Raw genomic sequence first — 104303 nt, 5'->3', positions numbered from 1 at the left:
GGGAGCAGGGGGGGTTCGGAAAGGTGGGGGAAACAAGCCGCCGCTGATTAAAGAACAATGCGCGTCAATTTGCACAAAACAACGTAACGCCATTTTCAGATCGTTTTTTTCCACAATAAAATCAGTCACGCCGGGGGAAAGTTGAAACCAAAAAACAGAACCTGAGATATCGTCAGTATTTCGGGTGTAAAAATGATTCGACACTCTTTTACATGCGAAGTTAAATCGAGTTTTTACTCGTTTTCCCGCGCTTTTTAAGTGTTTCAAGCCCAACGCTGCTCAAAGGGCGTTTACTTTGAAAAGCTTTAACCGGAAACACCTCTCTGCGTTACGGCTAGCAAAAACTAAGTGAAAAAAAAAGGAGGGGGAGGTAAGTTATTATTTGAGGGGAAAGAAAGAGACAAAGTTGTTGGACTATGCGGTGCTCACGGGGATGGATTTTATTTATCCGGACCGACTCGGTTTCGCTCGGCACCGGTCTGCTGGGAGACGAGGAGTAACGGCGCGCCGGTTCTAATCATTCCCGTTTCTTTGCCCAAACTTCCCTGCTACTATCACCGAGTCCCGAACTGGATTCCCCCTTTTCCTTCTCCTCCTCCTCTCCCTTTGAATCGGGAATGATAAAAGCAGCCGAACCGGAGCCGAGCCGAGCGGATGGACGTGCGGACGGAGCCCAGTGTCCCGTGTGTGTCTCTTCCGTCCCCCTCTCTTTAAAGCCAGCGACGTGTGGCTGTGAGCGCGTGAGATGAGCGGCGGACGTCGGCCGAGTCGACCATCTGAGCACAAACGGGTTTATTTTCTCGTCTACACTGGAGCCACATGAAGAGGCGACGGTCCGCATCCTGCTGAACCTCCGCTTTGTTGTTTCCCAAGAGAAGAGAAAGGAGCCGGACGCCGAGGAGACTTTGGTCCGGGCGGGTTTCAGGGAGCTGGCTGAAGTCCTGCAGATGTGGAGGGTCGACAAAGGAAGCCCTCCGTTGGTCACCAACCAAGTGTCCATGTTTGTCTCGCTTCCTGGCTGGACTGGCTTGAATTCTTTGTGCTTTATGTCCACGGAGCCTACCTGTGTCCGTGGGTTTTCCACACGTGGACTTAAATCATGTTAAACTCTTGAGATGCCTTAAGAATATTTTTCTTTTATTTATCAGCTTTGTATTTATTGCGTGTATAGAAGTTGTCATTGTGATTTCAAGAGTATTTCTTTTTCTTCTGTTTTTAAACGCATCTTTTTAGAGTTTGATTCAATAGAGCATCTTTTGTTCTGCTGTACGTCTCCCTCACACTGTATCTGAGTTGTAGCATAAAGGAAAGACACTGTAAACTCTCCCATCATGGACCGGCCCATAAGCAAGCTGCTGGGGAAGCTGAAGCTCACCGACGCGGGCAGCGTGAAGTTCAACAGCTCCAAGAAGAAGCACGACTCCGCCAACAACTCCAACAACAGCAACGCCAACGTCTCCGGAGCGTCCGGAGCTCCCAGCTCCGCGGCCGCCTCGCCCTCCAGGCCCGCCCAGTTCCCCGCCGCCAGCGACGCGGGAGCCCCGGTGACGCCGTCTTCCGCCGCGCTGGGCGCCGACGGGGAGCAGCCGCTGCATCCCTCCACCTTGGCGCAACTGAGGCGGCCCTCCTCCCAGCAGCGGGCCTCCTGCTACCTGACGGACGGAGTGGAGGCCCACCGGGGCCTGACCCCCGACTCTGACCCCGTGGGGGCGCTAGGCTCCAAGGCCTCTCTAAACCAGCGGCGCTACTCGCTGGAGCTCCAGCAGCTGGTCAGGCGGCAGCAGCTCCTGTCCCAGCCGCCGCCCCACTCCGTCCCGCCGCCGTACGCTGCTGCTGCTCCGGGATATGGGTCCGCTCCCAGAGGGGGCCAGGCCGAGCAGGGCTACAACTCTGAACCCGAGAGGCACAAGCGCTTCTCCCTGCAAGAGGCCCTGCTGTACAAGCGCCTCAGCACCGGGGGTGAAGTGTGGGACACCCCCAGACCCGCTTCCCTGTCCCACCCGCCCCATCGCCCCTCTGATATACCTGGTGGAGGGAGCGTGGGTCTGTTTTACCCGCCCGGTCCCACCCTGAGCCCGCGCTCGTCGTTCAGCCTGCAGGAGTCGGTGCTGGTCAGCCCCAGGTCCAGCTTCGCCTCCAGCACGGCCAGCGGCGGGGGTGGGGGCAGCCCCATAGGGAGCCGCTGCAGCAGCAACAGAACCAGCGGGATCAGCTTGGGCTACGACTCCCGCTACTCTGTTTCCGTCCAGCAGCAGCCCATGCAGGCTGGAGGCTCTGCAGCGGGGTACGGGGCTCCTGGCAGAGCCGGGGTCACCGCCGCAGAGGCCTGGACTCAGTACCTGGAGGGAGGGGGCCGCCCGGGGCCATACGACAGCCGCCACTCCTACCCGCCTGCGGTGGGAAGCCCGGCGGCGGCCTGCTACCAGGGGGGGCCCGATTGGTGGGAGGACAAGCAGGCGGCAAGAGGGAAAGAGGCGGCCCGGTACTCGGACCTGCCCGGAACCCGCTACCAGGAGGAGCTGACCCGGCTTCTCCTGAGGGATGCTGTCCGAGAAGGCGGGGGCCTGCTGGAGGGCCTCAGACTGAAGGATCCGCCTCTACCCTCACCGGGGACGGCATCAGCCACCGGACCGGTCCGACCTCAGGAAGACTCCGGTGCAGCTGGAAGAGAGACAGCGGAGAACCGGCAGGAGTTCTTTGGTGAGAATATTTTTCAGCTAAAGTTTTGAGGTACTTAGTAAGAAGAGACATGGTGATATTTCAGTAGCGTTAGCTGGAGATGCACGATATATCGACACCAACATTGTCGATATATCGGCTGATATTTTTTATTTTTTAACATATCGGTATCAGGCCGATAAATAAAATTAACCGATATTAATCTTATTGCTGTTTATCTCCAGGCAGAGGAGAAGAGAGAGTTAGTCATGTGTGATTTGTTTGGTCATGTGATAGTGATGCAGCAAAGGATTCTGGGTAGATTATCTGAAGCAGTGGTAAAATTAGTGGTGTTTTCCTCCCAAGGCATTGAAAAGGTAGAAAAATATAACATATGTCTGTTACCGTTCATGACAGTCATATTAATATCAACCCAAATTTTTATATTGGTGTGTTGGATCTAGAGATCGGAAGATGATCATTTTTGATTACTAATACTAAAGTCATTGTTTCTCACTTTGTTAATGGATCAGAACCACAAACTACTGCATTGGTTTGTCTTTTAAGTGCATCAAACATCATCGCACTCCTAGAAAATTTTGTTTTTCCAAGCAATTTCTTTTTTCGTTTTTTTTGTTTTTTTTATTTGTGGTGCTTTCAAAAACTTCTATCATCTGAAAAAAAGTGAAAGTTGGGAACTCAGGCCTGAAAGAAAAAAAAAACAAAAAAACTGGCGGTCTGTGTTGGCCAGGAAAACTGGGATCGGTGCAAATCTAGTCAAACCACAGCCCCAGTTTTAGCCACTGTTCCCAGAATCGTGTGTTTGGTCATCCAGCGTCTGCCTTCGGCGTGTTATTACTGCCGTCTGGTGTCGGATCACAGGTTTCCTTCTAAATGAGGGGTTTGCATGGAGAGATGGACAGATTAATAGCTGAAGGAGCACATCGGCTCGCTGGATGGTGCCGCAGGAACCTGCAGAGACATGCAGGGTCAGAGCGCATCGAGCGCGAGGGAAGAAAAAGAAGCGATCGGGCTTCAGAAAACGACTCCAGACAAATGGAGATGAAGTCAGAGATGTGGAAAAAGGGGGGCTGGCGGTGGGAGGAGGAACAATGACAAAATAAAACAAAGTTAAAAGTAGCACATAAATGATTTTTCAAGCTTTTGTGTGACTTTAAAGATGAGGCAGGTGTAGCAAATTCAGCAGGGCGTCTGAGTTTCTAATGCGCCGAATCCTCGCAGCTTTTGTGACAAAACATTCCTCTGCAGCACAAATTACATGCTTCCATATAAAGACAGCTCTGGCCATTACTCAGTCACACAAGATTAAGACTCAGCCTTCCTCTGTGTGTGTGTGTGTGTGTGTGTGTGTGTGTGTGTGTGTGTGTGTGTGTGTGTGTGTGTGTGTGTGTGTTTTCTGTGGCAGGGCGTGTTTCGCCCACCTCGAGTGACTTTAGGCCACAGCAATGCAGCATTAGTGTGTGTGTGTGTGTGTGTGTGTGTGTGTGTGTGTGTGTGTGTGTGTGTGTGTGTGTGTGTGTGTGTGTTTAACGCAGCCGTGGCGTGTGCAGGGGCGGGGTGCTGCAGCCTGTTTTTCCGCTCAGGTATGTGTGCCCGGAGGGGACATACAACACCGCGCTGCGCCGGGCCACTGAAGGCAGGCAGACGCTCTCACACACACACCTGCGGGAAAACTCCCCTCTTCAGCTGAAACGGAAAGTGGAAACAGAAAAACGGCAGAACTAATTTAAGCTTCCAGTTTGATCCCGCCCTCTCCCCCCCCCCCCCCCCTCCACGAACACGTTTTCATCTTTGATTGTGATTGATCATCATCGCAAAGTAGCGTCGCGCAAAAAGATTTATTTTATTTATTTATTTATTTTTGTCAATAACATCTGAAAAGTGTGGTGTGCATTTTCACTCCGCCCCACTATAGAACTCAAACTCTACAGAACAACATTTTGTTGTGATTGCAGCTAAAAGTATCTACCAGCTAGAATTATTATTATTATTTATTTTTTTACTGTTCTTCTTCAGACTTTGACTAGGCCGCTTGAAAAGTCCACTGTGGCTTTCTGGCTATACGTTTAGGGTCTCGAGTCTTTTGCAAACTCTGGCTGGTTTTCATCCGATTATCCCCAAAGCATGATGCTGCCGCTACCGTGTTCAGAGTGCCACACTTCCTCCTCATGAAATTTTACATTTGCGCCAAAAATGTGAATTTATTCATTTATTTTATGGAAATCTGACCAGAGCGTCTGCTTTCAAATGTTTGCCGTGTTGGATTAAAATAAAAAGCACTTAAAAACTAAATTCACCTCCCCATTTTCCATCCATGTACAGTTATTCTCTGCTTTTTAAAACCACAGTAAAATACATTAAACGTGACAAAATGGAGTATAAATAAATACCTTCCCCAGCCGCTCCACCTCATGCGTTCGTTTTCCGGCTCATGTAGCGATTCGAGGCGTATTTAAAGTTTCAGCTACCACCTTTTGGGGGGTTTTTCTTTTTGTGGCTTTGGCACAGACTTGAGTTTTCTCTGAGACATCAAAGAGGCGGCCTGAAGCCCAAAGCAGCAGCAGCAGTGAGGAGGAATTCTTGATTTGTGTGGCACTCCCTCAACCACATGAGAAGCAGCAGGAAAAAGCGCTCAGTGCCACCCGTAAATAGATCACAGGAAGGAGTCGGACCACCGGCGGCCTCTGCTTCACGTTTTACACTCTGCCCGACAGGAGGGAGACGACTTTTTGGTCATTTTGACCGAGAAAGGTCGCTGGAATTTTTTTTACTTCATAAGTTTTTGTTGCGTGCATAATTGCTGGAGGCTTCGGCTCAGTCGTTACAGAAGCGGTTCTGGCGGGTCGGGGAACCGAACCAACACTTTTAAACCTTGGTTTAAAAGTGTTGGTCAAAGAATTCACAGATGGTTTTCATTCCTCCTCACCAGCAGCAGTGAAACAAGCCCTCAGCATCATAGTGCCACTGCCGTGTCGTCGCTGTACGCTGTGAAAGCACAAAATCTGAAGCATGTTTGGTTTAGTTCCTGGTTCATATATTTTAGTGCACTTGAAATAAGACAAACTCACTTGAAAGTAACATTTCAGAAAGATGTAGAAGCTCATTCTAAGTCTAAATCATAATATATGTTTTTTTTATGTTCTAATTCCACCTGCAGATTATTCTACTTGAAGCTGGTACCTTTTCATCAATATTAAGAATTTATTGACTTAAGCTCCTACATCTTGCTGAAAAGTTACTTTTAAGTTAGTTTGGTTTCATTTCAAGTGTGCTAACATATTTGAACAAGAAACCAAACCAAAAATACTCTCAGATTTTGAGTTTTTGCAGTGCAGAATGAGAGAAAGTGTAAAACTTTTCTCATTTGAGTCCAGTTTAAGGGTCAAACTTTGTTTTTTTGCTTGTTAACATCACTGTACAGGTTAATGTAGCGCCGGCTTCCCTGCAGACAGCAAATCTGGTTCTCGAAACGATTTGCTGAAGGTCCGATTTCAGAGACGAGCAAACCTCCGCTAGAAAATTAGATCTGGACGCTCGAAAAATGAGCAAGTTTTAGTCACTTTCTGGCTCCCGGAGCGAATGGAAGAAGCCCTGTCATTATAAACATCCCAAATTGCTCTAAATGTGGGGGTTTGCATGAAACTCAAAGGGCCCGTCTTAAGCTCCAAACTCCTGGAAGAAAGAGCGCTCTATTCTGAGAGCGGGATCCGGCGGAGTTTCCCCTTTAATAACAGACACATGAGTGGATGAGCAAACAGCCTGGCATGGGGAGCCGGGCTTCAGCCGCGTGAAAATCCCCTAGGTGGTGCGAACGAGAGGATTTACAAGTGTTGACAGTGTGTGTGTGTGTGTGTGTGTGTGTGTGTGTGTGTGTGTGTGTGTGTGTGTGTGTTGTGTGTGTGTGTGGTGTGTGTGTGTGTGTGTGGAGCTGGATTTCAGGACACATCCTCCTGGAATGCTGCTGTAAACAGGAGCCGCCATTAAACGCCCGTTTGTGACCACTTTGTGTGTGTGTGTGTGTGTTTGTGTGTGTGTGTGTGTGTGTGTGTGTGTGTTTGTGTATGTGTGTGTGTGTTTTCTCCCCTGAACCCTCCGCAGGTACCTGTGTGAAGTGTGGGAAAGGTGTGTACGGGGCGGACAACGCCTGCCAGGCTCTGGATCACCTCTATCACACTCACTGCTTCACCTGCGTCTCCTGCGGTGAGTCCCGCCCCCCCCCCCGCCCCCTGCGGAGTTGGCGCCACGCCCTTCCTCTGCGCCTCCATCCCTCTATTTCTTTTTTTTTTTTTTCAAAAATGAAAAAATGTGACCCCTTTGCAGGTCGCACCCTGAGAAACAAGGACTTCTACAATGTCAACGGCTCTGTGTACTGTAAAGAGGATTACATGGTGAGAGCTGAGGTCGAGATGTGTTTTGACACCTTTCGGCGTCGGGATGAACTCTAATCTCCTTTTTTTTTTTATTACAGTTTTCGGGATTCCAGGCAGCTGCTGAGAAGTGTAGCGTGTGTGGTCACCTCATTCTGGAGCAGGTGAGACGCTTCCACGCTCACACCAGGGGCGATTATGTCAGATTTAAAGAAAATCCCATGCAAGCTCCACACCAGTCTTGCGTTGGGTAACGTTTTTTTTTTTTTTTTTTTTCCTTTTCTCTGCGACGACTTTACACATCCCCACGTTTCCCACAATTCCCTTTGAAGCCATTTCTCCTGGGGACGGAGAAATGCGCTGACGTCTCTCTGTTGCCACTTCTTTGGTTTCCCACGATAAGATTTGGCCTGGAATGTTTGCCTTGGCTTTTTGGTAAATAAAGACTTAAGGCTGTGCAGTGATTATCTGCAGACTTTTTTTTTTTTTTGCCTTATATGAACCACGTCGTGCTTATTAATAGACGGCCTGTGAGCCACGGGAACCGAACTTCACATGGCGAGCTTGAGGGCCAAAGAGTGAGGAGAGCTGGAGATGTTTATCTAGAGAGCAACTTTCCTCAGTCTGGACATTTTAGCTTAGTCTGGAAAAAAAAAAAAAGTCTTTCTTTACGTCTTTGTCTCTTATGTGCTGACTTTATCTATACTTCCTTCTTTTATTCCTTCCATAGTTCCTTTTTTGGCCATCCTACTTTTTTTTGTATCCAACTAGACATCTTGTTAGCTGGCTAGATGTTAAAAATCTTCAGGAAGTCCAGAGTTTGAAACGCAACTCTTTCTGTTTTAAAGCTGATCCTCCTTGGACGCATCAGCCACATGTGACCTTTTCCAGAGTTGCAGCTCATTAACCCTGCAAGAATTTGTACATTGTCGTCTTGCGCAGTAGGAAGCACGTTCTGTTCTCGTGCATCTCGGCTTGTATTCTAATAAAAGGTTGATAAGAGAATTATCAGTGAGACGGATCTAAACACAAGACGAAGAGGTCGAAAAGAAACAAAAGTGTTTCTACAGTTTTCCCACCGAGGGATAATAACAGATGGCTCTGTTCTACAGACTATATCCATCCATCCATCCATTTTAAACACCGTTGACCCGACTGGGTGCTGGTGCCGACCTCCAGCTCACGTTTCAGGCGAGAGGCACATTTATAGCTACAAATGTAAAATCTAAAAGTTTTTCCGATGTTTGTGTCCAGATCCTGCAGGCCGTTGGGAACTCATACCATCCCGGCTGTTTCCGCTGCGTGGTGTGCTCCAAGGCTCTGGACGGGGTTCCCTTCACTGTGGACCAGCACAGCAACATCTACTGCGTCGCCGACTACAACAAGTGAGGATCCACGGCTTACTGAGCCGCTCTCTCTTTTTGGACTTGGAAAAATTGAGAGAGCCGAAACCTTCAAGTTGTGCTATATGTTGACCGTTGAGTTTATTGCATTTCCGTACTGTGTATGCTTACAGTTTTGTTTCACATGACAGACGCAAAGTGAGTTTCATGGTTGGCAGTCGTTTCCACAGCAAATAAAACTTTCTCTGGTCACATCTGCAGGACTTTTGCTCCAAAGTGCGCTGCCTGTTTGCAACCCATCTTACCGACTGAAGTGAGTCGCCTCTTATCTGTTTTAATGAGTAATCCTTTATCTGGTTTGACCTGGTGGTAAAGGGCATTGTTTTTGCAGCTTTTGTTTTCTCCATTGTGTTTAGGATTGTAGCCCACAGTAGTTACGGACATTTTCATGTGTCGAGTTGGGACATAAAAACTCGACAGAGCAGATGGGCTTGTGCTTTCTCAGGGCATTTCTCCTGGGCATTTAAGAAAGCAGCTGGAGTAAACTCTCCACCTGGAATATGAATCATGAGGGGAATACCTGGCATGAAACTGTGAGTTACAAGGCAGCGGCTTAGTCACCCAACAAACCGGCACAGTGCCCAGGGCATTTAAAAGCCCTCTGTGACGAGCCTACAAGGCGCCCCAGTGGTGAATTACCAGTTGTTGCATCAAATCTTAATATTCCACTCATGCAGTGGATGGAAGAAAAAAAAATACTGACAAAACTATTGATCTGTTACTTATGTTGATTCAGGGAAGTGAGCAGCTATTAATTTATGTAATAAAAGTGAATTGAGAACATCATTTTACTTGGAAAAACGTTATGCTAACAAACGACACCCATCTATTCCTTTTTTCTTTTGCAGGACAATACAGTCCCATTTAATTTCTTTCTCTATTTAGGATTCAGAGCTAATTTTCAACAGAATCAATTGAAGCTTCAGAACTAAATTTCTTAAGTTCATGCAGGTTATCTGTATTCAGGCGACATGAAATGCATGACGGATTTCCCTGAAGTGAATGCAGACGTTATTGGAGCTCTTTTGTTTCGTTCCCCAGGGCAGCGAGGAGATCCTCAGGGTCGTGTCTATGAACAAGGACTACCACTTCGAGTGCTACCACTGCGAGGTGAGTTATATCTCCCAACAAAGGTTTCCTCCCGACAGTCTCCCTTCCAAGAATTTCGTTATGTAATCATCGAGCGGCTGAGCTGCCTTCCCCTCTGTGTGCATTCCTGTCCTTATCCGAGTATTTTTCCTTTTTTTCCCCCTGTCCTCCCAGGAGTGTGGCAAGCAGCTCTCCGATAAGCCCGGCTCGCAGTGCTTCCCTCTGGACTCTCATCTCCTCTGCCACTCCTGTCACATGAGCAGAGTGTGTGGCACACACGGCGTTCCCCCACACAAGACACACTGATCACGTCGCGCAGCTGTGGATTTCCTCAAAGAATCGATCGACGCGTTCTCCCATCTTTCTTGTGCGTCTTTTTTAAAACGAAACTGCTGCCGTCGAGACGTTTCATGTAGTCACATTTCATGTCCTCTGATTGGTCCGTCACATGTTCTGCCTGCTGTACTTCTTGTACCTTTACTGTACTATAGTTTTAAGAAAAAAACACAAAAAAAAGGGAACAGACTACTGCTCTTTAACCCCAGTGTTGCTACTGTTTGCTGTAGAAGAACAAAAGGGATTTTACTGAATTATGTTGTGTATATACATCATGACTAGCAAACTTTTGCACTTAAATATTGACTTTACTGTATGTTACATGAATCTGTGCAAGCTGAAGAGAAACCATGTTGTCATTTCTGGGTGTTAAGTATTTTTCCATTTGTGGTCAGATTGTGTACTTACAGATATTGGTCACAATTTCAATAAAAGCAAATGTTAACAGATTTACAGGGAACGTCCCTCCGACCTGCAGCGACCCTACGCATGTAAATGTGGCGCCTTTCAGAGACGCTAAATTAGGTTCCTAGGAATTTGACATTTCTCAGCTGCTAGATTTGAGAGCCTGTATTTATTGTGCCAGGAGGATGAAGAAAGACGGGGGGAAAGAATCCTCTTAATCCAACCATTAAAAGTTGCCTTGGAGGCTTGCCGGGGAAAAACCTTCTTCTGATCTTCCACCACAAACAAATTAGTGGAGTTTAGTAAACCGCTTTGATCAGATGACACCAAGATTTCATCTCTCAACAAAAAACTAGCTGGGTTTGTGCAAAAATCCCAAGTTGGATGACAATGGGAAAATGAAAGATAATTGGTAAGTTTGGGGGAGGCTCTGTGATGCTGTGGGCCTGTTCTGAAAAGTGCTTGAGAGCATTGATGGGTTGATGAGAAAGTCTGGGAACTTCTCACATGCATGACTGAAGAGAGGATGGATGAAGTGACTTAAATCTTTAAATACAACAGACTATGCTGTTGGAAGGGATAAATAATCCAGCATTTAAAATGGCCGTCACGTCCACAATGATGCAACAAAACGATCATCAGACGGTGTGGTAAACCAATTTATTCATTTCTTAAATTCTTGGTACATTCAGCACTTGGAGAAGGAAACAAAAAACAAACTAAAAAAAAAAAGTAAAATATTAAAACTGCAAATGTTACTCTATCAGAAGATAAACTTTTGTATTCTTGCGTTCCTAAGTATGAGGGGTGAGGCGGGTCGGCTTTACAGATCCGTTTCCTTCGCGTCGGCTCGGTGTGACACGTTTTCCTGTCTCGCTTGTTTCGGTGTGGAGACCAGGTCTTCTCTGACTCACCTGCTCCGACTTGACAACCATCTGGGAAAATAATTACCGTTCAAAAATAAAACAACTTTCACTTTGACTAGGGGCCATTTGTAAATTTTGTGGTATTTACATGTATAGTTATATTTGACTTTTAGTGCTGATCAGTAAAACGACTGCTAGAAATCATGTCGGGTCACGGTCAGGGATCTATTCTGGACTGGGTTTATTACAGGGCTCTGAGGAGGAAGGAACTGCACGACCACAGAGCTAAAATAGTCAGGCGGTCCCCAAAACCTCAGTGGGACAAAACGAAGCGGGAAGCATGAAAACAACCGCCCTCCGCTATACATCTCTTCAGTGACGGAGGATCGACAAAAACGGAAACAAAAGAACTGGTGGAAGGAAGACCGCTTCGAGGGACGAAGAGAAACGGACACTTTCCTATAAATCAGAAATGGTTTTCTGCAATCGAACGACAAAGAGGAGGGGGCAACGACAGGAGCGTGGAAGACACCGGTGTCATGTTGAGCCTTCTGAAGTGTGGCGAGGCGGAGGCTGAGGACCACAAGACTTCCGTCTCTGCTGCGTCCTCTGCCTCCCCCTCCCTTCTCTTCATCATTCCCCGCAGCGTCCAGCGCCTCAGCGGCGCCTGTCCCGGGGGTTGCTGCGGCTGCGGGAGCGCCGGGCGCTGGCGGGCCCCGGGGAGGGTCGTCTGGATCGGTGGTTGCTGTCTCTCCTCTTGTCCCCCTCTCTGTCTCGGCCTCGCTCTCTGTCGGCATCGCCTCCTCTCCCAGGCACCCCGCTGCTCGCTGCGGCACCTCCGCCGGCGCCTCCACCGCCGGCACCTCCACCGCCGGCACCTCCACCGCCGCCGCCTTCCTTCTCCCGGCCCTTGAGCCTCTCTCTTTTCTCCTCGTCACGCTTTTTGTCCTCCTCCTCCAGCTCCTTGCGCTTTCGCTCGCGCTCCTTCTGCCGTTCCACGCGGTCCAAAAGCCTCTGGTTCGCCTGAGTTCACACATCAGTTTGAGTCCGTCAGCCATACAGCACGAAGCAACAGAAGACATAAAGCGTCTTAAAGTAAAGGGAGACCGACCTGCTCCTCAGTGAGGGGGAGCCAGTATATGCAGGGAGCTGCTTTGGTCTTGAGGAACAAGTCATCCAGCAGTTTAGCAGGAGGCTCATCTCCTTTCTCTGTCAGAGAGGAAACAGACATGGATCACCGTCCAGCAGGCTGGCGACACATTTCCATTAAGGATGTCAATAAAAGAGACAGACAGCTGAATCCCTGCTAGCTAGGAAGGATATATTAGCAGGTGGTTAATGGTAGCCTCAACTATATAAAATATGAGATTGAAAACTGCTGCCGCAACAAGATTTAATACCTGTGAGTAACATGTTTAAGGCCAACTCTTTTTCCCTAATCAACGGAAGACATTTTAAGGCCTGGATTTTACATGCATGAATTTAAGACGTCTTAAGGCTGCTTAGACACCCTGCGTTTCCTCTTGGCTAACAATAAATGGGGGGGAATACTTTTGCAAAGTTTTGCATCTTTGTAAAACATCAGCACGCGAGACGTCACACCCGTCTGTTTTTTCCACGTTAGATGTCCATTTGATTACCCTTCTTGTCGCTCTTCTTTTCTTTGCTCTTGGCTCGCTCCCTCCTCCGGCGCTCCCGCTCTCTGGACCGCGATCGCCGTCCCTCCTCTCCGGGTCTCGCAAATTCCCGCACCTTGTCCCGGTCCCACTCCCGCTCTCCTCGCGCCCGCTCCCGCCGCTCCATCTCCCTCTGTCGCTCTGCCAGCAGGTCGCGCACACCTCTGTCCCTGTCCCGCTCCCTGTCCCGCTCGCGGTCCCGGTCCTGGTCTTTGTCCCTGTCTCGCACAGGCATCAGAGGGGGCAGTCGGGGCTGAGGAGGGGCAGCCGGGGCGGCGTGATCCTGCTGGTCTTTCTCTGGCTTCCGGATGCCTTTGTGGTAATCCAACTGTGGAGGCCAGATGAAATGGACATGAACATCTGGACAACAGAGACCAGGGGGTGAACTGGTACCTCAGCCTTCATCACCTCATCTTGCTCACAGAAGTCCACACCCAGCACCTTGGGGTTGCTAGGCGGCCATTTGACTCCATGAAGAGCCGTCCTGGTGGCGACCGCTTCCTCCGCCGTCGCGTACTGCCAGAACAGAACGGGACAAAAGAGATGAGTGCAATGCAGCAAACTGATCGTCATTAATCAGTTCTCTAAATAATCGGCACTACTTTAGTAATCGATTTAAAAAAAAAAAACCTTAGGAGACTCAATGAAAAATTTGTAGCAGGTGCCAATTTTTTAATCTGATTAATCTGTCAGGATAACCGATGAAAGTAATTTTCATCTCAAAAAACATAAATCACCATCAAAAGATGAAAAGAGACGTCCTTGTGAGAAAGCTGGTTATATTAGAGGAAAGTAAAGTAAAAGCTTCCATCGAGACGACATTATTAGCAGTGACGTGTCGGTCGACGTGACGGCCCACCGACTCAATCAGCAGTTAAACCTCTAAGACCGAGAATCCTTTAAAGTGGGGCCGCCGCCATAAAGCTCTTCACCGCTTCATAGAGCAAAGAGGAACCGGGCTGCCCCTCCCCCACCTGTTGATGTCCTGACGCGACATATTTTGAAGGAAGCCCAATCCGTCATCGTTAACAGCGTTCAAAAACAAAACCATCACAGTCCAGATAACCGCGGCGCAAAGCTGAGCTGCTCACCTTTTCAGGCTGAAAGGAGCTTCATGGGAATCTAGCTATTTATTAGACGGTAAATAAAAATAATATGTCCCATTATTTCAGTATTTAGTTTACTTTTATTTTGTGGCATCTTTTGTATTTTTACTCAAAGTTCTTATAGAGTGAAAATCTTACATCAGCCCATACCTGTGAATTAATTTTCTTTTAAAAAAACAACAACAACAAAAAAAAGGATAAGAGACACAGCAAGGATCGGTCAAAAATCTACATCTGCTGCTTCAACGTATGTCAACTTTTTAAGCTAAACCAATAAAACCATAACATCATCATAACTCGGGAGCGATTCACAACAGTCTAGTTTAGGCAAACGGGTTTGATTAACGAAAATGTCCGTGTTCAGTGGAGTGAATCTCCTCCCAGAGCCCGGCGCTGAGCCGCTTGTCCTTACCGTGACGTAGCAGTGAGACTTGATCTTGTCGATCCAGAAGCCGTCCTCCACCACGCTCCCTGTTCGGTTCAGCAGCTCTTTGAGTTGGAGCAGAGTGAACGGTCGGACCTACGATGGAAAGCCGGGTCAGAAGAAATCTGTTGCTTATTTATAATGAGCTGACAGGTGTCGGCCCATTCAAAGACAAAATGGCCGACGTCAAAATCTCAAGGCGGGTAAATGATCCCTGCTCCGACAACAGAGTCAAAGATCAGAAATCATGTAATTTGTGATCCGTACGACCTACTGCAGACGCTTCATTTCATTTCTGGAGGCTTTACATTATCATCTTTTGCCTTTGCAAAGAACCATACAAACTGAAATCTACAGATCTTTGCAAAAATGAACATACAGAACTGTATGCTTCATTTCTCCCATTATTCTCTCATGTGTTCCTGTTACTCAGCAGGATTTGTGTTCGGTTTTAGTGCCACCCTCTGGTGAAAAGTCACCATTAGTGCTAAGAACAAAATGAAGACATACTCTTTAATTCCCACATAAAATCTTGAGGGGAAATAATAACAAACGTAGCAACGACTCCGTCTGCACTGAAATTAGCCAGCCTGATCAACAGAGGTTTACCGCTGTGTGGCCTCTATGACACAAGGCTGAAAAAATGTAATGACTAATGTGTAATGTCTCGTCTTGTCATCGTCTGGTTAGACATGCCCCGCGCCGCTCCGCTGGAGATTCCACCTGACTGCAGCTGGAACACCTGGCTAATTGTTCCTGACTGTAATTACGGCTCTGGCCGATGATGTGGTGCCAGCGCTGGCGGCAGCCTCATTCATGAAAAACGTGGGGGATGGTTCCTCTGATGCAAGCTGAGCACATTTTAAAGTATTTGGGGGAGGAGAAAATTTCTACTGTATCTTTTTTTTTCTTCTACGTTATAAAAGAAATCTCCTTGGGAGTTTATCTCCAGAGTAAGTGACTCACCAGATTTATAACATGGATGATGTTAGAAACTTTCCCGCGAGGCGGCGACGGCTGCCTGGCTGCGCGCACGGGGTCGTCGATGGTGACGGAAACGCCAGACTTCTGCTGACTGATGGAGCGCCGCACCAGGCTGTCGCTGGGAGTCACTGGAGGAGAGACGGAGAAGCGAAACCGTCAGGCGGGCGGGCAGGAGGAGGCGATCGGAGCTGCACAGGATCGGTCTGTTCGCTGAATCTTTTCTCAAGATGGAGGCGTTTCATTCTTCGACGTGGTCAGAGCATCTCTCATGGCGATTGTGGGAAGCTGCAGCGGAGACCCTTCATTCCTTCCCGTGTGAAAATCCCAGAGTTTCCCAGAATCAAATTTCCACAGCTCCCAGTCATTTTGTTCAACCCTTTTTTGTAAATACAAATTTTTCAAAAAGGAATTTGTGGCAGATTATTGTGCACTGATGATGCTTCACATCTAAAACCCACAAAAACCAGAATGCATAGATGGAAAGACGAACAAACAAATGTTAAAATGATGGAAGTACAGATGAATAATTAAATCTGAAAGAACCATATTGCTACTGAAACAAAAACTAAACTAGAGGAAGAATAAAAGTACATTTTAATGAAATCAGTTTAAAAAAAACAATGAAACATAAAAATATTTAATTGTTTCAACGGGTAAAAAACAAAAAGTGGTCCAACTCCACCTTTCTTTGGCTCTCCTTCTAGTTTGACAGACATCTGTGGTTCGGACGCTTCATCAGAGACACTGCTCTTCTTTGCGTCTCTAGACGTCTTGTGTTGTTTTTCATCCTCTGATTTCTCCATTTCTTCTTCGACGTTAGTCTGGCCATTTTCCTGGCTTTCACTGGGAACAACCTGAGAGGGAGTAAAAGGAGTTATCACACTGGAACTGAGAAAGAAAAACCTTTTGAGAAAAAAAATAATAAATTAAAAGGGCAGCATCAAGATGCCCTGCCCCGCCTGACCTGCGTGACAGTGCGTCGGATCTTGAGACCTTTGTCTGGGTCGCTCCGACCGGCGTCGGAGTTCTCCTCGTCTCCGGACATCTGCAGCTCCTCGGGGTGAAGGTCCACCACTGCGTCCTGGTTCACCTTGATGTCTGGAATCAAAGACTGGAGGACAGAACCGGACGACAGGAGAGGGTGGAGGGACAGGAGAAGAGATATTGAAAAAAAGTTCAATATTTTCTGCAATCATTTGAAATTTTCTATACAATCAAATCACTAAAGTAAAAAGCGATAAGCTACCAAGTTTGCATACAGATATTCTACGTATGGATTTTTTTTTTCATGAATACAAAATTAAAGCTGGTTAAATATGAAGCCAGAGAAATCTTAAGAGAAAAACCAGCATGTGTGACAGCTTACTGTGTTTCAAATGCTCCACTCACTAAAGAGTTTCACATGTTTTATTTTCCATTCTGCTGTGAGCTTGTCCCCCTGTGACCTGTCCGTACCTTCAGGGAGTCTGTGGTAATGCTGATCGATGGCTTCTTAACCGTGACTGCTGTGCTGGAGCCCCACCGCCTCTTCCTCCCTGCTGCACTTCCTGTTTCGGGCTCTCCCGTTCCTCCGTCTGTGCCGGCCGGAGACACCTTGCTGGCTGCAGGTGTTAGAAAGAAACACTTTATTGCCGTGAAACTTCGGTGGCTCACTCTGCAGGGGACGGAAACCAACAGACAGGTTACTGCAGCCTGAAAGGACAAAGGGATTCCTTTTGACCCATATGCTTGTTCTTCTTGTGAAGAACGAGCATGAATAATTAAGAAAAGTCATTTTATCAACTATATAAATTTATTCACTGTATACCAGTTACTTAAACCTCTATATTTATAGTAGACATACTATACTGTACTTCCAATATGGACCCATATAGAAAAATGTGTGGTGCCACATAAATGCAAAGTATTCAAATAGAATGTATCAAAAGTCTGAGTTCTGTTGCATAATCCCTTATAATCCTGTTGAAATGTATCAGCTAGTATTGAAATTAATCTCAGCATTGAACTATCCAACGTGTTTGTGAATGCCTGTTTAAAATCCACAGTTGGATGAAGAAGTTCAATAGAAGCTGGAAAAACAACTTATTAAAAAAAACATAATATGTCTTTTGGGCACTTTCAGACATTGCTTCATTCAGAAATGTGCTGGAAGTAACAAATAGTTGCCATTTGTTAAAGGCCTGGTTGAAAAACTAAGGAACGCACATCGCCAAACTCCCTTCAGAGTCAGTTTTCTCCATCCTCCCCTTTGCCTCTCCTGTTTCTCGGGCGAGCAAGCAGCATAGTTCCCACCGTTAAATTCTCCTACGCTACAATTTATTAATAATATCCTGTAAACAGGCATTCAGCATGTTAACTTGGGTGTAAAGCAGCAACTTTTTATACTTTCTCTGGTTGATTTGGATCAAATTTGGCCATAAAATACAGACATTCTTTAAAGAAAAAAGATTTAAAAAAAAAAACTTGTAAAGCAGACACCAGGTTGTTTCAGAAAACTCATGGGCCATTTACCTTTTCCTTTTAGCTTTCCAAAGAACACAGCTTTGCTACAATGTTTTTTAAGTGGCATACTTCAAAGATCGTCATTCTTCTTTTCAAAACGAGTTCTTCATGTCCTTTTTGTCAGTTGCTTTAAATACAATTTGGGTCATTCCCACAGGGGTATTTTCTCCTGTGGAAGAAACAAACCGTACCTTTCTACTAACTAAAGATCTCATTGGAGTGTGCGGGACTTGTGTTTTGTTTTGACTGAAAGTCTCATTGGTTCAAACTGAATGAATTAACACATAAAAAAAATATTTGAATGCCAAAGTTTGCAATTTTACGTCAATCAGACCGTGGTAACTTTGGTAAACGAGTCAAAGGGAGATTGAGGAATCTTTCCTAATTATGAAAATTACTTGTTTTATATACGGTTTATCAGAACTACTGTATTTCCGAGCTACACGTCTCTCCAGTCAAAAAATTGTGTCCTAAAGAGGAAAAAAACGAAACAGAAAAGCCTTTATGAACTACACATCGCAGGAGGTCAGACTTAGACCTAAAGTGCCACTTATAGTCCGGGAAATACGGTAACTAAGACAGAAAGGCTGGTACCGACTCAAAAACTAAACCCTGACTTTTGAAACGTGACACGACAATGTTTTAATTGGCTGCTGTTCCCCAGAGCGCGCCTCTAGGTCCTGACCAAAGCAGTTGTTTCCTCCGTTTCAGCAGAAAGAATGATGTCTTTTCAGGAACAGAGCTGTGGCTTCGACAATAGAAACATGAAGAGCTCATTTTGAACATCATCCAGATCGATTCATTAAACTACATTTGAAGTTTCCACAAATGTTACAACCCAAGCTACAGAATCAGCCTTCCTACAAAGAACACCGCCGCAAAAAAAAAGAGAAAATAATAATAAAAATAGTGACACCAGATATCTCACTTGGCGTTTCTTTTCACTGTAACCGGTGCTGTGGGAGATGATAACATGATAACAGCAATACTTACTGGACAGGGAGATCTTGCGAGCAGCAAAAGCCTTAGGAGTGGTGCTCTGGAAAGACAGGGAGACAGAAAGAGCATACAGAGACCCCAGGGGTGTGGGGCGAGATGAGAACCCAGAGTCCAGACCCAAACGGGTAACAACACAGAGGAGGTGAAAAGGAAAAGTGGAGGAGGGGTGGGGAAAGGTGAGTTAGAGTAACTGAGACCTGCAGACTTTAACTGTGCCACTTTAAGGGCTCGCTGATCCACACTGATAGATCAGTCATCCACCTATTGCTGCAATGTGTATGTGGAGGACTGATGCTAATAAAGAAATAGCAAAACTTAGCATTTCAAAATGTGCTATAAATAAAGTATCTGGTGAAGTTTTTCTAAATAAATGTACAAGAACTGCAGTAAAAATTGCTGTAAATCCGTTTCTATCTTCAGAATTTAAGTGATGGTGTAAATCAATAAGTGTTGAACAAAAGGTATATATAAATTTAAACATTGTTAATGCAGATAAACTCCCCTCTAAAAATGAGAACTCCCAAATTTAGAACAACTTTTCAATAAACTGGCGGTTCTTAAAGCGTCAACTGCATTACAACAAAACGCAGATCTTACAGGAAAAAATTAACATCAAGAAGAAAGTGACTCTATCACTTGTAGACATGTTTAAATAAGAGGAATACTGACAAGTCATTTCCTGGTACCATTTAAGACCTGATTCCTTACTGGCTTGACTATGGGCCCAACCGCACCACAGTGTGCACTGTGTCTAGGAAACAAGGATCCAATCAGAGAAGGCAGAGCAGTGAGTGCAGGGCTCGCTTTCAGTGTGCAGATTAACCAGCAGGCGGGAACTGATCACTGGATCGGACTTGGACGGGGCGGGGGAAGACTTTCTCTGGGCTTACTGCTGCTCACAGTCACGTTTCAGTCTTTTAGGAACCTCAGGTTTCTTAGTGTTGCCTGGTAGATGGTGGTGGAGGCAGGGCGGGGGTGGAGTTAGTGTCTCTGAGGTGTGATGTACCTCTGCTGGGTGAGAAGAGGGCAAAAACAGTCAAGAGTCTTTGAAATTGTCCCAAGGTGGTTTGAGAGAAAGCAGCAGCAAGATGATGATGATTTGATTTGTCGCTCCAGTTGTTTCTCCCAGATCCAACAGCAGCTTAAATGTTGATTTTTCACAGCAGGCTACTGTCTTTCAGTCTCTAATAGGTGAAATCAGGCAGTCTTTGGAAAACAACGATCCAGGCAAGTAGTAAAAAAAAACAAAACAAAACATGTCGTAGTCGCAGCGCTGAATGCCTCTGGATTCAGACCACATATAGAGGATGAGGACACTTTGTTGGAGTGACAATAGCTGGACAAAAACTGTTGCAATTCAGCGGCAGAGCATCACAAACTCCATGTTGGGTTTACTTGCGGTGTGAATCTGGTTTAAAGAGGCATAACTTGTTCACTTCTGCAGGCGAACTCTGACGGATCCGATTCTCTGTGCGTCCACAGGAAATCAAAGTGCCGGGTGTGACGCATGGTGTGTCCTGTCAGAGTCAAAAGTCTTTCACACTTTTTTTCCCCACGCAGTGAATGATGGATAAGTTTCTGTTGCAGTGATGTGCCCAGGCATCGACATGTTTTCAAAGTGGGAGCCCTCACAATTGTAAAATCCACAAGAAAATGTCCATCAAAAAAAATTAATAAATGAAAAATCCAACACTTTGTGGCTGGAAGTATTTTTCGGCAGCAGTTCTTCTTGGACGTGTTTGAATGTTTCTACCCAGAAATAATCCTCTGGGTGAATCACGACGTTCTGCATCAATTCTCAGTCCAGAGTCAATTCTCCACCGCACAAGCAGAGGGCAGTGTGGGACCATAAGAGTCAAATCTGAGCTGGAGCTGAAGCTTTCTTTCCTCAGCCTCAGGATGACACCTTGAGTCTTTGATTCTCCTCAAGATGGTGGTAGGGAATCAACCCCACGTGGTGCAGTCCAGTCCAGCTTTATTCAGCTCAGCAGGAGTCCAACCCCTGCAGCCAGGTTGCTATGACAACTGCAGTAACCGTGGCTGCTGCTGCTCGGCACAGCTCTGATGCGCGCTCCGGTTGGCTCAGCTCGCCACTGAAGGGCCGAGCCGGCGGGTTTTGCTCAGTGCCGCGGGGTTGCAGACTCTGGGCCTAACTCGGGTACCATCGACGCACTTTGGCATAGCGGGGCGGGAGTTGTAGAAGGAGTAGGAGAAGTGGAAGAGGTGCTGTTGGTGGTGCTGGTGGTAGTAGTACTCAGCAGGTACCAATAGGGACAATGGAAGAGGCATGGGCACCTTCATAACAAAGCAATCAATGGGGTTTTAAAACAGCAATCACACCATCAATATATAGTGAGAGAGAGAGAAAAGCAATCATGATGGGACACAGAGGCAAATAATGGATAGAGGAGGAGAGAGAGTAAGCAGGAAGGGCGAACAAAAGTCAGAGAGGAAACGAGTAGGAATTCAAACAGAGTGAGAACACCGTGACAGAAACTGAGAAGCAAGCTCTGGTCATGCATCTCGATGTGCACACACTGTTAACGGCCTTCACCATGCAGAGCCACAGGGCCTACGACAGGTAGAGCAGAAATGGGACACACACTGAGAACGGCCACATAAAAACAAACCGATCGTCTGATTGTCTTCAACGGGTTCAGGTCTAGCAATGAAAAATGATCTAGGACCATCTTATTTCTGATGTAAAGAAGCTAAATCCATCTGCAAGGGCACGTCCTGATTGAAGCACAAGCTTGACATGGTTAGCAAATGCATCTAGACTGAATGAACAGAGGTGAGACCGATAAGTAGAGATGCACCAATCAGGCTTTTCCTGTCTGTTTCTTTGATGTCTGATATGCTGTTACCCCTCATTTCATAAAAGATAAGAAAACAAAAGCGTGGATAAAACAGATGATTATCCAATTTCAAGATTATGCTAATTGATTCGTAAATGCATATGTTCATAACACAACACCGCTTTACAGAACATGTGAGACTTACAGAACTAGTCGGTTACAAAACCCAAAAGAGAAAAGCTGCCAATTACAAATCAGAGTGTATCGAGGTAAAAATGATGCATTCTGATATCTGATTGGTGCATCCCCATTTAAAGCAAGTTATACAACAACAAAACTTTCACCACATCTATAATTATTCATTAAACAGCTGCCAGAAGTTCAGTAAGATGCAGAAATAATCAGCCACATCGTTAAATTGCTAAGCAATAGTCTGAGAGAGAGCTTTTAAAATCACACATTCTCCTCTCTACTAACTCACGAATGTGTAGGAGTGATATAATAAGCAAGCACTCTCTTCACAAAATGGAAGTCTGAGTTAAAACACAACCAACATCTCTCCTCTCTCATTCAAGCAGCATCAGCACTTAACCTACCGCTGCATGGCCCAGACAGACAACAGACGTGTGTGCGAGACCGTCCACATGACTAAGCTTGCTTTGAAATGGAAGTTACGTTAAAAGCAGATGGAAGGAATGAGTTAATTCCCAAATAACTCCAAAACCCAAGTCCAACTCAGCCCCCGTTGCTTTAGATTTTATCCAATTCAATACTGTGGTAACGGTTGCAATTGCTTTTTACAGTGAAAGGTAGCAAGTAAAAAGTCCTATATGTGCCAAAATTATTTATGTTTAGGGCTGTGTTGGTTTTGAGCGACCCTCCCCCGAGTGCTGCTAACGAAGCATGCTTTCACGTGAGTGAGGATGCAGGTTAGTGGGAGACAGAGCCAAGACCCAATCGCCCACGCCCTCCCAGTGACCTTACCTCCTCCATGCGGCTGTCGCTGCTCTCTGGCTCAGCCCCAGAAGCTGGCTGCTGGGCCATGGAGCTCTCAGAGTCCGGTTCTGCTTCCGTAACAGCGGCCGTGCTCGGTTCAGATACCTCCCTGCAAGAAGAGAGGTTAAAGTAACTGGTTATTAGCACAATCCCACTGAAATTCTTATACTGAGAGAGGTTAGCAGCTTCTTGCACGTTTACTTCAATGATCCATGTTTAATGTTATTTGTTTCCTCAGAGACCTTTAATTCTTAGTAAATATAATAAATGTCATTATTATATTTTAAGGAATCGGTTTACAATCAAAGTTGTTTGGTATTCAATTAGTAGAAACATACTAAGAATAACACACATTCACAAATTGTAAATGAGGCTAGCAGGTTTGTTAAAGAGGGTTTGTTATTAGGGATGTCTTAAACAGGAGTCGCATTAAGTTGACAATTTTAATTTTTATTTGTAAATGACGATGTAAAGATCTGACAAGTTTTAACTATACACAGAGAATATCGCAGTTTTGAAATGTTACCCGATTTCAAAACTTCACTGCAGAAAAAAAGTTAAATGGGTTCAGCTCGATGATGGCAAGACGTGGAATGCATTTAAATGTCATTATTATATTTTAAAAATTGATGATTGAAAATAGCCAATGAAAAAATTATGAGCTTCGAAAATGTCTATCCCAACGTCTAGTTCCACTCTAATTCCACATAAAATTGAACTCATCTTTTTGAGGCCAAAGGTATCGTGACTGTTTTTTCCTGAAAGTCATATCTGAACACAATTAACTGGAACCTGACTGAAATATGCTATGAGGTGAATCATCAGGTCATTCACAACATAAAGTACACCTGCTAATCTTAGCTATGAAGCTCAGAAGGAAGTTCTGCATTAACGAAAAAATAAATAAAATGCAGGTGCAACACATGATCTAAAGCAACTCAAGTGTCAGAACATTATAGCTGATTTTAGCCAAGTCAAGTCCCTGTTGGAGCATCATGTCACAGCTGATGTTTAAAAGTTACAAAAAAAAAAAAAAAAATCCAGACAACCTCAACTTTCAGCCAAAACCTACAGACTTTCATTTTAATCTTTTTTTTTATGTGGTGGTCAGTAAATCCCAGTTTAAATGCTTTTACTGGAAAACATGTAAATGGTTTGGTCATTAACACTCCATTTTGTAGAGTCAATAATTGATCTGTTTAATGATCGCCATTTGCTCCCTGGCTAAAAAAATAAAATAAATAACATTTCTGTTCGATAAATATCTTCCCAACTTCAACAACTCTTTACTGTAGAAGTAAACCTGGAGGTTAATAATTGCAGAATGACCTATTAAATCACTTACTGAAGAACAAAAGTCTAGACAAAAGGTGACCAATATGGCCGCTGCCCTGTTTTACAAGGAGCCATATGAGGGTCTGTGCAGCAGGACACAAAATGAGTTCGGTCAAGACAAGAGGAGAAACAGGAAGAGTCAGAAGAAGGGAGCCGGAGGCTGATGATCTGGGTCACTGGCGCTATAAATACCTCACCAGCTAACTGACACCTAGGGTCACAAACTAACTCAGACTTCCAGACGTAAACTCATGGATGAGTCTGTGGGTGGCCTTCATCTGATCCATCTGGGGGTCACTCAACTGTACATCCATTGTGCTTACAATGAGTCAGACCTCAGACGGCTCTGTTCGCCTAATGGTGCCACTTTCAGAGTTTTTATGCCTTTCTAAAAATGAAACAAAAACAGAATTTTATTTTTAGCTAACCACCAACCCACTCTGGCAGCATCAGCGCAGGCTTCTTCTGCCTTCATGGTTTGACAGAAGCGCCATCCTGTAGGTGGGAGAATCGCATCCTCCAGCACCCTTCGTTCTTATCTGTTTGCTCCTTTTCCTCCACTGCCAGCAGTTCCCTGAATCTGTACGCAGGAGTTTGCATAGAATGGAAACTATGAAATGCAACAGGATGTGTTTCAGAAATGCAAACCATGTGCAACAGAGTAATTGGAAATGATTTGTCTTTAGTTTGGTGAAACGTTTATCCTCTTATTGTTCCAAAAAGAGGCTAAATGAACCACAAAACAACAATACAAATGTACCAAAAATATTGATCAAATCTGAAGATGTTTCACTAAACTAAGAACTGATTAGTCTGCACAGCAGAAAGAAGAAAACACATTGTAATTGAATAAAAAAAAAAAAAAGACAAGGAGCTGGAACTGCAGCCCACTTGTTGGGTATCCTTTTTGTTGCCACAAATAATAATGCGACATTTGATCCGACTGAAGTGCGCCAGCACTACCAAGAAGATACTAAGATTTGTAACCGATTTCCCTTCGACAACTGATGTCTGATCCACAGCTTTTGATGCTGTGCTTCCTGTCATGGATCTCTTTGAAAGACTGAAAATAAGACAAATACATTGTTGTGTTGACTGGAACCAAATGGTCAAGGCCCCATCCTGGACTTCGACATTTGTGGAAATGTTAAGAGTTAAACTAAGTATTTAGATTCTCTCTGCTTACATACAAAGATGGCACTTCGCTGTTGCTAATGCTAACTCCACTAACAGCTAATACAACACACTAAAAACGGCTTACAAACTCTGTAATTACATTGGGGGTTTCAGCCCTGTTTTAACAACAGCACTCACAAACTGAGACTTTGTGTTTATCTCCAATAAATAATTAAATAACCAACTACTGCAGAAAGGTTAAGAAAATTTTTTTACATTTCAGTCTTTTAAGTATAATCAATTAAAATCGGCTTTGCCGGGTCAAAACTTTCTAAAAGTAACAGACTATAAATAATGCACACAATAATTCCTTAGTTTTACATAGCATGCTTTAACAATTAACATTAACATTTATTTCTTTGAATGGAATATGCAATATCCCGGCTGGCACCGTTTCAAAGTATTTTTCAGGGGAGGGCCTGGAAAGTGCTAATAAGCTCCAGCTCCAGTAGAGCCTGTTCAACCTCCAACTCTAAAGATTAAGTCACAGGCTAGGTTTCAGCAAAAGAACACCCTTTTCTTTACTCTCTCAGGGCCACCAAACACAACTTCTCCTCACTTTCCTCTGGATTGAATGACAAATTCTCAAAGCGTAAGCCAGAGGCACACCTGCGCAGGTGTAACTAAAGATTCAAACCTTTACGATCAGGAGAGTGCAAGAGGGTAAAATTGTTGCACGTGGGGGGTGGGGGAGAGTGTGTGTTGCTTGAACTGCCTTAAAGCAATGAAAGGTCTCAGCAGAGAGGTGTATAATCAATTTGCTTGCTGCTCTTTTAAAATAGGCTGCTGTATGTCTGACGAGGCAGGAATGAGGAAGCTGAATGAAGTTCCACTGTCACCTGAAGAGCTGTTTCATAAACTGTAAAATGTGAAAGTACTTTCAAATGGTCGAGCTGTTCCAGACAAAGACAGCAATCCTGCTAGTTAACGACTTACTGCAGCTTAACAAAATTATTCAGATCTAATATAAAATGAACAGATCGGCCCAACACATTTGTTACCTATTAAATAAGAGGTAAAGTGGAATCCCACAAGAGATCGTGAATGCTGGTGCCAGCTGGAGAATTATCTGACACCATAAGGGACCACTGTACAGCTAGCAGATGTCTGCTTTAATAATCTCCCTTGACAACGCAAAGATCATTACCAGCTACAGCCACACAAACTCCAGAAATAAATATGATGTTCATTAAAGATCTTTGTGCAAGAACATTGTGGACCTGAAGAACTAGAAATGTGTTCCAGTGGAATAGCAGGGAGAGAAATCAGTGCGTTTTTTTCCCTCTCCACATGGTATCTGAGGCCATTAGTTATTCATTAGTTTCCTTCAATGATCAGCTATTTTAGACATTGATCAAAAGAAAAGGGGACCCTCGCCCTCCTCCTCCCCCAACACAATCTTCAATGCTCCTTCACCCAACAAAAGGCTTTCACCAACGCCCCCACCCCCGGTCTTCCTCACATGGGCGAACATGCAACACGCTAACCAGGCCAATGTGAATGGATGACAAGATATTTCATAGCCAGGTATTAGCTGCCGGCTAAATCAGCAGCATGCGGCGAGGGAAAAAAAAAGAAAAACGAAAACCGTTTCTCCCTTCATATTTCCACATAATCGATGGAAAAGTACAAGCTGCAACCTGAAGCCTTCCGTCGCCTTTTGGCTCACCCTTACCCGTTTTTGTTGCCTTCGGACAGCATTATGACCGGCCGCGAAAGGGAAAAAAAAAACTCCCGTGGGGTAAAAGCGACACTGCGGCGATAGTGGCCGTTTCGCTCAGGTGAGGCCCGGAGTCGGAGAAATACAGCGCAGAATCTGACGCGAGCGTTTCTGCTGCTCAAAAGCCGAACACTGCGTCGGTATCAGGGATGCGGTGCATGCACGATGGCCATGTTGGCTAAGGACGAGCAAGCCTTACAGAAAGCGGGACCGAGTTCCGGTCTGGGAGTTCCAAAATAAAAGCTTAGCATGACGCTGTAGCGTGGCGCACGTCTCTAACATGCGAGTAATGGCTGAAAGCTATTAAGTAGCGACCGTAATTATTCTTCGAAGGAGAAAACAAGGGCACGGTTTGGACGGTGTCATCATGATGCTGAACACTCCTGACACGGGTTTGTTTTACAATCGCTATTTTTAAGTATTTAAATATTAAAATGATTTGTCATGCACCAGTTATCTTCCCATTTTTTGGATATGTATGACTTTATTCTAAAAAAAAAACTCAACAATCTTTTCAAATGTGTTTTTTTATTTTATTGTTAGCAGGTGGTATGAAATGGACTGAAAAAAAACAACATAGTTTTGATTTGATGGAATATGTTTTGTGAAATTTTGTCTGAATCAGTTTCTGGTCATGCTGTCTGACAACAACTGGAAGAAAAAGTAACAATATTCTATCTTATGAATATGATTCTCTTCTTTTCTGTGTTAATTCTCCACATTTGTCCTTTATTCAGTTAACAGAAAGCACAAAGTAACAGTTCCTTTAGTTCCTTTCAAAGAAAATAAATAGAAGTCAAGAGATTTTCAACTCCACCAGGCATCAAGGATGAGCAAGGCTCTAAATATATTTCATCACTTATTAAAGCTGCTCCATCAGCTTGACATCTACCAGTTCAGATTGCACACGTCTTTGTTTTGAACCACCAATGTTTTTTAAAATCACTGTTAAGCTTCATTTTAATGCTAAAGGCTTGTTTGTTTTTACGATTGCTATTTTATAAATCAATTATTTCATTTATTAATTAATTTTTTGTTTGTTCTGCCACTTAAATGTGAGCAGTGTGAGCATTTCAAAACACACGACTGCAAATCAACCGAAGCCTTGTTCCTCTCCCAGATCCAGCCTCAGGTTTTTGCTGGTCTAATGACTTCACCATGTCTTCAACTAAACAATATAAAGAGCATGCAGCAATGTAAAACACTTGTTGGGAATTGATTTCAACTTCATATTTCCCAGCAGCTCAAACCACAAGAAACAGTGCAATAAAAACGGATGCTTTTAATGTGCCATGCTGTGCGGCTTTTACGTCACCTTTGATTTCTTGATACTTTATGTCCAAGGACATTCTTGTAATCTTTGAAAGTGTCTTTGATCTAAATGTGTGCAGTTTGTTTCAAAGTCAAAGCCTGTTTTTAACAAACCAATTATGTTATGTGTAGAGACGACACCGGCTCTTCCTGTAAGCTTTGGAGCCATTCTATGTGTCTGATCCAGAAATTCAGAATTAAAGAAGCTTGTCAAACGGGGCGTCCCAAAAAAGAGATAGGGTTAGGGTTTGGTATGTGCCAAATAATGTTTACAAAAACTTTCCAAGTTCAAAACTGTCTAAAAATCTTCTGACCTCAATTTCTAATAACCTCATGACTCAGAGGCTGCTTCTTCTTCATAATCTTGAAAATAATGTACACTTCAGGACACTTCATGTCTGAGCTTTTGTTTACTTTGATATCAGCTAACATATGGATATTACTTGTTGCAAAATGATCAGAAACTTCTCTCTTTTGCTGCATCTTAAATAAGCTTAAAAAGTCGGCAGATACACAAACCCTGATTCAAATATTCAATAGCATTCAGAGGTTTTGCTTAGTCGGTTAAATTAATGTCTGCACTTGTTAAATCACAGAGGTACTGGCATATTAGTAAACCATATTCATAAGGCTTGAGCATTTTACAGTGATATCTATGAAATCATGCATTAAATCATATCTAACAAGCACAATAAACAACAAAGTGGTAATCCAATAATGTTCAAAACCCGACCTGCAGACAGTCACATTTCACCATGTGACATCTGCTGGTTTTCATTGTTTGTTATGAAACAGACCAAAGACTGGATACATGTCCATAATACACCCCATGGACATTGTATTGTCAATATCTTAGTCTGGAAAAAATATCTAAATCTCTCAACTTGAAAGTAATTTATTTACTCTTCAAAGACTGGTTTGAAATAAATCTGTTGACTAAATATAGAATTCTATTTAGATAATCTTAATATATCAATTAAAATAATCACTTACCTTTTTGAAAGGTTAGGTTTCTCTGAGTCTTTTCTGAACTCAGTCTTTTTATGAACCTCAGGCTCTTGGTCTTGGTCTGCTTTCTGTGAGATGAATCAAAGAAGGAAAAATGAAAGGCAAATGCAAACAAAGCAATACACATCAAAAATAAATTAAAGTTTATTTAGCTCCAAAAGATCTAAAATGAAACACTGTTCAGATTGGTGCACATACAGCAACTGTGACTTTGATAAAAACTAGTAAAACATAGCATCTTATTAGAGGCTCCACTAATATCAGTGCCAGCTGTAGCATCTGCTGCTATCAGGGCTGCATTCCATTCAGATTTATCCCATTTTAATCTTTTCTAATGTTCGAGACAAAATTGTCCAGCAACATACAATGTTTCCAAGACAGAAACGGTTTTATTACGTTTTTTGCCGAGGTAAAGATGCTGCATCAGCCTAGCCTTTCAAGATTAACCATAAAGGCATATGATACATTCAGGTAAACGAATTATAAATAAATACATTTCTAATGGGCTACTTCTGAGTAAAAAATTTATTTCCCCTCTCTTAGTGTATTTAACCCTTAGTATCGGAATCAAAACCCTTTAGAGATTATTCTGTACATTCTCTGAGTCCCTGAGAATGAAAACACTGAAACCAATGAAGCACCAACCTTCAGCTGACTGGCAGGTTGAATTTTATCCCTGGAGGAGGAAGACGAGGATGATGATGATGAAGATGATGAGCGTGAGGAGGACTCTGATTTGGAGTCGGAATCAGAGGAGGAACCTGAATCTTTTTCTTCAGCTGCTGCTCTCCGGTCGTTCTTCACTTTTTTCTCTTCTTCCTCCTCTTTCAGCCTCGTCTCTCGTCTCTTCTCCTCCTCCCTGCGTTTCTTTTCGTTTTCCTCTTCCTTGTGTCTTTTCTCCTTTTCCTGTTCCTCTTTCAGCCGCTGCTTCCTCTCCTCTTCCAGCCGATTTCTCTCCTTCTCCCTCTCCTCCTCCAAGCGTTTCTTCTCCCGTTCTCGCTCCTGTGCTTTAAGACTCTCCTTCTCCTCCTTCAGCTGTTTCTCGTCCTCCATCTCTCTGGCTTCCTGTTGCGTTTTGGTTTCCGCTGATTGAAGGGGGGATTCGCTGGAACACGTGGCAGTCGAGTGTGCCGTTTCTCCGGAGAACCCGGGGGATGAGGTTGCTTCCTCTGACTCCATCCTGTGCATGAGCAGCGACAGCGGGCCGGTGCGACGCTTCACCGGAGGTTCGGGGCTGCTGGAGCCAGAGCTGGAGTCGGAGTCCTGCCTCTGCGTGGTGGGAGGTGGGAAGGACGCCATTCCTGCGCCACGTTCACCATCTCGCTCCTGATCGTCGGGGGGGCTTTGCTTTGGAGTGTCGGGCAGGGGGAACAGGTTCGGGGGCGGAGATGGAGGAGGTGTGGGGTGGCGCAGCTGCATGGGAGTGTCGTGGACCTGCGGAGGTGGGATGTGCTGAGGAGGCTGGAGTTTGCGTTTGGATCTCCCTGCAGCAGATGACGACATACTGGGAGCCACCTGCTGCTTTGAGGGAACCGCTGCCTTTCTCTTTCGCGCCCCTCCGGAACTGGGCCCCCAGTCCTCGTCCTCGTCGCTGTCGTCGTCGTCATCTTCGTCGCTGTCGTTCTGGACGTGGTTGTCAGCCGAACTGCGGGAGGATCGGCTGAGATTGAGCGCAGGCTGGGCCGTTCGGGGAGAGCTTAGGGAGGCGGCGTCCTTCTCCTGGCCGGGGGGCGCCGTGGCCGGGTGTCCCTGGCTGTCCGGTTGTCCCAGGACACGCACAGAGAAGGAGGCAACGGCTCGAGGAGGAGATGCGGCCGCTGGCTCCTTGTGTCCCTGCTGGAAGGAGGACCGCTGCATCCTGGCTCTCGGCGCTTCGATGGACTCTCGGTGGTGGGACACAGCAGCAGGTCGGTGACCAATCACCAGATTTTCTCCTCCGGCCTCAGGAGCCGAGGCCTGATTCAGGGTCCCTGGATGCTATTGGACAAAGAAGATGAATATTTTAACTTTGGAGTTTTTTATAAAAATATACTTTTTGCATGGAATCAATATTCGCATCTGTTCTGATCCAATCAAAAACTAGGAAACTATATTTTTAATATGAAGCAGAGAGAAACATTTGTTGCTTTAAACAATTAAACAATACTTTGTCTGCTGCTATATCTTGCAGATCTTGAACTTTTTCACATTTTGTCGCATCAGAGCCACAAACTTCCGTCTCTTGTATTCAGATTTTATGTGCCAAACCAACAGAAGGTAGACATCCTCCCAGCTGCTTCTCTGGTTAATGCTCTCCTCAACTTGCTTGTCCATTTCAGTGGCCGGTCATGTCCTGTTAGGTCTGCTTTCCATTTTATAATAATGAAATCAACGAAGGTCAAAGTTTGGGATGTTGTTCTTACTTCTCTCTACTTTTACTATCTGCACATCTTTCTCCATGAACTGTCTGCTGCTTTCTTTGGTCTTCACGATGCATCTAAGGCCTTCACTGAACACCTGAACTTCTACTGAGATTAAATTGATAGTTAGCTAACTTTTTCAGGCAACGAGTTGACCTACATTTTATTTGAGGTGTCAGAGTAATGCAAATCCAAAGCATGTCATGAAAAAAATGCAATCCCGATATTATTTTCCTCTTTACTTCAGAGTTAGACGTTATTTTGTGTTGGTCTTTCATATTAAATGTCAGTGAGATTGACTTGAGTTAGTGTTTGTAGGCTGACAATTTGTAAAAATATTCAAGGGATATACAATCATATGTACCGTGATAAATTAGAAAAAAACATAAGTTTTTAGTTAGAAGCTGTTTCAAATTTGTTGCAACACAGACTGCTACAGGAGATCTTTCTTGCCCACAGCCATCACCAGCCACAATAACTCTTTAATTAAATGAGTTACAACGTTTAATTTCCCTTTGGGATCTGTATAGTATTTCTGAATTTGATTTTAATTGAATTTTGCTTAATCGATCTATACAATGTGTTTCACTTAATGAATTAAGTTGATGGAATAAGAGAGCATTATAAAAGCACAATAAATGTATCAATTATTCCAGTTAAACGATATACATCCCTTGTGTTTCTCATTTCTTTATTCAGGTTACTGACCTTACTGACAAAGGAAGGGCTGTCATTGTCTTCTGAGTGGTCTTCATCCTCTTCTGGTCCAGTTGCGCTTTCTGTGGGACAGGACACAAAGCAGGGTTTACAGGAATTAGCTGTTGGTACCGGACGGCTGTTTGGTTATCTTGAATATCCATAGAAGTGCTGTACCATCGGCCTCCTCTTCCTTTTTGGCCTCTCTCGCAAGCCTCTGACGCAGGAGCTCTTGCTGCTGGGCCAGGTACTGTTTAATGAAACTGTTCTGACACATCTCTTCTCCTATCTGCAACGCAGAACAACAGGTCAAATGGCAAGATCTGGACATGAAACGTTGTCAAACTAAAACTGCTCGAAAATAAATCTCCGACCTGAGAGTTAGGCTGGAGCCCACTGTGAGAAGACGATGACCTCTGGAGGTTTTCCAGCATTAGAGCCTACAGGGAGGAAATGAATCGATATTGAAGAGGTTAAATGAAGCAAACGATGATGTGTAATATTTGTTATTAATCTTAAATTAGCCCTAATGCAACAGTGTTTGTGTTTTGACATCAAAATACTAACAATTTTAGATTGCATTCCCTTAATAAGCATTACCTTTACCCAATCTTACTATTAAAAATCTTCTTAACTTCAAAGGAAATATTGAATTTTTAAAGGAAGTTTAGTAATCCATTTGAAACACACTTTTATTACTAATTAAAGGCTAAATATTGCGGTCAGAGTCCAACTTCATGTTAACAATAACTCAAACAGCCTACACTCCGCCCTGAATGATGCATGCAAGTCACAGGAATGACTGTCTATGATATTACACAGACAACCATTCTCAGAGTTACAATGAACTCTGAGTGTTCATTGTAAGCCCACCATGCAGCACTTTTTAACAGTTTATAGATATTTACGCCACAAACAATATTTACATGTCTAATGATGTTACTGCATATCAAGACTCAGACATGTACAATTATAAATGCTTGTGTCACAAATATACCAATGAAATATTATTCAGGAAATGACATATTCCAACAAATCCAATTCATATTCAGAGATATGCAGGTTTCAGAAAATTCAATTTCAGATTGTTACTTAAACAATTTTAAATGTTTAAGTAACATTGAAATGTCTTAAAAGAGATTTTAAGACATTGTGCTTCCTCGGTATAGAGTTTCACATACTACTGCATGGCATATGCTATTCGTGCTGAGGTGGCACACATACTACAAAGTTGGTACAAAGCCACCCATAAATGTGTTTTGTAAATAAATACCAAGGCCTGGAAAAAAATAAGCATTTAAATTTGGTTACTTTTTGACGAGGATGCATCTTTCAACAGACGACCATACGAACTTAATCTTCAGCATTTATTCAAACTACGCTTCCGGTTGCTAATTGGCTAAAAGTCTGGTTCAACATCATAGTCCTGTTATGCATAGGAGACACTCCAGGAAAGAAAAAGCGCATAGCGTAGTAATTGTTGACGTATGATTACTGTTTACATCGCAACGCGCGCTCCCGGTAAGCCCCCCCTCACACACAGACCTACATGCAATGCGCGCGGACGGGGGCTGTCATGTACTGTACACTCTGTGCGGCTGTTGGCTACTCTCAGCTTAGGCCTCGACTTGACAGGTGCACAGTTCAACAATGTGCAACACGGTGCTCAGCGAACTGTTGGAAACCCAGTCCGAAGCTGTTCGGTAGGTTTTTTTAGTCCTACCGTCACTTAGGGCCATTACAACGTACTGTTGTTGACGTGTAATACCGTGTGCGCGGTGATATAGGCATTCCCGCTTCTACACACTGTTACGGCCTCTAACGTTTACCCCCCCGATGCCGTTGCTCGCCTTCTTACCGAACTTAGCCGGACTCGACACAGACACCCAAAGCACGGGCAAAAACTTACCCCTCTAAGCCTCTTTATGAGAGTGTTCTTCTGCCCGCTTTTCGGTAGGTTCCTTTGCTCCAGAGCGGCTTTCAAATCAGCAACTCGGAGCGACTGTAGAGGTTTTCCATCAAGCGTAATATCTTCGTCCGCCATTTTGCTCCCTCCGCTCGTCTGAACTCCGACGAACGTCGCTACGGCTGCTGTTCGGCGTCACACTTCGGCAGCTTCCGGAGTCGTTCGGCTCGTCCTGAACGCTAGCAGAATAAAGTGGCAGGGCCCAGCAGTCCCGAGCCCCGGGATTTGTCGAGGTTTATTCAGAAAAGGTGACTTTATTAGGATTTATACTGCTTTACGGAAATAACCAATAAATAACACCCTTATTAACATAATTTGAATAAAAAGTAAAATATACATTTAAATATAAATTCTTGTCAGAAAACACGTTTGTTTTTTGTTTCAAAACGTTCTGTATTCTGAACAGAAATACAAAAGACATCAAGCAAATGTAGTGTTCGAAAAAGATGGTTTCGTATCAATGAAAAAAACTTGTAGAAAAGAACAATTGCCATACCTGTATTATGTAAAATACTGGACAAAAACAAAACAACGAAAGACATTGTAACATTGCAATCCACTGCTCAAGTATTCCAGATGAAGGATTTGCATATACAAAAATGAAGCAAATCAAAATCACGCAAGCAAAAATGTCCAGAACAGAAAGGGTTAACAATATGGTTATAACTATGGATAAAAATTCTCAAACATAAAACTAGAGAAGCATAGTTTTTATGCAACACTTCAGATTACCACAAGGTGGCGCGGGTGAACAAGACAATAAAATCACAGCCCTCAAGAAAAACAAAACCTACCGTATCAGATATTGCAGAATAAAGTCAAGTTCTATAAATGACTATTTAAAATGACCTTGAAAAAAAAAGTTACAACTATTTTCCAAGTTTAAGCCCTTTTGTGCTGACTTCATTTAGTTGCATAAATTAGTAGCTAGCATGTATGAGACGTTCCATTACTCAGAATGATGATTAGTGTAAGCATACAGATAGTAGTGTTCGAAAACATGTCTGTTCTTTTATGTTTTTTTTTAGGTCTCATGACTAAGTGTGATTTATGCTGCAGTTTTCATTGAGTCAGGTCAACATCACGTTGGCCATTGCAACAGTCAGTTCTTAGATGTAAAAATGTAACACGTCCTGAAGTGAAATAAAGTCTCAGCCTGGCTGTTTAAATCTATTGAAGTGGGTATGAATACTAATCACTGGTAGGCATCTTAGAAGAAAGGAGATTAAAGTCAAAGCTGGAGCCATGCAAAGGTGCACATCCAAACGAGACATGTTGTAACACGTGAACTCGGTCAACAGGCTCCTTATACTTCCACACCACTGTGGGAAAGAACAGGATTAGGTAATTTCTCACCATCATTAGTCATTCTCTGGCATTCAGTGACTTCTCGGGTACTGTGATAACCTGCATAACGGTGAACAGAAGAATGTGCCGAGTGTACCTTCTTGTGAATGTGGGAATTGTGAGCACTGCCTTTGCTCTCTAATGGAAACGGACCTACTGCTGCTCCACGTGTCAAGACGTAGGTGAACTTTCCTTCCAGTGCTTGCTTTGAAGTAGAAAAGTCAACATGCTTTCAGAGCGGTGACCAAAAAGAAAAAAGGCCCATCGGGTATCATTGCATAAAGGAAGGCCAGAACCGGAATAAAAGACCTTCTTTTTGGACTATTTTCGGAGCAGGGGCTTGCTAAATAAATAGAGGAAGGAAGAAAAACAGCTATCATGTGTGAGGAAAAGGAAATGTGGCAAGCGCTTTAAAGCAAAGCTCCCAAAATAACAGGTCCACAAGGGCTGCTTTGACCTCTGAGGGACTTCAATATTCAATAAGTTAACACTTAAAAAAAAAAAAAAAAAGAGTGTCTACCATCAAAGCAAAAACGTCAGTATTCAAACAGAGACATAAAAAAGAAATGATAAAAAACAAAAAAAACAAAAACACACTCTTTGAAGAAAGACTCGATGCAATAAAAAAACCCAGCTGAGCAACAGCTGCAGTGTGGATAAACAAGTGGTTCAGGGTATGGCTTCCCTCACAGACACAGGTAAGGAAGTGTAATAGTGTAAGGACAAATAAGGCATTTCGACACTAAAATACAGGTGTAGCGTTTGTACAAGCGAAACGAAATATCACGACGATATTTCGGCCAGACGCTGCAGCAGAGTGGAGAAGCCGGCGGCTTGCTGGTAGAGTTCGGTGACGCGGTCCATCATCTCCTGGGTGGCGGTCGCCGACGGGTAGTTTTGTGCTGCGCCCTTCGTTGCCACGACGACCGCCTTCAGCACCTGGCAGAGCCTCCCTCCCGACGTGGTGATCTGAAAAACGAAGGCAGGGCGCGACGCTCGCTTTGATTCGGTTCAGGCGTTTACAGCGGGAAGATGCGGAGAGCAGGAGCCTACCTTGGCCCGGAGGTCGGCGGAGGTCAGGAGGCGGGACAGGGTGTCCCCGATGAACACCAGCTTGTGCGCGGTCACAATGAGGCTCTTCCCCCGGGCGACGAAGATGCGCGGCGGCTGGTTGCCGTGCACGCTGCTGTCGAGCACGTCGATGGCGTCGGCGAGGCAGGAGAGGTGGGCGAAGCTCTGAGAGGAGTAGAAGGAGAGAAGCTCCGAGTCCTCCAATGAGAGGGCCACCGGCAGAGGAGGCGAGGGGGTCAACTGTGGCAACGAGAGACATGGAGTAGAAGACTTCAACTCACTCTGCCTTGACAGGGTATTTACACTCTTTCAAGCTTTTCTTCTTACTTCTGCACACCTGAATGCATTTTAAGGCTTGTTTTCATATATTTAGGAAGTAGAGCAAACTTCGTACATAGGGTTTTCAAACTTTCACAAATGATCTGAAATGTGGTGGCAGTGTTCAGGCCCTTTTGCTCATATATGTGCCACCAACCATCTTCATTAGTGACCTTAGAGTGAATAGAATCCAAATATGTGTGTTTAAATCTTAAGTTTTATGAAGAACACCAGACGGGTCAAGGAGCACGGTGTGAATCAGTTTAAAGCAGGTTTAGGTTCTAAAACAGCATCCCGAGCATCTAACAGAGCTCAGTTCGGTCCAGCATCTGAAAGTGGAGAGACCTACCAAAAGATAAACGTCCATTAAGACCAACAGGCCGGGTACGGAGAATACTGATCAGAAGGCGTGTACCGATAATTTGGGCCCGATTTTGTCAATTTTGGGAGGTTGGCCGATACTTGGATGATTTACATTTAACGACTTTTCAGACAAAAAGAAAAATGGCGGATCAGGCTTTTTAAAGATATTGCTGCATCGTTAATAACCAGAGCATTTGAGCAGGAGAACAACCCACAGCTTTAAGGAAAAAAGTTTATATCAAAGCACATTTGTGTGCTGGTATGGGCAAAATACCAGACATAAACACAATTGAGAAAATGGGACAGGACTTGAAAATCAATGTCTCTGGCGCTCTCTGAGGCTGAGCTATTTTATAAATTAGTACAGGCAAAGACTTAAGTCTCTAGACTGCAAACAAACAACAGAGACACTCCAGAAAACTTACAATTAAAACAAAATGCCACACTTATCATATTTTCATCAGTGAAAATGTTACTCTTAGGTATTATATTCCTTCCACTTCACACGTATGCGCTATCCTGGTTTGTTCTATTTCATAGAATTCTAATCAAATAAATTAAAGTTTATGGTTTTTACTTGGCAAAGTGTGGACAAATGTCTTGCAAGGGCATTCCAGATTTCAATACATTTTTGGAACACATAATTTGGGGAAAGAGCACTGAAGAAATAGAAACAACCCAAATGAGAGTCCAGACTGAACCACAAAAAAGGCTACTACTATTCACTTCCTACTTTTAGTCTTCAAAATACACCATACCTTTTCTTGCTCATGTAATCAACCAAGCTGTGAAAAAAGTTATTATAACATTTAAAACAGCCACAGTAGAAGACACAACGATATCGAAAAGGCAGCAGAGATTCAGATTCGAGTGTGGGAACAGCAGCCTAGAAAGTGATTCATGCCTACACAAGGTAATATGACACAGTCCCAATTATTTTTCAAAATTATAGCACAACAAGTACTATTATTTAAGACATACACAGTTATTGGGACCTGCCTCAAAGTGCAGGAAAAAAAGAAAAGAGGAAAAAAAAAAAGAGGTGTAATTTGCCTACATTAAAATCCATTGCAACAGGGCTCCCTGTGACTGCCATACGCTAATAAATTCATCCACATAAACCTAAGGGAATTGCAGACGCAACTCCACGGTTTGAAAAGTCGGAGTGAAACGCACATCTCCGCGCAGTATATCAAAAACAAGAGACGCCGCTGAAGGAAGGACTGTTCTTTCTGTCACTTATTGTCCTGCGGCCTCCTTACTATGTGAGGCCAGATTGTTGAGACTCACAAGCGAACTCTTGTTTTTCGTCTGAGCCCTGATGACAAGGGAACCCTGCAAGGAGCAGGAAAAATGCAGACTGCTGCACAGAAGACGTGACTTCAATATGGTGCAGCGAGACAAGACCTCAGAGTCTGACGCTGGACGCTCAGAGTAACTAATAACGGTTTCTAAAGTCTGTGGGTATACTTTCGACAGGAATCGACGGGGCTGCGAAGGCCAAAGCAAAGCGAGTGTCCGCACGTTGCATTGGGAAGCCAACAGCTCCAGCTATCTGGATTAATGAGTCACAGTGCTTACTAGTAAACAGAGCGCACTGTCAACTCAGAGTGAATAAGTGACTTATCCGAGTGGAGCTGCGGTTTGTGCATAAATCATTTGTGACAGCAGGCGGAGTGACACAACAGGAGCGTGGTACTGTCATGGGAAAAAAGACAGAAAGTGCACTCCAACTTTAAGGAGTTTTACATATCAGGATGTAATAAAACAAAAAGATTTGGTCTTTCAGGTTTTCAAATGAACAAAATCTACTCTCAACTGCACAGACACAATAAATACACTTTCGAAATGCAAGGGAAAAGTAAAGAGGGTAGAAGAAAACACAAGGAAAAGAAAAGTGCGTCTCTGCTTCTTTCATCACTTTTTTTAAAAAGGGAAAGTTGTATCCAGGTGTTGCTGATCAAGTGCCTCTATAAAAGCAGAGGCCGTTGGCAGTTTGTCAACGCAGCGCGAAGGTGGAAAGTTGTCAACAGTGACTTCACCAAAGCACCTGTTACTGGCCATCAATCTGCGAAGAGCTACAACATTTAAAGTCCTTTACTCCACAGTGAGAAACATTTTTCTCAAGTGGGAAAACACTTGAGACCAATCTTCCACGAACTGCATTTCCCAGGAATTCACCCCGAGCTCTGACTGTGCTACGCTCTCTGGATCCGCAGGCTGGAGTCTGAAGTCTGACATTATAAAAAAAGATTTGCTGAAAGCAGAAAGTTTATTCTTTCTTAAGAATATGACAGAATGACTCCAACATTCCTTCTGGAACAATGTGTTTCTGTCACAAATCACCAACGGCAAGACCTCTGGGCATAACGCACCATGCTATGCAAACTAAACAAGCATAAGAGTGCAACAATCCATACCCACCATCGAGCACACTAGTGGAAGGGTTATGATTTGAGCTTGTGCCTTTTGGTCATTGAGTCACCTATGAACTCTGCTCAATGCCAAAGTATTACAGTCAAACATGAGGCCAGCAAAGGGAGTTTGTCCAAAATGGGTCATGCAACAGGGGACTGACACTAACATAGCTGCAAATATACAACAGAGGGGCTGAAAGAAACAACATAATTAAGGTTTTCTAGTGAATGAGTAAAAATCTAGATCTAAACGTGACTAATATCCAGCAGTGAGACCTTGAGAGAGTTCGCGGTGAACGACTAATCTGCGATATTGCTCTAATTGCCATGACCTAGTGAAGACCAAAAGATTTTTTCCAATTAGTGAAACCACAACAGAACCAGGGTGTTCTGCATGTGGAGGTGAATAACATTGCGGAAATTACTCACCCTTTGCTCTCCAGTGAAAGTTTGTCCATTCTCAGAGAGGACATCCGGAGGAAGATCTGGTTTACCCTAGCATGGGGAACAGAGAACTGTCAGTGGTGACTATAAATACTTCTTTGCTCATAAACAGTGACTTTAGACTGACCTGCAGTTTGACATATCCAACACTGTCTCCTGAAGGTACTGGGGCTGGGATTGGGGTCAAGCCAATCCCTGCGTACTCGTTGCTGGGGTCCTCTTCTCCATTAACGGGGCCCATCGTTAGGGTGACGCAGGCCGGAGTTGGAGGCAAAGGAAACATGGGCTGAGGGGTCGGAGGCAGAGGCCGTTCTTGGATCCAGCTCCCTTTACGAGAACCCATTCCACCGCCGCATGACTTCCCATCAGGCACCGGGAGCGCTGGCAAGGGCCTGCGAGACAGAGATTCCTGGGAAGACAGACGTGGTCTCCCTTGAGCCTGCAGGAGGAGGGCAGATTCCTCTAGAGAGCGCTGGACCAGCGATAAGAGCCCCTCGTTTGGAGGAGCGTTCCCGATGGCAGACAACGCCGGAAGCACGTCCGAAAGCCGAACCCAGGCTTGCTGGAGAGGCGGCGGAGGGTCACCTGTGTGGCTGGCCTTCCAGTTGGACAGGATCTCAGCCAGAGACGTAGCCAGATCCCGCGAGGACAGGGACGAGGCGGTGCCCAGCAGCGAGTGGACAAGGTTCGACAGCGAAGCTTTCCATTGAACGTCGCCGGAGCCGTTGCTAGAAACAGAGTGGCGGCGAGTGGAGGCGGAGGAGGACGAAGAGCACGAATGGGGAAGCACTTCAATGGTCAGGGAGGGCATGTCGTAAATCCCACAGTCAACCTCAGTGGAGTCTTGTTGCTGATCTCCGCCGCTGGCTCGTTTGTCGGGTCCCGGGACAAAACAGACCTGTCCAACGTGCACAATGTCCTCAGTGGGGAGGCTGCTGGTGGACTCTCCCAGCACCAGAGGGACACCTGGAAGAGTGGGGACACTGTAGACTTCGTCCTCGTCTTCATCAGGCTTTATGTCTGCCGCGGGTTTGATCAGAGTGATTGTGGGGACATCATAGACCTACAAATGGCAAAAACGACACATTTTCACCGAATGCATATTCCTTTAACTTTGTAACTCTAGAAATGAGGAAAAGTTCAATGAAAATTGCCGGAGAATGTGACAGGATGATGTTTTCACTCGAACAATATGCATTTGAAAACCTCTTCCCAACACCACTAAACAAATAAATCTGTTAGTGAGAAAGATACTTAAAAAAGCAGCAACAATCTGGTTATACAAGTGTGCATAACCTTAATCTAAAACGTTAATAGGAGTCTATCTGCAGGCCACATCCTCACTTGGCAATATTTCCCCTCTGTGCCCTACAAGCATCCCATAAATATGTCAGACTCTGCAGTTATCTCTTGCCGTAGCCTCTTCCTTAGATTTTGTGTCAAATGCAGATCTGGATCCTTGTCGGGTCATTAGCACTTTTCTTCTGGTGAGGTCATTCTGGTGTCGATTAGATGTGTAGTTGGACTAAATAGAAGTGTTTAAAAAGTGCTACCATCTCGGTTTTCAACTTCCAAGCAGATATCTGAATTCTTAAGAGTCAAGAACAAATTGTATTCATTTGAGAAAAAGTTGCCCCATCAGTATGTATGTTTGTGTTGTTCCAGAGACAAAACGTTTAAGTTTTAGTGACCATTGTTTTAGACGGTTTTAGCAAAGTAAGACTGGTTGTAATGATCTTAGTCCAGACACATGGAGAGCAGAAGTGATTGCTGTCAATTGTGACACACAGCCAACACTTAAAAGATGTTTCTGGAGCTCCTGGTTAAAAAAAACTGTTTCCAATTGACTTGAGCGGGTCTTTATCTGCGCTCAGCAGATACTTTTTAACAATGACTTCTTTTAAGCTTACCTCACCTGTCTGCACTGTACCTGACGGCAGAAAGGTTGAGATAGAATAAAATCAAAAAAGGGCTTCAACAAAGTATTAGCTTAAGTGGACGCACATTTATGCAATCAAATAATTTATTTATTTGACCTTTTTCCCTCATTTTTTGTAGATTTTACTTGAGTTGTGCAGGAACACAACTATGAGAAGTGGAAAAGTTTTAGAATATTACTGTTTTCATTTACTTCACAAAAACTCAACCTAACTGCACTTTTAGATGGAGTTTGTGCCCTTTAAATTAGTGAAATACTGCACTTTTGATTATCAAAAGGTCTGGCATATATGAAATTGAAATGAGCATTAAAAAAATAAAAAATAAAAAAAAATAAAAAAAAAAGGAAATCACACAACATTTGGAATTACTGACCCATTTAATCATTGACCACTTTTGTACACCCAATAACAACAAGAAACTGTGTCTGTAATTACATTTGGGACCAGGGAGGATCGGGACAAAAGGGAAAAAACAGTCCAACAGCTGGCACACATTCTAAGCTAAGATTAAAGGGGAGGCCACTGTGGTCAGGGTGGTGGTAGTGCTGGTGGTGGGACAACCGTAGAACGGCCCTCACACATGGGTGTGACTGAGAGAAAATAGTAACAACATTTGGACTGGATAGACAGGCTTCCCCAGCCGACAGAGACAGGTGTGGCCCTGCCTTGGAAGGGGGCAGGGAGGCAGACTAATGGTGGTATGTGGGAAGAAATAGTGACAGGGTACGTGATAGTTATCTCTCGCATTCACGACCCAGTGAACTTGTACAGACATGAGTTCCAGAGTAACACCGCAGCTTACGGTGATTTCTAAACTAATGACACCAAACTATTAGGATTACGTACACAGCACAGTTGTATTCGTAGCCCCTAGAAAACACAACCGATCGAAGCAATTCCTTCACGAAGCTTTTCCAAGCCCGGTTAACTGTTGTTCTAAATCAAAAGAAAAGCGGCAAAATATTTTCTTCTATAGGAAACCCCAAAAATTGACAGTACCCCAGTTTTATACAACACTTTCTATAGTTTTCTCAGGATTGAACAGGACCTGATCACCTATGTTGTGATCTCAGATCTGGTAACGATTCAAAGTGTTAGTTGTTAGGATGCACCGATCAGTCAGAGACCGGGACTGGAATCAGACGATTTTTCTAGTAAAAAAGATTATAGACTTTTTTTTTATTAGTCAATTAACCAAAATATTAAACTTATATTTGCTGGTAAATAAACTAATTAGTATATCTCCAATTACTTGACGTTGTTACAGTTGGAAAGTCACAAAACAACCGGCATTTCCTCATTTTTGTGGTGCAAATAGGTGTTAGCCGTACAGAACAATCATATATTTTTCTCTGGTCTATACACGGAAGGAGCTTGCTCACAAATAGAGATCACACAATACTATTATGGTTATAAAATAAAACAGAAAAAAATAAAATAAAATCAGACGTGCAAGTAAATAACTTACTCCTGCAACCATTGGCAATGTTTTCCATGAGTGGCAGCCATATTTAATCTGAACTCTGAGCATTAGAGGAGCTCTGACTTTCCTCTTCAGAATTGTTTGTAATTACAGAAAGAATCAAATGTCTCTTTGGGGTTATTGTTGGATATATGGCAAATAAAATTAAGGAATTGTTGCTTTTAGAGGGTAGTTTGATAGACAGTTTAAACTCGGTCAAGGTTTCCTTAATGTGTAGACTGGTCACAGATTCTCAGTAAAAACCAGGGTTTTATGGTATAATGTTATTCACAATTGCTTAACATGATGTTAAATCATATTTTATCTGATTACATGCCTCACAATCACATGTACTGAAATGTTTTTAAAAGACAGCAAAAATTGCTTTCTTTCAGTTCACTCATTTGCAGTGTGTAGCAACAAGTAGGGAAGGGGCTGAGTGTTCAATGCAGCTTTAGAAACTTCCAGTTGTCCTCAACACTTACTCTAGAATCTCACTAAAATAGCTAAAAAACCATGAGACGGTAGAAAAACCATATTCTTGCTTTACCTCTGTCTCAGGGTCAGCTTGTGATTGGACGCTGCGTGGGGTGTCATAAATGCCATCGACATCCTCTTGGCGAGTAGATTGGATCGGCTGCTGCCACCTGCCACTTGGAGGGGTGTCATACACCTAACAAGGGAGCAGAGGATATCATCAAGCCATGACTGTACATCTGTATGAGATCATTCATCATAACAACTGATGTAAGATACAAAAGTCAGAAGAGGACCGTACAGGTTTAAAGGCACGTACACCATACCTGGTCATCTGCAGCATCTGAGTAATCCTGCTTTTCTCCAGTTTTGTTTGGCACTGCGGCGCTTCTATCCAGGCCGTTGCTCATCTTTTCTCCGTCACCCTGGGGAGTTCTGATTTGCTTGTCCTCTGGTGGTGGCTGGCCTGCAGGACTTGCCTGAGCCATCAGTTTGGGGACGGAGGCGACTGACTGAGGGGTTGCTTGCTGTGCTTCTTTCCTGGTGACTCCTCTCACCGGAGGGGCTGGTGGAGGAGGTTTGCGGGCAAAGTTTGGCGACCCCGGAGCCCTAACTTGCCCTGCTCTGATTGAAAATGGGGATCCCCGGTGATTAGCTGCAGGTTTGCCCCTTGCAGCTGCAGAGTTCGGGGGAAGACCCTTGAGCAAGGGTCGGGGAGACGCTTGGGTTGGAGTTAGCGAAGATGGATGTTGGTGAGCCAGAACTGTGGCTGGTGGCCGATGTAGGTTTGACCCAACAAGGGTAGGTGTTTGGTAAACTCCAGGTGTGTCCTGACTTGCTTTGGGCTGTGGCATAACACCGTTAGCGCAGAGAGTACTGTTCAGACCACCACCTGTTGGGGACTGGTAAACATCATCACTTGCAAGTGGCGTCCCTTTGGGCACCAAGTAACAGTCGTCTGAATGTCCTCCTGTTGGCTTGTCTCTCGGAACAAGGTATGTGGTGTCTTCTGGTTCATCGGTAGCCCTTGGAATGGCACTTGGAGAAAGGTAAACAGATTCTGAAGCCAGGAGAACTCCAGGCTGCCTGGCATGTGGAGCTGCAGAAGGCATGGGACTTAGTGGCTTCTGGCAATGAGTTCCAGACATTTCTGAACCACGCCCCCTTAAAGACGGAGATCGTGGCCGTCCTGTCACACCAATATCCCAGTCCGGTCTGGGGCGAGTGCCAGAACTTGAGTGTGAGCGAGGACGGCCGGCCTCCACTCTGCGTAGCTCTCCAGTCCGAGTCGCGACTACCCCGCCTCGACTTTCGCCTGTGGCAGGCGGCGACAGGTATACTCCGTCAGCAACGTCCGTGCTTCCGCCGACAGCAGTCCGAGCCAAAGGAAGGCCAGGGGATAAGTATACAGAGTCTTCCTTCAGTCCGGGGCCAGGCTCAGAGCCTGGTGGTGGGGCGGTCTCCAAAATTCTGAGGCGGTTGGCGGGAACAATGCCCTGTTTGCCATGCAGGGAGCACTGCCACCAGCCTGGCCCGCAAGTCTTCTCTTGATCCAGAACCATCAAGATGTCGCCCTTTCGGAAAGCCAGCTCCTCAGGGCTTTCTGCCGTGTTGTCATACAGGGCTTTAGCCAAAACCGTCTAGAAAAAGAGGAGGAATGACAGTGGGAGTAGAATATGAAAGAGAGCTGTAGTCTGTGTGAAGTGCACAATTCTACAGTTACACCAGTTTGTCTTGTCTCACATGTTTAAACCACAAACGATTATACTCAGCAGTAGTTGATTATGTCATCATATTTTGCTTGTTTCATACCTGACTTTTAAGAGCGTACAGAGTGCATTTATTACCTTTCATAACCGTTAATATTTGTTTATGTACCTTCGATAACCGCTGTAAGGAAACATGGTTATTTGACTCCAGATTCAAACTTCTTTTGTTTTGATCTGGGGTTATAATCTCTCAGAATTCATATGTATCCTAACTACAACCTCCAGACTAATTAAGGCAATTGAAATATATTCAATTTGAATATAAGAAAAAATTGCAATTCAACCACTTGTATGATAATTTATCAGTATGAGAGATGTACCAAGACTGTTTGTTTGTTTGCAGAGTTAGACATTTCATGGGAACAAAAAAGAGGCGTCAATTTGTGCCTGTCTTGGGAACATTTGGTCATACTGATGAAGGAAGGAATTGGCTTGGAGCCAAGTGTTGTGGGTAAAAACATTTGTCTGTTGGAATCTCAGTGCGAATTCACACAACATACTCAAACCAACACTAATTGCCAACAGAAGTGACTAAATACGGTTCAAAAGGTCAATCCCAAATTATTTAATTATAAATGGAGAAGTAGTCCAGAGTCAGATGGACTTTGTTGATTGTTTAGAGCTGGTAAATGGGGAGAAATGACACCGGGTAGTGAAGCGTTCAGAACATCTGAATGAAAAGGGAGGAAATTGGTGGACCACAAAGCACAGAAACACACACACACGCACACACACACGCACACACACGCACACACACGCACACACACACCCACACACACACACAAAGAGAGAAAATCCAAATCTCAAAATCCCCAGCTGGGTCAGTAATGATGGCCAAAAGAGAACTAGGGGAAGCAGTCAGAGGTGGATCAATGATCAAATGGACACAGGAGCTTAATGTTAATGAGCAAGATGAGAGGGAGGGGGAGGGGATGAGAGGCACATCTGTCCCTGGCTGTTTAGGGTTTAATTGCCCACCCAAAGCCAGAGACTCAGACCCCCTTTCATTTTCTAAACCAAACCCCCATCAGGGACAGAGAGGCTCCAATGAGCCATGAGGGAGCTCCCCTCCCTCTCTCAAAACAGTAATGGAGGCAATAAGGATCCTTGTAAAAAAAAAAAAAAAAAAAAAAAATATAAAAATATATATATATATATATATATATATAGTGAAAAAATCTACAACAGCTAGAAAGTGGCCATCATGTTTCAGCTTATGTCAGTCATCTATAATCTCATCTGTCCACCACAGAAAGATTGGCTTTTTTTTTCTATTTTCAAATAAATCCATGCACATAGAAGGACGAGTCGTGTACTTACAGAGACAGACATGACTCCAAACTCTTCAGATATTTCTCAGCGGAATCGTGAACCCAGGCATTCAGCTCGCTCAGCCCGTCCGTCCAGATCAGATCAGATCTGCAGAGATTTGTGTCGGATGTGTTGACGGGCAGCAGCAGCAGCAGCAGCAGCAGAGAGACCGGCTGCCGAGGCACAGCTGGCTCCGGACGGGACTCATCTCAGTGGCGTGGCCGCCTCCAGGTCCCCGGGTCCTCCTGCGGATCCTGTAATCCATGCGGAAACGACGTTCACGCTTCGATGAGATACAACAACCGAACACCGAACCGGTCCGGCCGCCTCAAGTCGTGCATCCTCCGTGGACAACACAACGTGCGATGGGCGACTGTCGTCACGTCAGGGCAACGCCGCCCTAACGCATTCCATTTAGGAGCAAACGGTGCACGTCAAAATGCTAATCGAGCACGTTAATAGCTGTGTGTGTGTGTGTGACATGAAAAATAATAGTTAATTCGTGTGATTATGAGCTGATGAGACGGCAGCGAGCCGTGCCGAGGCCTAGCTTTAAACACTAACCGACCGGATCACGCTCTCTAACGCTGCTTGTCCACATCGCCCCTCGCTGCTCAGGCTCAATTCAAAACAATAGTCCTGGAGCGTAGCATGAAATCCCAGCTGTTACCAGCTCCGAACGGCGCTGGCGCACAAAAGCCGTCGCTTTTGAAATGAAATAAAATAACCAAAAAACAAATACCTGGCTTCTGTCTCGTCGTGGACGAACTTCCCGTCGACGTAAGGCTTTCAGGGAGATATGCGAGGAATCGCTTCTTTCCAGGCGTGAAAATCTTTGGCCATTGGGGTTCGATCACACGAACGTCGGTGAGCGGACGACGCATGCGCGTCGGAGTCGTAGGGCAACGTCGCCGCCATGTTGCGAGTGGCATTTCTGTTTCGGACTCATAAGCAAACCGCTGTCAGACTGTTTAGTCACGTGAGTTTTTGTTCAAGTTTCATCTGTATCGTAATAGTTTTGATGTATTTATAAATACAATTGATTCCAGGACTACATAGATTTGTTGCACAAAATTAAATTTTTTTTTGTGCCTGCATGGAAGTTTGATTTATCTGTCACTTTGCCTCTGGTTCATCTGAATTTCCTCACTGAGGAGTAATACGGGTAGTTTCTATTTTTTTCTATTCTATTTCAAGCATTAAGGTCAGCACACAAGAATATCACCTAGGAAATATGGAACTAAAATCTTTGCAGACCCCACACATTCTGGACACGTACTGTTACGGTTTTTACCTTCAGGTCGGCACGGCAGAGTGATATTTGCTAAAAACAAAACTGTTTTTTTTTTCTTCTCCAGGCTGTCTCTCTGGTCAGCGTGAAATGGTGGCATATCTTGCTTTTTCAAATTTGGGAAATAAAGCTGATTTATACATTTCTCTCATTTCTGTTCATTTTGATTGAAAAGGTTTGCAATTTCAGAAAGCAAAAGAAAAAGAGAAAAAAGGAGTTTCTCGGAAAGTTAGAATACCACACAGGCCGAATGAAAAACAATGTTTAAAACAGCTGTAATGACACAATCAGGAGAAAGACTGCTGACTCAAGAACTAACCAGCAAAAGTCATTGACACCCTCCACATGTGACTCAAAAATGTCATGATCAAAGTTGTTTAAAGATTGCAGCTTCCAAGCATGTTAACAGAAGGCTGAGTGCTTGAAAAATTTGGAGGTTTAATTTCTATTAGCTGCGTTAATCTTCAAAGCTGACGAAACAGACACTTGACATAAATCACTTAACTTTTAAAATATATGTTTTCCCTTGGGATTTAAAGTATTGAATTCACTAAACATGTCCCTAACATTATCATTTGTCCAGGTACAAAGTCTGCTGGTCTTCACATGGTTTTGACATTTAGCAGGTGACTAAGACAAGACGTTCAGATCATTGACAGTGTTGAGATACTAGGCCATTAACAACTTAGAAAAAATACACTATTAGGCATGTAAGTAAGATCTTTATGGTTAGACATTTGCTCTTTGTCATCCCTTCATCCTAAAAATCAAAGTCATTATTTATCAATATTTTAATAATTAGTAGTAAAAAAAAGAATAATACATTCTTAACACCTAGTTAGTCTGACATTTATAGCTTAAGTAGTACTTTGAGCTAAAACAAAATCTGGAAAAATTGAATGTATTTTAGTTAAAAAGGCTAAAACAACATTTCATCAAATTATTTCGCATGTATTAAGCTGTACATGGATCTACAACAAAAAATTATTTCACATTATTGTGTATGAAAGCTGTATGTATTCAAAGTAGTTTATAATAAATGTCAGTGCTTTTGTTATGTTGAAAACCATGTTTAATAGTAATAATCCTCCAGGTTCACATGCCACTCACAAGATGGCGAACGAGCTCGCTTTCTACTGTGCAGTGAAATCAAAAATAATTTTTTGTTTTATATTTATATGTAAAGATCTGGCTTCTAACGCCTGTTATCTGCAGCTCTTCTGTGATTGGCTGATGTTTTGAGGGTGCGTTCAGGGGCGTCGATTTCCAACTGTCAATCAGAGAACTCATCTTCCCAGGTAGTCAAAACTTACACGTTTTGACTTACTACGTCATTAATAAGTCACGACCCTGACAATGAACAGTTATTCTACCAGCTGACGCTATTCTTACAGGTCACACATTTAAAAGTTGTCAAATGAAAACGAGGCGCTCGTTCCAGGCTTTTATTTTGACAGCGGTACCTGTGTCCGGAAGACAGTGGCTAGCAAGAGTCAAAGGTCCTCTCTTTGCAGAGTTTGCCTGAGTTTTGTGTTTCGTCGTGCGACTTCGTCCGTGGCGGTTTGCGCGCCCTGCACGGTGAGATCCTCCTCCGTGTTCCTTCGCTGGCTGTGAAACTGTGATCGCGCCTCGATCAGATGTTTCTTTACATCGCCTGATCTGTTATGAGTCTTCACTGTTTCCGTTTGCGTCATGTACGACTGCGTTTCTGTAACGACCACCTTATATTCCTCTGAATCCCGCCCAGCGACGAGTCCAGTCAGAGTCCCTGACCTTTGCCCCCGGTGAGCCAGTCTGTCCAGGAAGTGACCTTGCTGCTCCGTGTTGCAGGTGATGCTTCGGGGTGTGTCCAGGTTTCTGAGGACCAACCCGGTTTCTGTCCAGAGAAGCATGTCTCACAGCAGCCTGGACGGGAAAGTGGCTATTGTGACAGCCTCCACAGATGGGTGAGAGCGACTGGGCTGTTAGTGGAGCTCTGAGTCTGGAACAGCTTTCACAGAAACCGAGGACGTGACTGTGGTGTGCTTTTCTCAGAAAACGGGTTTCCAACACAAAAAGAGAAAAGAAAATGTGTCTCAATATGTTGTTGTTTTTTTTTTCTTTTTTTAAAAAAAATAAATGTTTCAATGATGATGTTTCAAATGATACATGTTGACTAACAGTGCCTTGCAAATGTTTTTCTATCCCTTATACCTTTTGACATGTTGCCACAACTAAACCTAAAATCTAAAATGCACTTTATTGGGATTTTTTATTTTTTTATTTTTTTTTTTTTTTTTTGTGCGTGTGTGTGATAGACCCACCTGTAAATGTTAGTTTTTAAATCTTTGCCACACATTCTCCATTTAATTTAGCTCCGAACTTTGACTGGGACGTTTTAGCGCATGGATGTGCTTTGCTGAGCATCTAACTGTTTCAGTTTTAGGCTTTAAAATGTCACAGATGAGCCTAAATTCTCCTATAAGGTCCAAAATGAGCTTTATGTAGGTCTTAAATTAGTATATTAGTTTGTTTATTTATTCTTCCTAACATTTGCTTATTGTTGGTTCTTTGGGAAAATTACATCAAAACATCATTATTTACAACCAGCTCATGGACAAAGTGCATATTTAATAATATTTTAAATTTACTGAAGTTATTTTGGAGAATTTGGTCTTTACCAAATTTAAGTTACTGAAACTTGCAGAAACCCTGTTTGGCATCTTGTATCGCCTTAAGTCAGCTTGCATGATGCTGCCACCGCCATGTTTCCCGAGGGGGGATCAGGTACAGTGTGATGCATACACATTAAATTACATAGTTGGTTTATTTGACGTTGCAAGATTGAATACAAATCTGTATCGTACGTTTTTATTTTCCGTACGTTTTACTTGTATCCTGCTAATATGTAAAATCCCAGCAAACCACATTGACGTTGGCGGTGGCTGTGGAGATAAGACGGCTCTGGAAAGTTTTGCGAGACTCCGTTTTTCCTCTTTTCGCCTCAGAATCGGCCTGGCTGCAGCTCAGGCTCTGGGAAAGAGAGGGGCCCATGTGGTCGTCAGCAGCCGGCGGCAGGCCAACGTGGACAAGGCTGTGGCTTTGCTGAGGAGCCAGAGCATCCGAGTAACTGGAACCACATGTAACGTAGGCAGAGGAGAGGACAGGGAGAAGCTGGTCCAACTGGTGAGCTCCAGCATCTTCAGTGGTGAAATGAGTGGAAATATGCAGTTGACTAGTTTAAAAAAAAAACAGTCAGAGGTATTAAGGGAGCTTTGTATTCACATTTACCCCCAGTCAATGGAAAATCCGGCTGAACTCCTGGGTAATAGCTGCATTATTTCTCCAGGCAAACCTCAGACATTTCCTGTTGCCGCAGAGCAACAGACCTGTCGGAGGTTCTGCTCAGGAGGGATTTGAAAGCCGTCCCTCCTCACCGAGCTTCAGCTGAGCTCCCGTCTTTCAGAGTCCGATGTGGACGACTGGTGAAGTCGTTCCAATGGGGCCTCGGTCCGTTTGAGGGCGGGAACATTTTCTCCGTCTGAAGACGTTCAGATGGTCTGCATGATGATCGTTGTTGTTCTAGGTGCTCTCCATCTGTCCCAAGTTCACTTCATATTTGAGGCTCCTGTTATTCCTGGAGACCAACAATCTTCCCAAGTACTTCAATCTTAATCTCGACAGCCTGTAAACTTTTCCACTGCAGAGATAAGTTTTGAGGTACATCCAGGAAAACCACAAGCACGCAGCTATGCTTGGCTTGGAGGATACCTGACTTCTGTGTGAGGAAACCATGCCTTTATAAATGATTGTACATATGGTCGTCCCATAATCAGCCAATTCTTCAGCTCCTGTTTTGAGCGTCCTTTGTTTCCTGCCGGCATCTCATGTGTCACGCCGTTGGACAGTTTGTCTGCAAAGCAGTAATCGTTTCATCCCTTTAAAATGAAGCTTTAATGGTTTCCAAACTTGTGTAAATCTACAGATTAACTTTTCGAGTTTTCTTTTTTTTTTGTGAACTGCACCAAGGTTTTAAATGTGTTCCATATTATTTGAGGCCTATGACTTGTTGCATTGTGTGCCACGCTGCAGCTTGACTTCTCGCTTTGTTTTGCACTCAGACTTTGGATCAATGCGGGGGCGTTGACATCCTGGTGTCCAACGCAGCGGTCAACCCCTTCTTTGGAAACATCTTGGACTCCACAGAGGAAGTGTGGGACAAGGTAAACGCCACCACTACCAAGCTTCAGGACTCTGTTTTTTTAACTGAAATAGCGGGGCTTTTCACATTTTGCCCCATCATATGAACAAAACTGTATTTTATTGGGAGTTGTAGATTAGACCAACGCACTGCAGTGCATATTTGTGAAATGGAAGGGAATTTGTGCTTTTTAAATTCTTTACCAACAAAAATCTGACCCCTACGTGACCTCAAGTCCATATTTTGTGGGTTGTCAATTTCTCCTCAATCTACAGCTGCTGTTTGTGCCGCTTTGGATTATTACGTGATGCAGTATTTGTCCATTCTTCCAGGCAAATAATCTCAAATTCAGTCAGATTGGACGGAGAACCTCTGTGATCAGCGATTTTAAAGTCTTGCCACAGATTGTCAGTTGTATTTGGTCTGAACTTTGACTGGGTCACTCTAACACATGAATATCCTTTCAGTCCCTGGCTGCATGTTTATGGTTGTTGGGAGGAAGGTTGTGCGTGACGTAGATGTTTATCTTTAACATAAATGCCACTGAAAGCCTTTAACGTTTGTGTTTCTAATGTGATCGAATGTCAAAAAGGTTGAGTGATGTAGATCCTTCTGCAACTTATCAAATTTCAAGATAAACAAAAACTTCTGCTTCCCACTTTTTCCTACCAAAACGGTAAAAAAAAAAGGCCCATATATTTGTATCGTTCTTGTTTCTTTTTAGATTCTGTCTGTAAACGTAAAAGCTGCCTTCCTCCTGACCAAGCTGGTGGTGCCTCACATGGAGAAGAGAGGGTGAGGACGGTGGGAAAAGAATGTAATGAAAGTCTTGGTCGTGTTTTCAGTGGTTCTGAATTTCTCTTTCAGAGGCGGAAACATAATATTTGTGTCTTCTGTGGGTGGATACCAACCAATGCAGGTGAGGTGATGCATTTTCATAGATATTGGTTTTAAATATTGGTGATTTTATGAGTGATTCCTCAATTTAATTTTTCCATTTAACTTCACACAGGGCATGCTCTGGTTTCATTTAAGACTTTTGAAGATCTTTTTAATGCCACCTTTAATGGCGTTTAAAACTGAAAAAACTATGTATTTGGGATGATTGGAGGAACTTCATATCATATCATTCCTAGTCCCTCTTGAGACCCGAGTGTCGTCTGGGTCTCGTAAAACCGACCTGCTGTGTCTCTCTGCAGGGCCTGGGCCCCTACTGTGTGAGTAAGACGGCCCTGCTGGGTCTAACCAAGGCGCTGGCTCCTGAGCTGGCTCACAGTAACATCAGGGTGAACTGCGTGGCCCCTGGAATCATCAAAACCCGCTTCAGTTCTGCAGTAAGGACACCAACGCTTCATGGATCTTCAGGGCTGTAGAGTTCTTGATTCCCATATGGGACTGTGATTTTGTTTTTTTTTCTTGTTCCAGTTGTGGGAAAACAAAGACATTGTGGATGAGTTGAAAAAGCAGCTCAGCATTAAGAGGTGACGTTTAGTTTAACCCGTTGCAGTGGAGCTGCTGAATCTGTGGACTAATTGTGTTCATTTATCTGCTGCTTCAGGATTGGAGAACCTGAAGAGATCGGAGGGACGATTGCCTTTCTGTGCTCCGAAGACGCTTCCTACATCACAGGAGAGACCGTCACGGTGACGGGAGGGATGAGCTGTCGACTCTGAACCTTGTCTGACTTCACACCCATTTATAATTTCTTTCAAATTTTATCCTTGTCCAGTTTTTCCATCATTTACTTTGGCCTACCTACTGGATCTGTACATAAGTCATCATTGATAAAGCTGATATAGATGAGAGTTTATAACAAGATACCATTAAGTTTCAGCAGTTGCTAGCTGCTCCAGGCTCTGAGTTGAAATTGAATAAAGAGTCAAAATGATCCGAACCCATTTGTGGTTCTGAACCGATTTGTATTTGTGTTTCATCGTTCGTGACCAGCAGCCTGATGTTTCTGTTGTTCTCTTGGTTTGCTGTGCTTCACGTCAGATGGATTTCAGAATGACAGAGTCGCTCTCTGCGGTGGTGAAACTTGCATGTCTGTGTTGTATAGTTAAATCATCATGAGCTTTATTATTTGGGTATAAAGGGCCCGGTCATTTACCCCAGCTCCATGCCGACATGTTCCGCTAGTGCACGGAGTAACTCCCTAGACCGCAGGTAAGGAATATCCCTGATGTTGGAGTTGGGAATATGAACTTGCAGCAATGCTTCACAGCATAAAAAACTGCAGTCCCTGTATTCTGTGCCTGTATACATTATATATACATAAATTCATATCTTTGTAGTGGAAGGCGTACTTTCACTTTTTGCATTCTGATCACATTTAACACGCAGAAAATGTCAAACAGTTTTTATTGGCTGGCAACGGACTAAACTGCAGTGACAGCTGCATTTCAGACGGTTTCATTTATTTAGCAGAAGGTGGGATAAAAGTCAAACAACACGCATCATGTAATGCTTTAGTTTCCAGGCTGTGAAACACTGAATGTCTTATCTGCTGTGTTCTCTGCCAACGGACAGCAGGTCCGGTCGGGCCGCCCCGGGTTTCCAGAACTCCCTCAGGGTGGGAACGTATGTGCCGTGCTTGGTCTTGTAGTAACGCTTCATGAACAGCTGGGGGAGGTAGAGCACAGGAGACACGTTGACGTGTGAGGAGGACTTTGGTAAGAGTTTGAAATTATGTGTTTGGCTAGGCACAATGACAACTTGATAGAACACCAGAAGAAACACGGAGGGACATTCAAAGATTTAATATTTTCATGAAGTGTTTTGATTTTGCAAATAGTCCTCAGCGTAAAAAGTAAACAAGTGTTCCTAGAGCAGAACGAAAGGAACAATGGATAAATAAACTCAAGCTTGATGGACAGAGAGATTTGGGACATTGACAGGTGGATAAAATCAGATGAAAGTGGATGGAAAGATGCACAGACTGCTGGATGAATGAAAGAATAAATGGAAGCACATAGAGAAATAGACATGTTGCAGGTGCATTCAAAGACTGTCGGATAAAAGGAAAGAATGAGGGTGAAAAGATGCATTCAGGGACTGGTGGACAGAAAATTGTGAAAATAGACTGAACATCTCAAATTATCCCCTCATAAATCCTCCTTTCAATTTCCAAGGGAACCAGTCTCTGTGAGCCAAAAGACACAAAAAATTCTAATTATAAACTAAAATTTTGAGGTGGATGGTGGAAGAAAAAAAAATGTTGCCATTATGGCACCTCTATTTAAAAACTTGTCAGACTTGAACTATTTTCACACGTTTCAAAACGGAATTGAAAATACAAATATTTTCTATTCATTATATTTCATCGCACTTATCCAGATTTGGGGAATATACAAATCAGCTTCATTACTCTCAGACAGTAGGAACTTTTTATGCCTTCATTTTTATTATTTGGTGAATACATACCCTCCCTTTGAAGTTCTTCGACGCCTCATCTTCAGAATCCGCTACGTAGTCGTCTCCTGACAGAGAAACGATTTCCACACACAAACATGCGGAGTTAGGCATAACGCGGTGCAGCGGACGGTCCAAACCTACTGGAACTGGTCAGTTACTTTTTCACCCATATAATGAAGTTATTTAATGAGTTTAATCACCTGCAGGAGTCCTCTGCTGGGAGGACGAGCTGCTCCCACTGGATAAAACCGGCTGATTTCTGTCAAACAAACAAAGGTTTGGTCAAAAAATAAATAAAACAGACCCAGTTTTATTTATTTTTTTAAATCTAGTTCACTTAAACTCATCTAATTGATGTTATTTAACAGAAAGATGAGCTCAAAGAAACTAGTGTGAAAAATATATTTATTTTTTGCAGATGAATTTAATTAGAATTTTACACTCTTAGCAAACATTAAAATGTCCAGGATCGTAAACCTCAGCGACTCCTGAGAAATGTTTGGATGCACAGTGTTCTTTAGGCAAATATACAGATTTATATTTCAGAGATTTTAGATAACAGAACCATGAACATTATCCCACTGAACTGTCAAATAAAGCTGAAACTGCCTGAGAAACGGCCCCACAGCCACGGAGCTTTACTTGCATCACTGAAAATTTGAAGAAACTGTCAAATCAAAATCTTTTGAGATGGAGGTGTAAATAAATGCAAACTTAAATGGATTATTTTACACTAAATACTAACATTTTCCTTTGACCTTAGTTCTGCTTGTACCTCAACAATAAAACATGCAATTTTAGAAACTGCTACAGAATTTACTTTTGAACTTTTGTAATTTTATTGATCTCTTTTTTTGTAAGCTTCCAGATAACAGAGTATTGAATGAAGTTTTGAAACTAGCAGTTTTCCATCCTCAGCTTTCCTTTCTCCATACCTATCCAGATCTGGAAAACTGACAACGTAAAGTTTTAAATTTGCAGACGTGGGGGCGCTGTGGTGGCACAGGGGCAAACCTCGACCCACGTACTGAGGCCTCAGTCCTCGCGGCGGTGGTCGCAGGTTTAATTCAGTTTTGATCCTTTAGTCCTGCCGACATTTGCCACATGTCTTCCCTCTCTCTCATTACCCGTTTCCTGTGGCCTTTATTTGAAATTACTTTCAAATAAAGGCCACTAGAGCCAACAAAACGTTTAAAACATGTAAATATCTGCAGACGTGGGGACAGAGTATGAACCCAATCGATTACTTGGTGCATTGCTACGTTAAAGTGTGATTATCACATTCAAATGATAACAACATAGATCAATAACAGATTATCAACAACTGGTAAACAAAACCCAGAATAGAATAAGTAATTTTAACCGATTAAAGTTTTATTCCTGGAGGCCGACTGGCAGCTTGTTGTTTTAACCTTACTCTTTGTCATCCAGGCCAGGACTTTCAGGCGTTTGACAGCCACTTGCTTGTTTCCACGTCGAGGACTTCTGCTGCTGCTGCTGCTGCTCCTCAGAGAAGGACTTCCCTCCTCCAGACAAGCCGACGCCAGCAGAAGAAACTGACAGCTTTTTGATAACGACTCTGGGATTGCTGCTCAGGCAGGAAGCAAACACGGAGCAAATGGACGGATCTTCAGGCAGGTGCAGCTTTTTGATGCCCAGCTTACTTATATGTCTATTTAGGAGTTCTCTATTGTAGCCGTTGTTTTGTGAAGTTTGCGATTTTTCTCTGGTTTTCTGGTTCCTGTTGATGCTTTTTTCTCCAGATATGACTTCGTCCTCAGAGTCACTTTCTGCTGTGTCTGGTTGCTTGCGTTTCCTTCCACTCACGCCAACAAGTTCGGGTTTCTGTTTGACTAAGGTGAATTTCGCATTTGGATCCCGTTGATCATCTCTTGCGTCTTTCAAGTTGGATTTCTCACCACCTTGCGAGGCTTTTTCCCTGGAAATGAGTCCGATTACGGGTGCGACCGATGGCGTGGTCGCACCCGGCCTTGAGCAGTTTGTCCGCTCAGCGGATGACGGATCCGATGGGACTTTTCCAGATGGAGGCAGGGAGAGAGAAGCCAGGATGGAGTCGCCCATGTTTGGAGGTAGAGACGCTGCGACACAGAAACAACACAGAGAAAAAGTCTTGTAAGGATTTAGAGTTTCTACGTATTTTGTCCAGTCAGAATCCCCCACATTTGAAGAATAAGATCTCAAGAGTTCTTGGAAACAGATTATAAATTATCACTGTGTATGGAAAGATAGGTGGATAGCGATGGATGGTTAAAAAGACCAGTGATCAGACATGTGTCTTATATTATCTTCTACACACAATTATTCAGATCTTACACAAAACAAATTTCATACATTTCCAGGTGTGAGGAACACAGTCAGACATCAAATTCATGTCAATTTACAGAAATCAGTTCAGTTTTAATTCACCTATGAAGCTTTCTGCAATATCAAGCTGACCTTACGTTGTAGAGCAATAATTATTTCTCAACAGTGACATTAATGTAAAACTTGTCTTTATTTTGCATATTCTTCAATATGGAGCTGGCGTGCCACTGGTTGCAAAAACCAGTGGCACGCCACTGGTTTTTTCCAGCAAAGTTGGAAAAATAACCATTTTACCATTGTTCCATGTTTTTATTGAATCGGACATTCAAATATCTTAGTTTCTTAAAAACTACATTCATAAAAAAAATAAAATAAAATAAAAACTTTTTTTCTTTTGCATTAAGCCCCACAGTGAATGACAACTGACTTTAAAAGTGTGAAAATATGCATTTAACAATACGAGAACCAATTCGGTTAATTTGTTTGGAAAAATAAAATGCTCTCTCCTTCATTCTAATCCAGGTGGGCAAAACAATAAACCCAAATGTTCCTGATCCTACCTGCTGGCTCCACGTGACCCAGACAAGCCTGATGTTGGAGTAAGATCCTGAGAAGCTGTGGCTGAGTTGCTGCTTGTGCACACTCCTCCAGGACAGGAGGGGCGTCACACAGCCATGACACCGTCTGTAATCACATCGTCTTGCTGACATTCTTACTCTACGACAATACACGGTAACACCAGAGGTGACGTGCGAGTGTCGATGCCTACCTGGGCGAGGTTGGGAACCGGGAGCAACTGGTCTAGTCGAATCAGAAATTCCCACAACAGCTTCTCCAGCTCCTGGTCAAACTTTGGGCCATAATCAGTGGGAAACTGTTCCTGTTGGAGAAAAACAACAATGATCACCTGCTCACTGTGTCAGGTGTTTATACTCAGTAGGGCGTTGGTGGATGTAATACTCACTTTAAAGAAGTGTTCTCTCTCTGCTTTATTTGTTAACAGCGTTTGAACGAAAAAATGGAAACTTTCCACCGTTCTCTGAATTTTCACATCCTTCTTCTGGAAGACAAGGGACCACAAAGACATATAAGACAAGCCATTGAATAGTGGACTTTAAAACTACTCTTTTTTTTTCTTTACTGAGACTAGGATTTATTGATATATATATATATATATATATATATATATATATATATTAGAGTTCTCTATGAGCAAGTCCATGTTGCAGTGTAAAATGAGCAAAATATGCAGAAAGATAGATGGATATGGATGGATGGTTAAAAAGACCAGTGATCAGACATGTGTGCAGAAACAAAAAGTAAATTTGAACTCCATCTCCATTTTACCGGGGCTGATCCAGACGAAGGAGGAGCAGGAACGCGGATCCTCTCCAGATGTGGTGCAATCACGTCAACGTCTGGCTGTTTGAGACACAACTCTAATATTAACTGAAACGAAAGAAGGAAAACGGATTAGAATGAAAAACTGAAGACTTATAATTACCACTCATCCTGCAGTAAATAGTCACCCGCGCTCTCAGGCCCAGCACCAGCTTGCCCTGGTGTCGCTGGGTGAGCAGGCCAGGAACGGTCTCGCAGGCCGAAGACACAAACTCCTCCACAACCCCGTACTGCATCACATCCCTCTGCTTTAGCACCTTCCAGAGCGCCGCCGACACCAGGCGGACGGGAGGGGCCAACAGCTGGAGAGCAGCAAAGGGAAGATTGGCATCTGTAAAGGGAAAAAAAAAAAAGAAAGAGATTGTTGCTGTATTACACTGTCACGATGCACCATATTTCACAGCAGCGTGTCCTCGATGAAACTGTTGGGAAGGACTGCTCGGCCACATCATTTGCTTTTGCCACTCCTCTTCAAATCTCTGCCTCTTAAAAGTTAATTTCATCCATTTGTTTGGATTTTACTCATTTGCATTCGACTCTGTGGAGCCAGGTTTTTCCTTGAGCCTGAAGAAATGCCCACGCAAACCTCTCTTCTCCCACACCTGAAGTTGGTCAACCTGTTAATGATTTGATTCAGGTGTGAAGAGGTATGCAAGTAAAACTCGAGCACCTAAATGTTATCTGCTTTAAACGTCCCCATAACTTTATCTCTGGCGTGCTGTTCCGCATGGTTTCCATGGCAATTTCGTCACTGATGCCTTCCAACAAACTTGAGGTTTTTTTCCAGAACAATGAGTTGCAGTAGAGTGTATTGCAGTCAGTCAGAACTACCAAAACATCAACTTTGACAAACTTCAACAGAGCTTATCAACGTTAGCGAGTGACAAACATTTAGCAAGTCTAAAAGTTCAGTTTTCCACTCACCACTTTCCTTCGGTTTTCTTGTAGCCATCCCAGAGAATCCGTTTAGCTAAAAATAGATATGTATTTATTTATATATGAGGTTACTAAAAGTTAGCTTAGCAGTGTCAAGTTACTGCGGAAAACTGACGCAGAGCTTAGGTCGAAGGTTAGCCAAATCGGTCTGCAAACACAACTGAGCTAACTTTCACCGTCTCGCGTGGATTTAAAGCGACTATCGAGAAGCAACAACCGCGCCGTTTGCTGTCAATCAGTCACCAGCGCAAACTGGACAAGTTTCTGTCAAAAGTTCCGCTCTGCCTCCCGCCTTCACGGAGCTGTCGGTATCAGTTTGAATAACCTCACGGAACGTACCGACCGGGCGGTGCTTCCTGGGTCTCTATGCGAAACATGGGCTAAATTCCAAACTCCGCTCGGGCGGGAACTAAGAATTAATAATTGAGCGCACCTAATATAACTTTCAGGATATGACGTAGTAACTTCACCCGCCAGATCTGTTCAACTCGCACCAGCCCACAGACATAACGGGTTTACCATATGTTCACTTCATTTTTGTTTTGATACCACCAATAAATAATAATAATAACAACAACAACAACAACAACAATAATAATAATAATAATAATAATAATGGGTTTATTCTTTATTATTATTCACTACCCTGTAGGTGTTTGATTTGTTTGGAAGCTGGGTTGGGGAGGAGGTAAAAGTAATAAATAAAAGTATTGCGAGGCAATTCAACTGAATCATTATGAATAACTGTGCATACATTAGCAGGACATAAAGATCAAATGTGTTGAGATTTAGATGTTTCTTTTCACAGTTTTTCTGCCTTGGTGCTGATTGTCAGGTGTGTCTAATGCTGTACTCAACGTGAGTAATAAAACATTTCACAAGCAGGCTTGAAGCAATGCAGATAGCTATAATAAAAATGAAAACATTAAGATAAATTAAATCCAAGATTACTGCCACTCTCACTTTTGCTTGCCGTACATGTTTTTGATCGTTTTGAATGAATACATTTGGAAAACACCTCAAATATGCGGAAGAACAAGCAACCCAAAGGCCACATTGCAAAGTTGTTGGACACCAACGTAGGTTTCTCTTTTACAGTTGAAATCTCTATAGTGTTGTGCTGATTTCTTGAGGTAGCTAACAGGGATAAGTGATTTGCCTCAGTCAAAATATCAACTTCAGTCCCATAACAGAATATATGTAGGTGATGTAAGCAAAAGCAGGCTCTTTTATCAGATTACTTTGAAAAATGGCGGGTTAACAAAAACAAATTACATGGCAGCTGAATTTGATGAAAAACAAACTAAAACCGAAGTTTGTTTGTCCACATTAAAGAGATTCTTCTATGAAATGTTAATTGAAGTGAAAAATTGTCAGAGTTAATTAGCTTTACCCTCCCATATCAGTTATCATAGGTATTATGATCTGTTTGACTTAGTCACAGCCAGCATAAACTTTGCCCTTCTCTGTTCTGCTTTTGCATTATCGACCGGTTTGAGGCAAAGTCCAGCTCATGGGTCACACAGAGTCATTCAGTCACAGCAAAACATCCGACAAGCAAGACGAGAGAGCAGGAAAGTGAGGAGAATGGATTCAACGTCGTCGTTCTTCAAGTAAGTTAAAACTCTGCTTTGACTCGATTCTCATTGGTTGATGCCCCATAAAGGTTAGGATGATTAGTCTGAAATCAGAATCAGACATTATGTGCAATTAAAAAAGGACCTTTGCTTTTTTTATTATATAAAGTCAAGATGTCAGAACCTGGGGTAAAACAACAACAAAAACATTAACACCATTTCTTTGCTTTCCTCTCTGCTTTATTGTCAGGTCTGTGACAAAGCGGGTCTGGTCCCCACCCCAGCGACCTTTCAGAATCTGTTGTAACAGAAGGGAGACCAAGAAAGGGATCACTGCAGGAACCCTGGAGGAGCTGAAAGAGAGAGTGAGAGCAACATCAGTTGCCTAATAACATCATAAATTATGATGAAATTAAGAGTTAAAGAAAGGCTTCAGATTTAAATTAAACAAAAATGCATTATCTGTTGCAACTATGACTTACAGTTTTGTGAAAAGGTTAGGACATATGCTCTACAATATATTTAGGCAAATATATATTACGTCTACATTCAAACTAGGGTAACACACTGAGCAAGCAACTTCTACTCACTCTCAGTGGCAGCTGTGAGCCAGTTTTTAACATATTTCAGTGGATTTGAATGTAATTTCCCTGCCTGGCTTAAACACAATTGTGCGTCCAGCTTTGTGGATTTGTGGTGATGCCTAAGCTGAGGTTCTTCCTAACTGAGAGCAATGATACCGTCTGCTAGGTGTGCCAGGCTTTGTTGCTGACCATTTCTGCAGCATCTGTGTACCTGGTTTGTGAGGAGGACGGTACAGAAGTGGACTCTGATGAGTTCCTCATGACCTTAGCGGACAACACCGTGCTCATGGCCCTAGAGCCAGGACAGACATGGAAACCGCAAGCAGTAAGTCCGACGCCATTCAAGAGGCCCCTAGTGTCTAGATTTGTTTTCTTCCTCCTGAACATTTCCTCCATCACTTTGGGTTTGAGCCGTCGCTTCTGTCTCCACAGGGTACAGTTGTGCTAAGAAACAACAACAAGCCTCGCACCGGCAGAGACATAGCACAAGTCACCTTCGACCTTTACAAGTTGAGCCCCAAGGATGTGTTTGGCTCGCTCAGTGTGAAGGCCACATTCCAAGGCCTGTACTCCGTGAGCGCCGACTTTCAATGTCTGGGGCCCAAGAAGGTCTTCAGGTAAGTGGCTCACGAATGCTATGAAGTGGCACCTTCCCGCCTGTAAATCTTTCCAAAACCAGAAACTTACAGTCAAATTATTTCATTTTCCAAACTCATAAAATGCATTTCTTGGTGTTGGTAATGCTTTCTTTAGCTCATAAAGTAGTACTCAATGGCTCTCAAAAGGTTACGAAGATCAATCCAAAGGTTGTGACCGAAAGCCTAGAAATATCGATGACAGAGGAGCAGTACAAATATTTTTTAATATATTATATTTTAAAAAAGCTTATCATTGTGTTTCTAACATATTAAACGCTTGAAAAATGCTTGGATTTTTGTTTTGTTTTGATACACAACACTTTTCTGAGAATTATTCATTTCAAAACTGAGCTTGTTTTCTAGATTTAAGGACATTCAAATTAGATTTCTGTTGACGCCAAAAATTTTCATCGGGGGTTAGAATTACTCAAGCTTGTACAAATCTTACATGTACTTAGTGAGCCATCTAAAGCTGATAAGTGTATGACGTTGACTGTGTTTTCAGAGAAGTGCTGCGTCTCGCCTCCACCCTACTTCAGGCCGCTGGGCACCTGCTTATCACCTCCGCGTCCATGATCCGCCGCGTCATCGAAGGCACCGAGCTCTGGCAACCGCAGAGGGCCGAGTACGCAGCCACCTGGCATTAAAACCCTGACCCAAAATGACTATGTTTTGTCTACAATTAGAGATTTAACTGGGTAACAGTACTAAAAATTGAATATGATTTCCTCCAATCAGAAACAACACACAATATCAATGGATGCATAATTTTGTATTTTTAATGAGTGAGTATTCATTCTTTTAGAATGTCTTGAATGGTTTTTGAATGTTGCGATTGCTTTCCATGTCACAATAAGAAACGACGTCTCATCACAATCAGACGTGTGACCAGGCAGAGCCAAAAAGACCTTCAAGGCCTTCCAGTTTGATCTCAGGGATCTTTTGAGGCCTGAATGTTGATCATATCATTTACAGTGATTTGTGGCATGACAGTATTTCTAAAGCCTAAAAGTGAAAAACAGGTTGGAGGGAACAAAAACAAGTTAGAGCAGCACTATGTAGCTTAGTAAGAACATAAATATTGTATTATTCTTGATATTTTTGGAAATTATTTTGTGAAATATATTTTTTTGTAATATTCTTGAAATTTCCCTTTCTTTTTTTTCTATTTTCTTCGTAAATGTTTGTTATATATGACCAAAAATTGCCACAATTCCAGCAATTTGTGAAATACATTTTTTTTAGAAATGTGATGCTTGTAGTCAATTTACCAAATTAAAAATGTTAACATTCACATAAATGAATCAAAGATATGCGTAGCAATTATATGCATGTAACTGATTAAAACTTTAATTCACTTTAGTCAAAATGTTATTTCAGTAAACCAAGAGGGCATGTTTTACATTTGGAAAGAGATCTTTAATTTAATGTACGTAGTAGACTTGAAATCTTAACAAATCTCTAAACAATTTCTTACTCCGGTCTTTTATCTGGCATTTAGATAATATGAATGTTTTTTTTTTTGTTATCCTAACTGACCTAAAACAGGAAAAACGTAGTTGGATTTACATCAGGATTAAGAAACATGAATCCCCGATGTATCATTTAATGAAACATTCCTACATTTCTGCTATACTTGTTTAACTCTGCCGTTTTCAGAAGGGAATGTATAAATAGTTTAGAGTTGGAAAAAAAAAACAATCACCATTTAGAGGTTCTTATTCAAAGTGATTTTTACTTGAATTGGTATTTAAAAAACAACATTTGTACAGCTTAAACAAGCTCACTAACATAAAGTTGCACCTCAGCTGCAATATTTCAACACGAACAAACTCGGCCACAAAAACTGAAAGTATAAGAACAAAACAAAGATCTAAAGGACCTGTTGAAAATCTTTTTCTCAAGTTTATATGTCAGAAGAGGCTTTTTTGCACTTTGCTTCTCAGCCTGCAATAATCCAGGCCGTGCCGTCATTCAGTTTCCTTCAGCAGTCCCTTCAGCAGAATGTTTTTATATTGCCGGTACCTGATGTTGGTCAGTATCTCCTTGTACTGCTCCTCCGTCATCCAGCGAGGTTTGGATTTTTTCATCGAGTAACGGCGGTCACCGAACCACTGCACCAGATGGTGGCGCTGTATGCCGACCAGCCTGGTCAACAAGCTGTACTGCTCGGCGTCGGGATACTGGAACTCCAGGAAGGCCCTCCTCAGCATCAGCAGCTGAGACTGCGTCTTCAGTCTGCTCCGGGGACGCAGCACTGCCCCTTCTGTCAAGAGACCTTCCTTCTGACTGGTCCCAGCAGTCGGACTGCTCGCAGCAAGAAAGTTGTTTTCAGCCTTAACGAGCTCCTTTAGTTCATCCACTTCGGAGACGACGTCGTTTTCCTTTGCCGGTTCAGAAGACAGAGCTTTCTCCAGACAAGCCAGTGCGTCAGTGTTCTCCAAGCTGCTCTTCAGCAAAGTTATCCTTCTGCCCTGCAAATCTGCCTGGCTCTCTGTTATGGGAACGGCGGTAGAGGTTTGAGTTTGAGGCTGGAGAACGACGGAAGAAAAGTCAACAAACGGGATTTCAGCCTCGACAAGAAGGTTCTCGTAGTCGGTTTGATCTGGGCTGGAGATCAGTTTTGTGTGTGCTCTTCTTTTTTTCTTGGAGACATATGCTCCTTCCCATGTGCTGGATGTTTGCTCCTCATTCTCAGCCATTTTCGCTCCTAGTGTTTCTGCTTGATCGGTGATCCACTCGACGTCTCGTTTCTTTCTTTTCCTTCTCCTGTTCGACATGACCCCAATTGTTCTCCGCTTGTCTGGAGTGGCGGCTTCGTCCACCGTCGCTCTTCTACCCGTTTCTTTTTCCATTGGTCTCTCCTGCTCTGTATTCCAATTCACATTTCGTTCCATCAAAGACATCTTCTTGCCCTTTCCTTGGTTGTCCTTCACGTTGTCTTGGAACTCCTCATCTCCTTCCTCGTCTTCGCGACTGGAGTTCAACTTGTTCCAGATCTCCCTGATGTCTTTGTAGTCCCAGCTAATGCCGTAGCGGAGCCTCTGCGCTATAAACCAAACCTTCACCTGGTCTGGATGCAGGGAGCAGCGCTGGGCGAGAGCATTAGTCTGTTTGCGTGTCAGATAGGGGGACCTGCTAAAGGCATTTTCGAGTTCCGCCACTTTATCCGTCTGCACGTTTACCTCGTTTGCATGAACCCACAACACCCTTTTATCCTCAGAGAGCAGGGGGAGACATATGCGGGTGCTCCACAGAGGCACTGTGATACCCAACGCCGACTGGCTGCCTTCCAGAGAACTGGGGGTCTGTATGGGTTTGATGTTGGTTCTGTCAGCGAGTTGCCTCATCGTAGTCAACTGCTATGCAAAGTAGACGAACAGAGAGGTTAGACACATACAGCATGTGAACTAATTGTAGTTTTCTATTTTCTGAATCAGTGGCAAAAATCAGTCTGACTCTAGTTGCCCGAATTGCTCTAATTACTTATGAGACAGACCAACCTTTGCACGGTTCACAGTCTAGTCTGCGTAGTGACCTTCAGCAATGGAGATAGGACGTTTTAAGAGAAAATTACAATGTGAAAGATTTATGTTTCAGCCTCCTTTTGAATGCTTCTGCTCCCTTTTGTGTTCTTTGACGCTCACCTGTGCTACAAGAGAAAATAAAAGGTACACATTCACAGCTATATTTTTCCGTGGACTTCTGAAAAGTTAAGTTGCTGAAAGTGAAGAAACTCAACTGGCCCAGATTAGTTATTTAGTGACACACATGGAAGCCAGAAAACTGTCAAAATCAGATCTGAGGACGACAAGCGGACGGGTTTAATATCGACCCACCAAAGTAACGTTGGAACTTTTAGTCCAATGGCGAAGAAAGAGAGAAGAAACGGAACAGCAGTTTGCTTCAATAATTAATTGTATCGTTTTTGACCCGCGGTGTATATCCTAAAAACAACGCTAACTGAACCAACATCGTGTTCATTATTCATAACTACTTACAGTATGTCAGCTAATTGGTTCGTCTGTTAGCTCGAGCGCGTTTCGCGTATCATTTTAGCTAGCCGGAGCCTCGTTAGCTTTAGCCATCAACGGCTCTCCGGCTAAGATTTGAGTCTCTTAGCATTTGAGTTTCCCAACAGTGAGAGCACAAAAAAGTCGATCTTGCCTGTTTGTTTTAAGCCGGATTTGTTACGTCCTTCGACCGGGTCAGACCAAAGCGGGGGAAAGTATGTCCTTTAGCTCCTGCTAATCTTGTGAACCAACATGTCTTCTCACCTGACGCAAAATCGAGCGAGCTAGTGCTGCTCACGTTGTAACTTTCCCTTAAAATAAGCATTTTTTTTTAAATCAAGGGAGGTAAAATAATTATGGTCAGCTCTCTGCGATATAAAACAGTTAATGGCACAATTTCATTCTAAATATAAGGACTGACTTTAACACTGTAGAAGTTTGTCTTCTAAAAATGGAGATTTTTAGATTGGTTAAACTTCCATCTAAGGGCTAATCAATGGGAAAAAAAGAAACATTCAAACCTCTTGTGTTGTTTCCCAGTTTGTCACTTCGTGATGCACTTTTTACTTTATTTTATGTAACAGCTCAGATGGACACAAGATTGTCAAACTTTTTGCAAATGAAAAGGTACTCTGAGATCTAAAAATGATAAGGTATGCTGAAACTATTTCCTTCTGAAGTGACATACTGAAGCTCTACAGCCATGTTTTCATGGAAGAGTGGTAAGAAAAAAAATAAAAGTCATTGTTGAAAGAAATTCCCATCTGCAGTTTGCGATAGGCCGGGCCACAGAAACCTGTGGAAGAAGGGTTTGTGGTTACATTTCACAACATGCAATACCTTGTGTTGGACTGTTGTATGAAATCCCAATCAGACACAAAGAGGCTTGTAGCTGTACATGTGAAAAAAATATGAAGAGGTTTTGCGAGACACTATTTAGACCTCCAGAATGTTGATATTCTTTTGAAAATGGTTTCAGTAAAAAATAAATGAATAAACGAACATTTACAGTGCTTTAGTTTTAACTGAATTTACATTTACAGTATTGTTGACTGTTCCACATTGATAAGAACTGTAAATCATTTTTTCATTCAATGACACCATTGTTCTTTTTTACTGTCGCTAAGCAATAACGTTTTTTTATGATCAGTGCGGGTGGATTATTAACCAGGAAATAAAAGAGCTGATGACTTAACTGAGAGGAGTTAGACACATTACACTTTTCGAGGACACTTGCTTCAGGATCTTTAAGCAAGGAAAGAAACGCTAGAACAACTCCTTCGTGGAATCGGATCTTCCTGCGAACATGTCTGACGCTGTCCAGAAAGATCCATCCAGCATTCTGTGCGACATGTGTGCAGGGGAGGAGAGGAAAGTAGCACGGAAGACCTGCATGAAATGTGAGATCTCCATGTGCGTCCAGCACCTGGAGGCCCACCTCACCACACCTGTGTTACTGCAGACTCATCCTCTGACTGAGCCCATGGCTATAGACAGCAACACCAAATGTCCCCAGCATGGGAAGCTCCTGGAGTACTACTGCCTGGATGATCAGACCTGTGTGTGCGTTTCCTGCGCCATTGAAGACCAGCACCGTCTTCACAACATGAAGACCTTCTCCACGGCCCACAAAGAGCTCCTGGAGAAGCTGAAAGCTGAGCAGAAGGACTTACAGGTGAAAACTGAGGATGACAACATGAGTCTGGAGAAGTGGGAGAAGAGTGAAAGAGAGAAGCTGGCTCGCAGCAGCGTGCGTCTCATCGAGGCTGTGACGAATCTGCGGGACGTTTCTCTGACCAGTGTCCAAAGTTCAGTCTCTGCTCGAATGGTGTCCATCAGAACCAGCAGGAGCAGCATGCAGGCAGCACAGAACGAGAAAGACACCTTCAGATTCCTGCAGATGTACTCTCAGGTGAACCAGGATGTAGAGAAAGCCAAGGCTGTGGATCTGAGGAAAGGCTTAGAGCCGGGCCTCCAACGGGACAAACTGGTTCTGGAGATAAGACAGAACGGGGAGAAGATGGTGAACCAAGCGTCCAACTTTTTAGTATCATCGTTGACCCTGGTTGATCCTGAAAGCCATCTGGATGTCAATGATTCTTCAGATCTGATCTTTGAACCCCAGACTTTCAATTTCAGCATGTCCATGTCCAAAGACAAAAGGAGAATTTTCTACAACACCTGGCTGGGTCAATGTTCTGGTATTTTTCTAATCCAAAGCACCAAGTCAGTTCCCAACCATCAGAGATGGATCCTCAGTCTTCCCAGTGAGGGTGATTGGATGATTGGTTTGTGTGATAAAAAGTCTGCAAATAACCCGATGAATGGACCAGTCTATGGACTGGTCTGTGAAGATAACCACCTGAGCTGTGTTAAGAACCATGCACATCCTGGTACGTCAGAGATACAACTTAAGAAACTGTCTCCAGTCCCCAGATCTGAGAAGAAGAAGAAAGTGATGGACATACCCCAACCTGAAATGGTGGAAGTGTTTTGGGATGTCAAAGCCTCCAGGCTCTCCTTTTTCAGCAGAACTGGACAGTACCAGAGCGAAAAAATAGTCATAATTGAAGCAACACCCAACAAATGTGAGCTGGTTCCTTTTGTTAGGTTGGGAAAGGAAAATACCCAGAGCTCCTCCATGCAGGAATGGAAATGCTCTTGTGGCTGCAGCATCTCTTTCAGAAGTTTATTTAACAGGTCTTACCAGGCAAGTTGCCCCAACTGTGGAAAAATATTCAGTGGCCAGTTCATCACTGAAATTGTTTGTGAGCTTTGCTAATTGTTTGTAACTTTAATCATAACTTTTACTGCCAACTAATGAGCATTATGTGACCCGTGATTGATGGTTGTTTGTGAATATATGAACACAATTACTGGAGGATTTTGATTGATTTGAATCTTTATTATACTTTTCACTGCAGTCGGTTCATCATCATTAGTTTGATGAATCAACACTAATGTGGTTTGGGATTTAAACAAATATGTATTCTCCATCCCATCCAAATGATCTTTGTCTCCATCTAGTGGTTATAAAGGCAACTTAGTTTGTAAACAATGTAACTGCTTTATTAAAGAATAAAATCAGAGAAATGCTGCTACTTGAAATGTTTTAATGACTCAGTGTGAAAGAAATATTTGGTAGTTTTATTATACAATATGACACTTTATACAGCAGAAATATCCTACATGTGTAGCAGAAAAAAAGAAGATGAAAACAGTTAAAAAAAATTTAATCAAGTCCTCAACTATCTTCCTTTTATTTCATTTTCTTTTTGTAACTTTTTCTACAGTTAAATAAAAGTTATGGTAATATCAACTTCTCATAATAATGATACAGCACAGTTAAAATGATAATGAGTTTTCATTACAGTTGCAGAAAGAGGCTGCCTTTCTACACCAGACTACAATTATAAAGTCAATCACAGTTGATTTAAGAGAAGATTTTAGATGTACATGATTACAATATATTGGGCAAATAAGGCAAACAAAAGACTACAAGCAGATGGTTATTTTATATAAATGTTTGAAACCTGTAGCTCCAGCAATCAATAAAAAAGAGGGGCTGAAGAAGAACGTTTCCCCTAAGTGTGAACTGGATTCTCAACCAATTTTATGTAAAACTTTCATTTTAATAACATAATCACAAATTGTTCCAAATTCACATAATGACATCTTGCTACATTCACAGGCCACCAAGTTCTCAAATCAATAAATATGCATCTCTTCAATAGATGCAACATCTGAAATGAAATCCACATAAATATACATACTTTTCTACATATTATTCTAAGTTGAAGGTGGAAAATTGACTGGACAACCAGACGTACTCATGACAGACTATCTACAAAGTATTGAGGGGACCAAAGTACTCTAGTCTATCCCATAAACTTCCAATAAAATACTGTCATGTTTTTACTCATGACATGAAACTATGTTAGAGTTCCAAAGCGCTGAATATGTTTTAAATATTCTGTAGAATGACATCTGTTAGCAGTTTTATGGATTGATATTGTAAACACATGGGTGAAATCTGACAGAACATTAAAAAATGCATAGAAAAAAACTGAACATACCCAAAATAATGTGGGAGTAAATAAACTACATTAACTATGTCAGTGTGATGTATGGAGAGCCATTTCAGCCAAAATTAAATAATAGCGAAAATTGAGTAAAAACAGTAAATAAAAGGGTAAAATAAATGTGGGAATAAGAAAATGTGTAAATGAACAAATATAAATGGGAATAAAGATGCCAATTACTCATTTATTGATTTATTTTCTCTATTTATTTAATTTTGGCTGAAACGGCTCTCCGTACATAACAGCCACCGGGTGTTTTAATTACTACAGTCATTCACTACTGAAGTTGTTTTTATGCGAACACAAAAACTTACAAAAGCTTTTCTGTTTACATAAAAAAAAATTGTAAGAAATTAAACCTACAAATGGAAAGTGCAAAAAATATGTTCACATAAACACTTTTGAAAGAAACCTACGAATGGAACAAAAATACCAATTTCCACCCTCTCAGTGTCAGTTCATCCTCCAAGCCAAAAAGTCTGTCACTGTGGGAGACTAAAGATCCAGGACTGGAAAACGGCACATGAATATTTCCTGTTTGGAAAGTTAGACTCATTCAACAAGCTTTCAGTCAACAAGAGGAAACAAAAAGAGAGCTCTCTACTTGATTTGAGTCCGAATAACAATTATTTCTTTATTCTTTCAATGTGATACTGGTCTCCATCTGGTGGTAATAAACACATGTAAATAATGCACTTTAAAGACAATGTAACTGCTTCTGTAAATAATAAAGCCAGAGAAATGCTGAAACGTGGAATGTTTTATCAACTCACTGTAAAAGAAATACCAGGCAGGTTCAAGGACTTGGCAACAAATTTAAAACACCATGGTTATGTATAACAGAGAAAAAGATGAAAACAGTTTAAAAATGATCATAATTACATGAACTGTGTAAAGGTGATGTCGAAACTCTTTGAAAACTAATTCTTAGGAATGATCTCTTATCATGAAGCCTATAATAAATATAAATGTTGGTAAATAAACTGGAAATATATCTGTATTAATTGGTACCTCTGCTCCTAATTTAACACTTTTTTAATATATTCCATTATTGGTCCACTAATATTACAATCAACATACAAAAAAAGCCTTTTAAAAGTGCAATACATGGGTGCTGGAATGATAGAGCGTCTAAAAATAGTTTTTTTTCTCTAATTTGCTAAAACATTTGCATATAATGTAAAATCTTTTAAAATAGGCATTAAGACATTTGCTTTGAAATCTTAAACTGGGGACAAAGGCTTGCAGCAGAACACAGTGAAGACATGACAGGCTTACTGTTATGAAAAGACTAAATGTTGCATAAATAAAATAAACTACAGTGAAGGATTTTTGCTTTGGAATAAAGAGCTGAGGAATGAAAGCTCTAGTTGTTTCAGTGAAGCGCGACTCCCGGAACGTCTAAAGAGAGCGATACACGTGGAAAACTTTTCTAAAAATGTCAATCTGAATTAAAAACAAGCATAAGAAGGTCAGTATTTTATAATTGCTTTCTATCAGCTTGTTTCTATATAAAGAAAACACTGAAATCTGGAAGATCAGGGAGAAAATCGGCATCAGAAGGCGGAGCTGGACGTTTAGCTGTTCCCGAAGACGGTGTTCAGCTGCTGGGTGACCCGGATGAAGGTCGTCCTGCGGCTCAGCTCCTTCAGCTTAGCTGCTCCCACGTAGGTGCAGGTGGAGCGCACGCCTCCCAGGACGTCTCGTATCGTCTCGTCCACCGGCCCTTTGTAGGGAACCTCCACCGTCTTCCCCTCCGACGCTCTGCAGGCGCAAAAAACACAAAGCATGACTCCGTCGTCGCAAAACCCCCCACCGATCAGATTCAAAAACAACAAAGCTGCTGGTTTTTTCTTTTTGTTTTACAAAATCTCACCTGTAATCAGCCACACCTCCTGCGTGCTTCTTCATCGCCGTGTCAGAGCTCATCCCATAAAACAACTTGTATTTCTTGCCGTTTTTCTCGATGACCTCGCCGCCGCTCTCGGAGTGACCGGCCAGCATCCCGCCCAGCATCACAAAGTCGGCTCCGGCGCCTGAAGACAAGCGCAGGAAGCAGTCAAACTCCTGATTTCAAATTGATGGGGATCACTTTGTCTTGAGATTCTTGATTCATCTTAAAAGCAGCTCAAGACAATCATGATCAGACTCAAAGTCACGTTAATAGATGTTTATCAGGCTCCCATAGGAGAAATTAAAGTTAGACAAACGATCCTGCCAACATTCCTGAAACAATTTTACTCCTTCAGATATAAATAATCAGGCTTGTGTTCAACCATTAGCACCATTTAAATAGCTTTTTGTATCTTTCAACGGGTTTCAATTTTTATGCTTTGAGGTGTAGAGGAACTCTAGGAACAAAATTGACTGAATTTCTATTAACTACTTTCATTTTAAAACAATGAAACTTACCAAAAGCCTTGGAGACATCTCCTGGGCAGGTGCATCCTCCATCCTGGAGGACAGAAGGGCAACAACATGCATCATCTAACTTTAACTGTGGTTCAGATTTATTATAGCTTAAAATGCCTTGAGATCAACTTCTAGCAGAGCTTAGAAAGAGACTTGGAGATACAAAATGATAATCGTGTCTATATTTACTTTCACCTTTTGGATAGAGGATGCACTTAGTTTTAAGACGAAAACCTGTTTTACATTTTCTTCATTTCAGTCTTCAGATGAATCCGCAGATTTGTTCCCAGATTTAATTGCGAACTTTAGCTAGGCCACCCTGAAACCGAAGAAAAGCAGAACAGCTTTGTTCTGTGTGAGGCCAACCTATTGTACATGAAACCACAAAGTTCAGCGTGACTTCCATGAGACCACGACACATTTTCCCCACAAGGTTTAGGGAGATCTCAGCTGCTTCTCGAAAGTTGTCTTTGAAACAAAAGGCTTCTGTCTTGCTTCCCTCTTGGCAAACTAACTGTCTAGTTTCAGTCTAATCTGTTCAGCAATTTTGGAGAAACATAAATTTTTTTTCCAACATCACTTGTTGCCCCATTTTGCTGATGACTGTTTTGAGATCGATACGTCTATCCTGACTGGTGCCTTTAAGCTAAAAGATGATCAGATATCAAGACACTTTCACCACAACATCTGAACCTTATTTTATGGTTTCAGATTATTAATAACTGATGAGAATAAATGCTGAAGCTGACTTCAAATGTTCTTAATTAAATTATTTTCAAAATAACTTTTTATGGTCTCATTTTTACACCACAAAAAGTCCCCAGCCATTTTAACAGAGGTGAAGACACTTGTTAGACAGTATGAAGAACTTTTTGGCAAAAAATCCAAAAAGATGATTCATTATGTTGAGAAGTTTGAATTTAGTGACTGTTTGTTCCAGGAGACTCACAGATATAATGTGGCCTCCCAGGCCGTGGGCTGCATCTGCACATTCGATCACAGCGCTGAGCTGCGGGTAGCCAACCCCGGTCTTCTTACGGGTGGTACACACAGAGCCTGAGGGCGAAGACACAGAGAGCCTGAAACGTCTGCAAACAGCATAAATTTAGATTATGCATTAAAGTCAGAGCAGGTCGCTGCTCTGACTTTTGTCTCCTGATCTGTGACACAAGAGAACTTAACACTCTGGAAATATTTAACTCAGTTTGCCTGGAAACACTGAGAATCGGGAGGATGGTCACCTGGTCCGATGCCTACTTTAATGATGTCGGCTCCAGCAAGAATCAGTTCTTCCACCATTTCTCCTGTCACTACATTCCCTGCCTGATCAAAAATAAGAAAAAGGCTTTAGCTTTATTTTCTGCCGAAACACCATTTTACAGTCCAACGTTCTTCCTGAACGCTTACTGACCATTATGGTGTGTGAGGGGAACTTCTCCCTGACGTCTTTGACGAAGTGAACGAAGTGCTCGGAGTAGCCGTTAGCCACGTCTACGCAGATGTACTTGAGCTGCGGCACGGCCTCCACGATGGCCGAGATCTTCTCAAAGTCTCCTTCTCCGGTCCCCGTGCTGACGGCAACACTCTAGGGTCAAAACAAATAAAAAAAAACAAAAAACAGAGCATCCAATCTGAGACATGAAAAAAACAACAACACATACTTAGTATTTGATAGTGTTTGACGTTGGGTTTTAGTGTTGAACTTGAATACCTCCAGGCACTTAGGATGCTTCGCAGCAAACTCTGACCAGTCATCGACAGAGTAATGTTTGTGGATTGCAGTGAAGAGAGTGAACTGGAGGGCACAGATAAAGATGAAAATAAAGTCAATTAATTCACATTTATTTACCTATTTACCAGAAGCTTATTTCTATTATCCATTATTCAAAATGGGAAGTACAAGTAATTGTTTCCTCACAGCTTCAATAAAGGTTTCTCAACCACCTGATGTGGTACAAATAACAGAGAAGAAGGTAAATACGATATGGGGTTCAAATACTAATCAACCTCGTGCAGAGCCTGGGCCATCTCGAAGGTCCCCACGGTGTCCATGTTGGCGGCGATGATGGGAATCCCTCTGTAGCTGCCCTTGGAGTTCCTGAAAGTGAAGCTCCTCAACAGGTCCACCTCGAGAGGAGAACGCAACAAGACGTTGTCAATATGTTTCACGAACACATTATTGGTGAAAGAATTAGGAAATATTTTAGTCGTCACTGCTAAAGAAGCAGTTAATTTAAAAATTCACGTCACTTTTAATGATGAAATAAAGTTTTGGCGTGATCGGGTGAATAACCCGTAACTTTTCAGAATCCACTGGATGGGACATTTCATTAAGACATGGTGGTTCAGTCCAGTGAACAGGTTGGGAAAGGAAAGCAGCTGCACAGATTGGCAGCTCAAGTGAGAGAATTTGTTGGCATGAAAACTATTAGCCACACTCTCCACAAATCTGATCTTTTTTTCACTGAAGAGAGGGGAGACTGGTAAACATTTGTCAAATGAATCCTTTTGTGTGGTTCACTACAAACCCGTAGATGAAGACGTTTTGGTCTGATGAGAAAAGTATTGAACTTGAATAGACAAAAGTCAATCTGTGGTGGAAAAATAACAGTGAACATCCCTCTGAACGATAAGTGAAAAACGTGGCGGTGGTGGCAGCATCATGCTGTGGGGAAGTTTGTCTTGCAGGAACAATGCAAGCTGTTTAAGGTTGACGGCTTTCATCGCCAAGTACAAATAGTTAGAAACGCATCCAGCCGTGTTGCTTTGTTTTGGCCCGTGTAACAGAGACCACATTTGGACTCGACCCACCTCACTCCTGGACTTGAGCGTGCTCCGTTTGGGCCGGAGAAGAACATCCTTGAAGTCCAGCTTGATGTCATTTTCAATGCGAGGCATGGCGGACAAACGGGATGCAGGTGAACGATGAAAGCAGGAGACTCTGAAAGAGACAGAGATCGGCTGTCAAGACAGAGTCGCGGTTTTTCCTCTCTCTCTGATTTCCTACCCATCTTCTCCGTCATTCAGCTTCACACATTCACACATTTATTTAATTATCCACAAACATAAGAGATAAACGTAGTTTCTTTTGGGGGGGAAAGAGAGAGAGAGTTTTGTAGCACGCATCTAAAGCGTGCTAGCTGGTTCCACATGTCAGCGCGTGCAGAAAGCGCTTGTCAAAATCCAAGGTTGCGTCAGTGTTACACCCTCACAGCTCGCGCTACTTTATCAGGACAAACGGCGGCTGCATAAGAACAGGGTGGATGTTACAACAACACAATGCGACACGTTTAGTAGAAGAAAGCGTTTACCGTTAGAAAAGTCAGACGGGAGGTTGTAAAAGTCTGTACCACCTCCCCACTTCCTCTCGCCGCTGTCAGGGAGGTTTTACAGCGACGGACACAGGGCGCTCTGCCGTGCTGTAGTTTTTAGACGGCGTCCTCTCGAAGGCTACAGCCGGGTAAGGACTACAAACGCGACAGTCGCTTTACGTCCCGCTGCGCTGCTGTCGTAAATGCGTCTTAAGGCAGTTAGGAAACAAATCTCATGTTTGCCTCTCTCTCTAGGGTATTTGCGTGAATGCTAGCGACTTATGTGCAGATATCTTTGCAGCCGTGTTGATTTATCTATTTGTTATAAAACAAATCAAGCGAATAGTAAGTGAACCGGAACAGTGTTGCTGTCTTGAGCGGTGGCGGGGGATTTAATAAAAAAACACAGGAAACCACCACTGCATTTCTAGAACAATTATTCTCCGACATAGAAGCTGAAAAATCGTTTTTTATTTACAGCCACAGCAGGTTAAATAATAAATTCTGTCAGCAGTCTGCTCGTTAAATTATTCCATTTGTGCATATTTATTTTTTTAAAAAAATCATCCAATAAAGATGTTGATCAAAGTGAAGGTGAGTAACATGAAACAATGATTGCTGTGTTTGGCTAATGTGTTGTGGCAGTGAGTCATAATCTGCTTATCTCTAACCTTATAAAGTGTTTTTTTTCTCATCGCAGACTCTCACTGGCAAGGAGATCGAGATTGACATAGAGCCCACAGATAAGGTATATGATGGCATTTTACATCTTCATTTGGACTTTGATCAGACCTGATGTGTTTTCAGGCTCCCGTCTCTGTTTGACTGCAATGTGTTCCATTGCAGGTGGAGCGAATTAAAGAAAGAGTGGAGGAGAAAGAGGGGATCCCTCCCCAGCAACAGAGGCTGATCTACAGTGGAAAACAGATGTAAGATTGTCTTTTTTCTCTCAGTGAGCAGTAATTTTAGTAAACTACTGTCATATTTTTGCAAACTCAACAATTTCATTTAAAGAAAAAAAAGAGTTGTATTTATCTTTTTAGTTGATAGTGAGCTGGGTTTGTGTGTGTGTGTGTGTGTGTGTGTGTGTGTGTGTGTGTGTGTGTGTGTGTGTGTGTGTGTGTGTGTGTGTGTGTGTGTGTGTGTGTAAATCATGTAAAACATTGTCAATAACAAAATAATTTAGCATTAATTGTGCGCCCCAAAATGACACGCATATTACATTAGCAGCACCAGTTGATTATGTTATTAATTCAAGCATTAACAATTAGATTTGAAAGCTTCCTTCATTTCATAAATTTTTTTTAAGTTAAGGTTAAAAAGCAAAAAAACTATAATCAATCATAACATTTTCCTTCTTGTGAAAATGTATGCTTCCTTACATTTCATTTAACATGAACGTTTCAGGTTAGCACTTTCCAGTTTTGAAGAAGCTCTTTTTGTGTCAGAAAAGTGTTTTAAAATGTCTTATCTAGCTTTAAGAAGATAATTGTGATTTGTTTTTATTGGCGCTGTTGTGAAGTGGGGCTTTTGAGGCCACCAGTAAAACTTATAGGAATTAAACGTAAACTTTTGGGGGACCTACAAGAAGTTGGCTTTGGTACGAACAAAACCCTTCTGAGGAGCTGGGCTTTGCAATTTTTCTGGGGGAAACCGTGTGGGAGAAAGAATATTGCAGCGTTTTGCTCTCAAAATGAAAACATTAAAGAAAGTTGCTGACATTCCTCCACAAAATCTGAACACATTAAGTTGAAGTATTTTAAATTTGTTGCCATTGGTTTAATAAAAGTACTTCTGCTGTCTTGATTTCTTATACAAGCTGTTTTTTTTTTTTTGCTGTTTCGTTCACGTTCAGGAACGACGAGAAAACGGCCGCAGACTACAAGATCCAGGGCGGCTCCGTCCTTCACCTGGTGCTCGCCCTCAGAGGAGGCTGCCCGCTCTGCTCCACGTTTTAACCTCTGGCTCAGCAGCAAGCTCAAACTGACACGACGCCTTCTAAAATCACAGCGCTACTGGAAGCGGTCGCACAATCACCCGGTGACACCGAAGGCACCGCAGAGTCACCGACTGAGTCGAACCAGTTTCTGCTTTCCATCTCCAGCTCCCGACAGCCTTTCGTGTGTTTTGTTGCCAAAGCCGTGTACGCAGATGATAAATTCTTTAGCTTTGGATTAACACGCAACTGATTAGCTATTAAGGAAAAACCTCTATTCAATCGTCTTTCTGTCACTGTGTGCAAGTAATGTTTGTGATGGAGCAGAGGATGTTTGCTACGCCTGAAATAAATGAGATGACTAATTTAAAGCTGGGGAAGGGATGTCAATCCTGGTTGAGATAGATTGCCACAAAGTATCGCACAGGGTTTGATTGAGCTCTTATGAAGCACTGATGTAGCAGAGTGTGAGAGGACGAGCTTTAATAACCAGACTACACAGGAACCATTGTTGGGTGTGGTTCAGCTTTTGTTTTTTGTCTTTATCCACTTTCAGACAATCTTATGCTTGCTTTGTCTTGTTCTGCTTCAGAACAAAAATACTCTACAAAAACACGTATTTTTCTCTTATAACGGAGAAAAGGGCAAGTAAAGAACATTGCGTGACAGATTGATTTAGCATGTTCATGGATAAGTTGAACTTGCTCCGATTCATGAAGACGTAGTACCTGTAATACCCTCCGCTTGTGTTCGGTGTCCTTTCAAACGTATCACTTTGTGAAATAAAACAGATTCTGTGAAGGCCTTGTGTTTTACTGTCCTGTGTTAAAACATTGGAGGATTTACAGAGAGTCTGGATCAGCCAGGTCCAGTCAGATGGAGCTGAGATGTAAGAAGCTGTTGAAAAGGTAGCCATTTTCTGTCATGTGACATGTGCCACATTGCTAAAAGTACAGGGTGATTACCTTCACAAATCATCTTGGGTCACATTTTGTTCTTAATCTATAGAGTTTAGTATGTTTGCTCACTTTTCACAACTATAACAACTTCAGTTTAGTTTGTTTTGGTACTTTTTAACCTTTCCATAAACGTAAAAAGAAGCATACAAACAAAGGCAAAGACAGTAAACAAGTCTGGTACAGAAATAGATAAAAATGAATTTACGGTCAATAGCAAGAACACAAAACGTAGCTCAGTATACCTTACATCTTTTTAACATACAAACAGCATTATCAAAATCAATTCCTGTATATTTTTCTAAAACACATTTCTGAGGAACTCCAGCTGAGTCTTCTTGTTCTCAGAAGCCTTAAGACTTAGGAGTGTGTTTACAGGAATGTTTGAAAAGTGCATCTGTGAGGTCAGACTCTGGTGTTGGCTCACTGTGTCAGCGTCAATTTGTGATCTGTACTGATGCGAAAGCATCAAACTAGAACTTGGAAATCGGCCACCTCATATGGACCTCTCTTGATCGAACACAAAGACATCAAAACATGGAGCCACTTGTGTATATTTTTTATTCTTGTCAAACATTGACCACTATTATGTACATTCTACATTTTAAGACGGAATATTCGAGAGACATTTTTCAGCATGGTAGCCAAGACTGCAAAAGTTAGAGAACTTTGCATCAGCATTGTAGGCACAGTGTAATAGGTTGTACTCGAAACAACAGATGGGCCTGTCTGTAGAAGCTGGTAGCTATTACACCACGCTGACACTTTGTGTTGCTTTAAGGAAGGCTGCAGCTTATCAGGGAGCAACGATCAACGTTACTCAGAGGTGAGAAGCAACAAGGTTTTGTCTTTGTGTTGCAGCTTGCACCATTCAGATTGTCTCAACAAGTAAAGTTGCAGCATTCGACTTTTTGAGCAAGGAATGTTTTCAGGCCTCGTTTCTGCATGAGATAATGTGTGGAGTCAAATCTGTTAACGAAACACAAGAAGATGAAGAGTATGTACTCCTTGTTTGATGTCTGAGTTTTTGGGTATTTAGCTTACACTGTAAAAACAAAGATTACTTTAAAAAAGCTGATACATTTTGCTGGAAAGTTACTTGTAAGTCAGTTTTGTCTAATTTCAAACGTACCAAGGTGTTTGCACTGGAAACTAGGAAAAAAATACCTGGTAATACGTTGTGTTTCTGCAGTGTTTGTGAAGGCAGTGTGATTATGAATGAAATCAAATTATGAGATTTGAAAATAGGTATGACTCTTTGTCTCCATCAATCTACAGATGCATTTAGATCAATAAGCTGATGCTTAAATAGAGGCTTAATGAAGAAGCAAAGTGACATATTTAAACCAAATAATAAGGTTGCCACAGCAATGTGGGCTCGTGATAAAGAAGTGAGCTTCAATTACAAGTCCAAACATCAGTCAGTGGTTTTTATTACTAAGGGACATCATGATAGAGTCTGTGACATTGTCATATGTTGTAAATGCACAATAACTGTACAGGTCAATGAAAATACACTGTTGTACTTGTAGGAGGCCAATCGCCCTACGACCCTTACAGTTTAACAAGATCAAATCATACACACGACTGACCGAACGTTTTGATTCCATCATCTCATTTTTCATTTTCTTTTAGCACTTTCCGTCTCTTTGTAGGATCAAAAATCTTAAAAAAAAAAAAAAAAAAACTCTGATCATAATTAAAGTGGATTAAATTCAGATGTGCTGAATCTTTTTTTTTTTTGGCAGTGTGTGTGGAGATGCCCTGAGTCAGAAAAAACCCCAGAATAATTAGTCTCTGTGTGTGCAGCGGTGTTGTTTCCTTCAAAATACAGCATACTGGATAAACGGAGAACTACGGGAGATCATTGGTGACGAGAATGCTTTGGGTTTTGCTGGAGTCTGAGGGAATATTGCACAAAAAGATTCCTGCAGCTAACTGAGCTGGAAAGGCAATAATTGCATGTAAAGCTCTCATTTGTGCACTGAAGGGAATTAAAACACAGATGTAAACGATAAAAAAAAACAAAAAAAAAAACACTTTCAGAGTGATTTGCACTTATGACTTCCTTTTTCTCTCTGCAGAAACATACAAACAATTTGCTTAGTGTCACTTTTACGTAGCAATTTTGATGAAAGGGGGGGAAAAAAGAAGCAACAGCGATCTTTCCACATCTGTCAAAACACAGCTACAATTGCAGTAAAGTGCACAATACCGTAATTCTGATTAAGGCAGGTTAATAAAATTTGTGCACTTTTTGCCGCCACAGCAACCAATTCCACATCGACTTTACAATCGAGATAAATCTGCAGTTGGAGGAATAAAAATGAGGTGAAATGAATGTTAGAGACACAGAATACCTAAAAAAAAAATTAAATTAAGTTTATATAGTAGAAAATGTTAAAGATGATTGAACAATAAGAATAATTTTAAGAGTGATATTAACAAATATAAAAAAAAGAGGCATCATTGAGTCACTTTAAAAAGAAACCATAAATTGAGTATCAAACAACACGATGTGATCAGAACCGGATCTTTTGAAGAATTCAGCTTCGTTGTGATGAATGTGACGTGAAGCGAAATTTACAAAGGTGACAAAGGATGAACCAAAAAGACAATCGTCCATGACAGTTCAGTAAGAGTCTCTGGAAATAATAACAAAAAAAAAAATGTGTCAAAATGTCGATGCTGATGTGAGGCCTGAGGAACCAGAAGGCGCTAACCCATCTTCTTTACACTTCTGATGGACCTCGGTCTCACCCGGCTGAGGTGTTGATATTTGGTATCGCTGATTAAAACGACACTTAGAGAAAAAGTGTTGATCAGTAAACAAACTGCGGTTTGTATCTGCACTTGTAGAGCGAACCCATGTTGATGTGTCTGTCTGCATTTCTCTTTTCTTTTCTTTTTTTTTTTTTAAGGGCCCAGCTAGAAATAACAATAAACCCCCCCAACAACTCGGATTCAACAGTACGCTGCTTTGTGGTTGTCTCCGTCCCCCATGGAGAGAGGAGACCTCGCCTCCTTCATCTCCTCCCCCTCCTTGTCGCCTCCGCTGCCGCCGCCACCGGTCTCGGCCGGGTAAACAACCACACACATCTTCTGGCCCAGGTACGTCATTTTGTCTGGAAGAAGACGAGCGAGAAGAAGATGAAGAGGCGATCAAGTGACAGTGATGCCTGTGTGGATGTAAAAGGCCTCACAGAGAGACGAGCCGAGCAAGAAGCTCTTTGTCTGCATTTCCTTCACATGTAACAATTCTGATTATGTTTCAGCACAACAGGACTCGACTGCAAGACTGACATTCTTTGTCTCTGAGTGCATTAGTAAACTGTGATAAGGATTTTGAAGCTTCCTTAACGAGTGGCCTTGAAGTTCATCTTGGTTTCAGTGAATAACGAGATTTTTATTTATTTATTTTTTCTCCAGCTTCAACCAGCATCTTTACTTTTGTTTATTGTCGTTCTCGGGTTGATTTCCACATTTCACACCAAATCCCATTCATCTTCAGGAAATCATTCCCATATTTGCCCATAATTTAAAATAACAGAGTAATAATGTGGCACCTGCAGGCGTCAGAAACAGCACTTTCGTAAATTGAATTTGAAGAAGGCAATAAAATTTCCACTTCCACTCTTTTCCATTCTGCCATTTAGCAAATAAAAATAATTTGGTTGGTTCAAACCGATCTGAAACAGGAAAGTTTAGTCTCGTCTAATGGAGAAAGATTCCTTGTGAAGATCTCACTTACCAACGAAGGTATCAAAGCACTGCGGTTTGTTCTCCCAGTAGACCCCCAGGAAGTAGACAGGAACTCCAGTGAGCATGATGGCGAGCCCGATGCTGCACACGACGGGCTCCGAGTACAAGGAGAAGATGAGCAGGAAGGCCCAGAAGACCAGGTAAATGACCGGCCATATCAGGCTGATCTGCAGGGAGGAAAATGTGGACATTTTTAAAATTCACTTAGAATACTCAATACTGTTGTATCCTCAAATCTGTGTTCAAATCTGATTTATTTTAACCAAAAAGTTGGTTAAAATAAGTTATTAAGTTATTTTTGAAAATCTTTGATTTCATTTTAAAACATTTTGAAACATTTTTGAGCTGAGGATAAATATAGTTTTTGTTTTAAATCACTGAGCGCCAATTTTTATGGCTACAGATTTTGTTTTGTTTCTGCTTTTTTGAGCCACAAATCTGGAACAAACTTCAGAGAATTGTAAAACAGCCGAAACATTGAGCACCTTTAAATCTGGACTAAAAACCCACCTGCTTAGAGCTGCTTTAGAAACATGTTAAATGAAACATTAATCAACATTATGAGGTGTTGACGACTGCGCTTGACAATTGTTGACTGTGTGTTCTTCTACTACTTAGTTTTTTTTTTTTTGAGTGTTTTTATGATGTTCAGCTCTTTGAACTGCATTGTTGCTGACTGATTGATTGATTTATTGATTCTAATCAAGTGTCAGATTATTGAGCAGATGTGACGAAGGCACTGCTTCAATCTAAACTGTCTGTCGTCTGAATTGTAGCTGCTCTGTTAATTTTCATTTATGGTATTTTTCCTTTTGATTGCTGTTGCTTTTTCATCTATGTGGGAACTTGAACAAAACATTGTTCTCATCCATTTTTAAAAAATATTTTCCACTTTCAAGGAACTACAGAATTTAAAACTAAATGAAGACAACCAGAAATTAGTGTCTCTGGTACAAGTTACATTCCATTGATGATGTTAATGTGCTATTAAAGAAAAAAGAAAAGAGATGATTTGTAGAAGTACAAAGGAATACAGAACAAGTGAACACACCTTGATTGGCCGGTGCATGTTGGGCTGTTTAATTCGCAGGACGATCTGCCCGGCGACAGCGACTCCATAAAAGAGGTAGTTGATGAAGCCCACATAGTTGATGAGGGTGTACATGTCACTGGTGCACAGCATGAGCAGAGTGGACAGGCACTGACAGAGCAGAGACGCATTAGTGTACTTGGTTTAGATTTTTTTTTTTTTGACCGGCTGTGTGATTAAGACAAATGTGGACATGGACCGGTGAGGAAGATGACGAGAGCGTGTACTCACAGTGAAGAGCAAAGCAGGGATGGGGGTGCAGCGTTTCACGTGGATCATGGCCAGAAGGCTTGGGAGGTGGCCCTCTCTGGCCCCGGCAAAGAACAACCTGCCACAAAGCAGAGGTGAACATCAGACACTCACCTCTGACCTCTACTGGAAGAAAATGTGACTTCAGAGGCCTCGGAAATAACAAGTATTATCGGTTTTGTAATACCAAATTACATTTTAAATGATTTCATTTAGTACTCCCTTATGTTTTTGAGCACAAAGCTCTAAGCTGGATTTAACTCCATACTTTCACTAGGCCACTCCAAATCTTCATTTTGTTTACTGTTACATCTTTGATTTGCTAAATTGAATTGTAACTGGGAGGCTTAAAAATAGCTTTTCCGCCCAGACGAATAGATGTCAGAGAGTTTTCTGATCTGGACTGGAATGTCAGTCGATCATGATGTCTTGTTCTTAGGACTGTACTTTGCTAAGTCTAGTTAAAATATGCAAACTGTGTTTAGAAATGCATTTGAGTGTGAATTCTTCATCAATAGAAATATGGACTCCAGACAGAACTACGTTCTTTGTATTTTTCCTAAACTTGTTGGTGTTAAAAAGATTTTGATCAAGAGAAGTTTCCAAACTTCTTCTTTGGTATCCGGCTGCATTTTTCTTTAATTTCTGCTCATTAACTTAACCATTACGTTGGCAGTATGTGCTTGGAATAAGCTGAACAAAAAGCCAAAGAAGCAAGACAAAACAGCAACGTTTTTGAACCACCTCAGAAGTAGCAGACGATAACCTTAATGATGGACCTCAAAACTTTAACAACGTGAACCCTGGAGGGGAAACAAACAGGTGGACTGACCGTGAGGACGTGAAGAGGGAACCGTTGACTCCTCCGAAGGTGGAGAGAGCCACAGAGATGGGCATGATCCACGACATGACTCCCAGCAGCTTCTCACCAAACGTCTGAGAGAGAGCAAGAGGAGAGAGGCTTACAGCCACCAATCTGACACGTGCAGCGACCAGCAAAACGTCACTAGAGGGCGACGGCGACTAAAATGAGCAAGTGCAGAATTGAGGCCCAGGACTCACCACAGCAACGGCGTTTGAGGCGAGCAGCTCCTGGGGACTCATGGCCGTGACGTAGGCGATGTTGGCAAAGACGTAAACGAAGGTCACGAGGGGGATGGAGATGAAGATGGCACGCGGGAGGTTCCTGGAGGAAACATGAGCTACAGCTGAGTCAAAGGGAAATGAGATGGTGAGTATCGTTCAATATCTGAAGAGACTGTATTGACATCAGGCGGCTTCAACTAAAGGGGAAAAGGCTTGAGCCGGGAATCTCTGTCGGAATGTGACCTCTAATCACCCAAAACGGCAACAAGCTCCTTTTCAAGCCGCCTTTTTCCAGTTGAGGAAAGGCAGGTTTCTGGACACAGACAGTGAAGATTAGCTGGAAAATAACAAGCCAGGCTGCTTACACGTAGGGATCTACCAGCTCCTCTGTGACGTAGTTGAGGAAATTCCAGCCTCCATAGGCGAACGAGCCTTGTAGGAACGCCAAGGCTATCAAACCCACGTCGTAGTCCTGGAAGGGCTCGAAGGCATTGTCCGGCTCCAGCCAGTAGTAGTCTCCTACAGGTGGAGCAGGATAGGAAACGTAAATCAATCTTGACCTCAGAGCAGCAGTTATGGTACATTGTTTAGTGACATGCTGCCATATCTGCGTTAAATTACAATGAACCACATGTTGTGGGGTATGTTGATCATTTATGTCTGGTTATATAAACTTGTTTTGCTGAAGGGGTAAACAGGCTGGGTTTTTTTTTTTTATTACTGTTCTGGCTTGTGAGGAGCTCCAGCTGAAAACCATCACCTAACAAGATCAGCGTGTGTGTAAAATGTGTTGTACAACAATCCCTCATCAAGTATTCCTCGTAAAGCAAAGGCAAAAGCGAGGCAATCGTTAAAATATTCTCGTGCTGAAATACGTGTGAAGCGAGATCCTGATTGAATTAAAATAAATCCGTCCCATCGTGTCTCAGATATCTGGCCTTTTGCACGCTTACGCAGCCACAAACCTCAAAGTATCTTAGTGGGATTTTATGTGACAGATCAACCCACAACGTAATTAAGAAATGAAAGCAACACGATGCACTGATTTCCTTTATTTTACAAATAAAACTCCTAAAAGTCAACACTTTTGTAGAACCACTGTTATTCTGGTAACCGTTTCTACCTGCAATGCACATCTGGAAGTCACATTTTTGTTTATTCTTCTTTACAAACTGACACAAACTCAGTCAGAGAGGATGGAGAGTATCAATTAGTAAGCGCTTTATTACTTCTCATCTCGCCATTGTCGTCTCATACCGGGTTCCAGTTTCACCACAGGTAAAATTTCAGGGAAACTTAGAGCAACGTCTCGCAGTGCTGTTCATGGCCTTCTTGAAACATAAATAAGAAAAAAAAGGAACAACTGTCAGTATGAGTGAAGGGGCAGAAACTGCATATGCCAGTTTCTGCAAGGTCAAAATGTATAACCTTGAGACAACAACCTGCATCAGAAATCATGTGGGCCAGGAAGTAAAGCTTCCTTCACAACTGACTCTGACCGGTTTTCTTATCCCCCTGAAGTACCGGGTTTCTTGATGGGAATGTGTATTCAGGGTGATGTTCACAGTTTTTCGTATTCAGGCCAAAAACTGCAAATATTTATTTATTTTTCTGACTAGAAAAAGTTCTTCCACATAGTCATTGTGTCAATTTGGACTGTGGGAACCTGGAGACAGGACTTCTCATTTCCACAGGCTACAGTATACAGAGTGGATTGTTTCTTATCTGTCCCATCAACATATTCTCTGTTTTTGTTGAATCCCTTTAAGAGGCAACTTGTTCTACCGGAACAAAGACCGAGTTGAATTTGTGACCAGGTTCCACCATTAATTCGATTCAGGTGTGTTCGACCACTGAAAACATGCAGGCTGACGTCAGGCTGCATGTTTTCAGTGGTTTAATTTAATGTTTTCTTTCTACTTCATTGTAAGGAAGGCAGAGAGAATCCCATAATGTATTCAGGAGTTTATGCAGGTAACGTATAAAGATGTGGAAAGTTAAAGCGGTGTGAATCCTTTCTCTACATCGTTCCTCATTTAGGTTGCTCAATCTTACAACAAATTGCCCAACGTTCTCGACAAACTTTCAACACTTTGGGCACTGAAATGGCTCACTCTGATATTTCAGACTGTCCTTACAATCACTGGCCCTGATTCATGTTTGGAGGACAAACCCCCACACTGGTGCTGACTTTAGCTGTATGGGTTTTAACCTAAAGGACCCGAGCAACTCGTCAACCCCAGTTTGATCCACTATACGGCCCGGAGTCTCCCAGGACGACCCCTCTGACCGCGGACATGTGCGGACGGGTTTCAGGTGTCATTTTATGCACTCTGTGACTGTAGGTCCTCTGTTGAGCACAGATGGCAGCGGCAAGCTCACCCTTGCAGATCTGAACGATTCCCATGATGATGATTAAGGCGAGGGCCAGCAGTTTGCCGGCTGTAAAGATGTCCTGCACTCTGGTGGCCCATCGCACGCTGGAGCAGTTCACCCAGGTCAGCAGCACTAAACAAAAACAAAGGAAAGCAAAAATGAACACAAGCAGTAAAATGTTGTGTTTAGGATGAAATCTTCATTCTTATGCATAATATTAACCCTTTTTTGGGACTTGAAAATAATTACCTTATTGTTGTAGATTAATCCCAATAAAACTTTTGCTTTAAATGTTTTTTTCTGTGTGTACCTTCTTTCTCCTAGCTGTCAGCCAGGAGGCCTACGTATATCACAAATGCCCGTTGATGCATATTCAACACATACCAAGGTTTCCCCCAGAAAACTTGGTCACTGGGTGCTATGGCAGTCATTCATCCAGCGGCCAGTCATGTTTTTGAGTTAAATTTGACAAAAAATTTGAAAACATCACTTGATAATTGTGCATTATTAGAAGACTGGAAGATTAATTAATACCTATACCAACTATAAAGTCTTATAAAAATCCAAAAACATTTTGAAAACTTTAATATATAAGCAATGTTTAGCCTGGTGAGGGCACAAGTAAAGCCTGGTGGCCCGCGAGGCTTATAATCCACTGAGGGAAACCGAGACATACCGTATCAAGAATCATCTTAAAGTGTCTGCTGAATGGTGCTTGAATTCATGCTCAGTTATGCCTAATTGAGCTAATATTTATTTGACTGTTCAGTGTTTTGAATCCAAAAGTTAAATTTTAGCCTCATCAGACCACAGAACACAGTTCCAGTTTAAGTCCCAGAAGAGTGGTACAGATTCCACCTGTTAACGTTTGTGATGGTAGGTCCCTGCCATCCCTCTCATCAATTAATGAAAGCACTGTATAAGTGAGAAAACCATCTGTCACAATAAAATTTTTCCAGAGCCGTCAATAAATGCGGAGGGAGATGAAGACGAGCTTTGTGATTAACGGTTGTATTATATTCAGGATGAAACTCTGGAAACATGTTTCAACTGACTTTAAATTAGAGTTTAAGTGATACAAAGTAAAATTATATTGCTCTGTTTTGTAAAAGTTCACAGTAGTCCAGTGAAGAGCCATATGTTGCTCACCTTTCTGAGACTTTTAGCCAGCATTTCTCTACACAGAGAACAAAGCTGGATTTGTTGCATGCTGCTGAGTTAAACAGGCCATTGGGTTTGAACCAACAGGGTGCCATTAAATAAGAGGGCCTGCTTGGATTAAGTTCATCACTTTAAATAACTCTGAAGCTGCCGCTGCAGGAAACAAAGACACACAGGCAGACATGGGCGATCCAGACTCATAAGAGGCCGGATCGCCTCTATGAGGCTCCGAGTGTGGGACTTTAACTGTGAGGGTATTTTCCTCTACAAATAAAATTACAGCTGTGGCTAAAGAAAAAGGCCAGTGAGGCCAGCTTATGGCTGACAGGCAAGGGAAGTAAAAGCACAACTTAGTAATTCTCAAGCAGGCCTAATTAAAGTAAGTACAGGCTAACCCTTTCAGTCCACAACTTGTAAACACAGTTGTTGATTTGCTGCTCCCACAGTGGATGTAATAGGCATCCACCTTCTCTGTCGCCGTATAAACGCGAAGACAAGCGTTTAAGCATGGAGCTGAGTGTAGGTTTAGTTGAAAAGAAGAGCATGTTGAGCAAGTTAACTGTGAACAACAGGAGAGAAACAAAATGAAGCAACGTGCCAGTAAGACCACAATGGACTGTGTCCTAGTCAAAGCTGGACACTGGTCGCATTCAGATGGTGTGTGACTTCAGCAGAAAGCAAACTTTACTCTTCCTGATGTCGCAGCTTCTCCCTGAATGTATTTCAGCCAAAAGTGTTCAACTTTTTTCCTAATGTGTTCTTCGCCTAATGAGTAAAGCAGCTTTTGTGTTTATGTTTTCCTCTGGAACTCAACGTAAACAGGAAAGATTACTAATAAGTCACAACCAAACATTTTCCAAACAAACATTTTCGACTCAAACACGCACTACAAATGGATAAAAATCAGCCTGTTTCTCTCTCTCTCTCTTGGCAGCAGTCCAACTAGTGTTGTGCTGCTGCTTTTAAAAAGGTTTCGACGAGTTTAAAACGTAGCATTTCATAAAGTCCTGCTCAACGAAACCTAAGAACCTTTGCTATGAATAAACGGTGACACGTTTCTGAGCTGCTTTAACTGTCGCTCAGTGTTGGATAGCATGTCTCTGAATAGATCATGAAGGATGAATAAATAACGTTGCAGCTGGTTAAATTTGGGCAACTGCAGACATGCAGAAACAGGCCGAGGTGAACGGATGCAAACATCGGTGACACAGCGGTTCACCGAGAGCATCCAGCCTCTCACCTACTTTTGCTCTAAACAACAAGAGCAGACAGACAGGAGGGAAAACATCCCTGACACAAGACTCGGGTTTTGTTTTTTTTATAATCGTTTTTTTTTTTTTGTTAAAAATCAGCTTTACAAGATCTGTCCCAGAGAAAAGAAGTAAAATTAAATTCAAGATATCCCAGGGTAATTTGCTACACAACTTGACACATTTTTTAATGAAGGAGTTCAAAAATGGAACAAGACATTCAACTAAATGTAGGTCAATGTGTCATGAGTGTAAAAAGGTACAAAGTGTTCAGACGGTGCAGATTCTGCTGAGTCGGGTGTTTTTCTCTTAGAGCAATTAGTCCCACTGGATACGTCCTTTCCCTCTGTGTGATTCTTTTTTTAGATTTAACCACAAAGCTTGGCTGAGAAAGTTTTTAGGGTTTTATAAAAGTATTATTTATAGACCATCACAGTTGTTTGAGAGAAAACCGATCCTGCCTTGGAAAGTCACTTTTCCTTCAAAAGCAAGCTTTAAGGTTTTCATTATTGTGAACATTTTATGCATCGAATTAGAAATAAAAGAATTCCCTAAAATGAAAATGATACAAACTTGGACAAGTGGATTAAAAATATTTGAATTATTATTTGTTTTTAAGTGGCAATAAGTTTATTTAAACAATTAGACGTTGGTCGGGTTCGGTGTCGACTCCTTTCTATTTCCTATTTCTTGAGCTCAGACTCTGCATTATTTGTAATTATTTGGAAGCCAAGAAGTTTCCAAATAATTGCCTTTATCCTATAAATAGAATTATTAAAATTAGACACTGCTGCTGCATGGTTTAAATAACTAAACTGAACATTTTCTGAATATATATTTTTTTGTTGTTTAAATTCTCTTCAATAAAACTATTGCCATGTTTGTAAAAAAAAAAAAGAGTGTAAAGAATAAAAATAATAAAAATAAATAGAAACATTTTAATTTGAAATACAAATACAAATACTTTTACTTTTCTCACTTTCACCGTAAATTTGTTTGCAAACTCAGACGACTCGCCTTCATTTGGTAAATTTCACTTTGAGGTTCACAACTACAAAAAGCTAAATGGGGCATGAATGGATCTCCTCTGCATACTTAACTTTTCTGCCAGTTCTAAAGTTTTAATGCATCCAGGAAAAAAACACTTCACCCGCAGGAAAAACTGGAAACAACAAAAAAACTCCCAAGTCTTCACCTTGAAAGCAAGCAGAGGTTTCTGAGCTGCGTGAAAACGAGCTCCAGTTTTTCCAGTTGCACTCGCTCCTGTTTTCCTGTAGGCGGAACGAGAACCAGAGTCTGACCTGACGCTTTATAAATCTGCTTTGGAGAATTCACTCCAAGCCAAATGCATTATAAAGACAAAAGAAAAACCAAAACGATCATTTACATTTGGATAGAAAGATCCCCATGAACAGGCAGCCACAAATCACGCGACAATGAAAACAATCCGCTCTCTTTGAAGCATTCACGCCCGTCTCTCTCTCTCTCTCTCTCTGTGTGTGTGTGTGTGTGTAGGCCGCCTGCGGTATTTGACTCATGTCTGTGAAATGATGAGGACCTTCAATCAAACACGAAATGGTTTGTTTACATGTAAGAGGAGGCTGGGACGAATTGAAAACAACATGGTCTCATGCAGCGTGCTCCTCACATGTTGGCGTTTCAGGGGATAAAAGGAGCTTCATGTTCGAGATCTCGACCAAAGAAAATGGTTGATCCTCATGATCTGTTGCTTTGTTCAATTTGACGGAGTCTAAAACAAGTTGTTCTGATTGGGTCACTCTGACGGCTAAACCAAGAGCTCATTAGGACTAAATCACAAAATCCAGCTTATTAGCAGAAGTAGAGCAAAGCGTCTCTCTGGACATTTGAAATAAAGAGTCTGAGCTCAAGAAATAGGAAATAGAAATGAGTCGACACCGAACCCGACCAACGTCTGACCATTTAGTTGACCATCTGCCTTCATTTTCATGCTAAAAGCTCTTTGAGTTTCAAATATTCCTTTATGTCTGTAAAACCGTGTTATCTTGTTTTTTTTGTTTTACTTCTTTCTTTTTCTACATTTTTCTTTGTCCACGGTGGTTGTTGCATAAATTGTATCGACCACTTCCCTGCCCTCACTACTGCAACAGAATTTATGCAGCCCCTTCCACCCTTTTTCTGATGCCGCCCTGGGTGACTGCCAGCACACCGCATGAAAGCAGCAGAAGGTTTTCTCGTCGCAGTAGATTTCACTCGTCGTTTACCAAACATGTTTGTTACTCACAGAGACAGATGCCAGCCAGCAGCCTCAGGCCGTTCTCCGGCGGGAAGCAGGTGGGGAACAGAGGCTGGAGGACGTAGTTGGAGAACGTCAGGGCGATCACAGCCTGGTTGGTGGGATAGATGACCAGCACGGCGATCCACAACCGGAGGAACCTAGAAAGCCAAGACACGCAGCAATAAAGACACAAATGCAACACAGGGATGTTATTTAGGGTATTGTGTTCTTATGCTTTGTTTTGACTCCGCCGATTCACTAATAGAACAAAACAAAGACAATTAAGACAGGGAGGCTTAAATGAAATAAATAAACCGTTGTACATGGATGTAGTTATGAGAACTCTGAGAAGAAACGCAACAGGGAAATCCCATGTTGTAACACTCTAAGCTGTTTGTTGTTCTGACCAGCTTCATTGTAGTCAGCCGAGACTTCCTCCCATTTTTGTTTCTCACTGGTGAAGTGAAACAGCGGCCGAGGTCACCTCAGGTCGCTGCTGCTTCTCACTGTGTGTTTCACAAGAGCCAAGGAAATTTACCGGCACACGTAAACGCCTCACCACAAACAAATCAGCGCCTTATAGAAACCAGAGCAGACAGGAGAAGACGTTCATTAGTCCTCTGACAAACAGCAAACCAGCAGAATATGGATTCAGATAAGAACGAGAGCAAAGCTAACCGAGGAACAAAGCAGAGGAAGCAAACAGTGACACTCTGACTGATTAAAAGAGCTTAGATGAAGGACAGAAGAACGTTTAACACAGTTCAACAGGACAAACCAGGAATGTTACGCTTCCATAAAATTCCCTAAAAGCTCATGCTGGAGTCGTTACACCTGTGACGACCCCAGCATGACGTGACTTCAGCCCACTGGAACGTCCTCAGCAACCAGCGCTGATAAAAGACACTGAGACTTAAAAAATGTACATTACAACTTGTTTGTTTTAATGTACATTTTGTTCTGTTTTTTACAGCTTTGCCTCAACTCTTTGTTCAGAAACACGATAAAGTCTGTTTTCACACTGAATAAGTTAAAGCTCATGCTAAATATCTTTTGAAATAAACATTTTAAGCAAAGGTGGCTTTCTACATTGTAAACTGAGCCAAGTTATTTGTTTTTATGATGTTTTTTTAAAATCCTGTAAATAGGAAAGTACCGAGGGATTCTTCTTTGAAATAATTCACAAAGTGGAAAAATATTAGAAATTAGACAAATAGCTACACAAATGAAAACATTTGGGACACATTTGCATTCACTCTTAGCCATGCATCTGATTTAGACTGTAATACAAATAATGAGAAAAACAATATCAAGAAGGAAAACCTTGCAGAAACTGGGGATGATGTATATATTTTTTACACACAGATAAGTGTAACACAAAACCCAGTCTTTAAAAACCTTTTTAGAAATGAAGTACTTCAGAAGTGAAGTATTTTTCCACAGGTATTTTTAATATTAAGATATATGTATTTCATAGAATGATATCATGATTCAGTAAAAGACACCAGCGTAAACTGTAGACAATAAGAATCCTGAGATATTTAGACAAAAGCGTTATGTGAAAAGTGCCTCGAATAATTTGAAATCAGATTAAACTAGTTTTATTTTCTGTTTAAAATAAATCGCAGACTGACAAAGTATTATCTCAGATCATTCAAATTAACTTTCTAAGGTATTTTAATGCAGGCTCCATGTTTTAATACTGCAGAAATATTCACACTCATTTTCACATTTTCACAAATTCAAAATATTTCAGACAGATTTTCGACGAGAGCAACAAAGAGCGATGCATGATGGATGATTTTCTCCAAATAGAAATCTAAAACAGTGTGTTTTATATTTTTATTTTGCTGAATTCGCTGCAGTCTAGACGCCTCCACTGTGCTTCTGGCTTTACATTCAGGTTTGTCCTTCTGAAAGCCGAATCTCTGCAGAGCTACCGTGGATTCTCTCTCCCTGCCCTTTAGGGGTTTCGAATTGAAGGGAGCTGAATACAAACACTCACTTTCTACACCTCACCTGAAGTTAAACAAGCCTCAGTGGAATAACAATGTTTCTTTTTTTCTGAGCATTTGTCCACTATAAAAACTACGCTTGGCCCGGCTGCAGAGACCAGGAGGATGGGACCTCCTCAGCCTCCTCACACGAACACGGAGACACACCTTCGACCCGGACCCACCTGCACATGCTGCACGTGAACACACAGGGACAAAAGCTGCAGCAGAAAACAAACAATCACCACTGGAGCTCAGTTTATTTATGTCAAAGAGGGGGGTTACGGAGAAACACTTCAAACCGCGCTTCTGACGCCATAAGCTACAAAGTCTTTGTAGCTCATTGATGTGTATTGATTCTCACGCTACGAAAATAATCGGTGGCTGTTATGTCTGGTCAAATTCCTTCCCGATACTATGGGTTCCTGGGTCAGTTGGAGGCACAACAATGCTTGGATGGGTGTTTACAGTCCGGTCCCAGGAAGAAATCCACTTCAACAAGCCGCACCGTTTTGTAACGTTGTTTATGCACGATTCAGTCATCTGTACTTACATCCTTCCCCAACTCTGATCCTCAGGTAGAGTCCCACCATTTTACTTTGAAGTGTCGAGCGTCTAAAGCAACCTTTGGTTTGAGGAACGACATTCCGCAGCCAGGATTGCTTTGCATTGTGGGATGCAGTAAACAAACTATAAAAACCCCAGCAGCACGTCTTTTCCGTAAAGCATAAGGTCCGGCATGACTTTGAAGATGTTTTCTCCTAAATTCATTTATCACATTGAATTTTCTTAATAGTGACCAGAAACACACACGGCTTCTGCTTCCTGTGTTCATATTTGGCACTCCCATTTGGTGAGACGTTTCTCTGACTTAACTACCCCTGGCACAGATTATTAAAATGTACAAATGCTTCGTAGTTATCAGAGGTGGTTTTGTTTTGACCTCTGACCTACCAGGAATCCCGACTAGAAATTCCATTAATCTATGTTTTAGAAAATCTCTAAAACATCCTGTTCATGATTCATTACCAAACTTTTTTTTTAAGTCAAGTTTATTTTTTTTACAGTGCGGGGTTAAGGTAGCCTATAGATAAATCGATTCCAGATTTCATAAAAAGAAAAAAAGTGAAATAGTTTTAAATTTTGTCCCGAACATGTCTTAAATAAAAGATTGCTAAAGGTTTAGCGGACGTGGCCTTTTCTTTTCTCTTCTTTCCATGTCTCTTCTTTTCTTTTCTGCTTTATTTTTCTTTTCTTTTTTGGCGCCCGCCAACACCAGATTATGACCCTTTTAGCTCAGGAGTGTCGAAGCAACAGAACGTCTAAAACGTGCAGGACTTCTGGGAAATTTCTGAGAAAATTTGTTTGATTTGTGTTGCTGTTTTGACTCGTTTTCCCTCCAGTGTCTGACCATTTTCAAACAGGAGCTGACTTGCAAATCTTTAAATCTTTAGCCACGTTAACAAGCTTGTCTGCCACAAACTTGTCCTCATCACTCAGGTAAGACTAATGGAAAACACTGGCATAGCACACTGTGACGACAGACTTTAGAACTATTAAATGAAACAGCTGGTCAGCAAATAAGTAGTGTGTATTTCAGGCCTTGTGTCAGGGCTTTGATTTATTTAGGACCGGACTTTCACATGTAAAGTGTACGCAGTTTTTACGCCGCGGACATCTTGTTTTGAGAATGGATCCAAAGTCCAAAACAAATGCTGAAAGGCTGTGAAAAGGAGAGAGAGAGCTAATCGATCCCAACGTTCTTGAACCTTTCCTCGCCTCCACCTTTCACTGTAACGCGTAAATGTCACTGGACAGCGACGTATGGATGTCTGAGTGCGCACGGTTACCCTGCCAGGCCCCCGAATATGTCCTTCACGTAGGAGTAGTCGCCCCCGGATTTGGGAATGGTGACGCCCAGCTCTGCGTAGCACAGCGCTCCGATGGCGGTGATGATGCCCGTGATGATCCAGACGATCAAGGCCACGCCCACAGAGCTGGCGTTCTCCATCACTCCCTTCGGACTGACGAAGATTCCCGAGCCGATGATGTTACCTGGTGGGGAGAGGAGCCAGGTTTCAGTGCAGGTTTGACAAGAATAGACTTTTTTTTTCAGCTAAGTGCCGCTTCAAAAATGTTCATCTCTAACTTCTCATTTGCCGGTCACTTGCTTTCACATTTTTTCTTAATTTTTTTAAATAAATCGCTTCATTTGCCACAGTAGCAGACATCAGCTGAAAGTTACAGAAAAGCAAAATCAAGCTGTGGATTCTCAGACTTAAACGGAAGAGAGTTAAAAAAACAAAAAACAAAAAAAAACAGGGGATGTGTTATGCTGACTGAGCAGAGATGTGTGAACGACAGAAAGCAGGGGTGAACGAGTGCAAAGAGGGATTAAAGGTGGACGCAGAACATCCTGACAGAACGTCAAAGCGACGTTTTCGCCAGAGGTGGGAGGGAGCGCTGATTGGCCGACATGAAAACCTGCCACACAGCCACTGGACGTGAAGGAACGTCCAGCGGGGGACATCCAGGATTTACTGGACATTCAGGATTTACTGGACATTGACTGGAATGTCACTCTGCCTCAGGCAGCGAGAAGTCAAAGATCGCTGGGGTTGAATCCCAACGAGCCGGATGATTGGCTGAACGGCCACAGCAGTTCAAAAGTCAGAGTTATCTTGATGGTGTCACATTGTTGATCTCTTGTCACTCCTGCCCATAAAGTGCAGTAAACTATTTAACCTATTAGTGCCAGAGAAAAACAGCCATACAAAATTATATCTTCTTGGTTAAAAGTGTCTAGACAGATAAAATGAGCGATTTAAAGATTTTATTGGTAACGTTACAGATAAGGCTTTACCATCAGTAAAGTTTGAAGATGTAGATAAGAATGAGGTCACCTGCCTGATTGTAAAGAGAACAAAAAGCTCTCACTTCCCTTGATTATCCTGACATATTTATAAGAGGGCAGGCCTGCAGTGCTTGACCTTTGACACCTCAAGGAGAAGAAAAAATGTGCTAACTCATCTCACGGTTTTGCGGCTCCAGCCGTCTCTGATTTGTTTCTTCCAAAGACAAACGTTGGTTGAGTTTGTCCTGAATGGACTGACTCTGCAAGACGTGCCGTAGAAGTGATCGCGTCTGCATGCTGTGCGTCCAACGGTCATGTGCAGCTCTGCACAGACGTGAGCCAAACTGCTGACTGTTAGGGAATCACGGCGTTTCCTGTTCCCATTTCAACTTCTCTCTTTTTTAAAATTATTTTTATTTTTTTTGGTTAAAGCAGCTCCCAACCAGCTGGCTGTGTCTCGACTTTAACTGAACACAGTTCAAGTCCGCTTTAAGAAGCAGAAGGTTAGCAAAGAAAAACGTCTAGATTACTTGCTTTCAGGAATATTAGAGTTCCTCTTTCCACAAAGAGCAGCAGGACGTCGTTTCACACATTTTATTATCCACTTTTTAAATTTTTTTTATGACTGCTGTTTGCCAGAAGAAGAGCACATATCTGCTTCTGGTGAACTTTGGTTTTCTTTATGGCTGCAACAAGAGGGACACTATCACAGCGCCAGTTTTAGAGCCGCATTTAAAACAAATGAACGATAAAGGAAACTTGACTTATTTGTAGGTTAAGAGAAGAAAAATAAACAATTATATCGCTATGAAGGAATCTTGTAGGGATTATGAAAATTTCAGAGGAATTTTAGTAAAAATTTGCTGTAGAAATTCACTAAAATGAAGAATCTGCACGTTGACGTGCAAAACAATTTAACTAAACTGTTTATTCCTCAGTGAAGCTATGACACCCGAGAGAAATGAAACTCAGTGTGGACTTTTTGTCAAGGCCTCCCAGCCAAAAATCATTTCTACCTTCATCACTGTGTGTTTGTGCAGCTTGGTGACTGAACTCTTATCTAATCAGCTAATATCAAACACACTCGGATTGATTCTTGCTGAACTCCCCTCAGCAGCAAGACGACAGAGAAACCTCAGCCTTGGGAACGACGGTGGGCGAGAACTGGCACGTTGGTTTTACAAAACGCTTTTGCATCTTGTGGCTGTAAAGGGCGCCAGAGTTCAGCGGGGCACAGCAAAACCACCGGAGTGAGTAAAACAGCGTTATCAGGGCGGAGTCCTCTGACGTGACCAAAAGTTCACTTGCAATCTGCGCTCCGCGACGCTGCGCGTTGCTGGATTACCTGATAGATAAACGCACACGGCGAACCATAAAAGAAGCGTTTGAAGTTCACCTTTTCATGCATCTTCCACGTCACCTTAGCTCATGTGACGACCAATGGATTACTTTGCTGAAGGACAGAGTGGTTGGTCCTTCTGTGGCCCTTCAGATGAGAGATGAACAAAGTGATGCAGCAGCGCCGATACCAACAATGGGTGGAGCTGATGCTTTAATAAATGCACGTGGACGCGCTGTTATCTCTTGTTAAAAATATTTGTAATGACTCTGATGCTGTTTGCTCTCATAAACTCTCCCGTGTCCGCTGCGCCAGGCGCATTAAGGAGCCTGAGAGAAATCCCTTTTTTATTGTCGCTGCATAATCTCACGCCTAAAATAATAATAATAATAGTGACAATAAAAACTGAATAAGAGACTGCTTAGGGCACGTGTGCCAAACTCGAGGCGCGCAGGCCAAATCCGGCCCACCGCAGCTATTTCTGTGGGCCGCAGGAATATATCTGCAAGTCAACAGCTGCGTGCTTAGATGTTATTTCATCGGCCAAGTCACAGCAGCAGAAGATAATTCTCTTAATGCCGGGTGTTCACTTGTTTTCACAAAGAGAAATCTTCCTCTCTGCACAACCTTGTTGAACGATTTCCTATTTTCTGCAGGGCGTGGCTCTGATCACTGCAGCAGCCAAGGCAGAAGCTGAACCATTTCTTGAACCATTTCCCTGTTGAGTTGCACATATTTTCTTAGTTTATTTGGCTTTTACCCAGAGATGATCGGTTCTCACATTTCCGGTGGAATCAGTGGGACATTTCAGAAAAGTTGTTAGAGAGAAGAGACCCACAGCATCTATGCTATACCGACTAATCTATTCTTTGCCTCACTCCATTTTCGTTGTTTAGAGTTTCTTGCATGGCTTGCTATATTTATCTACGCCTTTTCTGGTTCACTGTAAGAAAAAGTGGCAAAAGTCTGACAGTTTTTTTTTTGCCTAAATTTGAACCGGCTCTGATTTTTATTGCCTGTCTAAAATGCAATTTTTCTAGTCAGATCCATATGTCTGATCCTAAATTGGATACGTATCTGTCTTACTCCCTGTGGCATTTCAAACCATTTCATTGGTGAATTGGTTGCCGTCTGAAAGGTGAACTTGTGAAGGAACATTTTGATCATGTGAAATTGTTGCGATTGAATTAAATCAACTGAATAAAAAGAAAAGGCAACCAAAAGGTGAGATACAAACAAAAAAGCAATTTTAAGAGCGGTGGTGAGAAACAAACAAGCCTGGTGGATTTTTGGGTTAAATGATCCTGAGATGAGAATTTGTGTTTGACAGTCAGTGTGTTTGGTCAAACCAAAAGGAGAAGGTTTGTCTTGCAGGCTGCTCCACACATTAACCATCCACTCAATAAGCAGTGACTGGATTTAAACCTCCATGTTGCTTTCCATGTCTTTCTATCCGTTCTCCACTTCTCTCGTTCTTCCCCTGTCGGCAAACCTCCTGGGAGGACACTGTGCCGTTCGCACTCTCGCCATCACCTTAACTCCCTCCCTCGCTCGCTCTCCTCTCGTTACCTTGGAAACACACAGATGAGTCACCCCCGCCTCGCTCCGTCTGGACATCCTGCAGCATGTTTAGGCCCACTAGTCGGTATTGATCAGGCTGATGGGGTTATCTTTACATGTTTGCCCTCTGGATTGTTTCGGTCTGACTGACCTCAGTTCATCACCCTCTCTCTGTCATTAGACCGTCTCTGTGCTAAGTAAGGCTGAGTGACGAAGCTAATGGTGCCAGGAAAGTTTCAGAGATTGCTTTATTTCTTAAATTTTGCTATGAAATATGTGCTGAAACGTCCGCTCGCTCGTTTTGATCGCACTTTGGCAGCAAAAGGTTGCAGGAAAACAATCAAAATGCTAAATGGCACAAAGCGGATCAATTTGACAACCATTAACCAGGCCGAGTTTACTCTCTGTGGCCCACAGTGCCATGCAAAAAATGTCTGAACACGTCAAATTTTCGCACATTTTGTCATGTGATTTAACCTTAGCGTCGATCCAGCTGTTCTGTGAAAGTCTCAAAGGTTTGTTGGAGAATCTTTGTGAACAAGCGGCAAACAAATCATGGAGAGGTGGAGAAAATTAAAGCACTTTCACCAACTGAAAATGATGACGAAATCACCTGATAAAATTGTTTTTATCAGGTGATGAAATCATTTTCATCATCCATTTTCAGATGATTTCGTCATCTGAAAATGGAAAGAAGATAGCAACTGAAAGTTGTGTGTGTTTCTGCACAACTCCAGACACACAAAGGGAGAATCGGTTGGCGGGGAACACTCGTTAAGTCTGCAGATGTGGAGAAGTTGGAAAGCTTTGTTGAACTGCAGAGAGAAGTCAACGGGAAGTCCTCTGTGTCCATACACAGATGGAAGATTCAGAAGAAGATCGGCATACAGAACAACATGAGTTGCCGTGTCAATGACGGGACAGGGGGGTGGCAGTACCATGCCGGGGGCAGGGAGGAGGGATGGGGGTCTAACTTAAAGCTGATGTCCACACAAATATGATCCATATACAGTCTGACGTTTGGCAAAGAAAAAAGGGCAAAAAATTCAGCCTCAAGTTGTGCAAACAGACTTTTTAAGCCAACCAGTCATGCGCCTCTAAAAACTTCCTTGGGTTGACAAAAATCCTGAGCAGCAGAGTGAGTGAGTGAGTGAGTGAGTGAGTGAGTGAGTGAGTGAGTGAGTGAGTGAGTGAGTGAGTGAGTGAGTGAGTGAGTGCACTCTCATTGAAGGCAGATAAAAGTTTTAGTGATAAAAAGTGAAGGTTTCAGATAAATCTAACAGCATGGATCCCCTCCTAGACTACAGGCTTTACATTTTTATAAGCGTGAGTCAACGAGGAGCATAGTATACACACAGTATACACACACTATGCACACAGTATACACACACTATGCACACAGTATGCACACAGTATACACACAGTATGCACACAGTACACAGACCAAGGGTGTAATAAACAGAAGGAGTCACTCACCAACTATGATCCCACATGCGCTCACGAGTCCGATCTCCTTCTTGAGCGCAACTCCTCCAGACTCCTTCTCAGCGGCCGCATCCTTGGCAGAGCCCGCCGTGCTGCTCCGTTGTCTTGCTCCGTCCGTCATCTTGATTCACTTATATATAGCTATTATTAGTATTTTTTTTTAAATTGCTGTCCAAGTTGCCTCGTCTCTTTCCTCCGCACGGCACCTGATGCTTGCCCCACTGCGCGTCAATCGCCTTGTGCGCACGTCCCCCCTGCGCACAGGACAATGTTCACTGAAACGAGCCGCACTTTATCTGATGAGGAGGGATTGCCTGTTTTTTTTTTTTTTTTTTTTTTTTTTTTTCTGGCGATGTCAGCAGCTTTTGAGGAGGGGTTGTAAACTAAATAAAATCTGTATTTTTTTTTAAAGGATTTTAGGAATTAAGCCGCAAGCTTTCACAAAACAGCCCAGAAATCTGCTTTTATTTCCCCGGCTGGAGTGATTACGCACCGGCGTACAAGCACACATTCCGATTACCGTTGGATGATTTCGCGATTAGTAGCCTAATAAATATCTTTTTTTTCCCCCTTTTTTGTCTGAAGCTCTCACAGCGTCCTGGTCCCGGAGGTGAGAACAGGCGCGACCATCATCTGGAAACCAGCAGCAGCCTGGTCTTCTTCCCCCACTTCTTCTTTTTCTTCTTCTCCTGTCCTCCAGAGTTTCAGACAGGAGGACTTCTTGTGTTTTGGATTCACATCCATACTTTCCCCTCCATATAAAAACACTCCAGCACCGCCCCATGGCTGCCTCCTCCTGTCTGTTTTTCTTTTTCAGCTTCTTCAGGACCCTCCCTTTTTCTACATTTTCTTTTCCTCCCCTTCACCAGATCTGAATGAAGCACGCATACACACGCACGCACACGCACGCATACACACACATACACTCGCACACACACAACAAATAAACCAAAGCAGTTTTCTGGGCAGCAGCAGATCCTCACCTTGCAGTTGCTCTCTGTCTCAGTTCATCTCCTGTCCCACGTTTTGCCTCGCAGAGCCTCAGTTATTATTCAGGACGCAACGCGGCAGAAAGGCTGCTTCTAAATTTAGCCTTTTTTTTAATACAGACGTCACGACTCACTTTCCACGCTGCGTGGCTCGCCGACAGCCTCACTCGCTCCGTCCTGGCACAAGATACATTTGGTCAGAAAGTTGGAGCCCCGGTTCTCTGATCCAAGTTTCCCTGCAGTTGAATGATTATGTCAATCAGTTTTGATCAGTGCTGGGTTGACGCAGACCCATTTAAACACGGCGTAATAAAAAAAATAAATAAAATAAAATGCATCTCATTTCATGAGTTTGACATTAAAGTGAAATCCTAAAATATTACGCAAATTTCAGGAGTTTCTCCATGTGGTTTTACGATTCTGGTGTAGAGTCTCTCAAATAAATAAGTTGTTATACAAAATGTAAAAAAAAAAAGGCTTTAATACAAAAATATGAGCTGTTGAGCTGATTTTCTGAGGTTCAGGTTGGATTCGCTCAAATCTGCAGCTGTACCTTTTTCAGAACCACACTGTTTCCTTCCACTCAATTTTCCATCTATATGCTGAGATACAGCTCTGTCAAGCGCTCTGTCAAG

At 42.6% G+C, this 104303-nt stretch overlaps 11 protein-coding genes across 12 annotated transcripts; 5 read left to right on the top strand and 6 right to left on the bottom strand.

Moving 5' to 3' along the window:
* Positions 1 to 381: 381 nt before the first annotated feature.
* ajuba (ajuba LIM protein) lies at positions 382 to 10323 on the top strand. The gene is made up of 8 exons (XM_055060156.1): positions 382 to 2700; positions 6778 to 6879; positions 7000 to 7067; positions 7148 to 7210; positions 8301 to 8431; positions 8651 to 8702; positions 9491 to 9559; positions 9713 to 10323. Exons 1-8 carry the CDS (start codon positions 1332 to 1334, stop codon positions 9842 to 9844), a joined length of 1986 nt encoding a protein of 661 aa, XP_054916131.1. The 5' UTR covers positions 382 to 1331; the 3' UTR covers positions 9845 to 10323.
* Positions 10324 to 10920: 597 nt separating this feature from the next.
* On the bottom strand, positions 10921 to 34365 carry acin1b (apoptotic chromatin condensation inducer 1b). The gene is made up of 17 exons (XM_055060153.1): positions 34185 to 34365; positions 32650 to 32715; positions 32453 to 32564; positions 32288 to 32358; positions 29826 to 31157; positions 29166 to 29248; positions 22619 to 22739; positions 18831 to 18876; positions 16791 to 16936; positions 16300 to 16446; positions 16018 to 16189; positions 15318 to 15463; positions 14340 to 14447; positions 13230 to 13337; positions 12786 to 13149; positions 12257 to 12354; positions 10921 to 12168 (listed from the first exon to the last, which is right to left on the bottom strand). The coding sequence occupies exons 1-17, from the start codon at positions 34317 to 34319 to the stop codon at positions 11803 to 11805; spliced, it is 3621 nt and encodes a 1206-aa protein (XP_054916128.1). The 5' UTR covers positions 34320 to 34365; the 3' UTR covers positions 10921 to 11802.
* Positions 34366 to 34725: 360 nt separating this feature from the next.
* On the bottom strand, positions 34726 to 48462 carry efs (embryonal Fyn-associated substrate). Of its 2 annotated transcripts, XM_055060154.1 has the most exons (8): positions 47903 to 48462; positions 47170 to 47414; positions 44407 to 45720; positions 44154 to 44276; positions 40329 to 41264; positions 40187 to 40252; positions 36642 to 36899; positions 34726 to 36557 (listed from the first exon to the last, which is right to left on the bottom strand). In XM_055060154.1, the coding sequence occupies exons 2-8, from the start codon at positions 47179 to 47181 to the stop codon at positions 36372 to 36374; spliced, it is 2895 nt and encodes a 964-aa protein (XP_054916129.1). In that variant the 5' UTR covers positions 47182 to 47414; positions 47903 to 48462; the 3' UTR covers positions 34726 to 36371. The 2 variants fall into 2 exon arrangements, with proteins under 2 accessions (XP_054916129.1, XP_054916130.1); XM_055060155.1 differs by lacking the exon at positions 47903 to 48462 and having other exon boundaries at positions 47170 to 47518.
* Positions 48463 to 49789: 1327 nt separating this feature from the next.
* Positions 49790 to 54547, top strand: dhrs4 (dehydrogenase/reductase (SDR family) member 4). Its single transcript, XM_055060164.1, has 9 exons — positions 49790 to 50029; positions 50282 to 50397; positions 51439 to 51616; positions 52552 to 52653; positions 53356 to 53426; positions 53499 to 53550; positions 53831 to 53965; positions 54057 to 54112; positions 54190 to 54547. Exons 2-9 carry the CDS (start codon positions 50285 to 50287, stop codon positions 54302 to 54304), a joined length of 822 nt encoding a protein of 273 aa, XP_054916139.1. The 5' UTR covers positions 49790 to 50029; positions 50282 to 50284; the 3' UTR covers positions 54305 to 54547.
* A 431-nt stretch (positions 54548 to 54978) lies between these two features.
* Positions 54979 to 61001, bottom strand: tinf2 (TERF1 (TRF1)-interacting nuclear factor 2). The gene is made up of 10 exons (XM_055060157.1): positions 60696 to 61001; positions 59900 to 60102; positions 59718 to 59819; positions 59335 to 59430; positions 59140 to 59250; positions 58931 to 59054; positions 57463 to 58144; positions 56246 to 56304; positions 56055 to 56110; positions 54979 to 55253 (listed from the first exon to the last, which is right to left on the bottom strand). The coding sequence occupies exons 1-10, from the start codon at positions 60721 to 60723 to the stop codon at positions 55131 to 55133; spliced, it is 1584 nt and encodes a 527-aa protein (XP_054916132.1). The 5' UTR covers positions 60724 to 61001; the 3' UTR covers positions 54979 to 55130.
* Positions 61002 to 62199: 1198 nt separating this feature from the next.
* On the top strand, positions 62200 to 64863 carry cideb (cell death inducing DFFA like effector b). Its single transcript, XM_055060165.1, has 5 exons — positions 62200 to 62320; positions 62535 to 62649; positions 63035 to 63193; positions 63301 to 63485; positions 64012 to 64863. Exons 1-5 carry the CDS (start codon positions 62295 to 62297, stop codon positions 64151 to 64153), a joined length of 627 nt encoding a protein of 208 aa, XP_054916140.1. The 5' UTR covers positions 62200 to 62294; the 3' UTR covers positions 64154 to 64863.
* Positions 64864 to 65249: 386 nt separating this feature from the next.
* On the bottom strand, positions 65250 to 66856 carry homezb (homeobox and leucine zipper encoding b). Its single transcript, XM_055060162.1, has one exon. The coding sequence runs from the start codon at positions 66854 to 66856 to the stop codon at positions 65477 to 65479; it is 1380 nt and encodes a 459-aa protein (XP_054916137.1). The 3' UTR covers positions 65250 to 65476.
* A 295-nt stretch (positions 66857 to 67151) lies between these two features.
* si:dkey-183c6.9 (tripartite motif-containing protein 5) lies at positions 67152 to 70611 on the top strand. The gene has a single exon (XM_055060159.1). The coding sequence runs from the start codon at positions 68826 to 68828 to the stop codon at positions 70299 to 70301; it is 1476 nt and encodes a 491-aa protein (XP_054916134.1). The 5' UTR covers positions 67152 to 68825; the 3' UTR covers positions 70302 to 70611.
* A 1598-nt stretch (positions 70612 to 72209) lies between these two features.
* gmpr2 (guanosine monophosphate reductase 2) lies at positions 72210 to 77422 on the bottom strand. Its single transcript, XM_055060163.1, has 10 exons — positions 77325 to 77422; positions 76825 to 76954; positions 76021 to 76140; positions 75725 to 75808; positions 75425 to 75598; positions 75255 to 75336; positions 74963 to 75069; positions 74014 to 74056; positions 73478 to 73637; positions 72210 to 73365 (listed from the first exon to the last, which is right to left on the bottom strand). Exons 2-10 carry the CDS (start codon positions 76909 to 76911, stop codon positions 73179 to 73181), a joined length of 1044 nt encoding a protein of 347 aa, XP_054916138.1. The 5' UTR covers positions 76912 to 76954; positions 77325 to 77422; the 3' UTR covers positions 72210 to 73178.
* Positions 77423 to 77561: 139 nt separating this feature from the next.
* nedd8 (NEDD8 ubiquitin like modifier) lies at positions 77562 to 80064 on the top strand. The gene is made up of 4 exons (XM_055060166.1): positions 77562 to 77918; positions 78025 to 78072; positions 78171 to 78253; positions 79180 to 80064. The coding sequence occupies exons 1-4, from the start codon at positions 77901 to 77903 to the stop codon at positions 79280 to 79282; spliced, it is 252 nt and encodes an 83-aa protein (XP_054916141.1). The 5' UTR covers positions 77562 to 77900; the 3' UTR covers positions 79283 to 80064.
* Positions 80065 to 80759: 695 nt separating this feature from the next.
* slc7a8a (solute carrier family 7 member 8a) lies at positions 80760 to 103765 on the bottom strand. The gene is made up of 12 exons (XM_055060158.1): positions 103663 to 103765; positions 102671 to 102933; positions 97292 to 97496; positions 93454 to 93605; positions 88786 to 88911; positions 86769 to 86922; positions 86380 to 86503; positions 86150 to 86253; positions 85300 to 85396; positions 85030 to 85179; positions 83968 to 84145; positions 80760 to 83341 (listed from the first exon to the last, which is right to left on the bottom strand). Exons 2-12 carry the CDS (start codon positions 102798 to 102800, stop codon positions 83181 to 83183), a joined length of 1581 nt encoding a protein of 526 aa, XP_054916133.1. The 5' UTR covers positions 102801 to 102933; positions 103663 to 103765; the 3' UTR covers positions 80760 to 83180.
* Positions 103766 to 104303: the final 538 nt, after the last annotated feature.

Source organism: Poeciliopsis prolifica, unplaced genomic scaffold, assembly GCF_027474105.1.
Source record: "Poeciliopsis prolifica strain line A6 unplaced genomic scaffold, Auburn_PproV2 SCAFFOLD058, whole genome shotgun sequence".
NCBI classification, from domain to species: domain Eukaryota; kingdom Metazoa; phylum Chordata; class Actinopteri; order Cyprinodontiformes; family Poeciliidae; genus Poeciliopsis; species Poeciliopsis prolifica.
Note: the sequence above shows the minus strand (reverse complement) of the source record. Positions and strands in the feature narration are given on the sequence as shown.

Bases quoted from the DNA above. Each gene is read 5' to 3' on its own strand.
- si:dkey-183c6.9 (XM_055060159.1), top strand. From the start codon at position 68,826: ATGTCTGACGCTGTCCAGAAAGATCCATCCAGCATTCTGTGCGACATG.
- homezb (XM_055060162.1), bottom strand. From the start codon at position 66,856: ATGAGGCAACTCGCTGACAGAACCAACATCAAACCCATACAGACCCCC.
- tinf2 (XM_055060157.1), bottom strand. From the start codon at position 60,723: ATGGCTACAAGAAAACCGAAGGAAAGTG. The intron at 59,055-59,139 runs GTAGGCATCGAC...ATGTGATTACAG, and splicing joins CGGTTCCCAACCTCGCCCAG to ACGGTGTCATGGCTGTGTGA. The intron at 56,305-57,462 runs GTAAGGTTAAAA...TTTGTTTGACAG, and splicing joins CCTGGCCTGGATGACAAAGA to AAATCAGCCGGTTTTATCCA.
- dhrs4 (XM_055060164.1), top strand. From the start codon at position 50,285: ATGCTTCGGGGTGTGTCCAGGTTTCTGAGGACCAACCCGGTTTCTGTC. The intron at 53,551-53,830 runs GTGAGGTGATGC...GTCTCTCTGCAG, and splicing joins GTGGATACCAACCAATGCAG to GGCCTGGGCCCCTACTGTGT. The intron at 53,966-54,056 runs GTAAGGACACCA...TTCTTGTTCCAG, and splicing joins AAACCCGCTTCAGTTCTGCA to TTGTGGGAAAACAAAGACAT.
- ajuba (XM_055060156.1), top strand. From the start codon at position 1,332: ATGGACCGGCCCATAAGCAAGCTGCTGGGGAAGCTGAAGCTCACCGAC. The intron at 8,703-9,490 runs GTGAGTCGCCTC...TTCGTTCCCCAG, and splicing joins AACCCATCTTACCGACTGAA to GGCAGCGAGGAGATCCTCAG. The intron at 9,560-9,712 runs GTGAGTTATATC...CTGTCCTCCCAG, and splicing joins TCGAGTGCTACCACTGCGAG to GAGTGTGGCAAGCAGCTCTC.
- nedd8 (XM_055060166.1), top strand. The intron at 78,073-78,170 runs GTATATGATGGC...GTTCCATTGCAG, and splicing joins ACATAGAGCCCACAGATAAG to GTGGAGCGAATTAAAGAAAG. The intron at 78,254-79,179 runs GTAAGATTGTCT...GTTCACGTTCAG, and splicing joins ATCTACAGTGGAAAACAGAT to GAACGACGAGAAAACGGCCG.
- acin1b (XM_055060153.1), bottom strand. From the start codon at position 34,319: ATGGCGGACGAAGATATTACGCTTGATGGAAAACCTCTACAGTCGCTC. The intron at 18,877-22,618 runs GTAAGGTCACTG...CTGTCTTTCCAG, and splicing joins GCGACAGCCGCATGGAGGAG to AGCACCACTCCTAAGGCTTT. The intron at 13,338-14,339 runs GTAAGGACAAGC...CTGTTCTGGCAG, and splicing joins AGTCTCACTGCTACGTCACG to TACGCGACGGCGGAGGAAGC.
- efs (XM_055060154.1), bottom strand. The intron at 41,265-44,153 runs GTAAAGCAAGAA...TGCCATTTGTAG, and splicing joins AAGCTGACCCTGAGACAGAG to GTCTATGATGTCCCCACAAT. The intron at 36,558-36,641 runs GTAGGCTCCTGC...TTCGTTTTTCAG, and splicing joins CCGCCGACCTCCGGGCCAAG to ATCACCACGTCGGGAGGGAG.
- cideb (XM_055060165.1), top strand. From the start codon at position 62,295: ATGGATTCAACGTCGTCGTTCTTCAA. The intron at 62,321-62,534 runs GTAAGTTAAAAC...CTTTATTGTCAG, and splicing joins TCAACGTCGTCGTTCTTCAA to GTCTGTGACAAAGCGGGTCT. The intron at 62,650-63,034 runs GTGAGAGCAACA...ACCGTCTGCTAG, and splicing joins TGGAGGAGCTGAAAGAGAGA to GTGTGCCAGGCTTTGTTGCT.
- slc7a8a (XM_055060158.1), bottom strand. From the start codon at position 102,800: ATGACGGACGGAGCAAGACAACGGAGCAGCACGGCGGGCTCTGCCAAG. The intron at 88,912-93,453 runs GTGAGTAACAAA...GTTTTTGTTTAG, and splicing joins GCTGGCTGGCATCTGTCTCT to TGCTGCTGACCTGGGTGAAC. The intron at 86,254-86,379 runs GTGAGTCCTGGG...GCTCTCTCTCAG, and splicing joins CCTCAAACGCCGTTGCTGTG to ACGTTTGGTGAGAAGCTGCT.
- gmpr2 (XM_055060163.1), bottom strand. From the start codon at position 76,911: ATGCCTCGCATTGAAAATGACATCAAGCTGGACTTCAAGGATGTTCTT. The intron at 75,070-75,254 runs GTGACCATCCTC...CTTCGCCCTCAG, and splicing joins TAAAGTAGGCATCGGACCAG to GCTCTGTGTGTACCACCCGT. The intron at 74,057-74,962 runs GTGAGTCTCCTG...TCTGTCCTCCAG, and splicing joins TGGGAGGCCACATTATATCT to GATGGAGGATGCACCTGCCC.